The sequence below is a fragment of the Tachyglossus aculeatus genome, chromosome X1 (assembly GCF_015852505.1).
Source record: "Tachyglossus aculeatus isolate mTacAcu1 chromosome X1, mTacAcu1.pri, whole genome shotgun sequence".
In the NCBI taxonomy this organism is placed as follows: Eukaryota; Metazoa; Chordata; class Mammalia; order Monotremata; family Tachyglossidae; genus Tachyglossus; species Tachyglossus aculeatus.
In genome coordinates this window covers 108,462,161-108,606,339 of record NC_052101.1, presented here as the reverse complement: position 1 = coordinate 108,606,339, position 144,179 = coordinate 108,462,161, and the positions used below count along the sequence as shown (strand labels likewise).

At 45.1% G+C, this 144,179-nt stretch overlaps 1 protein-coding gene and 5 non-coding genes across 6 annotated transcripts; 2 read left to right on the top strand and 4 right to left on the bottom strand.

The window, feature by feature from the left end:
* Window positions 1–29,585: 29,585 nt before the first annotated feature.
* On the top strand, window positions 29,586–130,559 carry SLC6A11 (solute carrier family 6 member 11). Its single transcript, XM_038772445.1, has 15 exons — window positions 29,586–29,770; window positions 30,103–30,335; window positions 34,021–34,155; window positions 34,286–34,426; window positions 35,774–35,864; window positions 58,106–58,238; window positions 84,539–84,673; window positions 109,678–109,781; window positions 118,822–118,946; window positions 119,862–119,974; window positions 121,623–121,760; window positions 125,577–125,679; window positions 127,087–127,187; window positions 128,762–128,932; window positions 129,420–130,559. Exons 2-15 carry the CDS (start codon window positions 30,116–30,118, stop codon window positions 129,570–129,572), a joined length of 1,863 nt encoding a protein of 620 aa, XP_038628373.1. The 5' UTR covers window positions 29,586–29,770; window positions 30,103–30,115; the 3' UTR covers window positions 129,573–130,559.
* Window positions 53,956–54,092, bottom strand: LOC119920679. Its single transcript, XR_005448409.1, has one exon. It is a non-coding gene; the product is annotated as a small nucleolar RNA SNORA7 (small nucleolar RNA).
* LOC119920111 lies at window positions 70,154–70,289 on the bottom strand. The gene has a single exon (XR_005447876.1). It is a non-coding gene; the product is annotated as a small nucleolar RNA SNORA7 (small nucleolar RNA).
* Window positions 80,725–80,862, top strand: LOC119920114. Its single transcript, XR_005447879.1, has one exon. It is a non-coding gene; the product is annotated as a small nucleolar RNA SNORA7 (small nucleolar RNA).
* Window positions 89,760–89,892, bottom strand: LOC119920691. Its single transcript, XR_005448420.1, has one exon. It is a non-coding gene; the product is annotated as a small nucleolar RNA SNORA7 (small nucleolar RNA).
* TRNAF-GAA lies at window positions 116,287–116,359 on the bottom strand. The gene has a single exon. It is a non-coding gene; the product is annotated as a tRNA-Phe (tRNA).
* Window positions 130,560–144,179: the final 13,620 nt, after the last annotated feature.

Here is a 144,179-nt window from a genome sequence, read left to right as displayed (position 1 = left end):
ATACTCTTCAGTCTGGAAGTAGAAAGGTTGAGTGGGGCACAATTGAAGTTTACCAAAGCATGAATCAATCAGTCAATTGTATTTATTTAGCTCTTACTCTGTGCAGAGAACAGTCCTAAGCATTTGGGAGAATATAATATAACAATAATAATAATAAAATAATAATGATGGCATTTGTTAAGCTCTTACTATGTGCAAAGCACTGTTCTAAGCGCTGCGGAGGATACAAGGTGATCAGGTTGTTCCACATGGGGCTCACAATCTTAATCCCCATTTTAGAGATGAGGTAACTGAGGCCCAGAGAAGTTAAGTGACTTGCCCAAGGTCACACAGCTGACAATTGGTGGAGTTGGGATTTGAACCCATGACCTCTGATTCTGAAGCCCGTGCTCTTTCCATTGAGCCACGCTGAATAAACAGACTCACTCCATGCCCACAATGAGCTTACAGTCTAAAGGGAGTCCCACAGCATGTACAGTTTCTAGCATTTGTGGAATTTGTGCTGCCATCATACTACTGGGCAAGAATCATGCATGAATAGAAATTCCTGGGTATCCCCCAGGATTGCAAGCTCCATAGCCTACAGAGAAGCAAAAAACATTTATTTTTGCCCCCTTAGATGGGAGATCAAGCTCTGTAAGACCTGACCTGTGAATGACTGGGTGAGGAAAGGGAGGGAAGCTCAGCTCAAGCCAGTCCGGGCCTCAGGATTTTTATCATTATGATTATTATTATAATGAATATTGATTAGGCTCTCATCATTAGCACTGTAATGAGCATTGAGGGGAAGTATAAGGAAGTTGATTAAGACACTTTGCATATTAGTACTGTTAATGGCCCACAAAATACTCATGAGCCAGGTGGGACCCTAATACCCGACTTCTATCTGATCACCACTCCAGTCTCTCCTGGGCTGAGCTGGAGCTGTTGGCCCCTGCCTCCAAGGGGCAGCTACATGACTGGTCAGCATGATGGTGGGGACTCAGGGGGGATTTTAGGGGAGAAAACCCTTATGCCCACTTGCCAGAGAAGTGAGCAGGGAGTACCGGCCCATGTTTTGATCAGGGCCCGAGTCTGAGATATGTTCTGAGCACTTCAGTTCAGTCAGTCCGTCAATCATGTTTATTGAGGGCTTACTGTGTGCAGAGCACTATACTAAGTACTGGGGAGAGTACAATACAGCAATAAACAGACACAGGCCCTGCTCACAACTAGCTTAGAGGTTCAGTTTTTAATGGGGGAAAAGTTGCAATTCTACCCTTCCATTGCTCTATTTTTAATAAATACTTAAATATTGCCTATAATAGTTTCCTTTGAAAGTCACAAATAACAAATCCTCTACTATAGCCTGAAGAAATGTCTGTTAGTCCTTTACTGATCCTGCTTACCTTTTCAATCACCTTGAATATTAAGATGAAGAATCTGACATTAAAATGCAGCAGAATTTATTGAATAAGCTGACACATTGAATAAACTTTGGAAACTCTAATGCTCGATGGCAAGATGTACTCTGCAGTTGCCTGCAGGTTGGATACTTAGCCCATCACAGTCTTCTCACTTTCCAAGTAGGTTTTTGTGTGTAACTCCAATTTTCCTTTGCTTCCTCATTTTAATGCAATCCAAACACTTCCTGAAGGAGCCAGCTGGTTCCAGCCAAATCACTCAGATGGGATGTGTGTGTGTGTGTTTGTGTGAAAGTGTGTGACCAGTGTGCTGGATTTTAAGCAAAGCACAAACAAGCTCAAAAATTCCGGATGCACTGAGGAAAATAGAGTGCTGAAGCTAATTATGCTCAGCAAACAAGGTGGGACTGTTGTGGGCAGGGCCCTGAGCATACACAAAAGGGAAACACTGCTGGGGAAGTGGAGAAAGGAAAGGCCCTTCCCGGACTACAGCTCCAGGGCTGACCAGGGAAAGACATAGATTTTCACCCCAGTGAAAGATAATAATAATAATACTGATGGCATTTATTAAGTGCTTACTATGTGCAAAGCACTTTTCTAAGCGCTAGGGAGGTTACAAGGTAATCAGGTTATCCCACGGGGGGCTCACAGTCTTAATCCCCATTTTACAGATGAGGTAACTGAGGCACAGAGAAGTTAAGTGACTTGCCCAAAGTCACACAGCTGACAATTGGCGGAGCCGGGATTTGAACCCATGAACTCTGACTCCAAAGCCTGTTCTCTTTCCACTGAGCCATGATGTTGGTGTGCAATCCAAAACTAGGAGTAAAAAGAGAATCCAGTTAGAACAGCCTTGATTACATTGTATCTATCCCAGTGCATAGTCAAGTGTCTGGCACATATAGTAAGTGTTCAACAAATACCATGAAAAAAAAAACCTCAGCAAATTCAAGAGTTGGAGATCCAAATGGATTCCATTTTACTCCGAGGTCTCATATTTGTCTAGGGAACGCTTGCTACCACTTTCGCTGTTCTGTATTCTCAAAACAAATTTTAATGAATTGTGCCAGTGAGGGCCTAGGTAGTAGCTGATCCAATCTGAAGCAAGTAGCTCTGACCCTCCTATACTATGCGAACTCACTCTTAAGTGCATGCTGATCATATTATTTTCATTAAAAGCCAGTTTCATAAGAACAAATCCTCCTCCTCTTTCTCCTCATTCTCCTTTCAATTTGAGGAAAATTTCGAATGATGAAAAAGGAAAATAATAATAATGATGGTATTTGTTAAGCACTTACTATGTGCAAAGCACTGTTCTAAGCACTGGGGGGATACAAGGTGATCAGGTTGTCCCACGTGGGGCTCACAGTCTTAATCCCCATTTTACAGATCAGGTAAGTGAGGCACAGAGAAGTTAAGTGACTTGCCCAAAGTAACACAGCTGACAATTGGTGGATCCGGGATTTTAACCCGTGACCTCTGACTCCAAAGCCCGAGCTCTTTCCACTAAGCCACACTGCTTATGTTTATAGCATGACATTTTAGGTGAACAGGAGACCTTGAAGAAGGCTGAGGTGGGAGGAAATTAAGGGGGTGAGGGTGGGATTCTGACAGGGAAATGCATTTCAATAATCAACCTGCAAATATAAGACATTCAAAACAATTTTGATATCAAATTTGAATTGCATGTTATTTCTGCATCATCAGCAACATCACTCTGAAGTGATGAAGAAGAGATTTGAGTAATATGACTGACAACAAATAGGGACTGCTAACTACATTCAGTACCTACTTGAGGTTGGTGGGACTGATATCATCAGTCGTATTGAGTGCTTACTATGTTCAGAGCACTGTGCTAAGAGCTTGGGAGAGTATGATACAATACACTCCCTGCCTACAAAGAGCTTACAGTCCAGAGTCTACGTTACTTTTTTCGAGGTAGCTGATGGATGCCGGAAAAAGAAGAGTCATTTCATCAGTCCTGGGTACTGAAGCCCAGGGTAGCTAGAGATGAAGGAGTCAGGGCAGTCTCCATCTTCAGGTGCTCTTTTCATTCGGGGAGTGAGATGGGGGCAGCATGGTGTAGAGGATAGAGCATGGACCTGATGTCAGAAGGTCTGCTGTGTTACTTTGGTCAAGTCACTTCACTTCTCTGGGCCTCAGTTCCCTCATCTGTAAAATGGGGATTGAGACTGTGAGCCCTATGTAGGACAGGGACTGTCTCCAACCCAATTTACTTTTATCCACCCCAACACTTAGTACAGTGCCTGGCACATACACACTTAGCAAATACCATTATTATTATTATTAACACCCTCATGGGACTGCTACTACTTTTGCTGAACTGAACAAGGGCTGGAAATGAGGATAGTATAGCAGCTCCAGGCTTCGCTTCCCCACAAAAACTCAAAGCAGACTCTGGGAGCAGCCCATCCAGGCAGGCTGGCAAGTGTTCCAGGGGTGAGGTATCTGGCTTGCAAACCCTGTGGGGCCAGTTTGGAAAGCCGCCATGTAGCTGCAAGGGCTGGAGCCTGTCCACTGGAGTGGCAGTAGCCCCTTCTCGCCTGGCCCATCCTGAGCTGGACACTGTTGCTTGGTTAGTGTAGCAACAATTGTACTTTCCAAGCACTTAGTACAGTGCTCTGCACACAGTAAGCGCTCAATAAATGCGGTTGAATGAATGAATGAATAGCAGCAGTAGACGTGATGGCAGCTTAGGGTGAAGACCCTCACACTTGCTTTCCTTTTTCTATTTCTTTTTCCTTTCCACTTCCTTTTCCTCCCTCTTAGACTGTGAGTGCCATGTGAGACAGGGACTGTGTCCTATCTGATTGTATTATATCTACCCCAGAGCTTAGTACAGTACTAGTACGAGAGAAGCAGTGTGGCTCAGTGGAAAGAACCCAGGCTTTGGAGTCAGAGATCATGGGTTCAAATCCCAGCTCTGCCAATTGTCAGATGTGTGACTTTGGGCAAGTCACTTCACTTCTCTTCAGTTCTTGGTCCCTTTCTGTTCTTGATCTACACTCACTCCCTCGGTGACCTCATTCACTCCCACGGCTTCAACTATCATCTCTACGCTGATGACACCCAAATCTACATCTCTGTCCCTGCTCTCTCCAGCTCCCTCCAGGCTCGCATCTCCTCCTGCCTTCAGGACATCTCCATCTGAATGTCTGCCCGCCACCTAAAACTCAACATGTCCAAGACTGAACTCCTTGTCTTCCCTCCCAAACCCTGCCCGCTCCCTGACTTTCCCATCACTGTTGACAGCACTACCATCCTTCCTGTCTCATGAGCCCGCAACCTTGGTGTCATCCTCGACTCTGCCCTCTCGTTCACCCCTCACATCCAAGCCGTCACCAAAACTGCCGGTCTCAGCTCCGCAACATTGCCAAGATCTGCCCTTTCCTCTCCATCCAAACCGCTACCCTGCTCGTTCAAGCTCTCATCCTATCCCATCTGGACTACTGTATCAGCCTCCTCTCTGATCTCCCATCCTCTTGTCTCTCCCCACTACAATCCCAGATTGCCCAGATTGTCTTTGTCCAGAAACGCTCTGGGCATGTTACTCCCCTCCTCAAAGATCTCCAGTGGCTACTAATCAACCTACGCATCAGGCAGAAACTCCTCACCCTCGGCTTCAAGCCTCTCCATTACCTCGCCCCCTCCTACCTCACCTCCCTTCTCTCCTTCTACAGCCCAGCCCGCACCCTCCGCTCCTCTGCCGCTAATCTCCTCACCTTGCCTCATTCTTGCCTGTCCCGCCATCGACCCCCGGCCCACGTCATCCCCCTGGCCTGGAATGCCCTCCCTCTGCCCATCTGCCAAGCTAGCTCTCTTCCTCCCTTCAAGGTCCTACTGAGAGCTCATCTCCTCCAGGCGGCCTTCCCAGACTGAGCCCCCTCCTTCCTCTCCCCCTCCTCCCCCTCTCCAACCCCCCCGCCTTACCTCCTTCCCTTCCCCACAGCACCTGTATATATGTATATATGTTTATATGTATTTATTACTCTATTTTACTTGTACATATCTATTCTATTTATTTTATTTTGTTAATATGTTTTGTTTTGTTCTCTGTCTCCCCCTTCTAGACTGTGAGCCCACTGTTGGGTAGGGACCATCTCTTTGTGTTGCCAACTTGTACTTCCCAAGTGCTTAGTACAGTGCTCTGCACACAGTAAGCGCTCAATAAATACGATTGATTGATTGATTGATTTTCTGTGCCTCAGTTACCTCATCTGTAAAATGGGGATTAAGACTGTGAGCCCCTCGTGGGACAACCTGATCACCTTGTATCCCCTCAATGCTTAGAATAGTGCTTTGCACATAGTAAGTGCTTAACAAATACCATTATTATTATTATTATTATTTTTACTTAGAATAAACTAAGTGCTTCACAAATGCCACAATTAATATATTCCCCTTTCTCCTGTCCTTTCTTCATCTCCCACTCCTCTCCTACTTTCCTCTAAATTCCCCAATCTCTCTTCTCTCTACTCCCTCCTTTCCCCTCTCTGTCGCTTTGCTGGCATTGCCCACTGACTTTGGTTTGTCTCTATCAGGCCTGATGAATGATTCCTGGGCATGTCAGGTTTCCATCTTGCTCTCTGCCTGGTCAGATAGCCTGGTGATGACACTGGATATAGATTGGGGCTCCGTGAATGAGGGACCTGGGGGTTCCCCTCCCATTGATCCAGCCTACCTGGGGTTCTGGGGAGGAGTCAGTGGATCCTCTTACTTCTGGTAGGCCTTGGGGCTGAGGTGGGGACACTTTGCATACCACTGGACTCTGGAGTAGGCTAGGGTCTTTTTGTTCCCAGCCCCTCCCGACCCCCAACCTGGGTTCTGGGAATGACTTGGGAGTCCCCCACCAGGCTCCAGGGCCAGCTGCTGGCTTTTTGAGCCCCTGTTGTCAGCTGATAGAGGGGGAAACCTCTACCCCTGAGAGTCATACCGCTTCAGAGTCTACTTCTCAAGGCTCAACCTAAGTTTTCCTCAGCACACAGAATGAATATTCACACCCTTGTTTCTGATGGACTATGATAGAAGCTTGGGGACAAGTCATGCTGCTTTGGTTGGAGAGAGAGAGAGAGGGAGGGAAGGAAGGAGGGAATAAGAGTAGAAGATCTGTTTAACCTGAGTAGTGAAGCTGATTCATAGTGGAGTGGTGAAAATGGTATCCCAGGAACTCCTTCTCCTTCAGCCTGCACCCTCTGCTCCTCTGCTGCTAACCTCCTCATTGTACCTCATTCTCACCTGTCCCACCGTCGACCCCCAGTCCACATCCTTCCCCTGGCCTGGAATGCCCTCTCTCCACACATCTGCCAAGCTAGCTCTCTTCCTCCCTTCAGCCCTACTGAGAACTCACCTCCTCCAGGAGGCCTTCCCAGACTGAGCCCCCTCTTTCCTCTCCTCCTCCCCATCCCCCCAGCCCTACCTTCTTCCTCTCCTCCACCCCATCCCCCCGCCCTACCTCCTTCCCCTCCCCACAGCACCTATATATATATATATATATGTACAGATTTTTTACTCTACTTATTTTACTTGTACATATTTACTATTCTATTTGTGCATATAGCTTTAATTCTATTTGTTCTGATGATTTTGACACCTGTCTACATGTTTTGTTTTGTTGTCTGTCTCCCCCTTCTAGACTGCGAGCCCATTGTTGGGTAGGAACTGTCTCTATATTTTGCTGACCTGTACTTCCCAAGCGCTTAGTACAGTGCTCTGCACACAGTAAGTGCTCAATAAATACAATTGAATGAATGAATGAACTGTGGAGCTTTTTGACAGAATCATGCCATCACTCCCAAGTCCCCAAACTCCAATTTGGAAAGTAGTGAATCACACATGTGACTGCCTCCGTGTCTGCAGGGATTTTATGTGTGTGTTTGTCTGTGTGTGTTTGTCTGGGTATGTGTGTGCTTTCACGTTCAGGAGCAGGGAGAATCCAAGGGCTGGGCAGAGGAGAAAGAAAGAATGCTGACAAAACTACAGTTATCATTCCCCACCATTAGAGAGAGCCTAATAGACATAAGGTACTGGTGACCTGGGGGTCTGGTCTACTGTACCTGCCTGTGTGTGTGTGTGTGTCTGTCACTGCCTGTCAGTCTATTGTCTGTGTGGCTGTCTATGATGGCAATTAAAGGAGCTGAATCAGCAAAAAGAGCTGCACTCCTTCCATGGAATTTCCCAAAGGGAGTGGTATGAGGTGGGCAAATGAGCCCTTTGATTTCATTTTATTCCTTACTGGCTGTCTGGCTGTGGCCCCTTCTTCCTGCCACTACTCTAGGAAAGAAAAAAGAGCACTGGGCTGTGTAGCACCAGCAATCAGCTGGATGCCTATGTTTCCCTGGCACCAACTGAGTGAGCAGTTGGTAGCCAATCTGCCTATTCCCAGATTTCCCAAGGTCTTTGCTGATTCAATTTCTCAGGAATTTTCTGAGTCAAGAGAGTTCTGATCATTTAGCGTGCCAGTCACAGTAGCAGCCTCAGGTCTGAATGTGTTTAGTTTCCTTGCACAAGGTTGCGATGTTCTGGCCCAAAGGGACTAGTTCTTAGGCCAAGTCTAAAATAAACCAGGCAATGGACAACTAAGAATTTTAATAAGCAGACAAAATGCCTCCTGAGAACTGGTCTGTTCCTTTCTTCATGCACCTGATGCTTCTGAGCACTAGATTTCTATAGTCAGGAGACCAGGGAGTGGAGAAATGCTGGGTGTGTGTAGGGTGACAAGGCTGTCTGTAAGGTAGGGTGGGAAGGTGGCTACCACAGGCCCCATGCCTGCTAGTATGTCTGGAAATGCCCCTTGCCAAAGGCCTGGAGAGCCTATCTCAGGTCCACTCTCTGCCCCTCCACAGGGAAGTAGCTGACCCCATCCTGATCACACCCGCTAAGTCTTGGGGTGGCCCCTGAAGGCACTTACAAATGCAAATACCATCATTATTATTATTTATAAATTCTGTCAGGCCCTTTTCTGACTTGGAAATAACAGACATATGTTATGTTTCCTGTGGTTTTCAGGTTATGCACTCTAACCTAATGATGTCATAGAGAACCTTTCCAGAAAGTAATAATGATGATAACAACATTAATGATAGTAATAATCATTGTAGTACTCATTAAGTGCTTATTATGTGCCAAGCACTGGGGTAATTACAGTCAGATCAGACACAGACCCCATCCCACATGGGGTTCACAGTCTAAAGGGGAGAGAGAACAGGAATTTTATCCCAGTTTTACAGATAGGAAACTGAAGTGCAAAAATGTTAAGTGACTTGCCCTAAGTCACACAGTAGGCAAGTACCAGAGCCAGGGTTTAAACCTGAGTCTCCTGACTCTCAATCCTGTGTTCTTTCCACTAGGCCACACAATACTTCCCAGCATCTAGTGAGTGTCCTCAGGCATATCTCTTAACATCACTCCTCCCACTCCAGAGCTACTGAAGTCCCATCCCAGCTTCCTGTAAATAGTCAATTATATCCATTCATTCATTCATTCAATCGTATTTATTGAGTGCTTACTATGTGCAGAGCACTGTTCTAAGCGCTTGGAAAGTACAATTCGGCAACAGAGATAATCCCGATCCAACAACAGACTCACAGTCTAGATGCGGGGGAGATGGACAACAAAACAAAACAAGTAGACAGGCATCAGTAGCACTTATTGAGAACTTACTGTTCAGAGCATTGTACTAAGTGCTTAGAAGAGTACAATATTCTTTTATTCAATTATATTTATTGACCACTTAGTGTGTGCAGAGAACTGTACTCAGTACTTGGGAGAGTACAATATAACAACAAACAGACCCATTCTCTGCCCACAGTGATCTTACAGTGTAGAGGGGGAGACTGTAAATAGGGGTGCTGCTTCCAAGTTGTGGGAATTGGTGGCAGGAGCCAAGGAAGAGGGAGGCCCAAGAGTTTAAAATAAAACAAAAAACAAAAAAGACAAAGGCGTTCAATGCTGAATCCATACTGGACAGAGGATGGGAAGAAAACAGGTCTAGAATCAGAGGACATGGGTTCTAATCCCAGCACTTCCCCTTGCCTGCTGTGTGACCTTGGGCAAATCATTTAACTTCTCTGGGTCTCAGTTTCCCCACCTGCAAAATGGGAATTCAATACCTCCTCTGGACTATAAGCTCATTGTGGGCAGATAATTGTCTACCAACTCTGTTATATTGTACTCTCCCAAGCACTTGCTACAGTGCTTTGCACACAGTAAGTGCTTAATAAATACTATTGATTGATGGATTGATTGTTCTCCCTCCTACTTAGTCTGGGACAGGGATGGTGTCGGACTTCATTGTCTTAGTAAAGTCCTTGGCACACAGTAAGGGCTTCACAAATACCACAATTTTTCTTATTACGACAAACCCACTGAAAATTGCCTGGTTTTACAACTGGGTGAATGGCTATGCTACTTCCACCCAAATCTCCCAACTCAATCTTGGTCCTATCTGCCAATGTCCCTTCCCTAGCTTCCCTCCTGCAGTAGTGCAGGCTTCACCTTCCTCCTCCCTGCCCAGCTTTCCACATTGAATAAGGTTTTGGATCTTGTTTCCCTCCCTAGGCAGTGCATGAAGCTAATCCAACTGCACGGAAATAAATTCCCTGTTTGGCAAACGCTCCAAGATTGATTGTTTTTGAGGTGGCTTTACAAAGTGATAATTTCCTTTCTCAAATGGCATGTCTTATCTGTGCTGTCAAGTCGTCTCCGACCCATAGTGACACTATGGACACATCTCTCCCAGAATGCTCCACCTCCGTCTGAAGTCATTCTAGTAGTGTATTCATAGAGTTTTCTTAGTATAAATACAGAAGTGGTTTGCCATTGCCTCCTTCCACACGGTAAACGTGAGTCTCTGTCCTTGACTCTCTCCCAAACCGCTGCTGCCCAGCAAAAGTGAGTTTTGACTTGCAGCAGATTGCCTTCCATTTGCTAGCCACTGCCCAAGCTAAGAATGGAATAGATACCTCTGCTTGACTCTACCTCCTGTAGTCGAGACTTGTTGAGTACTAGAAACTGTCCAGGTGTGACCCTGAGAGGGATTGTCAAAAACGTACTAATGCTCCATGTCAGCATTCCCAGTGAAGAGAGAATGAGGTGGGCGTAGGAGACAGTGTGGGACTCACTCCTCCACTTCTCCTCCCTCCTCCAAACACCATCCATTAGCCTCCAGTTTTCTTGGAGCTGGAAGCCTTGTTTCCAAATTGCTTGCCTCCTCCTACTTCCCACTGCCCTGCTCCCAGCATGGAAGTTTTTCAGAGGGATTTGAGGGCAAGCAGGAGAGAAAAAAAAACAAAAAAACACTCCAATCCTTTGGCAGGGACTGGAGAAATTTTCAGCTTTCCCTCCCACTTGCTTGCAGTTTAGAGGGTATTGAAACTCCACCAGACTCTGTCCCTTCCATCCCAAGCTCTGGTATTAGCACCCAGACTGCCCCCTCACCCCAGCCCACCACCCAAAGTATTTGACCCCTTGTTTCTCAAAGTTTTTGCTTCTGCCATGGAGAGAACACAGACTGGTGGCCCAGAGACCTGGGAAACAGAATGTGTGCTGCCATGAGAAGCAACTGAGGGTCCACTTCCCCCACCCTTCCACATAAAAAAAAACAACCAGAGGGGATTGTGACCATGTTTTCTGGGACTCAACAGGCATATTTGTTCACTGATCAGATCCTGCCTGGGGGAACCAGAGGAGGTGGTGGTAGGGGCAGATTGTAAATCAATCAATCAATATCAATTAAATCAAACCTATTTATTGTTTACTGTGTGCCGAGCACTAAAATAAGCTCGTGGAAGAGTACAATATATCTTTAATTGGAAGAATATGAAAAACAAAGTTTTCCTATTTCCCACAACTTTTCATTTGATGTGGAAGTTATAGATTAGCAAGCGGCAAAGCTATCAGATACCTGCTCCACTGTTTGGCCCCTCTCCCATGACTGCAGTCTCCAGGGTTTATGAAACAATATTGATTCTTAGGACAGCCTGCCCCTCCAAACTATTCTCACTTTACTATCCATGAAATCTAGAGATGACACTGTTTGTAGAGCAGGTACCAATATTTGTGGGCTAATAGATTTTCTAAGCTTTTTCTGTAAGTGAGGTTTACTAGAAAGAAAATGTCAAGGACAATTTTAGCATGAGTCAGTTATGGTCAGTCCTTGGGTATCTGTGGAGCTGCAGCAGCATGACCTAATGGAAAGATCTTGGGAGTTGGAGACAGGAGACCTGGGTTCTAATCCCAGTTCTGCCACTGGACTGCTGAGTGACCTTGGACAAGTCACTTAATTAGCCTCCTTGTCCCTCAGTTTCCTCATCTGTAAAATGGAAATAAAATACCTGTTCTCCTTGCCTCATAGAACTGTGAGCCCTGTGTGGACAAGGACTGCATCCGATCTGACTATACTGTTCTCTACTCCAGCACTTGGCACATTATAAATACCATAATGAATAAATCCACATTTATTCCCCAAACCCTATTAGCTCTACTTGACTCTGATCATGCCAGGAACCATCCATTTGTGTTGTTCTGTGAGTATATCTGTATTTTAGTGCTGGATGCATTTAACCTACCTTATTTGGAGGTGGCATGGCAGATGAATGTTGAGCAATGGGTAGGGACAGGCAGACAAGCCTGGTGGATGGATTCAGGGGGGGCTTAGAGAAGTAGCATGGCCTAGTGGAAAGAGCACGGGCTTGGAAGTCAGAGGACCTGGGTTCTAATCCTGCTTCTATCACTTGTCTGCTGTGTTACCTTGGGAAAGTCTCTATGCCTCAGTTAACTCATCTGTAAAATTGGGATTAAGACTATGACCCTGATGTGAGACAGGGACTGAGTCCAACCTGATTATCTTGTACCTACCCCAGTGCTTAGTAGAATGTCTAGCACATAGTAAATGCTTAACAAATACCATTAAACAAAAATGGACTACCCCTTTGTGAGCAGAGTTGGGGAAGCATCACTAGACTAAGAGGCTGCAACAGAAGCAGCACCACCGTTGAATGGGAAAGACGTTTGTCAGCAACCAATGTGTTAATGATCTCTTCTCCCATTGCACTGTCATCTCCTGAAAGCCAGTGGCCTCTGCAGGCTTCTAATTCTGTGGCAGTCCTACCACCTAGTCCAGTGTACTGCACAGAGTGGGTACTCAAGTAGTGCCTATAGCTGACATGTATATTAGCCAGCAGATCCTACTCTTCCTTCAGGTGAATTTGACCAGACATGATCCCTAGGAACAAAGTGGACCAATGTACCCCTCCTCCTTTTACATTTCTCGGGTGGCAGTGTTCATAAGCCAGGAGATCTCTTGACAGGGAGAAGGATAGGGGTGGAAGAAGGGGAGTGAATGATCAATCAATCATATTTATTGAGTGCTTAATGTGTGCAGAGCACTGTACTAAGCGCTTGGGAAGTACAAGTTGGCAACATATAGAGATGGTCCCTGCCCAACAGTGGGCTCACAGTCTAGAAGGGCGAGACAGAGAACAAAACAAAACATATCCTATTTATTTTATTTTGTTAATATGTACAAGTAAAATAAATAAATAAACAGAGTAAGAAATGCATACAAACATATATACATATATACAGGAATGATCTGAGTAACTGACAAAATTGAGAATTAGCTCCTGAATAATGGAGAGTCTGCAATGCTTAAGAGAATCACCATTCCCCTTCTGGCCAATCAATCAATCAATCAATCGTATTTATTGAGCACTTACTTTGTGCAGAGCACTATACTAAGCGCTTGGGAAGTACAAGTTGGCAACATATAGAGACAGTCCCTACCCAACAGTGGGCTCACAGTCTAAAAGGGTCACAGTCTAAAAGGGGCCAGAAACCTATGCTACTGATCCCGTTGTTGGGTAGGGACCGTCTCTATATGTTGCCAACTTGTACTTCTCAAGCGCTTAGTACAGTGCTCTGCACACAGTAAGCACTCAATAAATATGATTGAATGAATGAGTGAATATGTTGCCAACTTGTACTTCCCAAGTGCTTAGTACAGTACTCTGCACACAGTAAGCGCTCAAGAAATATGATTGAATGAATGAACGAATTAATTACTTCCCAATTATTTTAAGACCCTTGCAGTCTGGAGACTGACTGCCCTTGGAAAGGGGGCATCCAAAGGTGGCAGAGGAATGATGCCATCCTACCGGGTGATGGCAGCTGAGGAACAGAACTAAATGAAAAAAAGGCTAAGACTTCTTTTCCCCTATTCCCTCTCCCTTCTGCATCACCTATGCACTTGGATCTGTATCCTTTAAGCACACAATATTCACTTCACCCACAGCCCCACAGAATTTAGGTACATAACCCTAATTTATTGTAAAGACTGTCTCCCCCTCTAGACTGTGAGCTCCTTGTGGGCAGGTAACAGAGTTTACCAACTCTGTTATATTGTACTCTCCCAAGCACTTAGTCCAGTGCTCTACACACTGGACTCAACAAGCACTCAATAAATATCATTGATTGAAAGATTGGTTCTTAACTCCAGCTCTGCATTCCTAAGATTGGGCCATTTGCAGCCTTTCCTTGGGAGAATTTGATTATTTTCTCTCTTCTTTTGTGCTAAAAATAGTCTACTATCTCAGGAATGATTCCAGTTTTCCTCATGGCAGAAACTGCTCTGTATGTTAGGGCCTTGCTGGAAAACACTGCTGCAATCCACATAACAATAGCCAAGCTGCCTTGTTGTTTGAATGGATGGTTGAGGAAAATAGAGAGAAGCAGAGCAGCTGTGTTTGGGCAAATGCAATGGAGGTCCACAAGGGCTAAGGTTATTTGCTTTTCATTTTTATTCCTTTCCCCCAGAAAACAAAGAGAAAATCACTCTCTTGTCCAGCCAACCAAGCAGGCTTAGCATGATGTCTGAAAGACTTGCCCACTACCAAAACCATGTAAGTCTCCTGTTCCACTGTTTCACCCCTAGGGCCTTGGCAATAAGGCCCTTAAAATCATCCACCATCTCACGTGTCCAGCTCTCCCCTCAGGCTCCATATTGTCCAGATTGTTCAGAGATGACTAGTTGAGTTACTCCTTAGGAAGATGGGTAGCCAATCATGGCTCTCTATCTTAAAGTGAAACAAGAGTCTTGTGTCCAGGTCAGGCTCCACAAGTGGAGGAAAGCTGTGAAAATGATTAAATGAGGCATGACTAAACAAGAAGGTTTGTTGACAACTAGAGAAGAGAAGGCTTAATGGCAGATTTTGAATATGAAGAAGTATTTTGCAGCGAGTGGTGGCCAGTTGCTGTCCACCTCCACTGAGAACCAACTAGGAAATGGGTTTAAAACACAATATGAGGGATTTAGGTTAGGTGTAAGAATTTTATGACAATGTGGAGACTCCTGGAATGGATAATAAATCAATCAATGATAGCTATTGAATGCTAGACCACCATTATCCCCACTTTCAAAGCCTTATTCATTCCTTCAGTTGTATTTATTGAGTGCTTACTGAGTGCAGAGTACTGTATTAAGTGCTTGGGAGAGTACACTACAACAAAGTTGGTAGGCACATTCCCTGCCCACACGGAGCCTACAGTCTAGAGGGGGAGACAGACATTAATATGAATGAATAAATTATGATTGTGTACATAAGTGCTGTGGGGCTGAGGATGGGAGGGTATAGATCCAAGTCCATAGACAATGCAGAAGAGAGAGGGAGTCAGGGAAAAGTGGGCTTAATCAGGGAAGGTTTCTTGGAGGAGATGTGATCTTAATAATGTGATCTAGACTGTAAGCCCATTGTGGGAAGGGATTGTCTTTATTGCTGAATTGTACTTTCCAAGCTGTTAGTACAGAACTCTGCCCACAGTAAGCACTCAATAAATATGAATTAATAAGACTTTGAAGGTGGGGAGAATGGTGATCTAGCATATATGGAGGGGGAGGGAGTTTCAGGCCAGAGGAAGGAAGTAGAATACGGGTAAAATATGGGGTCTATAAAATTTCCTTTTCTTTAGGTTTCAAAGACAAATTCCTCATCAGTGGAGATTAGATTGGATGCAGCCCTATCTGGAGACAGAATAGACTATATAGCCTCTGGAGTTCCTCTCCAGTTCAGGGATTCTTTAAAATAGATCCCTATCATTGGGAAGCCTCTTCCCATACTGTGAGCTGAATGAGTCCGGCTTCAGTTCCTTCCCTCTTACCCCATCACTTGACTAATAATATTATGGGAATAGTCCCAGGTCCTGCTCTGGGCCACATTACTTTTGGTTTGGGGTGCCATAAACACACACCTGCATCTGGGCTTGGCCTGTCCTTCTCCCAAATTCGCTTGGATGAATTGAAAAGTGGCATAAGGTAGGCCAGAGTGACCTCTGGGAGTCTCTCTGACTCCCTTTCCAGAGAAGAAACCCAAGCCAGTTGACCTGGCAGACCTCAGTCTGTCCAGGCCAGGGGCTCAGGACTGGGGAACCAGAACGGTTTCAGGCTGTGAAAACAGGGACAGAGGCTGTGGGCTGGACTTGGCTGCTCTCTCTGAGTATTCCAGAGGTATTAAGGAAATTTTGGAACAGATTTAGTTGAGGGCCTCCCACAGCTTCTGTTCCTCAGGATAAATAGGAAGGCATTTTTCCAGCCCTTCCCAGTTGTTTTCCTCTAGTTCTCAAAAAATCTGTTTTTGTCATATTCATGTGTCTAGTCTTGGGAGCAATACCTTTGACCTACATGACATGGGGTCAATCAATCAATCGTATTTATTGAGCACTTACTGTGTGCAGAGCACTGTACTAAGCACTTGGGAAGAACAAGTTGGCAACATATAGAGACAGTCCCTACCCAACAGTGGGCTCACAGTCTAATGGGGTCTCCACTGAATCATCAGACCTCTGTCATAGCTCTGCACATTCCCATCCTTGGTGTTTGCTTTGAGCCTATCCACCCCTAGGGAGGGGCAAACTCCCTCTAATTCAGGGCCCAGCTTAGTACCACAGTTGGGAGGGAGGCAAAGAAGTCCTGTTTAACAGTGAACTTTATTCTTGTGGGTGCAGTTCCTAGGGGCATGAAAATAAAGTGCATTCTCTATATTTCGTCATTGCTCCCTTCACTGCGTTCTTCCCCTGACCTTAGCTCTGCATGGTTCACTTTCTCTGTCATATATGAGTGGGATCTCCATTGCAGGCTGAGCACTGGCCAAGGGTTTTTCATTTGAATTATGGATGAGAGGTGAAGTTCTGGAGACAGCTTTTGTACCCAGCAGGTGAATGCTGTGTCTCTTCAATGATAACCAAGCCAATCACTGCATGTTTCAATAAACAGCAAATAGCATTTATAGGATTTAACTCTTTACAAGCGAGCCTTGCTCATGCTCAGTTCTTCAATCCCTCTTTGCTGCTTCTCCAGGACTCCCTTTCAGGAAGTTTCCCTCTCTTAAAGGTATAGCAATATAACATCTTTCCCTTTGTAACAAATATTAGCATTAGCTTTCTAACATTAACATATAATGTAATGATTTCAAGTTTCAATTAGTCTTTCAGCCTGTCTTCAAGCTTTAATTGAAATTTGTATAGTAGTTTTACTTCCCTATTTTGATTTATACTCAAAATTTAATTCTTATATTTTCACCTGACCCCAGTATTTAATAATAATAACTGTGGTATTTGCTAAGCCCTTACTATGTGATAAGCCCTGTACTGCGTCCTGGGGTGGATACAAGGAAATTGGGTTGGACACAGTCCCTGTCCCACATGGGGCTCACAGTCTTAATCCCCGTTTTCCAGATGCGGTAACTGAAGCATGGGGAAATTAAATTCATTCATTCATTCAAATATATTGATTAAGTGCTTACTGTGTGCAGAGCACCTTACTAAGCACTTGGGAAAGTACAATGCAGCAATAAAGAGTGACAATCCCTGCCCACAGTGAGCTGCCAAGGATACCCAGCAGACAAGAGGAAGAGTTGGGATTAGAACCCAGGTCCATCTGACTCCCAGGACTGTGCTCTAGCCATCAGGACACACTGCTTCTCATGGAAGGATAGCCATGAGAAAGATATAGGATATCCTCATTCATCTTCTTGTATTCAGATTTATTTTTCCAAAATGTTGTAGTCCTCACCTGTTCTATTCTTCTCAGTTGGCAGTAGTTGCAAATGTTTCCTTTTCCTTCTAGAGCTCTGTCTTATTTCTATTTTAATTTTCCATTCACAACATCATTCATTCAGTAGTACTTATTGAGTGCTCACTGGGTGCAGAGCAATGTATTAAGTGCTTGGGAGAGTACAATAGAATTTGTACACATGGTTCCTGCCCTCAAGAAGCTTGCAGTTTAGCAGGGGAGACAGACACTAAAATACATTTTAAGTTGGAGGATGCAAAAGAGTGCAAAGAAATACACATCAAGAGAAGCAATGGGGGCTGGGAGGTGAGTACCCAAGTACTTAGGTGAAGCAAATGTGCTGCAGTGGCAGTTGCAGGGGAAATAAAATGGGGAGATGAGCAATGAGTCAGGGAAGGCTTCCTGGAGATAGGACTTCTGAAGGGGCCTGAAGATGGGGCAAACAGTGATCTGCTGGATGTGAAGGGGGAGAGAGAGTCCCAGGCAGAAGGGAGGGCCAGAGCAAGAGGTCAGAGGTGGGGGAAAAAAGACAACAAGGCACACTATTTTCCACTGAACAGCTTCACTTTATCAACCTTCTTTCATTTAGGCAAACAAGGAGAATACCTGCCCCAACAAATTTAGAAATGAAACCAACCAGGGAGAGGTCATTTAACAGAGGCAAGATGAAAATAAAATATAAAGAAAAGCAGGGTGTGTAAGTCTCATTCTGACTTTTCTCCCAAATAATAACTCTGCTGGTGATTATCTTATTGCCAACAGAGTGGTTCAGCAATTTAATAATGCCAACTGAGGGACCTCCCCTGAGCTTCTTGCTTTCGGGAATAGTTTCTTAATTACTTTGACCCTATTTGCTGCTAATCCATTTGACTGAGTGTATTCTCAACTGGTGGTGCTGTGTACAAAATCATATTGCAATGCAAATTTCTTTAATTCAGGACTACTTAGTTGTGATCCATTATCTGTCATATATGGTCTTTCACATCTAGCAAAAATGAACTTAATCCAATACTCAGTTGTTTTGTGGGGAGTTCCCTGATGAGGTGAGAACTCTGGGGAACCCAGCAAGGAATGAAACAGCAGCTGGAGCAGGTGAGAAGAGAAACTGCTTAAGGTGCTGCTGCTCCACTTGCTAGGCTCCATAGTGTTTGAAATACTCTATAGTATAATTATGGTGCTTATAGTCACTGATGATCTCTTTGGCACATTACCTTATACCTACTCCAGAGCTTGGAACACAGAAAATATCATTATTCCAACAGGACTTCATGTCACATAATTATAAGCACCTTGAGGGCAGGGACAATGTCTTCCTTCTACTGTATTCTCCCAAAAACTTAGTACATTGTTTTGCACATAGTATATGCTCAAAAAATATAATTGAATGGACAGATAACAGAATTATATTTGGTACAATATTTGATGTCATAATAATCATTCTGTTATTAAGCATTTAATAATAATAATAATAATGGCATTTATTAAGCACTTACTATGTGCAAAGCACTGTTCTAAGTGCTGGGGAGGTTACAAGGTGATCAAGTTGTCCCACCGGGGGTTCAGTCTTAATCCCCATTTTACAGATGAGGTAACTGAGGTGCAGAGAAGTTAAGTGACTTGCCCAAAGTCACACCGCTGACAAGTGGCGGAGCTGGGATTTGAACCCATGACCTCTGACTCCAAAGCCCTTGTTCTTTTCCACTGAGCCATGCTGCTTCTCTATTCTGCTTCTTTTATTATAGGTTAAGCACTATTCAAAGCATTGGGACAGACCCAAGATAATCAGGTCCTTTATGTGTCTCACATTCTAAGTAGGAGGAAGCACAGGTACTGAATCTTCATTTTGCAGGTGAGGGAACAGACACAGAGAAGTTAAGGGACTTGCCTAAGGTCACACAGCAGGTAAGTGGAGAAGTGGAGATTAGAACCCAGTTCCTCCGACTCTCAAGCTCATGCTCTTTCCACTAGGCCACACTGCTTCCCAAATTTGGTATTTGCTCCATCCTCAGCCCCACAGCAACTACCTACATATTAATTAATTTATTTATATTAATGTCTCCCCCTGTAGACTGTAAGCGTGTAGTAAGCAGGGAACTTGTCTGCCAACTCTGTTAGATTGTACTTGACCAAACGCTTAGTAGAGTGCTTCTGTACTGTAATGAATCAAGTTTATGGCTGATACTATTGAAAGAATATAGCAGTGCACAATTTGGAAGGTATTGCTTTAGTAGGTGCCCATTGGATTTGTATCATGCTCTTGAAACACATACAGTACTGAAAGACATACAAGGTACAAAAGTGAACACTGATGACGGTTCTATACTCATTGCTGAGCTACCTCAACAATCTGCATTTATCTGTTATTGGTTTATTAATAAATAATAATAATAGTTATTATGGTATTTGTTAAGCGCTTACTATGTGCCAGGCACTGTACTAAGTGCTGGGGTGAATACAGGAAAATCGGGTTGGACACAGTCCCTGTCCCTTGTGAGGCTCACAGTCTCAATCCCCATTTACCAGATGAGGTAACTAAGGCACAGGGGAGTGAAGTGACTTGCCTAAGGTCACACAGTAGATAAGTAGCAGAGCCGGGATTAGAACCCATGACCTTCTGACTCCCAGGCCCGTGCTCTAGCCACTACACCATGCTGCTGCTCTAGTTCACTCGTATTTATTTCATATCGACAGCCCAAGGGGGTAGAGTTTCCTAAATTGTTGGCTAAAAGTCTGTCCCTCACAGAATATTTCCAAGGACCTTGGTTCAGGTCAGACCTCCTTCTCCCCAACCTTAATCCAATCTGGTGATCCCTCACATAATAGGCCATTGGTCTGATCCAGTGAAGATATTTCTTCTGTCTCTAACATAATAGGTAACTTGAACAGACATTGAACTATACCACTTATTCATTATTAACAGGAAAGTATCACAGTTTTCAGGTAGATTGTTGAAAAATGATTACTAATGCTTTCTGCAAGAAATAATCTTCCTCTCAATCATTTTTTAATGCAAAGAAAAATACTTATCTGAGGACAGTGTCTCTCTGTGAGTGTCAAAGACCAAGATGTGGACATAGCGTCTCCTCCTGACATATTTTGGCAGGATACTGCTCTTAGCCCTTGTTTTGAAGTCTTCACTGTGCTAATAATTGCTCTATTAGCATCAAAACACGTAAGTGTTGATGCTCTTCTGATCAATAATTCCAGTTTGTTAATTTTTTTCTGTTGTCACACCAACATGAATGCATTTTTTTTTGTCAAGACCTTAAAATGTCTTGTCTCGTGCCAGATTTGAATGTTCTTTCCCACAAAATTAAACATGCCCAGTGCCTTCTGTAACCCTTCCTTTTCTTTTGGAACACTTATGTTTGCAATCGCCTGCATTCTGTTTTGATCTATTTCTACGCCATCTGCTGACAATTTTCCCCCTAAATATGAAAATTTCTTCAATCTAAATTTACATATCATTTTATTCAGCTTCATGCCCACTTGTATTTTAATCAATGTCTGTTCAAGTTACCTATTATGTTAGAACATAAGGACAAAATAAATTTCTTTAGTGGGTCAGACCAATGGCCTACTATGTGAGAGGTCACCAGATTGGATAAGGGTTGGGGAGAAGGAGGTCTGGGCTGAACCAAAGTCCTTAGAAATATTCTGGGAGGGACAGACTTTTAGCCAGTAAGGTAGAAAGCTCCACCGCCTTGGGCTGTCAGTATAAAATAAATATGAGTGAATTAATAAATCAATATCAGATAAATGCACATTGAGGTAGCTCAGCAAAGGCTACAGAACCGTCATCAGTGTTCACTTCTGTACCTCATATGTCTTTCAGTATTGTACACTTTTTTGGAAAATTTCAAGAGCACAATACAAATCCGATGACAGCCTACTAAAGCAATACCTTCCAAATGGTGCATTGCTATATTCTTTCAATCGTATCAGCCAGAAACTTGAAGATGCATTAGGGAAGGGGAAAAAAGGATTAGAAAAACGTACTTCAAAAATATTGATTCAATTCTTTGGTATTCTATCACAATCTAAAGAAACCCATCCCTTTTCTCTATCACTAATTGGCATCATCATCAATGGTATTTCATGAGTGCTTACTGAGTGCAGAGTACTTGAGAGAGAGTACAAAAGAAGCAAGGCAATCACTATTCTCCAGGAGTTTACAGTATAATGGAGGTGGACAGACAAAAATTGTGCACAAGTAGTAGGAGCAGGTAGAAGAACAGGAAGTAGTACAAAGTACCCAACCTGTATATCTGCTGACTTTATTATTCTTTTCATTTAGAATTTAAGTTCCTATAAGGTTTGTGGGCAAGGGATCATGTTCCCGTGTCTACCAACTCTCATACCGTAGCTCTCCTAAGTGATTTGTACAGGGTTCTGCACAGAGTAAAGCATTCAATAAATACAATTATTTTAATTTTTCCCCTAAAGGTAATGGAACATTAAGAATATATTACAAGCAACTAATCTTTCATAAGGTCAATTCATAAGCTCTTACTTTCCTGTACCTTCTCAGTATCTATCTTCAACATTAACACTTTCATCCTGTGGAAAGTTAAATGTTCTTCTAATGAACCCAGATTTGTAATCCCCACATTGCTACACAAATTCCCTTACCAACAACATATTGTATGATTTCATTCTTGTCTTTCACTTGCACCAGAATAGTACGAGAATCTATGGTTGGAATATTATGTATTGTAACATTCCTATATTTCTGATTTGATTTTTATCCCGTTGTATATCTATTGTGTCTTTCTAAAACTTTACTTCAGTTCCATTTAGCAAAGCTTTATATTCTAATCTGGACTGTTTTAATTCATTTTTATATTTTTTGAACATGATGTCTGCCTTAATAAATCCAGTCATCTTCTTTCTTGTCCACTCTGAGTTGTTCTAGTGTTCTGTTGTCATTTTTAATGGATTGTACTTTTGTTTTTTGCTCTTTTGCTTTTTACTCTCATTATGACTATTACCAAATGCTGGGGTAACCACCATCCTCATTTCTAAAGCACGCAGTTTGGGATTATCTTGACTCCTCCATCTATTTCAACTTCCAGATGCAGTCTGTTGCTAAATCTTGTTAGTTCTTCCTCGACAACACTTTCAAAATCTGCTCTTTCTTCTCCATCCAAAAGTCCATCACACTGATCCAGGCATTTGTCATATCCCATCTCAACTACTGCATCAGCCTCTTCACTAGTCACCTTGACTCCAGTCTCTCCAACCACCAGTCCACGCTGCACTCTGCTGCCCAGATAATTTTTCTAAAATGTCATTTTACACACGTCTCCCCAGTACTAGCTGCATCAAGCAGAAATGCCTGACCAGTGATTTAGACACTCGATCAGATCTCTCTCACCTATCAATCAGTGGTATTTGCTTAGCATTTACTATGTCTAGAGCACTCTACTAAGCACTTATCCTACTTATCCTCTCTTTCTCCCACTTAACACTCCAGTTTGCTCATTTCATTCCCCTCAATCAAACCTACTCATTGTGTCTCATTCTTATCTCTCCTGCCACTGACCTCTTGCTCATGCCTTCCCACCCAAAACTCTCTTCCTCTCCACATACAGCAGACTACTGCTCTCCCCATCTTCAAAACCCTTCTGAAATCACATCTCCTCCATGAAGCCTTCCCCAATTAATCTCTCCACGACTGCCACTTCAGCACTTGGCTACTCAACCCCCGCCATAACATTTTTGTATAACTTTATACACTATTACTTCCTCTATTCTGTAATCGTTTTTGAGTCTGACTGTAAACTCCTTAAAGGTAGGGATCATGTCTACTAATTCTATTGTATTCTCTCAAGCACTTAGTACAGTGCTCTGCACACAACAGGGGTTCAATAAATACGAGAAGACAAGGTCCCTGGTATACAAGAGTTTCACAATCTAAATAGGGGAAGACAATACATGGAACAGAAGACTGTCTTGTAAATACAGCTAAAACAGGTTAAAATATAATAAAAATATCAACAGTTTTAAATATATCAACTAAACAGTGCTTGGAGGGGGCTGTCCATGGCTAAACTATTTGTACAATATTTTTATGTATGTCTCTCCAGTCAAGGGCTCCTTGTTAGAAAGGAGCATGCCACACCTTTTTTTTTTACTGCCCAAGTGCTGAATTTAATGCAACAAGTAAACACTCAATATAAATACTACTACTACCACCTCACTGCTTCAGGCAAAGAGCCCTAGATTATAGACAGCCACAGCCTTCCCAACTTTCAAAAATTTGGGAAGCACCCTGGTTCCCGTGGTGTTCAGGTGGAGAGGTGAGGTTGGCCTGAGGAGCAAATGTTCTCTTGCAGCTCCCAGAGCTCAGGTTGCTTAGGAGCTCTTGGCTGGGTGACCCTGATTTGTCAGAATGTCAGGTGGCCAAAGATTTGAGGGGAAAACTGGGTGAAGGAACTAAAGGATCCAAAAATGTAGAGCCTTATGTACAAGCCAAAATTACATTACAGTTTTAGATAGAAAGACTGGACCTGGGAGCAGAAGATTGTGATGGGAATTAATTTGTTGTAGGGGAGTCAAAACAAGGTTTTCAAAGGAAATCACAAATTAATCAATGGCATTGACTGAATGCTTTCTGCATGCAGAGCACTGTACTAAGCACTTGGGAGACTACAATATAATAGACATTCCCAGCCCACAATGAGCTTACAGTCTGGAGGGGGAGACAGATATTAATAGAAATAAATAAATTACAGATATTCATTCATTCATTCAATCGTATTTATTGAGTGCTTACTGTATGCAGAGCACTGTACTAAGCACTAGATATGTATACATAAGTGCAGTGGGGCTGCAGGGTGGTTGAATAAAGAGAACAGCTCAGGGTGATGCAGAAGGGAGCGGGAGAAGAGGAAAGGATGGCTTAGTCATGGAAGGCTTCTTCGAAGAGATGTGCCTTCAATAAGGCTTTGACGGGGGAGGAGAGTGATTGTCTGTCAAATATAATGAAGAAGGGCATTCCAGGCCAGAAAGCAGGATGTGGGCGAGAGGTTGGCGGTGAGGTAGAAGAGATTGATATATGGCGAGAAGGTTAGCATTAGAAGAGTGATGTGTGCAAGCTGGGTTGTAGTAGGAGAGTAGTGAGGTGAGGTAGGAGGGGGCAAGGTGATTGAGTGCTTTAAAGCCAATGGTGAGGAGTTTCTGTTTGATACAGAGGTGGATGGGCAATCACTGGAGTTTCTTGAGGAAAGGACAGTGTCAGTGAAGCTGAGGTTGGATAGTATTTCCAGGAGAAGGGGGTGGTCAACAGTGCCGAAGACAGCCGAGAGGTCGAGTTGGTAGACGTGTTCTCCGCCCACAAGGAGCTTACAGCCTAGAGGGGGAGACAGACAGTAATATAAATAAATAATAAATATGTACGTAAGTGTTGTGGGGCTGAGGGAGGGATGAATAAAGGGTACAAACCCAAGTGCAAGGGCAGTGCAGAAGAGAGAGGGAATAGGAAATGAAAGGCTTTGAGGGTTGGGAGAGTAGTGGTCTGTCCGATATAAAGGGGGAGGGCTTCCAGGACATGGCAAACATGGAAAAAATGATGGTGTCGTGAAGAAAGGGAGAAAAGAGGGAACAGTATTGTAATTTTTAAGGTTTTCTAATATAAATATTTTGAATGCACTCTTTTATAACAAAGAAAAATTTCTACCCACCCTCCACTTATGCAGGTGCACAGGGCTTGGCTCCCATGAAAACTAACAGACATGGGGAGGCTCTTTCAGTCCCAGGAGTTATGGAGATCCCTCTTCTGTCCACCCTCTGCTCCTGCAGGGGTAGAGAGGCAAAAGGGGAGACAAAAAGAAGAGTCAAGTGCAGCTATAAAGAAGAATATATAAAATGCAATGCTAACAGATTTTTCCCAGTGAAGAAGGTCTTAGCAGTTGATGATTCCTACCATATTTTTTTTAGTCAATGCTATTTTCATTCCTGCTGTACTGTCATGATTTCTCAATCTATCCACCTTGACCAAATTCTGGCTAACCTCTAACATTGTCTTTTGCATCAGTCACAGTCATAATTAGTTGGCCACAGGTGCTTTATAATTTGCAGTGGTTTTATTTAAATCCAGTTCATCCGCTGCCAGTAGTTGTTTTCCATATGCCTGCATTTTATTCCATCATTATTTGATTGCTAATGAGTGAAGGTGCAACTGTTCTAAAGGTGCAGCTCTGATTGAAAATCTTTAACACTGGTACATAAGTTGAAACTTTTCATCTACTTATATCTTATGTGAAACATGAATCTTTTGATTGCCTTGTCCGCTAATACACAATAAATACTTTTAATACAATCTAACCAAGGACATATGCTCAGTTCTGCTGCTTTTCTCGGCTACATCTTCAGCACTTCCTGTCCCAAATTATTTAGCCCCTCCTAGCCGCCCTCCCCTTCCTAGAAAGGAGAGTTCATTTCTCCCACTCCACCCTCTCCAGTACAGCTACATCTCAGGTAATGTTATTATACTTGACACATGAAACTTGTTTCAAGCAAAAGAGTGCTAAAGTAGAATACCTCATAGGGAGTAATGTAAAGCACGTTTGTGTGTTCTCTAGATAATGATGGCATTTATTAAGCACTTACTATGTGCAAAACTCTGTTCTAAGCATTGGGGTGGTTACAAGGTGATCAGGTTGTCCCATGGGGGGCTCACAGTCAATCCCCATTTTACTGATGAGGTAACTGAGGCACAGATAAGTTAAGTGACTTGCCCAAAGTCACACAGCTGATAATTGGCAGAGCCAGGATTTGAACCCATGACCACTGACTCCAAAGCCTGTGCTCTTTTCACTGAGTCACACTGCTTCTCTCGATCTAAGTAATGGATCAAAACGATGTTGACATAAATACTGGAAATATGTACTAATGATAAAATATTTTGAATTGAATTTTTTGTGTACATGTGTAAATACTTCATTTTTAAGTGCTATCTTTTATAGTCTATTCAGCAAAAAGGGATCTTGTGCTAACAGACTCAAGCTCATAATCTAGTGTTAAATTGAAATAGGCTTTACTCCACTCCCTCTTTTCAAGTCTGTCAAAATACTTTAGAGGTTGAGAGTGAGAGGAAGGGAGGTGAAATACATTTTGCAGTTGCATCTTGAAATGAGAGTCCTGGAAGAAATACACACATTAAAATTCAGTAACACTCTGTGCTACCTGCCTCAATAACCCTCGGTTGCTCTCACCCAGCCAATGCCCAGCCCTGGATCACCTTAACAGTCAGCTTCCTCTGCTCCTGCACTGAGTGATCTTGGTACAAATCTGGAAATCATACCAGCCCCTGCCACTCTACATTTAGCCTTTCATGTTACAATTGTGCCCTTTCATGTGGTTAAAAAAAATGCTACTATTCCTACTTCATTATCTCCAGGCTCCTTGCTAAACATTAAATAGTAACAGAGTTGGTAGACACGTTCCCTGCCTACCAACTCTGTCAGTATTTAATGTTTAGTGCTTAGTACAGTAAGTGATCAATAAATACCACTGATTGATTACTTTTTTAATTTAATGGCATTTATTAAGCACTTACTATGTGCAAAGCACTGTTGATAGTCCCCACTGGCTTTCCCAGACCTTCAACACCATTCTGCAGTCTCCACTGACTCGTCTTCCTCCTGAAGCTCCCGTGAGCTCACAAACTATTTTGTTAACAAGATAGAGTACCACTCATCCTAGTCCACCTTGACTACTGCATCAGCCTCCTTGCTGACCTCCCTGCCTCCAGTCCCTCCCCTCTCCGGTCCAAACTTCACTCTGCTGCCCAGATAATTTTTCTACAAAAACGCTCAGGACTTGTCACCCCGCTCCTCAAAAAACTCCAGTAGTTGCCCATCCACCTCCACATCAAACAAAAACTCCTCACCATTGATTTTGAAGCATTCTGCCTCCTTGCCCCCTCCTCCCTCACCACGCTTCTCTCCTTCTACATCCCAGGTCACATGCTTCGCTCCTCTGGTGCTAACCTTCTTGCTGTGCCTCGGTCTTGCCTGTCCCGCCGCCGACCCCTGGCCCATGTCTTCTGCCGCTAGCCTGGAACGCCCCCCCTCCCCAAATCCGACAGACAATGACTCTTCCCCACTTCAAAGCCTTATTGAAGGCACATCTCCTCCGCCTTCCCAGACCAAGCTTCCACTTTTCTCTTCGCCCACTCCCTTCTGCATCGCCCTGACTTGCTCCTTTTGTTCTTCCCCCTCCCAGCCTCACAGGACTTATGTACATACATATCTGTAATGTATTTATTTGTACTGATGTCTGTCCCTCCTCCCTCTAGACTGTAAGCCCACTGTGGGTGGGGAATGTGTCTATTGTTATATTGTATTTTCCCAAGCGCTTAGTATAGTGCTCTGTACATAGTAAGCTCTCAATCAATATGGTTGAATGAATGATTGAATGAATAGACGGGACCTCCTCTAATGACCTCTGCTACCTCTTCTTCTTCAGTATAGAGGAAACCTGGGCATGAGTGAAGGCAGAAGAGAAGGAAGCAGGATAGGGAGAGTTTGAAAACTGCCAATTTACAAAGGGGGGGGGTGAGTGTTTTCAAGAAATGAGAGGAATGGGGCCCAAGGCACAGATAGATGGATTCTCCTCCTCTACATTCTCAGTCTCCTCCTACTCTCTTCCTTCTCCTCCTCTTCCACTGTCTCCCATGAGGCGATCTGGTGGCTCTTCTTAAAATCTAGCTCCCTCTCCCTTGGTACTGTATCACCTTTGATTTCTCTTTGTCATTCACTTCTCATGCTGTCAAACTCTAAATCCTGCTTGTTCTTCCTCGCCATCCTGCTACACATTCTCATGGGTTCCCAGCTGTACCGATGAGAAGCAGCATGGCTCAGTGAAAAGAGCACGGGCTTTGGAGTCAGAGGTCATGGGTTCAAATCCCAGCTCTGCCCATTGTCAGCTGTGTGACTTTGGGCAAGTCACTTAACTTCTCTGTGCCTGTTACCTCATCTGTGAAATGGGGATTAAGACTGCGAGCCCCCCGTGGGACAACCTGATTACCTTGTAACCTTCCCAGCGCTTAGAACAGTGTTTTGCACATAGTAAGCGCTTAATAAATGCCACCATTATTATTATCATCATTACTAGCCATCTAACTGGTTTCTCTGCCCCCAGCCTCTCCCCTCTTTCAGTGCATTCTACACTCAACTATACAAATCACCTTTTATTCCAAATGCTTCCCTTGCACACCTTCTTCTCCTTAAAAACCTCCCCGTGGCTCCCCCTTTCTTCTAACATTAAACACAACCTCTTGGTCATCCGCTGGCTCCTCTTTACCTATCGGTTGTTGTCTCCTCCCGAACAAGCTTCCTACCTTTTCTCTGCTCTTAACTCTTCCAACTGCGCTTTACAGATGATACCTTTCTCCTGCCAAGAGCTCCTTCTCCCCTGAGTTTCGCCAAACTACATCCCCCCTCTCCTCTCCCCTCCCCTCCTCCAGAAAAACACTTCCTCCAGAAGGCATTCCCTAATTAATCTCCCACCTTCCCAGTCATGCCATCCTTTCAGCCCATCACCTCAGCGATCGTGTATAGATCTGTTTATTTGCTTGTTATTGGCTTATCCACGTGTGTTGGTTATTTATATCGACACTTACGCGCTTTTAATCATTGTATATTCATCCACGTATGTCTCCTGCCTCTTCTCGCCCCCCGCCGCTCCCCCCCCAACCCGCACAGACCCCTTAGACTGATGAAGCTCCACGAGGGCTTCTCCGGTGTGTGACCCCCAGGCAGCGAGTGCTGTGCACACAGTAGGAGGTCGGTCAGGACGGGGGACAGGTACTCTGAAACTCTGGGATGAGGAAGGGACCCGGCAGGGTCAGGCACCAGGGTCTCCGACCCGAGGCGCAGCCCAGGTTTTCCAGGGTCCTGTCCGCTTTTCGCCGCTCGCGGCGATTCCCTGCGCTCTGGGTGGAAGCGCGAATCGCTCCGGCCTCGGATGCGTGGGGCTCGCCGCGCGGTCCCCGCGGGCCCGCGGAGGGGAGTGTCTGGGCTCCTTCTCCCCCGCCGGGGAGGGCGGGCGCCTGGGCCGACCGGACAACTGGCGAGCCGGAGGCTCCGGGAGCCGCATGTGCAGCCCCCGCCCGCGCGGGGGGCAGCGGCGGCGGCAGCAGCGGACGCATCCTCAAGGCGGGGAGAAGCCGCGGGAAGGACAGAGGAAGGGAGAAGAGGGTGTGCGTCGTCCCGCTCGACCCCCTCGGGCCAACACCTCCTGCGGCCGGCCCGGGATCGAACCGAGCCGACCTACACCCGTGAGTAGGCGCCCCCACCCCCACCCCGCTCAGCCCGGCTCCCTCCCTCCCTCCCTTCCGTTCCGCTCCTCCCCGGGTCCCCGTTCCCCGGCCCTGGCACGAGCTCCGGTCCCGTTAACTTGGCTCCCTCCCCCGCCCCCCTCGCCGCTCTCTTCCTCCCTCTGCCCTTCCCTCCCCCTCCTCTCTTTTCCCTTCCGCCGCCCCCCCCCCCCGCGGTTCCCCCCGCACCCTTTCCCCTTCCACCGCGCCTCCTGAAAACCCAGCCCGCCCCGGGCGGCCCCGCAGTGCCAGGGAGCCGGGGTGTCACCGGCGCGCTCCGCTCTCGCCCGCAGGCTGCTCGGAGCCATGACCGCGGAGAAAGCGCTCCCCATCGGCAACGGCAAAGCGGAGGAGGCCCGGGACCCCGAGGCCTCCAGCGCCAGCCTGGTCCCCGGCGGCGACAAGGCGGTGCATGAGCGGGGCCACTGGAACAACAAGGTGGAGTTCGTGCTCAGCGTGGCCGGAGAGATCATCGGGCTGGGCAACGTGTGGCGCTTCCCCTACCTGTGCTACAAGAACGGCGGAGGTGAGCAGCCCCGCGCCCGGACAACCCCGCATCCCTTCCACCTCGGCGACCCTTCAGCCAAGTTTCAAGGGGCGCCAACGCGCGCCCTCCTGGGAGGGTCCCCTCTTGATGGGCGCGAGTCGGGTTATCCATACTTTCGAAATCTATCAATCACTCGGTGGTATTTATGGAGCGCTTACGGTGTACAGGGCACTGTACTAAGCGCCTGGGACGCAGTTCGGTGTAGCAGAGTTGGTAGACACGTTCCCTGCCCCCGACCAGCTGACGGGAAGCAGCCTATGGGGTCCTCGAGATGCCGCTATGGAGGGACAGTGTCACCTGTGTGTACTGGGCGGGGGGTGTGAAGAAGGTGACTAGCAGGGTAAGGGGGCTCGGGAAAGATGGGGTCCAAATCAGCAGTAGTATTGTACTGATGGGAGGGAGAGGGGAAAATCTGGTTTCCCCTATTATTCTCACCACTCCGGGTGGTTTGTTTCCACCAGATCATCCCATCTGTTCACCTAGTTTCAGGTGCCATGTGCTTATGTGTATGCTTCTCTCTGCGAGGGCCTTGGAACGTGTATGTGGGAGTTGATGTGAGGATTAGGGGAGGAGAGGAAAAAGTTCACTCTGCTCTGGAAGAGAGGAACCACCGATCATGAGAGCACTGAGCTTGCTGTATTCTAGCCTCCTGAAGTTATGAAGTAACTTGGGAAGACTGTTTGCAAGGGAAGAGGAAAGAGGCAGAGAAAGTTGGTGGGCTCACTGAATGATCTGACATTGGTTCTATGTGTTCCCGCTTCTACAGAGAGTAGTTGCAATCTTCGTAGCAAGACGAGCTGTGGGAAAAGTGACTTAAACTCTGTTACTCTCCTAAAACTGAAAACAGCTGTGGCCACATTGGGCTTTGGGGGAAAATAGAGGTAGGCCATATGAGGTCTATCTGGAGAATCATGACTTTCTGTCACTCAGTTCTTCCCCGATATTTCGATCTGTCATCTCAGTGTCTCAGAGATATGTAGGTGCTGGGTTTGAGGAGCTATGCCTTGAGGGAGAGGGGGAATTTTGAACAAGGTAGGTGCTGCTGCTTTAAACCAACTTTGGAAATTGCTGCTCACCTGGGGTAACATCATAATAATAATAATGGCATTTATTAAGCACTTACTATATGCAAAGCACTGTTCTAAGTGCTAGGGAGGTTACAAGGTGATCAGGTTTTCCCACGCGGGGCTCACAGTCTTAATCCCCATTTTACAGATGAGGGAACTGAGGCCCAGAGAAGTTAAGTGACTTGCCCAAAGTCACACAGCTGATGAGTGGTGGAGCGGGATTTGAACCCATGACCTCTGACTCCAAAGCCCGTGCTCTTTCCAATGAGCCACACTGCTTCTCATCCCCAGTGAGTGTTAAAGACATTGGTATTGTTTCCTGTCTGGACTAATTAACGGGATTATTAGGAAGCATCTATGCAGTATAGCTGAATTTGATAACTAGGCAAGCAAGGAGACTGAGTTAAGAATTGCTGAGAGTGAGATACTCTCCCACCAGGAGGAGAGTATTCAAGCTGAGGCGATTTCTCACCGATACCACCCTCTCTCCTTTTGGGCATTGCCAGAATCACCCACCTCCATCAGAAAATATGTCCCCAACCAGATGCCTCCACAACTGATATTCTCTTGGCATGGTTTGTATAAGCTAATATGCAGGTGATTTGGCTTTCTTCCCTTCTCTGTTCTGAGTAGAGAAGAAGCAAAGTAAGTAGCCAAGTGATAGCTCTAATTTGTATAGAAGTGCTCTTCCACTTCTACAGAGCCTCTTGTAAGAGGCTTTACCAGTGCTGGAATGATGTTTGGAGCAAGAGAAAATGGCACTTGACTTTGGTGCTCTTCCTTGGGGACATTCATAACATTAATAAATTAGGCCAACTCCACAGAGCCTGTTTTGCACTGGTAATGGAGTGGTTTTCCAATGTATTTTTTGCACAAGAAGGAGCAAGGTCTGTAAAACCAAAGTGTGCATTTCTGCATGAATCCTGTTTTAGGAAGTCTCTGAATGTGTTCATCAGCTCAATAACTGATTCTTGATATTATGTTGCCTGTCTACTCTCATGTGAAAACCTTTCCCTCTTTTTTTTGAGCTAATAAAAATCCTGCTAATGATAAGTTTAACCATGCAAATTAATGGAAGGCTCCCTTTCTGGTAAATCAGAGACTAATCCTTGAAATTTGCATCTTCTGTACTAGAAAACTTATTTATCCATATGAATCCTCTAGCTGGGATGTATTGACCTAAGGACAGTTGTTGTGTAAGCACTGAATGAAACACTTTTACGTACTGCAAAGGTTCAGAGACATTTTCAGGTTTCAGATCAGCAGTTAGCAAGTAATATTGGTGATCCTCTGCTCTAATTGGTTGCGTGGATTTAAAATTCATCTGGCATGGCATAGCAAGGCTCCCTTTTATTGCTGTTCTAATTCAAAGCCACTCCCAGTGAATATACTTTTCAAATATTTATATTTCTCCATTTTAAATGATTCAATTCATTGTGACCTATAGCAGTTCAGTGTTATTTTTGTTTTTCTTGGAGTAAAATGTTGAAAAATAGTCACTTTCCACTTTCACATTCAGAAAGGAAAGGGATCTAGATGTAGGCATGTACTGGTGCCCAGGCTTATCAAGGTTGAAACCTCTTACAAGGGACTTAATTCATTTTATGCTATTCTCACAGGATAGTAAAGAATAGGGGAGATGATGGACCTTTGAACGGACAACTGCGTTAATCTATTTTAACAATTATTTAATTTATTACATGATTTTTACTATTTGTCACATCAACTCAATTGTCCAATGAGTTGATGAGAGGTGTGTGTGTACATAAAGGGTAAGGATAAACAGTCACTTTTCTGAGTGTCACACTATTAGAGCTCTTTGAAAGGCACAATAAATACATGGTTACAGGGGAAACAGTGCCATAATATAGTTAGATTTTCAAAAGCTTCTGCAACAGAGACTTTAAAAAGCAACTGACTAATCATGGGATTGGAGGGTATGGATAGAAAACTGGCTTTGTGTTCTTCCATTTTGTCTCTCCTACTAGATGGTAAGCTCTTTGAGGGTGGTAATCATGCTTCTTCTTTCAAATGTATCCCTAGCACCTAATACAGCACTAGGAAGCCTGTGGCTGCTTAATGAATGCTTGTTGATGATTTGTTTTTCTCATGGAAATTTTAAAAATGAAATAGACATTGATTCTGCTCATCATGGTTCTTAGAACAGTGCTTGGCACATAGTAAGTGCTTAACAAATACTATTATTATTATTATTATGAACCTTAAAGCTTGGAGCTTATTTGTTCCTTTCCTTTCCCTTCACCTCATACACAGATGCTCAGATGTTTAACTCTTTAAATATTAACTATTTTAAATCTGTGATTTTTTTAAATTGTTGTTGTTCATGGAAAAAAATCACTGAAGGTCAGTCCGAGCCCAGGGAAACAAATAAAACAGCAGCTACTATTCCTGAGTTAATTATTTTTCTTTCTTGAAGCTATTTTTGAATGAAAAGTGCAAATAACTAGAGAGAGATACGCACTGGCTATTGAACATCCACATTCAGGTTTCTGGAACAACTGGCATTTCAGATTGTACAACATTAAAATCTTAAGTAATTTTGTTGAATTGAAATTCCCTATCACATCTTTTTGCAGGTGCTTTCCTAATTCCATATGTGGTTTTCTTCATCTGCTGTGGAATACCTGTATTTTTCCTGGAGACTGCCTTGGGACAGTTTACTAGTGAAGGTGGCATTACATGCTGGAGGAAAATTTGCCCTTTATTTGAAGGTAATGAAATTAATCTTAATGATCATCTTTCACTAGTCTCAGGAATTTTAAAATATGAGATTGAGCAGGTAGCTCAAAGTGGTTTTGAGAGGAGAAAGGTATGTCATTTTTTTTCCTTGCTTTATTTTAGGCATTGGATATGCAACGCAAGTCATCGAGGCACATTTAAATGTCTACTACATCATCATCCTGGCATGGGCCGTCTTCTACTTGTGTAACTGCTTCACTACTGAACTCCCATGGGCCTCCTGTGGGCATGAGTGGAACACAGGTATGTACACAGCAATGTAGCTGCTATAAGAAGTATTATTGCCCTCTTCAAGGCCATTCTGAAGAAGAAGAGAGATTGCTATTCTGCATTGCAGGATGTATGCTTTGAACAGCATAGTGTGTCCTGTGTGTTGGTCATACACAGACCCAATGGGCAGCCCCCATGTACCAACACACACTGCTGCTGTGTTTTGTATAGAAATTATGGCTTCGTTAGTACAGGTCAGTGTATCCTCGTTTCGAAGCATGTTACCAAAGCTACTGTTACCCATAAGAGAAAACAAAATTACATTTAAGACTGGCAGGTAAACTAGATGTGTGGAAGTACCTGAACTCAGGTGAGCATCAAGTCATTGTATCTGAATCTTTGTGCTTGGTGAGGTCAGTGGTAAGGACAATTCTGGTTTTTAATGTTTACGTATGTTCACATTTAAGTTGATCAACTTTTATTATTCGTCCATGTTTACATTGCTCATATAAGTTAAATACTGTGGAACTACATTGAATGTGTCTTTCCACAATAACGTGCTGTCTATTATTTCCTATGGGAAACTATTTTCAGCTCAATGTCAGAGCTTAGTTTCACTACCTGCACATAGTTGGGGATGCCTGTATCCATCCCTGCCTTTTGGGTTTCTCCAGGACTCACTGGGGTCAGCAAGGATGCAGCCTGAGCCCCTGAGAACTGAAGCCATGATCTGAGAACCAGAGATTGATCTCTGGCTAGGGTTTAATGTGTGTATCACTACCTTCTTTTGTCTTCTCTCTGTGTCTTTTTCTCACTTTTACTCTCTTGCTGTCTGTTTCACCCCCTCTCACTGACTCTCTGTCATTACCTTTATTTTCCAAATCTGTCACTCTATTGTGTCATCAGCTTTCTGGCTTTCCAATGCATTTTCATTGTGAGATTCATTTTAGTGTGCTCACCATGGATCAGTATGTCTTCCTTTAGGTCGAGCCCTCTCTGAGGTATTTGGAGTCTTGTTTCTCTTTGGAACTTTATCCCTGTTGTCCCAGGTCTCTATTTCAGAATCATCCAGGTGGTTGCGGAACTATTGACTGGGCAGGCTGGGCTGTGTGTTTGCCCATATTCTTCCTACGAATTGCTCTGTCAATTTCCACATACAATAACGTAGGTGACGTATCCAGGGGTACATGGTCCTAAGCTTGCTGCCATGCCCTGGATTGCAGTTAACTAACTACATGCCATTCCATGAGCCTTGTTGCAGAGAGCAGCCAGGGGAACCACTCTGAATGTATTATTAGCCATATGTGTTTTCTGTGATTGACAGAACACAGGTGTATTCCCTTATCTGAAGGGCAATTTCCTTTTGTTTTCCTATTATAGAAAACTGTGTGGAATTCCAGAAGCTGAACATGAGCAACTGCAGCCAGCTCTCCTTGCAGAATGCCACCTCCCCAGTCATGGAATTTTGGGAGTAAGTGAAAACAAGCTTTTCACTCTTTCTCACTTTATCATTTCTTCTCACAGGTTCTGAAAAATTGCAGTTCATTCATTCAATCATATTTATTGAGTGCTTGAGAGCACAGTACTAAGAGCTTGGAAAGTACAGTTCAGCAACAGAGACAATCCATGCCCACCCATTCTAGACCCCTTTGGAATGCTTAAGGCTGTGTCTGCTTTAAGATAGCAGTAGAGGCGGAGAGTGTGGCCATGCACAACTGGGGGTAGGGAGTGTAGATAGATATCAGCTTCACCTAGTTGATAAATGGGACAGAAGCCTTCTGGCCAGCCATTATAGGCATTACCTGTTACCTGGAGGTGACCCCTGGGAATGTGGTGAGTAACAAAGACAGAAACAAGGATGGCACAACATTCAAGTTAGTCTTATTTGTGAGTTTCTTCGTTTAGCTTGTAGGTGGTTATTTGAACTTAGGGCTCTCTCTTTTTTTTAAACCAGTCCCTTGGGAACTCAGCTGCTCCTGTGAATAGCTCACCAACAGAGGAGAGAGCCAGGCCACCCTCATTCTCTCTCTTCACTTGCTCCACCATAAACAAGAAGTGACACCTCTTACCTGGAGGTTCCAGAGAGTTGGGTGGGCATGCGCCTGGTCCTACCCAGTTGGAGACAGAGATAGTTTGGCAAAGCTGAATGGGGAGGGTGTTCCAGACAAGGGGAAAGAATCAGACAACGAAGAGTTGAGAAGAAGGGATAGTAGGAAGTTAGCATGAGCTGGGATGTAGTGGGAGAAGAAAGCAGATGGATAAGAAAGATCCAGCTGAGGGAGTGATGATGGCTGGCAGGATTGTTCTGATTCTCTACTCTGACCTGGAATGAAATGGGCGGAAACAATGAACAGTCTTTCAGTAAAACCTGGAGAGCCAGTGGTGAGTTCTCTGAATAACATATTAAAACACTCAGTGGAGAAAGTGCTGGTCTGAGCTTCACGATTTTGCTTGAATAGAAACTTAAAATATAAAGTGTCTCTGAAAATATTTACTTCTGTAATATATTCAGGCATGATGCACTTGCCTAGCACTAATATCTGGATGAACTCTGTGTGTAGAAATAAGCACAGAAAGCGTGACTACATGATCCGTCCCCCTCATTCTCCCATTTTATGTTTTCTAACACAAAATGTTTTTCGGGGCCTCCCAATACCACAGATTGTGATGATACTGGAGGGTGAGACAAGCATTCTTGAGACTTCTATTCAATTTATTAGCAGGATTGAGGAAGAAAATTTTCCTCCTATGCATCAAAGGGAAAGGCAGACAGTGTCATGGACCAAAATCAGTGATCAGAAGTCACACAAATGGGAATGTTCTGCTTAGACTAGATCTAGAGCCTTTCCATCTACTTTTTAATTATTTTTCCATGCATAGCTTATCCATTTTATGGATTGTCCAAGGCAGATTTTTTAAGCCCTCACCAGCCCTCCTTCCCTTCAGTGTACTCTCACACTGTGACATGCTTCCCCCATTTTCTATTGCCAGCTGTATTGTATTATTCACACTACTTCCATTTGTTTTCTATTGATCACTCCCTACTCCTGGAAACATTTTCTCACCTGTGTTTCTCTGACATGACACTTTCAGGTTAATGATAGCATTTAATTGCTAGCATTTAATTTAATGATAGCATTCAGGTTCTCCTCCTACATGGCCACTCCTTCTCAATCTCATTCATTTATTCTTCTTCCACCTCTTACTCCCTAACTATAGCCCTGCACTTGATCTGGTGGTAAGAGCCTTACTCTGGGAAACAGGAAACCTGTGTTATCAATCAATCAATGGTATTGAGCACTTACTGTGTGCAGAGCACTGTACTAAGTGCTTGGGAGAGTACAATATAACGAGTTGGTAGACACGCTGTCTACCAACAAGGAGCTTACAGTCTAGAGGGGGAGACAGATTCTAATGTAATAAAATTATGGATATGTACATAAGCACTGTGGGGCTGAGTATGGGGTGAGTAAAGGGTACAAATCCAAGTGCAAAGGCGATGCAGAAAGTAGTTGGAGGAGAGGAAAGGAGGGCTTAATCAGTGGAGGCCTTTTGGAGGAGATGTGTTTTTAATAAGGCTTTGAAGGTGGAGAGTGTGATGGTTTGTCGATATGAAGAGGGAGGGAGTTGCAGGACATGGGCAAGGAGTCAGTGACAAGATAGATGGGGTTGAGGTACAGTGAGTAGGTTGGCATTAGAGGAATGAAATGCATGGACTGGGTTGTAGTAGAAAATCATAGAGGTAAGGTAGGGAGGTGGTGGGGAGTTAAGATTGCTTTAAATCCAAAAGAAAGAAGCTTCTGTTTGATGCCAAGGTGGATGGGCAACCACTGGGGGTTCTTGAGGAGTAAGGAAACATGGACTAAATGGTTCTGCAGAAAGATGATCTGGACAGCAGAGTCAAGTGTGGACTGAAGTTAAGAGAAACAAGAGGCAGGGAAGTCAGTAAGGTTGCTGATGCAGTAATTGAGACCGGAGAGGAAAGGGCTGATTTTAGTGATGTTGTGAAGGTTTAGCCAACAGTTGAGTATGTGGGTTGAATTGAATGAGAGAGATGAGTTGAGGATAATGCCAAGGTCATGGGCTTGTGAGACAGGGAGGATGGTGTTGCTTTCTGCAGTGATGGGAAAGTCAGGGTGCCAAGGTCATGGGCTTGTGAGACAGGGAGGATGGTGTTGCTGTCTACAGTGATGGGAAAGTCAGGGGGAGGGCAGGGTTTAGGTGGGAAGATGAGGATGTCTGTTTTGGACATGTAAAGTTTGAAGTGTTGGTGGGTCATCCAAATAGAGATGTCCTGAAGGTTGGAGGAAATACTGCAGAGAATGAGAAAAGTCAGGGCTGGAGATGTAGATTTGGGAATCATCCACATAGAGATGGTAGTTGAGGCCATGTGAGCATATGAATTCTCCAAGGAAGTGGGTGTAGATGGAGAGTAGGAGGGGACCATGCACTGAGCTCTGAGGGACTCCCACAGTTAGGAGGCTGGAGGCAAGGAAGGAACATGTGAAAGAGACTGAGAATGAGTGGCCAGACACATAGGAGAGGACAGTGTCAGTGAAGCCAAGGTTGGTTAATATTTCCAGAAGAAGGAGGTGGTCCACAATATTGAAGGCAGCTGAGGGGTCAAGGAGGATTAGGATGGAGTAGAGGCCATCAGATTTGGCAAGAAGGAGATCATTGGTGACTGTAGAGAGGACAGTCTTGGTGAATTGAAGGGAGTGGAAAGGCAGATTGGAGGGGGTCAAGGAGAGAACTGGGAATTGATTGAGACTGTGAGCCCCATGTGGGACAGGGACTATGTCCAACCTGACTTGCTTGTATCCACCCCAGCACGTAGTACAGTGCCTGGCACAATAATGCCACAATTATTATTATTAATTGGAGGAGAGAAAGTGGAGGCAGCAGGTGTAGACAGCTGCTCAAGGAGTTTGGAGATGAATGGTAGGAGGGAGATGGAGCGATAACTGGAGAGAGTCAGGGTGTCAAAGGAAGGTATTTTTAGGCTAAAGGAGATGTGCATGTTTGAAAACAGTGGGGAAGAAGTCATTGGAGAGTGATCAGTTGAAGACGGCGGTCAGGGAGGGAAGAAATCAGCGGGTAAGTGTTTTGATAAGGTGTGAAGGGATGTGGTTGGAGGCACATAGAAGGGGTAGGTTTTGAGAGGAGGGAGGTCTCTCTTCAGACACTGCTGGGAAAGATGGGATCAATCAATCAATCATTTGTTGAGCACTCTGTGCAAGGCACTGTATTAAGCATTTGGGAGAGTATGATACAACAATATAACAGACACATTCACTGCCCACAAGGAGCTTACAGTCTAGATGGAGAGACAGCCATTAATATAAATAAATATAGTACAGATATGTACATGAGTACTGGGGGCGGAGGTGATGAATAAAGGGAGCAAGTCAGGGCGATGCAGAAGGGAGTGGGAAAAGAGGAAATGAGGGCTTTGTCAGGGAAGGCCTCTTGGAGGAGATGTGCCTTCAGTAAGGCTTTGAAGTTGGGGGAGAATAATTTTCTGTCTGATATGAAGAGGGAGGGCATTCCAGGCCAGATGCAGGAAGTGGGCGAGAGATCAGCAGTGAGATAGATGAGATTGAGGTACAGTGAGCAGGTTAGCATTGGAGGGGCAAAGTGTGCAGGCTGGGTTGTAGTAGTAGAGTAGGGAGGTGAGGTAAGAGGCAACAAGGTGACTGAGTGCTTAAAAGCGGATGGTAAGGAGTTTCTGCTTAATGAGGAAGTGGATGGGCAACCACTGGAGTTTTTTGAGGAGTGGGGAAACATGGGCTGAACGTTTTTATAGAAAAATGATCCGGGCAGCAGAGTGAAGTATGGATTGGAGAGGTAGGAGGCAGGGAGGTCAGCAAGGAGGCTGATACAGTGGTGGAGGAGCCAAAGAAGGACAGGAGGAGGGAGGGACTAGAGAAGAGCATGGGAAATTTTAGGATTGAGGGGACGAAGAGACAAGGGATCTGAGGAGGAGTTAAATTTTCGAAACAACTGGTGAGGGCAATGAGTATGGGAGTCAATAAGGATGGAGAAATAATGTTGCTGAGAGAAGAGGGCAGAGTTAAAGCAGGAAAGGATTTCTGGTATCTGGATTTCTGCCCACAGTGCTCTGTGGCTTGTACACAGGAGTGAAGGAAGCAGACTGGAAGTGATCCAGGGCTGTGGCTAAGTGGTACAAGATTGGTGAAGGGATAGAGGAACATGTCAGTATTTATTTATTTACTTATTGGGTACTTACTGTGTGCAGAGCACAGTATTAAGCTCTTGTGGGAGTACAGTATAACAGATACATTCCCAGCCCACAACGAGCTTACGGTCAGTTGAGTTCAGTAGAGAGGGTGGTGTTGAGGGTGTCAATTTGGTTGTCAAGGGCAAGGAGTTTGGGTATGGAGACCGAATGTGGCATGATAATTTGAGAAAATTGGTGCGGGTCAAAAGATTGGAAATCTCTGTGAGGGAACAGAAGAGATTTGTGGGGAAGGGGGTATGTAGGAGAGAAGGCAGACAGAGGAATTTCAGAGTAGGTGAGGGTAGAGATTGTATTGTGATTAGAGATGGTGCGATCGAGTGTGTGTCCATGTTGGTGAGTGGACGAGGTGAGGTGGAGCAGGCGGTCAGTGATGGAAAGTGGGCAGCTGAAGATTCATCAGGAACATACATATGGAGAAGCAGTGGTGTCTAGTGGATAGAGCATGGGTGTGGGATTCAGAAGGACCTGGGTTCGAATCCCAGCTCTGCCACTTGCCTGTTGTGTGACCTTGGGTAAGTCACTTAACTTCTCTATGCCTTAGTCACCTCATCTCTAAAATGGGGATTAAGACTGTGAACCCCATGTGGGATGTGGACCGTGTCCAACCTGATTAGCTTGTATCTACCCCAGTGCTTAGAACAGTGCCTGGCACATAGTAAGTACTTAGCAAATATCATAAAAATAGTCTCCAAGGATTAATGTAGGAATAGAGAAAGACAGAAGGAATGTGAGAAAGGGATTGAAATGGTTCAGAAAGTTGGAGGGGACCTGGGGGGTAGTGGATGAATGACTGGTATCTGGGCACTCAGTGCAGTGCTCTGCACACAGTAAGCGCTCAATAAATATGATTGAATGAATGGAGTGGATGGTAGAGGTGGATGATATGGGCTGGGAAGGGAAAGAGAGGGATAGGGGAGGTGGAATGGTGCAAAAGTGGCATTGGGAAGCAAAAAGGAAACTCACTCCTCCCCCTTTCCCAATGAGTCTCATGATTAGAGAAGATGAGGTCCCCTCTAGAGAGAGAAGCAAGGGAGGTAGTGTCATCTAGGTAGAGTCTGGTTTCAGTGATGGCAAGGATGGGCAGTGATTGGGAAGCTTTCCCATGATGGAGTGGGGGACTTCATTTGGCTGGGAGGGAGGGGCATGGATGGAGGGGGTAGCCCAAGGCATTGGTGGGGGCGTTGGATGGCAGTGAGCTGACAGGGCTTGGTGTGATGGAAGAATGAGGGGCAGAGCTGGGACAGGGTAACAGGGAAGGGCTGGGGGAGTAGGGGGAGGGTGGGGAGGGGTTGGATGGAGGGAGATGAGGGGGCATGTTGGGAAGGAAGAGCAGACAGGTATGGGCCGATTATAGGGAGTGGATTGAGGGGACAAGGTGGGGCCAGAGAAGTTTAATAGTTACGGGTGAAGTTGTCAACAGCAATAACTAACTGCTTCCTGTTACAGTCTTGGTTCGACTTGTTGGGACTATGTCCTCAGTGATGAAGTTTTCTGAGTGAAGAGTCACCCAGGGTATTCCATAAGGTGGATAGATCCAGAAGATATCCTGAAAAGTAGCTGGCTAATGTGGGAGGAAGGTCATTTCTAGACTGTGAGCCCGTTGTTGGGTAGGGACCGTGTCTATATATTGCCAACTTGTACTTCCCAAGTGCTTGGTAACGTGCTCTGCACACAGTAAGTATTCAATAAATACGATGGAATGAATGGCTCTTCAGTACAGCATCAGCCCTATGTTGCCATCACCTTGGTTCTAAATGGGTCCTGCACATAAAAAAATACATTCACCTGCACTTTAAGTTGTGCTGTACTTTTGCTTGTTGCACTCTGTGCCCCAGCAGGAACATGGCTAATAGGAATGAGAGTGCTAGTCCCAAACCATTAGCCCTATAGTTAATTCCTTCACGCAGACTTGAGTCTCATCCACTGTTCCTGATAGACCCATCATCTTTCCCAAACTCTGGGTGTTCCACAACGCTGTTTTGAGTTCCTTACTTTTCTTGCTCTATACTCACTCACAAGGCTTCAACTTCATGTTTTAATATGGATGACTCACAAAACTGTCTCACCAGTCCCAAACACTCTTTCATTAAACAGTCTCACACTTTCTCTTGATTTCAGGGCATCTCCACGTTGCTGTTCCTCCAGCACCTTAAGCTGAACTCCTCATTTTCTGCCCTAAATTTACTTCTCTCTTAACATCCCTAACTCTGTCGACAACACCACCATCCTCCCTGTCCTAGAAGCCCACAACCTAGCTGTCATTTTGGACTCCTCACTACCTTTTAACCTTCACATTCAATCTGTTCTTTACTTTCTACCCCAGTGGTCACCACTCTGGATCAAGATCATGTGTCTCTCAAATAGGCTATTGTGTCAGTCTCCTTCACTGTTCTCCCTGCCTCCAACATCTCTTCTCCTCAGTCTACCTGCCACTTTACAATCCGGTCACCTTCCTAAAATGTTCTGTTCACACCTCTTTGTTCCCCTAAAACTTCCCATGGGAACCTATTTCCCTCGGCATCAAGTAAAAACTTCTCACAATTTGCTTCAAGGATCTCCATCAATTCTCTCTTCCTTTAGTATCTTCCCTCTTCACCTGCTACTTCTCAGCCCATACTCTATGCTCCTCCCAAGGGAACCTTCTCATTCTCCCTTATCCTCATCTCTCCTGCTTCCAGCCCCTTGCTTATGCCCTCCGTCATGCCTGGAGCTCCCCCTTTCAAATCTGTCAGACCACAGGTCTTCCCATCTTCTCCTATTGAAATCCCATCTCCTGCAGGAGAACTTCCCCAATTATTATTTCTTCTTCCTAGGTCACATCCTTCCAACTACCACCCATAGTACTTATATACATAGCATTTATGTGTACTATTCTATTTTGAGTCGGTTCCCCCCCCTTGTTAGATGGTAATCTCTGTGAGGGCAGGGCATATGTCTTTTACCTCCATCGTACTCTCCCAAGCCCTTAGTACTGTGTTTGGCACCCAGAAGGTATGCAATACATACTATTGCTTGATTCTATTAGCTCAAAAATCAGATAAATGATAAATGACTATATTAAAATCACCAGGTACGTGAAGTTCATCAGGCGTTCAGAATGTGTAAGTGATTCATGAGCGTTTTGTAGGACATTATGGGAAGTTGGGACTTAGCATCACCTTGGGGTTCTATCTCCATTATTGTGTGCTGAGAAGATGCTAACCAGGTACTAAACCTGCCCAGCCCTTTAATGCAGGGAAGCAATTATCTATCGTCTTTAGTCATGGAAAATTATTTGGACATAATATTCCCTCACTTTCCCTCTTCAAAGTGGGACATTCTCCAGTCCTACTTGGGAATTTCAACAGATTTTATTGTGACTATAGGGAGGAAGAAGGCAGGGGAAGAGCAGAGTGGAAATAATTCTGCACATGGTATAAAGGGTTTACTTCGAAGTTCCCAGGATGAATTTTGAATGATGCCCTTAAAAATGATTTGAGCTTCTTCTAAGTGTCACGTTGGTTTTCTGCTTGGCTTATAATGTTGAGTTTATTATTGTACCTCCGGTTTAATGATGTTATAATAATGATTATATGAAATGGGAGCTGGAGTGCTACTTTGTATTTCCTCTGTGGTTGGTAGCACAAGCCATTAATAAGTAGTCACAACAGTGAACATTGGCACAAATAAAGGTTTGTGTTTAATGACCCATGAATGGCTGTTAGCCATGTGGGACTGATAAATGCAGACATTTATCTACAAAGCTAGGATTAAATATGTGCGGAAAAAAATTTCACCAGAAATTAAAAAAACACAATCTCTTTCTCACCACCAGACCAATCCCCACCTTTGTTTTGGGCTTCTCCTTGGAAGTCTTCCAGGCACCTGCACACCCTGTCCTAACTCACTTCCATGGGAACCAGTTACTCTTTACTAAACCTAAACAGAAACTTGGTGGAAAACTCAAGGATGCAGAGGTGATTGGACTTTGGTCCAGAACTCTAGTTCATTCATTAATTGAAGTGCCCAGTTTCTACACAAGCAGGATCAAATCAGAACGGGCCTCTGACCCTCTGGGTTAATAATAATAATAATAATAATAATAATGATGTTATCTGTTAAGCACTTACTATGTGCCAAGCACTGTTCTAAGGGCTGAGGTAGATACAAGGTAATCAGGTTGGACACAGTTCCTGTCCCACAAGAGTCTCACATTCTTAATCCCTATTTTACAGAAGAGGTAACTGAGGCACAGAGAAGTTGTGACTTGCCCAAGATCACACAGCAGACAAGTGGCAGAGCCGGGATTAGAGCCCATGACCTCTGACTCTCAACCCTGTGCTCATGCTGCTTTGTTTCATCTAGCATGCCATAATAGGTTGTAGAAGGAAACCCTATGGTATATCATTGCAGCTCTAACTCTAACCTTGTGCTACCATATTCTCTTATAAATTTGCTGTCTCTTTCTCTCCTTTCCCTAAATTTCTGGATCAAAACTATCTTTACTCTTGGTTTTTGTACATCTTTTTTAAAAAAATGGTATTTGTTCAGTGCTTACTATGTGTCAGGCACTGTACTAAGTGCTGGGGTAGATACAAGACTAACAGATTGGACACAGTCCATATCTCACCTTGGGTTTACAGTCTTAATCCCCAGCTTAATAATAATAATGATGGTATTTGTTAAGCGCTTACTATGTGCCTAGCACTGTTCTAAGCATTGGAGTAAATACAAGGTAATCAGGTTGTCCCAGGTGGGGCACACAGTCTTAATCCCCATTTTACAGATGAGGAAACTGAGGCACAGTGAAGTTAATTTATTTTACTTGTACATATTTACTATTCTATTTCTTTTGTTAATGATGTGCATATAGCTTTAATTCTATTTGTCCTGATGATTTTGACACCTGTCTACATGTTTTGTTTTGTTGTCTGTCTCCCCCTTCTAGACCGTGAGCCCGTTGTTGGGTAGGGACTGTCTCTATAGGTTGCTGACTTGTACTTCCCAAGTGCTTAGTACAGTGCTCTGCACACAGTAAGCATTCAACATATATGATCGAGTGAATGAATGAATGAAAGTGACTTGCCCAAGGTCATACAGCAGAGAAGTGGCAGAGCTGGGATTAGAACCCAAGACCTCTGATTCCCAAGCCCGTGCTCTTTCCATTAGCCATGCTGCTTCCCAGTTATTTCATTTTACAGATGAAATAACTGAGTCACAGAGAAGTTAAGTGATTTGCCTGAGGACACGCAGCAGACAAGTGGCAGTTAGGACTACATCCTAGGTCTTCTGATTCCAGACCCACACTCTATCCACTAGGTAACACTGCTTCTCAAGGGAAGGATGCTTGACATCCTTCCTTTCTAGGTTAATGTGATTCTTATGCTTTTCTGTTTTCCCCAGTACTCTTCATTTCCTTACTTCTTGGTCACCCTTTTATCAGTTCCCTTCTTATCTTCCAACTTTCCACTGACACTGTGTGCAACATTCTGGCTCACTTGAGCCGGAGTCACATCTCAACTGCAGCTTGGGCTCTTCATTTTCTAGGTGTGAGAGCAATGGCAGTATTCTAAGAACAGACAGTTTGGAACACTTGGTCTCTTTTGTCCCCAGAGAAATAAAGGATAATAACTCATGTGTTTGCAGTTCTTGGAAAAGGATGCTGTGATTGGGGCATTTGTTTGGGCAATGTGATTTTTGTCTGTGACTCACGGAGCGATATTCCATTGGGGCAGTACAAAGTAAGAAGTAATCAAAGCTATTTATAGACCGTTGCCTCAGTGAATGAAGCAAACATTTTGTCCATTCTACAAAGCTCAGGCAGAACTCATTTTGTGGCTGGTTAAAGGAGGATCACGAGGAACTTAAAGTGAATATAAACATATATCTTCTTATTCAACACCAGGTTTATTAAACCAACATAAGTATCCTCTCCTTTGGCGGTCATTCACGGAGCATGGGTACTGGGGGATGATACAGGAACTGGAAAGCAGTGTGACCTACTGGCAGGAGCATGGGTAAGAGAGTCAGGGGACCTGGGTTCTAATTACAGCTCCACCACTTGTCTGCAGTGTGACTTTAGGCAAGTCACTTAACTTCTCTGTGCCTCAGTTGCTTCATCTCTAAAATGGGGATTCAATACCTGTTTGCCCTCTTACTTAGACAGTGAGACCCACATGGGATCTGATTAGCTTGTATATACCCCAGTGCTTAGTCAGTGCTTGGCACATAGTACATGCTTAACAAATACCACAATTATTAACTTTTGGGTCATTTAGGACACAACCTCTTCAAGGCTGAGTTGCAGTTCTGCATGTGTCTTTTAGGTGGTTCTGTGGACCTTACCAAGGGTAGGATCAGAGACTTTGGGAGGTCTGTTAGATCATTCGACACATCTAGACTGTGAGCCCATTGTTGGGTAGGGACTGTCTCTATATGTTGACGATTTGTGCTTCCCAAGTGCTTAGTACAGTGCTCTGCACACAGTAAGCACTCAATTAATAGGATTGAATGAATGAATGAATTCCTCACAACTTAATCACGATCCACTGGTAGCTATGCTTTAAATGTAGCCCTTGATCCATATGTGCACTCACCTAACGATGGTATCGTTAAGACCATATATTTCTAGCTCATTGACAAGGATATCATGTGGAATGGGATCCAAAGTCTAGCTAGATTACATCAATTGATTCTCACTTGTCAACATGACCTATTACCCTGTTCCAAAAGGAAATCCAATCGATCTGGCACAGTTTACTCTTCTCAAAGCCATGCCAAAGCTTTCTAGTATCTTTGCTCCTCTAGTTGGCAGTGGTAAAGTGACGTTTGGATTTGTTCTCAAATTTTCCTGAGCATCTATGGAAAATGGACTGGTTTGTGATTACCCTTCCCTCCCCCACCCCCTTTTAAAGATGGGCCTGACATTTCACTCTCTTCCAGGCAGATAGCCCCGAGCATTTCTGACCTTCAAGGTTTTACAAAAATAATGGTTAATACAGAATGTCTTCCTCTTCCTTAAATGCCCTAGAATTCTTGTTATCTGACCCTGTTGGTTTAAATGCGTCCAGTATTTTTAGATATCTATTAGCTATTTCTTTCCTTTTTCTGGTTTGGAACTTGCTCCTTTTCATAAATGTAGAAATGAAAAAAATCATTAAAAGACCCTATCAAGCTTGCCTTTCAGAAGGGTAACTTTCTCTCTGTTCTTCCTTTTTACTCTAAAATAATGAATTTTTTTTTTGTTTTATACTATTACATGTCATTTCCAGCTTTAACTTTTCAAATCCATACCTACATGAGCTGCTGAAGGTGAAGTTCACTGGTTGGAACTTTACCCTCAGCATGTCCAACATTAATATCAGGCATTCCCATGTGGGGCTAACCCCCTTCCTGGGGATTCTTTCAGTGAAGACAAAGCTCTCTAGTGCCAGGCGATTTTCCCATCACACACATAAAAATGCTCTTCCTTGTTTTTTGCGGTCATGACCATGTTGATCGCACTTCTTTGTGAGACATTTTTCTACTTGGACCATACCTATTTTGTAAATGCATTATCTGTGAGTGTCAATCAGAGCCTGTGAGGGCTGAAGTTTTCACACCAGAGGTTTCTTTCCCCAGATTCAGTCTATTTCCTGCTTTCAAGGGGTTATGGAACAAACAGAAGCCAAGATGGAAGTGGTGAGACTGATACTGGCAGAAAGTTTTATACTTGGGGCAAAATTTTCCACCCTTAAGGGGGGAAAAAATGTATTTCAGTGTCCCGCTCCTCCATCTACCCCCAACACCTTTTCTTACTCCCCCATTGCGTTGTCTTTTACGTTTAGATGAAGGTGGAGTTAGTTTACTTTCAAACTTGACTTGGAATACGAATTTTTTTCTGGCAATTGACCAATCCTTAATAATATTTAACAGGCTTCTGATACTCTAGTTTTCTTTGGGAAGTAGCTTGACCTAGTGTAGAAAACACAGGCCTGGGAGTCAGAGGACCTGGGTTCTAATCCTGTCTCAACCACTTGCTTGTGTGAATTTAGTCAAGTCACTTAACTTATCTGTGCCTCCATTTACTCAAATGTAAAATGGGGATTCAACATCTGTTCTCCCTCTTACCGAAACTGTGAGCCTCATGTAGGATAGAGACAGTGCCCAATCTGATTAATTTGTATCTACTCCTTAGAACAGTGCTTGATACATAGAAAGAGCTTTACAAATACCATAATAATTATTAATTTGTTCTATTTATTGTGAACTAGCACATATGCCTGTGGTTTGCCCTGGCTTAGGAAGAGAGGGAGATAGAGGAGCTCAGTTCCATGCATATACACGCATGGATACACACATACACAAACACACACACTTTTGTTTCCTCCCTCCCTTCCCCCTACCACAAACACACTCTCACCTCAGCTAGAAGATCACCAAGAAGCAGAACTGTAGTGGCAGGAAAGAATAGAAATTTCTACTAATACAGCCTCAGTTGGATACCTCTTCCACATCAGTCTTTCTAATACCTAAACTTTGTGCAGCAGGGCAGATCCGGGGAGATGCCAATCCTATTTCATTTTAATAGCTTATAGAAGAGGGAGGTTAATAGATTAATTTGATGGTAGTTGAGCTATCTTGGGCATATATGAGAGCTTTTATCCAATCCTAATTCCAGATGGGTTTGTTCTACAGGGATAATATTGAATGAATATTCCAGAGGAGTGATTCTCAGGGAAAGTTTTGCTCTGCCCACTTATGCAGTAACAACTCCTTTTAAAAATTAGAACCTAGTAGAAACTCAGGAAACATCCATATTTAAAGATTCACTCACTGTCACTATTTTGCTGCTAGAATTCTCAGTTTCTGGGCCCCTGCCTTTCTCTGTGGCTCTCTATGAGACATGAGAGTAATACTATTTCAGATACTCCAGAAAGTTATATTGAAGGAAAGCCCACCTTAACTGACTGGTGAGATCAAGAAAAAGTAACTTTGAGGAGGAAAATACCCCAAATTTGCCTGTATTTTAGCTAAGAAGAGAATCCAGTCAAAACTGTGACTGAACTGAGGATGTTCTTAAGTGGAAAGTTTCATTAATGGAGACTTGGATATTCAGGAACTCACTGGCAGCAAGACAAACCCTCCAGTATCACAGCTTTAGGCCAAATTGGCTGATCTTTACAGGGTTCAATTTGAAACTTCCTTTCAGAATAAGGAAAAAAACTTGTTACTGGAGTTCAGAGGCTTAGTAATAATTGTGCTATTTCATAAGTGCTTACTGAGTGCTGAGCACTGTACTAAAAGCTGGGGAAACTACAAAATAATCAGCTTGGCTATTGTCCCTGCCTTCATTTAGCTCATTCACAGTCTAAGAAGGAGGGAGAACAGACATTTAATATCCATTTACCACTGAGGAAACTGAGGTTCAGGGAAATTGTGATTTGGTCAAGGTCACACAGTGGCAGGACTGGGATTAGAACCAAGGCCCTCTGACTCCCAGGCTCATGATCTTTCCATTAGACCATGTTGCTTCTCCCAGCTATAGAATCTGGTCATTAAAGCAATGGACTGAGAGTCAGGGACCCTGTATTCCAGAACAGGCTTTGTCACTGACTGTATGACCTTGGGCAAATCACTCAACCTCTTTGAGCCACAATTTATAATGCAGTTTAAATCCCATCAGAATGAAAATCATTACCACAGATTACTAGCTACATGGATTTTCCCTAAGTCCCAGCTGACCTCTGTTACCTTCAATATATTTCTAAGCCCATTACAAAGAGCAGCCAAGTATACAATCACAAAACTTTTTTTTCCTTTTACAAATCCTGCCCTGGCCCCGGGACCCATTCACCTTTAGGAAAGAACCTACTGGGGCAGGACAAAGGGGACTGAAGTTGATGCTACCTAGCATTAGGATCCCCTGAGAGGCTTGGGTTGCTCAAGGCTACCCTAACTTCCTGGCAGCCCTTTCTTCCTTCTCCTTGGAGACCATAGCACTAAGTATTGTAGTCTTAGATCAATCAATCTTATTTATTGAGTGCTTACTGTGTGCAGAGCACTGTACTAAGCGCTTAAATCCCCTGTCTTCCCTCAACCAAGTCAGAGGTCCTTGGATCCAGGTAGAATCGGGCTCCTTTGCTTATCCTTTTGTATTGCCCACCCTGGTGGTGGTCTCTGCGTTGGGCAAAACAGTGCAACAGTGGGAGTCATGCCTGATTCTATTGTAATAGAATTCTGTTTTCATGAAATAATTCAGGAACCCCCACAGACTTTTTTGTAACAAGATTTTATTGATGATAAAAGTAATGTATTGGATGCTATCTTTTTTCTGAAGTCAAAATGCTTTCTCATCTGTTTAGCCTAGCAGCCCTCCTATGCAATAAGGAGGGCAACTTGTTTTCTCCCTATTCTGCAGATGGTGAAACTGAGTCACAGAGGAGTTGTGACTTGCTCAAGGACACCCAACAAGTCAGTGCTAAAGGTGTGAAAACCACTTCTGACTCCAAGGCCAGTACTCTGTCCACCAGGCCAATTTTTCACCTAGTAGCACCAGGTCCTCAAAGCAATCCAATCCGCCTAATCTCTGCCTTGTTAAGACACTTGCCTTGCTAAAGTCTTAGGGTTCAGAAAGAAAACACTGTATTGAATGTGTTTTTCACCCCCAGAATTGCTGCTGTTTGGTTTATCAGCAAAAGGCAAAACAGGAGGAAGAGGAATTGGCCAGCTTCCGTATTTTAGGGAACCGCTCAACAGGGTAATCCCTAGCTCATCTAGAGACGGATGTGGCTTTACATTGCTTTTGTTTCCCTGAAGCAGTTGTAGAAACTACTCAGGAGAAATACAATTTCTCAGGAGAACAAAACAGAGGGAGGCATGGTGGGCATAACTTTGCACATAGTAAGCACTTAATAAATGTCATTATTATTATTATGAGAGCTAAGCTCCACTTGCCCCCACTGAAGACAGAACCAGAGGCAGTGGTCCAGAATGTAGCAAGGGCTATTTATGGCAGGCATTCCAGACTGGAAGGGCTGAAAAGTGCCAGAAGAGGCGGCCAAGGTTAGCTGGGGAATCTTCATCCCTTGAGACCTTTAAGAAAAGGCTACACTCACATGGATGGGCTGGCTTGGAGAGAGGTCTATGCAAAGAAGGAATGCTTAGTGGAAAGATCCCGGGCTTGTGAGTCGGAGGACTTGGGTTCTAATCCTGACTCCGCCACTTGTCTGCTGTGTGACCTTGGGTAAATCACTTCACTTCTCTGTGCCTCAGTTACCTCATTTGCAAACTGGGGATTAAAAGTGTTAGTGTCCTGGAAAGCAAGGATAGGTGTTAGCAGGGCCCCTGCTACTTTCACAGCCACACAGTTTTTGAGAAAGATTTGTCATACTGAGGCAATTTCCAGATGAAGCAATTTTTAAAAATTTCTTCCATCAGACAGAGGTTTACCCACCACCCCTTGACCTTGGCTAGATTCCAGATCTCCAGGCGTAATGTCCATGGAGACACTGCATCTGACCACGTTCTTTGCGATGTATGTGCTCTTGGAAGATTCCAGTTTCTGGTGGAGAACCAGAGCAGAAATCTCCAGGAATACAATTCATTCAACTGGGATAGAAATAAGTATGCTTTGGGGCCTGCACTGGGAAAATTTGAGTTCACTGTGGGATTCCTCAAATGCTTCACTCTCTCCAGCATATACAGTGACGACTTAGACAATTTCAACAGGGTATTGGCAATTTTTCCCCTTTTCTCTATGTGTGTGTGCTCCAGCTTGGCCCTGGGGAAGCATTATTTAGTGGAGCTCTTTCTCAGGGAAATGTTATGTTCTCCTAGTCCCCGGGAGTGCACGGCAGTCCTGGCACTCTCAAAGAGCACACTTGTTGGAGATGAATTCACCACACATCCCAACTGAGCAAACAAGGTTTCCTCCCTTTTTGAAATGTCATTACTAAGTTACTATATTGAAAAATGGTTTGGCACCAGAAGAGTAACTCATTTCTAAAATGCATTCGATGAAACAATAGCAGAGTAATTCATCTTTCCAAGCTTTAATTGTGAAATTTCCACTGTGGAAGTAGATTATTTCATCAAATAGAAAAATCCTGAAAGAGTGGGGCAGTAAAAAGTCTTCTAAAGTTGAGACTGACTATGAAAAAAAAAACACTAAAACTCCCAGATTCATCTAGTTCACCTCCCTCCCTGGTCAGACTCCTCTATTCAGGTTTTTTTCCCTCTCATATTGTTTCCAGTTTGTGAAGGATGTTCTAATTTTCAGATTCCAAATTCTGAAATAATATTCCTTATTTGTTTTGTCCTCTAAATTGTAAGCTTGTTGTGGGCAGGAAACAATGTCTACCAACTCTGTTGTACTCTCTCAAGCACTTAGTACAGTGCTCTGCACATAGTAAGCACTCAATAAATATGATTGATAGGTTTTGCCAAGTGTTTTTCCCTTCTAGCAATAACTTTTTACAGCTCTGATTTGTTATTATTGTCAAGAAGTAGGGTGACTTTAGAGAGCAGCATGATCTAGTGGATAGATAAACAGGCCTGGGAATCATAAGGACCTGGGTTCTAATCCCAGCTCCTCCAATTGTCTGCTCTGTGACCTTGGGCAAGTCACTTAACTTCTCTGTGCCTCAGTTACCTCATCTGTAAAATGGCTATTAAGACTATGAGCCCCATGTTGGACTTGGATTGTCCCAACCTGATTATCTTGTACCCCAGTACTTAGTACAATGCATGGCACAGAGTAAGCATTTAAAAAATACATTTAAAAAATATATATTTAGTATATTTATGGTTTGGGGCCATATATGAGCTGTGATTGGAAGAAGATGAGACCAACCCTTAGAGTAGAGCACTGTGGGGATTGGTGGGGAGGGAAGGATGAGAGGAAGAAATGAAAGTCAATTTGAATTATTAAGGAAGGAGCAACTGAACAGGATCATAAACTCCCTGAAGGTAGGGACTATGCCATTTGTTTCTAGTATACTCTCCTCCTCCTCATCATCATCAGTGGTACTTGAGCACTATACCTTAGTGCTTTGAAGAGTACAATACAAAAGAGTTGGTAGATATGTTTCCTGCCCACTGAGGCACAGAGAAGTGAAGTGACTTGCCCAAAGTCAAATAGCTGACAATTGGCAGAGCCGGAATTTGAACCCATGACCTCTGACTCTAAAATCCGTGCTCTTTTCCACTGAGCTATGCTGCTTCTCTTAAATATGATAAAAATATGGAAGTGGTTTACCATTGCCTCCTTCCATGCAATAAACTTGAGTCTCTGCCCTCGACTCTCTCCCATGCTGCTGCTGCCCAGTATGGGTGAGTTTTGACTTGTAGCAGATTGCCTCCCACTCGCTAGCCACTGGCTAATCTAAGAATGGAATGGAATGTCTCTGCTTGACTCTCCCTACCATAGCCAAGACTGGTAGAATACTGGAAACTCTCCAGATGTGACCCTGAGAGGCTTGGAAAGAGTAAATCTGAAAATTCTGTTCAGAATACTGTGGTGATGCCCACTCTGGTGGAGTGGGTACCAATGCATAGTACAGTGCTCTGCACACAATGGATGCTAGTAAATATAATTAATTCATTGAGGATGGTTGACAGCACATAGGACAATAACGCTAGGGGTAGGATCTGGCCCAGAATTTGCAAGGACTAGTTCATTTCCCCACTCTTCAAAAGCCTCCAGTGGTTGCGCATCCACCTCTGCATCAAACAGAACTCCTTATCCTTATCACTGGCTTTAAAGCACTCCATCACCTTGCCCTCTCCTATCTTACCTCATTGCTTTTCTACTGCAACCCAGGATGCTCACTTTGCTCCTCTAACCCCAGCCTACTCACTGTACCTTAATCTTGTCTATCTCACTTCCAACCCCCACCCACATCCTGTCTCCGGCCTGGGACTCCCAACCCCTTCATATCTAACAGACGTTCACTCTCCCCACCTTCAAAGATTAAAATCACATCTCCTCTGTGAGGTCTTCCATGACTAAGCCTTCATTTCCCCTACTCACTCTCCCTTCTACATTGCTCTTGAATTTGGATTTGTCCCTTTTGCTCACCCCATCCTCAGCCCCTCAACGTTTCTGCTCATATCTACAATTTATTTTAATGTCTGTCTTCCCCTCTAGATTGTATGCTCGTTGTGGGCAGGGAGCATGTCTACTAAATCTGCTATAGTGTACTCTCCCAAGTGCTTAGTACAGTGTTCTAAACAGAATAAGTGCTCATTAAGTACAACTGATTGATTGATTATTAGGTGGCAGGCAGATGGACATTAGATGCGAACTTTGAGAATCCTGGAAAATTATACCAAAAGAGTCTCTTGGTGCTCACCGACTTATATCCGGTTGTTCATGCAGTATCAGGAAGGACAAAATGATGGTCTAGTGCCTGTAGTCAGGCCTTCAGTTTAATTCCTGATCAATAGTATTTATTGAGTGCCTACTGTGGCCCAAATCTTGTACTAAATGCTTGGGAAAGTATGGCAGAGTTTGAAGATAGGATTCCTGTAGAGCTTACACTTCTAACCACTGGGACATGGGGCACAAATTAGCATGGGTCGCAAGTTGACAGAGAGCACAGTGGATTCCATTTAGTGAATCTGGGGAATGCAACTAAGTGTGAAAAGGAAACCTAGCCACCTCTAACTCAACCGTGTGGGGTGTAGAGTTTTAAAATTGATTATTCATTTCCAAATTCAGGCCTGTTCCCAGAGTTCCTATTAGGGGCAGCTGCAGATGAATCGGTTGGGAAAGCTCACTCATAATTATTATTCTACTTATCTTGTGGGGTTAATCAATAAGCATTTATTACAGAGCACTGAGCCAGGCTTGAGAGCCCAGAGTGCAGTATCACCTCTTTAATAACTCAACTGAAAGGACCAATTTGGAGGAATTTTGCTATTTGGAGAGCTTGTTGGAAACTGTATTAAATGACTTAGTGGCTTTATCAGGTCTGGTTCCACGCCGAATTGGTGCATTTTGCTCTGTGAAATGTTATTCAGGTGAAATATAGATGGAGTGGACTGTAGACCTGAGCTCGAGCAGTTTCCTCCGAAACTGAAGTGTGTGGGGGTGAACCTGGAGCTGACCCCTGAGGCAGGGGCAGGAGGTCCCCAGTTTGACCAGCTGCAGCCAGGGGTCTCCCAGCTGGTTGCCAAGAGCTCCCACTGTTGTCATTACTGTGTGGGTGAAGGGAGAGGTACACGCACACGGTTTCCACCAGGACCAAGGGACAGAGAGGCTACTACAATAGGGGGAGGGTTCCGTTTCCACTCCTCATCTTGGGCTCTGAAGTGGGAAAGCCCCTCTACCCTCAAAGCAGGAAAGCAGCTCAAACTGTAGTTCAACCCCTTTGTCTCAAGATTGGTGGAATTGTCAGAATGCCTAGACAAATTCATAATCCAACCAAAGGCCTCATATAAATCACACCCCTGTTGTGGATCCCCAGGGCCAACGGAAAACCTTTATATCATCAATCATATTTATTGAGCGCTTACTGTGTGCAGAGCACTGTACTAAGTGCTTGATATTGAGGTGTTGTTAGAAAGGAGCATATCCCTAGAGAGGTTTTATCATGTGGACACAATCCCTTCCCTCGGAACAGACACACATGCAGGTGTGATTGAAAAGTGTAACTATAAGTTCCATTTAAACTATAAGCTCCTTGTGGGTAGGGAACTTGTCTACAAACTCTGTTGTATTGTACTCTCCCAAGCACTTTGTACAGAGCTTTGCATGCACTAAGCACTCAAATACTGCTGATTGACTGATTGACTGATACATGGAAGGGGGTGAGGGCGAGTGGATTGGGGATTGATCAGAGAGTAAGAAGTCTGGGTTGAGCTAACTGTCTGGAGGTACAGGATTTAGGTCACTGGCCATGTCTCCTTTGATTTCCATGCAATTCAACCTTGCAGGCAAGTTCACAATGTCTGCCAGACCACTAAAAACTTCCCCAGCCCTCACCTTTCTTAATGCCCATCTGATGTTTGTGTGTTCAATGGCTATGAGCAAGCAGAGGCCTGTAAAAAAAAAAAAAAAAAAGACAAGACCCAGGGTTATGACGAGCTTTTATTAATAATGATAACTGTGGCATTTCATTCGTTCATTCATTCAATCATATTTATTGAGCACTTAACTGTGTGCAGAGCACTGTACTAAGTGCTTGGGAAGTACAAATCAGCAACATATAGAGATGGTCCCTACCCAACAATGGGCTCGCAGACTAGAAGGGGGAGACAGACAACATAACAAATCAAGTAGACAGGTGTCAATACCATCAGAGTAAATAGAATTATAGCTATATACACATCATTAATAAAATAAATAAAGTAATAAATATGTTCAAGTATTACACAAGTGCGTGGGGAGGGGAAGTGGGTAGGGTGGGGGGGTGATGGGGAGGGGAGGAGGCATTTGTTAAGCACTTACTCTGTGTCGAGTACTGTACTAAGCACTGGGTTAGAGACAAGTTAATCAAGTTATTGAAATTCTTAGCTCGGTGTAGCCTTATTTCCTTTGGGGCCAGCCAGATTTCTTTTAGGCCAAGAGCTCTTGCACTGGTAAAAATTAGCATGGTTGAATAATTAATACTGATGGAGCCCAGAGCTGATTCCCAGGAAAGCAGACATTGACAGAGGCTTTTACGCTCCTGTGTAGGCTGAGATTTCTCAGAGAAAGTCCTAAATCCTGAGTTAACTGACATAATTTTGCAGTGAATTAAGGAGAAGGGAGTTCACCAGCCTGAATGAGGCTTATGGAGATGATTTGTTTTTTCAGAAAAGGGCTTGTTTGATGTAATTTCTTCAGGACAGTTTGGAGTGTGGCATGTCTTCCTAAAAGAAAACAAAACTCCCAGTCTCTGCAAAAAGCTGGCTGTCGGGTATGGCCGCGAGGGGGGAAGATACAGTCAGTTAATTGTTGGTCAGTCAGTTGTTCATTGAATGCACACACTATTCATACCCCTGTCTTGCACACCATGGAAATTGAGAGGAAAAAAAAAGCCATGATGCCTGCTCTCAAGGTCCTGACTGTTGACTCAACAGGTCAATCATGAGGGACACACAATACGCAAACATACTTGTAGAAATGAAGCTCAAATGGCAGTCACATAGAACATCACAGTTCCATAAAAGCTCAAGCAAAAGAAATTGACTATAAACATGAAAATCAGGAGTTCCTGAAATAATAAACCAGAAATACTTTCCACCAGCCTCCTGGATAGCTCCATTAAGAGAATAGTATTTGAAGGTGGGGTTTGCAATGCATTGGCATCTCAGCAGAGCTCCCTTCTCCACCATAGCCCTTCCCCCTTAACCACCACCAGCTCCCTGCCTTCTCCCTTCAGCCCTGTGGTCTGAACCTGTTTCCTCCTGCCTCGATGTCTGAGGACTGTCTCCTTAGTAATGAGTTCTGAAGTGTGACTCTATCCCACCCATGTGTCTCTCACGTGTTTGCTTGCTCTCTGCAGGCGCAGGGTGTTGGCCATCTCTGACGGCATCGAGCACATTGGGAACCTCCGCTGGGAGCTGGCTCTGTGTCTTCTTGCGGCCTGGACCATATGCTACTTCTGCATCTGGAAGGGGACCAAGTCTACAGGCAAGGTAAGGCAGAGTAGTGCTTGCGGGACCTAGAGTAAGACTTCCAGCCAGGATTTCCATTCCCCCTCCAAGTGGACATCTCTCAGCTCTGCCTCTAAAGACCAGTGGCCTCCAGGTCGTGATCTTTAGGTTTGCACCTGGGCTGTGAGCACTCACCAGGCTTCTCTCAGTGACCCTGCAGATGTGTATCTGATTTTCAAGGGATGGGACTGGGAGAAACTCCCTATGTTAGTGGGGCTTCAGTGACCCTCAAAGGAGAGTACCCTGGGAGACAACGTCATCCTGCCACCTCTCATGTGCAGATGTATGTCTGGTGAGCTGGGGGTTGGAGGTGTGCAGGTTGAGAGTGATGCCAGGAGTCCTGTCTGGGGGCCTGTGAGTCCAGCTCTGCTCTCCCATGGTACATGGCATTTTCAGAACTGCATGTCCAAACCAGAACTCCTCATTTTCATACCCAAGCCTTGTCTTCCTCCTGTCTTTCCCATCACTATAGACAACACCTCTGTCCTCCATCTCACAAGCCCATAATCCTTGGCATTATCCTTGACTCATCTCTCTCATTCAGCCCACATACTCAATCTGTCACTAAATCCTGTCAATTCTACCTTCACAACATTGCTAAAATCCTCCCTTTCCTCTCCATCCAAACTGCTACTATATGGACCAAAGTACCTTTCATATCTTGCTTTTATTACTGCATCAGCCTCCTCACTGACCTTTCTGCCTCCTGTCTCTCTCACTCCAGCCCATATTTTACTCTGCTGCCTGGATCATTTTTCTACAGGCTTGTTCAGCCCACGTTTCTCCACTTCTAAAGAACCTCCAGTGGTTGTCCATCCACCTCCACATCAAGCAGAAAAATCTTGCCATTGGCTTTGAAGCACTCAGTAACCTGGCCCCCTCCTATTTTAGCTCACTGAGTTCCTACTACAGCTCAGTCCACACACTTCACTTCTCCAATGCCAGCTTATTCACTACCTCAGTATCATCTATTTCACCGCTGACCCCCCCCCCCCCCCCCACCCCGGCCCATGTCCTCCCTCTGGTCTGGACCTCCCTCCCCCATCATATCTGACAGATCACCACTCTCCCCACCTTCAAAGCCCTCCTAAAATCACATCTCCTCGAAGAGGCCTTCCCCGACTAAGCTCTCATTTAGTCTACTCCTTCTCCCTATTGTGTTGCCTATGCACTTAGATCTCTACTCTTTAAGCACTTGATATTCACCCACCTTCCTCCCCCCAGCATATTCACAATTTATTTTAATGTCTGCCTCCTGCTTTAGAATGTAATCTCCTTGTGGGCAGGGAATGTGTCTACCAACTCCATTGTATTGTACACTCCCAAGTACTTGTTATACAGTGCTCTGCACACAGTAAACACTCAATAAACACTATTGATTGATTGATTGATTGCACATCTCAACAGCCCCAAAGCCTGCTCACATGGAGTTACACTGAGATGGTTTTTGGGCTGTCCCATGTCATGGGCTTGATCCTGGAAAATCAGATGGGTGGATGGGCTGATCAGTGTCCTGGCTCTTTTGAGGGGAGACTAAGTGGGATTGGTGGGTTGAGGGTCCTACAGTTCCTGCAAAGAAGGGGGACTCTGATAGGGTTGCTGCCCCGCCAGTCTAGTCACTAGGTGTGTGTGTGTGTGTGTGTGTGTGTGTGTGTGTGTGTGTGTGCGCGCGCGCGTGCACGCACATCTGGAAATCTGTTTCTTCCCTCTTGCAGGGCTGTGAATTTGACCATGTCATTCCCATTCAAAACAGTGAGAGCAAACCCTCCACAGAGTGCTTTAGTTGCTACTTAGTGTAAAGAAAGGGCCAGGATCTGGAGCCAGAGAGATGGCTGGGCATTTGGTTACCTTTTGGGGGAATTTTTTTAATGGCATTTTTTAAGGGCTTACTATGTTCCAGGCACTGTACTAAGCACTGTAAAAGATAATCAGGTTGGACACAGTCTTAATCCCCATTTTACAGATGAGGAAACTAAGGCACAGAGAGGTTAAGGGACTTGCCCAAGGTCACACAGCAGGCAAGTGACAGAGCTAGGATTAGAACCCAGGTCCGCTGACTCCCAGGCCCCCGCTCCTTACACTAGGCCATGCTATGTCTCTAGGGGATGGCTTTAAAGGGAATGCAATACATTTTACTAACTTTAGATAATAGATATTAGTGATCCAAAAGGCAGTATTTGCCTAAACTCATAAACCCAACCTGATCCTGCTCCATCTAGACCTATGGAGATTGCACTAAAGCCAGGGTGGGAAAAATGCAGCCTGTGACCTGCCAGTTGATTATGTTCAGCCTTCATAGCTGGGTGGAGGCCAACAGTGGATTTACAGAAACAGCTGCACTTCCACATCTTTGACATGGCCCCAACTCCCCCTTGTCCCCTTCACCCTGACAGGCAGGAGGAGAAAAGTCCGTATAGCCCTCTGCAAACTTGAGGAGCTCTGACCCAGTAATTGCCCATCCCTGTTCTACAACCAAATAAGTGGTCATTGAAGTTGATGATTCTCTCTAGTCATGGTGATTATAATGTCAAGTCACTAATGACTAATCACTCAAGATCATGGTGTAAAGAAAGATGTCCTTGACTTTGGACCTCAGATTCCTAGGTTTTTGTGGTTACAGAAGTTGCTAGGTGGAATACTGGTTAGGAGCATGAAATATACCAACATTTGGTGGTTACATGCTCCTAACCAATTTTCCATAGAGAAGTGCAGAGAGAGATTTGAATCAGGACAGATCATTGAGGATGACCTGTTGAGGATGAGGTGCAGTGAGAGCCACATATTCTTAATAGTATTTATGGAGTACTTACTGTGTGCAGATCACTGTACCAAATTCTTGGGATAGTACAATAGAAGAAGACCCAATCCCTGCCTGAAAAGAATTTATAATCTAGATGAGGAGAAGGCATAAGATAATTTACAAATAGAAGGAAGAATCGCCCAAATAGTATAGTATGTAAAATACATACAAAAGTGCCACGGGAAGTAGTGAGTGTAAAAGTGCTGAGCTGAGTAATGAGTTTGGGACCTGGGGAGAATAAAAATTAATTGGGAAAAGCCTCCTGGAGGAGGTGGGATTTCAGAGTGGTTTTGAAGTTCATCATCATAATATGCAGGGTGAGGGGAAAAAATAACTCTGTGATGACAAGGTGACACCTGAGTGCTTTAATGTGGTGTTTCCTATGCCTCCTGTGGGAAGATGTGTTGATGGGGAGATTAGTCATATTTGCTTACTGGATTTTATCTCCAAAGAAGTCAATGCCCAAAGACTTCTGGGATGTATGCAAAATCAGGTATTATAATAACAATAATAATTGTGGCATTTTTAAACACTTAGGACATGCCAAGCACTAACCTAAGCACTGGGGTAGATATAATCAAGTTGGATACAGCCCCTTTCCAATGTAGAGTTTACAGTCTAAGAGGGAAGGAGAACAGGTATTGAATCCCCATTTTCAGAATAGGAAAGGAAAGGCACAAAGAAGTGTCTTGCCCAAGGTCACACAACAGGCAGGTAATGGAGTCAGGACTAGAATCCAGGTCCTCTGAGTCCCAGGCCCATGCTCTTTCCACAAGGCCATGCAGTAATGGACTTCTAGGATAATAATAATAATAATAATAGTGGTATTTGTTAAGCACTTATTATGTGCCAAGCACTGTTCTAAGCACTGGAGTAGATACAAGGTAATCAGGCTGTCCATGTGGGGCTCACAGTCATTAATCCCCTTTTACAGATGAGGTAAATGAGGCCCAGAGAAGTGAAGTGACTAGCCCAAGGTCACACGGCAGACATGTGGGGGATCTGGGATTAGAACCCATGACCTTCTGACTCTGAGGTCCGGGCTCTTTCCACGAAGCCACGAAGCCGCTCCAGGGGTCATCTATCTCATTTCCTGTCTCTACACAGATAGAGTTTATCTTTACCCACCCCAGTTAGAGATGGACTGATAGGGTTTTTCAAGATTTCCAGGAAGGAGATGTTACAAAAAGTGTCACTGATTTTATTGCTTAAGAACCATAGCCCAGCTATTGGTCCAGGAGGAGTATGTGGCCCTGGGAATCAGGTGGCTTAGGTTCTAATCCTGCTTCTGCCTCTAGTGGGCTAGCATGGGAGAAGACTGTGTGCATTTTGCAATCAGTTAATTCTACTTATTGAGTGCTTACTGTGTGCAGAGCACAGTACTAAATGCTTGGGGGAGTACAGTATAACAGAGTTGATAGAGAAGTAGAGTGGCTCAGTGGAAAGAGCACGGGCTTTGGAGTCAGAGGTCATGGGTTCAAATCCCGGCTCCGCCAATTGTCAGCTGTGTGACTTTGGGCAAGTCACTTAACTTCTCTGTGCCTCAGTGACCTCATCTGTAAAATGGGGATTAAGACTGTGTGCCCCACGTGGGACAACCTGATCACCTTGTAACCTCCCCAGCGCTTAGAACAGTGCTTTGCACATAGTAAGCGCTTAATAAATGCCATTATTATTATTATTGTTATTATTATTATTGGCACATTCCCTTCCCACAATGAGCTTGTGCCGCACCCCTGCCTGCCAGTGGGAACATGACAAATAGGGATGTGCAAACAGCACGAGCCACCATCTCCATCTCTGTAATCAATTCTTCTGCATAGGTTTTTGGTTCCAAAGCATCAGGACCAAGGCTGTCTGTTGTTCCTGACAGGTGACCTCCCCTACTCCCCCATCCTCTCTTTCTAACAACTCACTGTCAAGGAAGGTCATTCTTTTGAATCACTTAGATCTCTTTAACAATTAGTTAAGCTCATTCTCTCTTTGACCTCAGGGGAGATAGAGAACAGATAAAGACCCTTCATAGGCTTGGAGCCTGTTATTAGGTTCCCCTTTGACCCCTTCTCTGTAGTCTAAATTAATCCAATTCTTTTAATCTTTCCTCATGGGCTCATTTCCCCAACCTTATCCTCATCAACTTTCCTTTGGACTCTGTCCAAGTTGTGGAGCCCAAAATAGGCACAGGTCTCTAGACAGGTTCTGGCCAATGTGAAAACAGATGGCAATATAGTAGTTGCAGGATGGCTGTGTGAAGCCAAAGTTCTGTCCAGCAGCCTAATTACCAACGGATGTGTGCCATGTTGGTGCATAACTCCCAGCTGCTTGGAGCAGGTTGAAGGGAACCTTAGTCATTAAAGCCAGACTAGGACTGAGAACTGCTTTGGTTGTTTTTTTTTGTCATAACCAAGTGAACCAGTCTGCAGGAGCATATGACTTACATGTGTATGTGTTGGGCAGGGAGGGGGTGTTTGAAAGAGGAGGGAGTTGTGCCTTTTAGGACAAACAGGAAGGGTTTCTGAAGGGACTTCCCTCTTTTTCACATGCAGCTTTGTGGCAATAGCCTGGACTGTGTAAAGCATCTAATAGGCTTTGCATTCTGCTTATTAAGAAGTCAGGGATCAGGCAAAATCTTGTGACCCAGTGCTTGAAGAGCAGAATGCCTAGTGATCACACTGATACCTTCTGCCGAATTGATGATGCCTGGACCTAATTATCATAACTTTCCATCGTATTTAGCAGTCAAAGTAACTATTGATGAGAAGTCTGACTCACAATACCCTTCTAAGGGGATCACCATTAAGAGATGAGGGAACCTGCATTGTAGATTTGTGAATGTTTGTTAGCCACATGTTCTCTTTCCAGACTTTGAGGAAACATGGTCACATTTTCAGCCCAAAGATTTCTATGTGCATTTCATGTAAAGTTCCCGGAAAAAAAAAATATGAAGGTTAGCTAAAAGGTAAATCTGTGACTCACAGCAATGTATAACATGAAAATTCTCGACTAATTGCCCAGTGATGATGCTCTGGAACTGCAGTGCTATCAGCTGAGTATTGAAAGGTTCGGCCACATCTGGCCTTTTCCCCAATGTGTCCTACAAGTCAACATCCATATGGGGATGCCTCCATACAGCCTCAGTAATGGTGCATTTTCTCATTGGGGAAATCCATGAAATTTGTGTTAGCTGCTTATTAGCGCCTGCCAGACAAAATGTCAGAGAGATTTAGCCAGCTCCATTCGAGCAAAAAACTAAGCCCTGCCTTCTTCCGTGTCCCTCCCGAGCTGTTTCCTTTCCCTCCCCTTCTCTGTCACCCCATTCTCCCTCCTTCCTCAAATTGGGGAGTGTCAGATAATTCATGGATTTGTTTCCCTTGGTTTCCTGCTCTCCCATCATCGTGTTTCTCGGTTACCAGAAGTAGTGGAGTGGATAAATGCGATGAAACACTCTTCTGTTCCCTTCCCCCTCAACTTTTTTGCTGCTTCATTAGAGGAAGCTGCAGGATTTGCCATATTTTGAGAAGAATCGTGTACTTGCCACTGCTTTAGAACCCATGTCTTCGCTGTTTCTAGAACTTTGAGAAATCAGAGCAGAAAAATGTAACAGCCATAAAGAACCCTCTTATCGATTTTAATCTTCTGCCTAATTCATTCAGTCATATTTATTGAGCGCTTACTGTGTGCAGAGCACTGTACTAAGTGCTTGGGAAGTACAAGTTGGCACTGTATAGAGACGGTCCCTACCAAAGGGCTCACAGCCTAATCAACCAACAATTCAAGGAATCCAAAATGGGGGAAAAGAACTGCTAAAAGTAGATCATCTAGTTCAGGGCATTAAAGTAGTGAGGATGATCAAGGGATTCACTTTTTCCAGTGAACACCGGAGCAAGTGATGGTGAGCGTTGGGTCTGACAAATTTAGGATTGAGTAAGAGATGAACAGAATACCAAACTACCACATTTGTGTGTGTTTATTTTGCTCCCCGGATGGTCAGGAGACTGTTTATCAGGCTGTCCTGTGGGTTCTAAATTGAAACATAAAGTTCAGAACTAGTCACTCCATACCTTTGCCCTCTCATTCAGTGGCTCTCCTGTTCAGCTGAGGGAGGAGGACTTGGCTTGCTGGCTGTTAAGACTCTGTCAGTAGGCCCACATAGAAAATTGATTTTTCAATAGCAGCCTATAAAGAGCCTAATGGGTTCAATGAGGCATAAAAAAAGAGTAAAGGGGCAGAAGGAAATAAAAGGGAAAGATGTGTGAAAAAGAGGAGAACTGGGCCCTGTTGTAAGGGCCCAGGAAAAGGAATTAGGCAGCAGTGCTTCTCACTCCTGAAGTGTCTTTTGTTGCAGCTTGAAGTAAGAGGAAAGAATAGGCCTTCATGGTGAGACTCTAACACCCTGTCCAAGATTGATCTCTGTATTCAAAGGAGGAAAGTAGAACGTTCATGAGATGCATGCAGAGTTTCTGCTCTCCAGCCTTCTCTGTGTGAGTCTTTCAAATGGTGAGTGAGATCTTTTCCTCCCTTCCCGTTGTAGCCCCGAGCATTCAAGGACATCTCAGAACTCTTAGCTAAGGGGGTCGTGATGTGGCAGTGGTGGTGGATTTTTGCCACCAAACTGGGGGTGTAGAGATGGTAGTAAAATGTGACAGTAAGTTGGAGAATTTAGTGCTTCTTTCATTCATTCATTCATTCATTCATTCCCTGCTTTCTTCTGCCTTGAATGACAGAGGTTCACCTTTAGCGGGAACTTTGGCTGAGGCCCATGAATCCAAAGAAGGGGTAGCTTCATGCCTCTCTAACACACCCAGCCAAAGTCAGAGTGACTGGGAAACAGCTGAAAAGAAGAAATTACCTCCCAGGAAATCCAATTTCAAACTTTGCCCAAGAGCTGGCAGGTATAGGCACACCCTACCATAAGATGTGGGCATCTAGGGAAAGGTTGAGAGACCCCCTTCATCTCTGGTTAGTCCCACGTTTCTCCATCCAACCCCTGCTGTTGAAACCACATAGCTGAAAAATCCAGCTTCACTTCCTTGGTGAAACACGGGACTGAGGAACGGCAAGTGTTGACGATAGTATTTCCGTCCTCGGGGAGTGACGGACCCGTATTTCAATGAAATAAAGAGGCATTAAAGGTCAGAGAAGTCTAGAGGACAAGGAGGTCTGTGCCTTGGGACCCAGATTGTGAGTTGGTTGTAGACAGGGAATGAATCTACCAACTCTGTTGTGTTGTACTCTCCCAAGCACTCTGCATACAGTAAGTGCTCAATAAATATGATTGATTGAGAGTCATTCTGCAGCCCAGGGAACCTCTTTTCAGCAGACTTCCAAACTCGTTTTATGTTTCTGGAGGCTTTTCCTTCCCTCTCATCTGACCCTGGAGGCAGCCTTGCAAAGTTGCTGCCCATTGTTTCAGCCTCCACTTCACACTGATTTTCATCAGCTGAAATTAGACATCCTGAGGTCCAATGGGTCAGTGAGGGCTCTGAAGTTGGGTGGGGGTGGAGGAAGGGTCTTTTAACAGGCTCCCAAATGACTTCCTGGTAGTCATTGAGCCAGGTCACCTCCTATGTGTACACTGCTTCCATTTCACCCCTCCCCCAACCCAGACACTGAGAAAACAGTGGAGAAAAAAAATTTCAGCTAGAGGAGAAGAGCCAAAATCTAGGCTGAGTCTGAGGACAACAGTGTCTGATCTCTGGGTTGTGAACACTTTGCCTGCCAAAGCCTTGTCTGGTAGGAAGAGGAGGGTGGGGGAGGGAGAGTTTAACGCTTATTTCTCTTGGTTAATGGCTCTGCTATTCAGGATACACAATGCCATATTCACAGCAGAGGACTGAGCTGCTGCATCTTTGGTGTCCCTTCAGAGGCTCCGGTGCTAGGAGGGAGGGCCATGTATCATTGAAGGTTTCTGAGGAGTGGGGAAAGAATCCGTTGTTCTTAAACCAGTAAATAATTTGCTGTTCTTCTTCATCTTGAAATGATAGCTTTTAGTACAAAATACAGAGGGTGATGACCCAGCATTTCACTCGACTGTGCCAGTTAGTCCCGGGCCTGAAAGAAGTGAGATTGCAGGCAAACAGGAACTTCAGTAGTCATTAAACATGTGATCCACGGAACTGTTACTGTCCTTGTACCAGGACCGGTCACCAGCATTCACTAATGGGAGTGGTTTTCTAGTTGGCAGGATTAGAGGGTGTTAAGATGAATTCCCAAGTACGGAAAATGTGTACTACCCTACCGTCCCTTGCATTTTCCCTACTTGGAAAAATGTATACTAATGCCCCTCCCCAGTAATTCAGGCCAAAACAAAACCTCTTCATGTCCGGGGCTCTTTGGGGATTCTGTTGGTGTGGGAACCTAATGGTCAACCACTTTGCTGCCTGGGGGATACCCAGCCCAGGCTGGGTCAGCTCTGTTTACAGCTCAGACTCTTATGATTGTAAACTTAGGGGTCTGTCCACCTTGGCAGAGGGACTTGGGGTGGCAGTGGTCCAAACCACGTTTGAACAGTAGAATGGTTTCAATGACATGAATTGCTACATGGACCACAAAGGCAGTTTCAGTGCAGTGAGTGGTGATGGGGGGCCTGGGAGAGCAGAAAACCACTCTGTCCTCCTTGAGGGATTTGTTGGCCAAGGGATGCAGGCTGCCCATTTCTGTACCTCGTTAGCTGGAGGGCACCTTTGTGGCAGAGGATCCCCCTTGAGGTTGTGTTGCAAAGCCTTGGGACTATACAATCGACCCAACTCAACTGCCTTAGGCAGGGAACATCTCTTCTAGCAGGAAACAGGTTGAGAGAGACAATCTCTAGATCTTGCCCAGGAGAGCTAGAGAGGCCTCACATGGCCAGAGTGACCCTCATCATCAAGGACAGGCAAACAAGGAGGATAATGGGTCTAAGGACCTTTGGGCCTAAGGAAGGTTATTATGCAGCGTTCAATCAATAGAATCAGCCTGCACCAAGAAAGACATGCACACGACCAAAGCTCTATATTGACACCACCAAGGTAAATGCTGTTGCAGAATTCTTTTACCTAGGCAGAACAATGAGAGACAGGAAATTAGAAAATCCAAACCAGAAGGCCAGCATATGCTTTGGGAAACAGTTAAACTGAGAGTAGGGGCAGTGTGGTATCAGGTTCCAGATGAAATTAAAGGTCTACAGAGCTGTAGTGCTGTCCAACCTTCTCTACAGCTGTGAGACCTGGATTCCCCACACAGGAGTCACATCTGGCTCCTTCAGCAGTTCCATCAGCATCACTTACAGGCTATATTTAACACCAAATAGCCAAGCAGGATCAAAAACAATGAAGTCTGTCTCCTAGCACTGAAATTGTGATGATTTCAACAAAGCGGCACTGAATGGGACAAGTGAGAGGAATGGGCAACAGCAGGAAGCCCAAGCAACTGCCACATGGGGTGCTGAAATTGGGAAACTGAAAGCAAAGATGACAGCGTTGTTTTAAGGATGCAGTACTGCATCTCAGCTATTACCGTACACTACTGGCTCTACTACTATATCAACCTACTCACTGGTTTCCTCACTTTTTTATCATTTATCTCTATGCCTTTACTTTTTTGCTTATTGAATGGTCAGCAGTGTATATCCACTTGCCTTGTACAGGACTCTACACACAATAGGCTCTCAATCCATGCTGTTAATTCTCAGTTCTTGATGGCTTCTTTGAAGAGGACAGAGAATTAAAGACAATCAATAATGCCATCCTGGATTAGATTAATGGTCCTTCCAGACCAAGATTCTATCTCCTAGAAGCATCTTGTCACCAGTTTTGGAACTGTGTGTCTTCCTGGACATCCATCTTCATCATTAGACTGTGAGCCCATTTTTAGACTGTGAGCCCACTGTTGGGTAGGGACCGTCTCTATGTGTTGCCAATTTGTACTTCCCAAGCGCTTAGTACAGTGCTCTGCACATAGTAAGCGCTCAATAAATACGATTGATTAGGAGTGGACCAAAAACACCCCTAACCTTTCCTCTTTACATCTCTAACTTCTCTTCTAGTAACTCACTGTGGAACACTCTTCTATCTAAACCCCTCTTGAAGCTATTTTGAAGAGATGATGCCAACTTTAGAGCTTAGGATGCAGTAATGTGACACAGGACTTGCTTTTATTTGGGTTTTTTAAATTTATCTTTATGGTATTTGTTAAGCATTTACTACTTGTCAAGCAACATTCTAAGCTCTGGGATAGATATAAGTTAATCAGATCAAATACAGTCCTAGTCCCACATGGGGCTCAAAGTCTAAGTAGGAGGGGAAACAGGTATTGAATCCCCATTTTGAACTTGAGGAAGCCAAGGTGTGGAGAAGTTAAGTGACTTGCCCAGGGTCACACAGCAGGCAAGTGACAGAGCCAGGACTAGAACCCAGGTCTTCTGGCTCTCAGTCCTGTGCTTTATCCACTAGTCCACACTGCTTCCCATCTCAGGATGAAGGCTCCTGAAGTGTGGGGGCCAGTGCTTGTCTTGGCACTTAAACCTTTGTCCTTATTCTTAGGGTTGTTACTTACAATTACTTAGCGAGGTTTCTACTGTGAGGACTCTCTCTCCTCTTTGCCAGTCTTCAAAAGATTAATGCCCATGGAAAGAACTCAGGGTCTTCAGTTCAAGTCTCCTCCCCTTCCCTGCAGACTGCTCCTTCTTCCAAGCCATTGTTATTACAATGCTTCCAACATGGTACCTTGTTACCCATGGTGAACAAATCCACAGTCATTGGGATGCCTTCTGTCTCTGTGGTGACACTCATCTAGACGTTTGAGGGAGGAGGTTGGAGACGGATAAAGGAAAGATCATTCAGAAACCAGAAAACCCAAAATCAAGGCCTGTGTTGTATCAACCAAACGAGCAAATTCAGAATAAATGATTTGTCTTCTCTTATGCTGTCGAGTAACCTCCGATCCATAGCGACACCACAGTCACATATCTCCCAGAATGCCCACCTTGATCTGCAATCATTCTGGTAGTGTATCCATAGAGTTTCCTTGTTAAAAATATGGTAGTGGTTTACTGTTACTTCCTTCTGTGCAGTAAACATGAGTCTCCACTCTCTACTTCTCTGCTGCCCAGCACAGATGACTTGCTAGCAGATTGCCTTCCACTTGCTAGCCACTGCCCAAGCTAGGAATGGAATGGATATGCATCTGCTTTACTTTCCCTCTCGTTATCGAGACTGGTAGAGTTGGAAACTCTCCAAGGGAGACCCTGAGAGGCATAGAAATGATTTAGAATAGGCTAAATAAAAGCCTCAAAGAGAGGAACCAAAGCTCTTCTGGGTCTCCATGCCCATCTGGTTAAAAGACCACTGCACTTAATTGGGAGTTCCATCAGATACACCTAAAAACCGCAAAGGTTCAAAGTGAAAAACTTTTGAGAAACCATTTTGTATCTAGTCTCGCTGCATTCTATAACAAGTCTTGCTGTGGATGAAGCTACTGAAAAAGCAGGATAACCAGAGATGCAAGACCAGAAGTTCAACAGAGTTGATTCCATGCTGCTGAGAGAACACAGTCCTGAGATCAGAGCTGTAGTTTCAAAGTGGTGCATCTGTGCCTCCAACCTTGGGGTAGCACAAAGAGAGGCCCTGACACCCCTGATAAAGAGGCTACGTGACTGGCAAACTAATCCTGAGTGAACTTCTTGCTCCATCATGAAATGGCTTTCTTCTGGACAGACACTGATTGGTTCACCTGGGACTACCCTGCCTGTTAGGCAGCCACTTTCTCAGAGATACAGTCTTAGTTATTCTACTGGAGCTTCAGAGAGAGGGCCTATCGATCCATAAATTGCGGGGAAAATCCAGGCCAATTTTTCTCTGAGGGGAAAAAAAAAAGTTGAGTCTCATGGCATAATAAATTTGAGTCAGAATAAAAGTTGAGTCTTGTGGTAACTTGTGGACTGTGGGCTAGAAGAGGCCATTTAATCCCCTACAGATGCAAGTCTTTCTTGTCCTGAAAGAGTGCCAATAAAGAGATATCCATTTTTATCACCCTTAAGCCAGTTTTGCAAAGAAATCTCTTGACCTATAAAGAGTCCTCCCACTCCTGTTCCTTTCTCTTTTGTCTTCCCTCCCTACTCTCCTTTCTAAATAGCAACAATGTATCTGAAAACAAGGAGTTGCAGGAGCCTCAAACAGAGGATCGAGGGCTTGGGAGCAAATTAGTTATTTCATTTTAATATGTTTGCCCTCAGCCTGATTTCTTTTCAGGCTCTGAGTCAAGGGTTGGGAGAGTTCTTTGCTGCAAGGCTGGTGTTTCATTCCTTGAAAAATCCATTTGGTTTAGAGACAGAGTTGTAAGCTATCACTACTTCCTTATGAAAGCATTCTTCCCACTTGTGGATTTTCTGTGCTTTAAAAACACTAATATCATAGCAACTCAGATTTGGAGTTCATTGGAATTTTTTAGTCCAGAAGTTCCTTTGAGCCTACTTGATCTCCAGATGGCTCCTTTCTCCCACGGTCCTTCTCCCCTTCTAGATTGTAAGCTCATTGTGGGCAGGGAATTCTGTTTACCATTCTGTTATATTGTCAGTCAGTCAATCATATTTATTGAGTGCTTACTGTGGGCAGAACACTGTACTAAGTGCTTGGGAGAGCACAGAATGGCAATATAGCAAACACATTCCCTGACCACAACAAGTTTACAGTCTAGAGGGGGAGACAGACATTAATATAAATAAATAAAATTACAGATATATACATAAATGCTGTGGGGCTGGGAGTGGTGGATGAATAAAGGGAGCTAGTCAAGCTACATTAAAAGGAGTGGGAGAAGAGGAAAGGAGGGGTTAGTCAGGGAAGGCCTCTTGGAGGAGATGTGCCTTCAATAGGCTTTGAAGGGGGGGGAGAATAATTATCAGATATGAAGAGGGAGGACGTTCCAGGCCAGAGGCAGGACATGGGCAAGAGGTCGGCAGCAAGATAGACGGGATCGAGTTACCGTGAAAAGGTTGGCATTAAAGGAGAGAAGTTTAATCTCCCAAGTGTTTAGTACAGTGCTCTGCACACAGTAAGCACTAAATAAATACAATTGATTGATTGGTTTCCTTGATCTCTGCAGCCTGGGCCCAAATCTTCTCCACCTTTGACTCAGAGGCAGTTACCACTCTCTCTGTCCAGTTATTCTGCCAGAGAGGAGCTATTGCCAACACTTTATTTTCCCATGACAAATGGGTCAGAGAAGTCTCGAAAACACTACCTCCCAGCAGCTTCGACTCTTTCTTTCAGTAATGTTTATTGAGCACTTACTGTAATAATTGGGTTATTTCTTAAGTGCTTACTCTATGCAAGCACCGTAATAACAATTACGGTATTTAAGTGCTTACTATGTGCCAGGCACTGTACTAAGAGCTGGGGTAGATACAAGATAATCAGGCCCCACATGAGGCTCACTGTCTAAGTAGGAGGAAGAACAAGTGTTCAGTCCCCATTCTGCAGATGAAGGAATTGATGTGCAAAAGAAGTTTAAGTGACTTACCCAAGGTCACAGAGCCAACAAATGGCAGAGCCGGGATTAGAACCCAAATCCTCTGACTCTCTGACCTGTGCTCTTTCCACTAGGTCATGCTGCTTCTCTGCTACTGTGTACTAGTTACTTGGGAGATAGGCAGACAGAAAAATATGCATGCAAGAGTCGGGAAAAATGCATAAATCAACAAATAATGGGAGTCATGAGTTGATATATAAAGAAATGCTAAAGGTAGTTGCTGGGTGGAAATTAATGCCTCTAGGTGGTGGTAGGTCTTCAGGAGGGCTTTAAAAATGGGGAGAGTTGTGGTCTGGTGGCTATGAAAGGGTATGACTCTGAAACCTACCTCTCCAGCCCTGACCTCTGTCTTCTGCAATCTCACATTTCTTCTTGCCTCAGGCCATCTCTACTTGGATGTCCCACTGAAACCTCAAATTCATCATGTCTAAAACTGAACACTTCATCTTCCCACCCAAACTCTCTCTTCCCCCTAATTTTCCATCACTGGTGACACCACCACCATCCTACCTATCTTATAAACCTGCAACCTTGGCATTATCCTTGACTCATCACTCTCCTTCAACTCACAGATTCTGTCACCAAATCCTGTTGGTTCTATCTTCACGACATTTCTAAAATCCACCTCTTCCTCCTTTCTATCAAAACTGCTATCACGCTGGTCTGAGCATTTTGTCATATCCCGTCTCTACTTCTGCATCAGCCTCCTTGCTGAGCTACCTGCTTCCAGCCTCTCTCCTCTTCAGTCCATACTTCATTCTGCTGCCAGATCATTTTTCTAAGAAACTGTTCTATGCATGTCTCCCGACTCCGATAATTCCAGTGGTTGCCCATCCACCTCCACTTCAAGGAGAAACACTTCACCATCAGCTTTATGCCACAGTCAGCTCTCTTTCCTTGCCTATCTCCATTTTCTCCCACTACAACCCAGCTCACACACTTTGCTCCACTAACACCAACCTACCCATTGTGCTATGCACTCATCTCTCTCATCATCAACCCTTTGCTCACACCCTCCCTGCTGCATGGAACTCCCTCCCCCTTCATATCCAATAGGCCACCACTCCCTCCTTCCTTCAAAGCCTTACTAAAATCATATCTTCTCCAGGAAACCTTCCCTGAAAATTTATCATCTCCTTGCCTTAGTTTTCTTCCTTTTTGCATCACCTATGTGGTTGAGTCCTTACTCATAAGCATTTAAGTACTCACTGCACCTCCACAACACTTACAGACATATTCTCATATTCTGTTGCTTCCCCCACCTATAATTTATTTTAATACCTCTCTCCTGCTCTAGATTATAACATTCTTGAGGGCAGGGATTGTGTCTACCACTGCTATTATATTGTACTCTCCCAAGAGCTTAGGCCAAATGACTCAACTTAGATTAGCATATTTTGGATACATAATCAGGACTAATTCTCTGGAGAAGATACTAATGCTAGGAAACATCAGGGAAAACGTGGAAGAGGCAGACCGACAGCTAGATGGATAGAGACCACAACAACGACAATGGAAGAACCATTAGAAAGTTTGCGGATTATGGCAGAGGACAGGATGTACTGGAGAAAGTATATCCATGGAGTCGCTATGAATTGGAAACGACTCGACGGCACTTAATAATAAAAAAGTGCTTAGTATAGGGCTCTGAACACAGTAAGCACTCAATAAATACCATTCACTGATTTATTGATTGGGAAGGAACTCTGGAGGAATGCTAGGTTTTAGAAAACCCAAAACTTCCCTCCTTCCCTCCTTCTAGTAGATGGTGATTGTCAACTGGGCAGGGCCCTAAATGGGCACCAAAGAGAGAAAATAATGCCCTACAGATGTTTCCCTGGGGATTTAATCCCCCTTTTACAGATGAAGTAACTGAGGCACAGAGAAGTTGTGACGCCCAGGGTAACAGTATCTACACCAGTTCTTAGACCAGTGCTTGGCAGTTAACAAATACCACAGTCATTATTATCATTGTTATTATATCATATTGTTATTTTAGATAATTTCAAAAGCAAGTTTTCTAATTAAACATATTGTTAATGAGAATTTAGTGAGGGCATCATCATCATCATCATCATCATCATCAATCATATTGAGCACTTACTGTGTGCAGAGCACTGTACTAAGCGCTTGGGAAGTACAAGTTGACAACATATAGAGACAGTCCCTACCCAACAGTGGGCTCACAGTCTAAAAGGGGGAGACAGAGAACAAAACCAAACATACTAACAAAATAAAATAAATAGAATAGATATGTACAAGTAAAATAAATAAATAAATAGAGTAATAAATATGTACAAACATATATACATATATACAGGTGCTGTGGGAAAGGGAAGGAGGTAAGATGGGGGGGATGGAGAGGGGGGCGAGGGGGCAAGGAAGGAACAGGATACAGCATAATTAATCCAATTGTGCTGCTGTTTACATTCAGAAGAACTTGACCTGTTAAGGACAGGGAACGTGTCTGCTAATAATGTTCTCCCAAGCATTTAGTACAGTACTCAGCACATAGTAGGGAACGTGTCTGTTTATAGCTGTATTCTACTCTCCCAAGCATTTACTACAGTGCTTTGCACACAGTAAGTGCACAATAAATATGACTGAATAAATGAATGAATAGTACATGCTCAATAAATTACGATTGATGCACTAGGGGAAAAAGAAAACAACTGGAGAAATGCATTTTTGAACCTACATATTTAGGAGGAATTAAGGTCTCCTTTAATAGAGGGATTGGTGACCAGTAGTTGAGAGTGACAGTTTCTTGTCAACAACCGGAGTTCCTGTTTGCCTCAACACTAGAAGGAGCACAGTTGAATTCCATGAATTGAATCAACTTGGTCCCTTTGGAGGAAACCCAGGAATGTAATTCTCTGGACTTAATTAATGTGAACATTCCCTTTCCACCTTCAAAACAAGGAAAGTGTCAGCCTCATTTCTGAAAAGTGCTAGAGCAGTTTTCAGAACTTACCTACTGTGTATCATTTTTCAGTTTGCTGCTGATTTATCTACCATGTTCTATTTGAACCAGACCCTTGATATTTGAGTTAATGTCCATATATTCCAAGTAAATATGTACCAGAATTTCAGGAACCGGCAGTGTGTGGGCTGAGCTGGGAGGAGATAGGAGTCTAAGAAATGTCAGGGATGTCAGTATATTGGGTCGCCTTAGTGATAGGCAAACATTAGGGCACTTGCTCTCTGGGGGCAAATAAAAAGTGACTCTCCTGCTGAATAAGGTGATGATCCATAGTATCTGATGTAAGCTCCTTGGGGGCAGTGATCGTGTCTAACTCATTCTAGTGAACTCTCCCAAATGCTTTTTACAGTATCCTGTGCACACAGTAAGACACTCAGTAGATACTGTTGATTGATTGGCAAGTACCCCAGACTGATTGAGAGCATGTGCATGTGTGCTGCTTACAGACCCACCTTGTGCCTTGCTGTCTTTTTCCTTGTGTTGGGTTTATCCGTTCTCTGAAAATCCTATAGAAGGGGAAATGTGGGGAGGAGCTTCCAAGATGCCAGGTGCTCTCTGCAGGCCATTTGTTCACTTTAAATTTATCCTTTCCTGCCTTAACTCCGCCCTCTCCTCTGCCAGGCAAAACTATTTTTCTTTCCTTATTGACACCCATGCCTATCCCTGTCAGCTGTTCTGAATATTTAACTCCCTTCTCAGGCCCCCTGTTCCTCCCCCTCCTCCATCCCTCACTCTGAATGATCTGGCCACCTACTTCATTAGTAAAATTAACACCATCAGTTCTGAGCTCCCAAAAGTCACCCCTCCCCCTTCTCCATACCCCCCACTCTCAACCTTCTCCTTTACTTTCCCATTCTTCCCAGCAGTATCTTCAGTTGAGATCTCCCTCCTCTCAAGTGCCACCCCATCCACCTGTGCTTCAGACCCCATTCCCTCTCATCTTATGAAAACTCTCGCCCCTTCCCTCCTCCCTTCCTTAAAGTCCATCATTAACCACTCACTCTCCACTGGTTCCTTCCCCTCTGCCTTCAAACATGCCCACGTCTCCCCCATCCTTAAAAAAAAAACCCTTTCTTGACCCCACTGCCCCTTCTAGTTATCGCCCTATCTCCCTCCTACCCTTCCTTTCCAAACTCCTAAAACGTGTCATCTAACACTCGCTGCCTCGAATTCCTCAACTCCAACTCTCTCCTAGACCCCCTCCAATCTGGCTTCCATCCTCTACACTCCACTGAAACTGCCCTCTCAAAGGTCACTAAAGACCTCCTTCTTTCCAAATCCAATGGCTCCTACTCTATTCTAATCCTCCTCGACCTCTCAGCTGCCTTCGACACTGTGGATCAGCCCCTTCTCCTCAACATGCTATCCAACCTTGGCTTCACAGACTCCATCCTCTCCTGGTTCTCCTCTTATCTCTCTGGCCATTCATTCTCAGTCTCCTTTGCGGGCTCCTCCTCCCCCTCCCCCTCAAGGTTCCTCAAGGGTCAGTTCTTGGTCCCCTTCTGTTCTCTATCTATACTCACTCCCTTGGTGAACTCATTCACTCCCATGGCTTCAACTATCATCTCCACACTGATGACACCCAAATCTACATCTCCACCCCTCTTCTCTCTCCCTCCCTCCCTCCCTCCAGGCTCGTATCTCCTCCTGCCTTCAGGACATCTCCATCTGGATGTCTGCCCACCATCTAAAATTCAGTATGTCCAAGACTGAGCTCCTTATATTCCCTTCCAAACCCTGTCCTCTCCCTGACTTTCCCATCCCTGTAGACGGCACTACCATCCTTCCCATTTCACAAGTCTGCAACCTTGGTGTCATCCTCGACTCCGCTCTCTCATTCACCCCACACATCCAATCTGTCACCAAAACCTCCCAGTCTCACCTCCAGAATATTGCCAAGATCCGCCCTTTCCTCTCCATCCAAACTGCTACCTTGCAGGTTCAATCTCTCATCCTATCCCGACTGGATTACTGCATCAGCCTCCTTTCTGATCTCTCATCCTCCTGTCTCTCCCCGCTTCAGTCTATACTTCACTCTGCTGCCCAGATTATCTTTGTACAGAAACGTTCTGGGCATGTCACTCCCCTCCTCAAAAATCTCCAGTGGTTGTCTATCAACCTCGAATCAAGCAAAAACTCCTCAGTCTCACCTTCAAAGCTCTCCATCACCTCGCCCCCTCCTACCTCACCTCCTTTCTCTCCTTCTACATCCCAGCCCGCATACTCCACTCCTTTGCCACTAACTTCCTCACTGTGCCTCGTTCTCACCTGTCCCACCTCGACCCCTGGCTCACGTCCTACCTCTGTCCTGGAATGCCATCCCTCCACACATCTGCCAAACTAGTTCTCTTCCTCCATTCAAAGCCCTACTGAGAGCTCACCTCCTCCAGGAGGCCTTCCCAGACTGAGCTCCCCCTTTTTCCTCTTCTCCTCCCCTCTCCACCATCCCCCTCCCTCTGCCCTGCCCCCTCCCCTCCCCACAGCACTTGTGTATATTTATACATATTTATTGCTCTGTTTTATTAATGATGTGTATATAACTATAATTCTATTTATTCAGATCGTATTGACATCTGTCTACTTGTTTCGTTGTCTGTCTCCCCCTCTAGACTGTGAGCCCGTTGTTGGGTAGGGACTGTCTCTATATGTTGCAGATTTGTACTTCCCAAGGGCTTAGTACAGTGCTCTGCACACAGTAAGCGCTCAGTAAATGTGATTGAATGAATGCCTCTGCATGGGTCCAGGGCACCTAGAGTTTTATCTAGGCTGCTGGCTCCCTGTTCTCTGCTCTCTTTTAACTTTGGCATTTTTGCTTAGGACAAAATATTGCCCTCTAGACTCTAAGCTTTCTGTGGGCAGGGAACACTGTCTGACAGCTCTGTTGTATTGTACTCTCCCAAACTCTTAGTACCATGCTCTGCACACAGTAAGTACTCCATAAATACCATAAGAAAAAAAAAGTGCCCTGGACAGTGTCTTTGGATGCCCTTTGCCCGACAAAGGTCTGGTGGAAGGCAAAACGCAGGCCCAAATGAATGACTTTTAGTTTCTGGCACTCTCTTTAATGATTAATTCTCAGCATCCCAAGTTGTATAAGCCCATCAGCCATCTGTAGCACTTATGTGCTTATGTATTATCTCTTCTCAGTACTTATGTTCATGCATGCATTCAATTATACATTCAAGTACTTCTTTTGACTATTCCATTTGTAAATCATTTATGGGAGGGAATGTATCACTTGCTTGTTTGGTACCTCCTAAATACTTAGTACAGTGCCCTGCACATATGTACACTCAATAAATGATCTTACTTTTACTAATACTACTTGGATAAAATGTCTCCTGGGGTCGGAAAATCATCCTGCTGAAAGAGTTCTGAAGGGACCATTTGACCCAACCTCTCCTTCCAGGCAGCCATTCAAGACAGGTGATTGTGAATTAATTGATTTTGATTTTATGTTTCAGAATTTTTTCAGGTATTGATATTTAGATGTTATCCTCTTTAAAAGAAGCACAACATGACATTTGCCCTTTACCCACTCCCAGGGACTGCTCCCAAAATAATAGTTGGTGACTCCACATGAATGTCTGCCAGTTCCTTCAATATCCGAAGATGCATGTCATCAGGCTTCATTGATTTGAATATAGTCAGTTTTCTGATGACAGTACTCTTGAACTTTTATGTCATAACCTCATTTATCCAGATTGCTGAGGGACAAACCCATCTGGGTAGCTGGGACCCAGTCTCAGCTCCTGGCTTACTTTAAAAATGGTGCCCTCCTTTGACACCAAAGGAGGGAGGAGTACTTACCTACTGTCTCTTGCCTCCTTCTTTTTCGATTTGTCTAGAAGCCAGGGCCCCCCTCTCAGGATCACACCTGGAGGGTTTCCAGTATTCTACCAGTTGCAGAGGCATACCCATTCCATTCCTAGCTTGGGCAGTGGATGAAGAGTGGAAGGCAATCTGTTACAAGTCCAAACTTACCTGGGCTGGGCAGCAGCGGCATGGGAGAGAGTTGAGGGCAGAGGCTCAAGTTTACTGCACGGAAGAGGGCAATGGTAAACCACTTCCAAAATTTTACCAAGAAAATTCTTTGCATACACTACCAGAATGATTGCAGATGGAGGTGGGGCATTCTGGGAGAGATATATCCCTGGAGTCACTCTGGGTCGGAGACTACTCGACAGCATAAGACAAGACAAGAAGCCAGGGGCTGGGAAAAGGACCACAGTTGGGTTCAGGACCCAGGTGAAGGAACTGAAGTCTGAGAGCCCAAAATGGTCCAGAGAAAGTGGAGATTCAAAATCCAACCTCCACTGTTCGCACCTTTCCCCCTGCCTGAAAACATCCTCTCCACTCAACCTCACCAAATCATATCCCTTCTCTCTTTCGTGGTCCTACTAAAAAGTTGCCTCCTCTAGGAGGCACTCCCTGAACACTGCCCCAACCTAACTGTTCGTGCCTTCCCACCAGCTTCCTCAGTACTCATGTATTCTCAGTTGATTTATTTGTGAGTCATTGATTTATATGCTTGTGTCCATGGGGGTGTCACCAGGGAGGTACAGGGCCTCTGCCAGTCCAAGGGGAGGGTCCTACCTTTAAATCCTTCCATCTCCCTCTCCTCCCATGAGGATAAACTGCTGCTATCTCACTGGCAATCCCCAAAAGACTTTGAGCAATGCTGGGCTCTGGGGGGAGGGCGAGCCATTCCTTCCAACAAGCAGAACTCCAGAAGTTGTCTGGCACTGAGCGAGACAGCAGGGAAAGCGTAGCAATTAGACTTGGTGTCAGTGACTCGGGCACTCTACCACTGCTGCCGCTTCATGCAGCAGCAACTCTTCTGAGTCCTGCTCACTGGGTGTCCCGCTCACTTGGGCACAAAGTCTAGGAGATGTGTCCTGCTTGGCCCTACCTTAGCAATGGTCCTGTGTGTCCATTATTTATATCAATTTTTCTCTACCTTCTATCAACCAATCGATGGCATTTATTAAGTGCTTACTTTGTGCAGAGCACTGTACGAAGCTCTGGGGAATGTACGGTACAACAGAGTTGGTACACCCTATCCCTACCCTCAAGGAGCTTAGTAGGAATAGTATTTAAGTGCTTTCTGTGTGTGGAGCACTGTACTAAGTGCTGGGAAAGAACACACAAGTGGGATTTAGATACAGTTCCTGTCCTTCGCCCTCTCAGGGTTGCACTTGGAGAGTTTCCAGTACTCTGCAAGTCACGACTACAGGAAGGAGAGTCAAGCAGAGGCATACCCATTCCATTCCTAGCTTGGGCAGTGGCTAGTGAGTGTAAGGCAATCTGCTACAAGTCAAAAGTCACCTGTACTGGGCAGTAGCAGCATGGGAGAGAGTCGAGGGCATAGACTTATTTATTGTGCAAAAGGAGGCAATGGTAAACCACTTCCATATTTTTACCAAGAAAACTCTATGGATACACTATCAAAATGATTACAGATGGAAGTGGGGTGTTCTGGGAGAGATATGTCTATGGCGTCACTGTGGGTCAGACACAACTTGACAACATATAATAATAATAATGGTATTTGTTAAGCGCTTACTCTGTGCAAAGCACTGTTCTAAGTGCTGGGGTAAATACAAGGTCATCAGGTTGTCCCACGTGGGGCTCACATTGACAATCCCCATTTTACAGGTGAGGTAACTGAGGCCCAGAGAAGTGACGTGACCTGCCCAAGGTCTCCCAGCTGACAAGTGGCAGAGCCGGGATTAGAACCCATGACTTCTGACTCCCAAGCTCAGGCTCTTCCCACTAGGCCATGCTGCTTCTCTAGCAGCAGCATATGACAACAACAACCCTGTCCCTTGGGAGGCTCACCATTTCAAAGTAAAAAAAGGCAGAAGGGATTGGCAATAGACACATAGAAGCTTAGGACTCTAGACTGTAAACTCGTCCTCTAGACTATAAGGTCATTGTGAGCAGGGAATGTATCTACCAACTCTGTTGGACTCTCCCAAGTGCTTAGAACAGTGCTCTGCCCACAGTAAATATCAATTGATTGATCGATTGAGCGATGAAAAGAGAGTGGTCCGGTAAATGTTCAGCAGTAGCATAAGTCCACATGACAGGCGTTTCACAGGGCAAGCCAGGAACAGCCTTGAGAGCTGTGATGGGAGTCACACAGCCATATGGTGGAGAGAAAGGGATTCAGCAAATACTCAGCAGTGGCTTAATCCACATGACTGGGGGTACTCAGGGCATGATTGGAGCAGAGCCCTGAGGGCCAGGATGGAGGTGGGCTGGGGCGGCAGGATTCCATAGGAGTCACACTGTTGTCAGGTGGAGCGAGAGCTTATGATCTAGAGGGAACCAGTTTGGGTTTACTTTCTCCCCATTCATTTGTAAACTCCCAAAGGACAGGGACCACACTTGCTACTTTTGTTATATAATATTAATAATAATGATTATGGTATTTGTAAAGGGCTTACTATTTGCAAAGCACTATACTAAGTGTTGGGGTAGATACAAGTTAACCAGGTACCAAATGGAGCTCACAGTTCAAGTAGGAGGGAGAAAAGGTATTGAATCTCCATTGTGCAGATGAGGAAACTAAGGCACAGAGAAGTTAAGTGACTTGCCCAAGGTCACACAGAAGGTAAACGAGAAGCAGTGTTGCCTAGTGGATAAAGCCAGGGCCTGGGAGCCAGAAGGATCTGGCTTCTAATACTGGCTCTGCTACTTGTCTACTGTGTGACCTTGGGCTGGTCACTTCACTTCTCTATGGCTCAGTTACCTCATCTCTAAAATGGGGATTAAGACTGTGAGCTCCACCTGGGACAGGGACTGTGTCCAACCTGATAACCTTGTATCTACCCTACCATGCTTAGAACATTGCGTGGCACATAGTAAGCAATTAACAAATATCATCACTATTGTTATTATTGAGTGTTAGAACAGAGATTAGAACCCAAGTCCTCTGACTCTCAGGTCCAGGTTCTTTCCACTAGGCCATGCTGCTTCTCTAATGATAATCTGCAAGAGTCTAGTTCAGTGATCTATAAACATATAGTACGTGGGCAGCCCTGATCCTGAAATCTGCATCGCTGGCGGCCAGATAAGCAAGGTTGACTTTCCTTCCTCCCACTACAAGTGTCATTTGTTTGGGTTGGTTGATCAAAGTTGATCATTTTTAAAAAGTAAAAGTTGAAAAAAGCAATAAAATCTCCCCCTTCCCCTTTCTTTACTTCCCTGCAGCCTTTCAACAGTCTTGTGTTATCAGCTTTCCCTTTCTTTCTGTAAGGAGTGTAACATTTTCTTTGCACCTTCTCCTTTTTCCTAATGAAATTGAAGAATTGTTTTTATTACATTTTGGCCATGTATGCCCATGGCAAACCTAACAGTAATCTGAAAGATTTTTCAGCTCATACATATGTTTTAGCAGCTCAAGTGATACTTGCCTTTTTGGCCAGCTAATGCTAATTATAGCAATGCATCTTGGAAGGGTTAAAAAGTGATAGACTGTCACCAGGTGAACAATGCGTTTTTGCCACAACAATATTGCATCATAAATTTTGCTTTCTCATTCTTCTCAGGGGTCTGGCCAATTCCCAGGGGCTCCCTGGGGGTACTGGCAGCTCTGTCCTCTCCTGTTGGGCTGAGGGAGTGGTGAATTAGGGCACAAAGCCAAGTGAAAGGGTGACACAGAAGGGAGTGGGAGAAGGGAGAATGTATGTTTAGTTGGGGAAGGCCTCTTGGAGGGGATGTGCTTTTAATAAGGCTTTCAAGGTGATTAGAGAGATTGAAGAGGGAAGGCGCTCCAGGCCAGAGCCAGGTCGTTGGTGTCAAGATAGATGAGATTGAGGTACAGTGAGTAGGTTGGCATTAGAGGAGTGAAATGTGCAGGCTGGGTTGTAGCACAATCCACACTGATGTTACACTGGTGCCTAGCCATGGAGTTTTTTAGTGAAAAATTCTTAAAATTAACACTTGACTTGGTCAGGGCCAGTTGCTATCTCTCATGATAGCTGTTTCTCCTTTCCAGCCTTATTGAGCAGTGCCATTCCTGGGTCAGACCATGGTCCATCCGACCTAGGATTTATGAGAGTGGCAACAGAATATTTGGACGGACTCTGCGATGGTAGTCGTCCTGAATGTCCATCCCCGTCATTAGAGATCAACCATACTTCCTGTCTACCACCCTAATTTTCCTTTTAAAAATCCATTATGGACCACTTGCCCTTGTTCTTATTTATACACATTTTAATCATCATTAACATCAGCATCGAATATCTACTGGGCCCAGATCATTATACCAGGTGTCCTTTCACCTACTGATATTTTCCATCAAACCTATTGATATTTTCTGTGAAAACTCTACTGTGAGAATCAGAGTATTCATTCATTCAATTGTATTTACTGAGCACTTACTGTGTGCAGAGCACTGTACTAAGCGTTTGGGAGAGCACAATACAAAAGAATTAGCAGACTTGTTCCCTTCCCACAATGAGCTTACAGTCAAGAAATCTAGTATCTAGGATGAAAACAGGTCAGAAAGCCCATGATTACCTGAAGTGTTTATCCACAAATGAAAATATCATGGGAACTAGACAATATGAATTGGAGGTCTTAACTTTTTCATTCATTCATTCAATCATATTTATTGAGCACTTAACTGTGTGCAGAGTGCTGTACTAAGCGCTTGGGAAGTACAAGTTGGCAACATATAACTTGGAGTTCATTCTTCCTCCTTTCCTGCCTAGGCACAGGAAGGACAAAGACTCAGTTATAGTGATTTTGCATCTGTGTTGCCTGTGACCCTTGGCTGACCCTGTCTGTGACTTATTGGCCTGCCCCACCACGACAACTATCCTTGCCTCTTTGACTCTTGAGCTTGAGAATGGGGATGGCTCCAACAGTCAGCTTTCCTTCCTGATATACCTGATTTTCTGGGGGAGGAGTAACCAACCCCCTGGACACTCACTGTTGGAAAGAAACACTTAGTGACTTGTTTCCTCCACTTTTCCTTTGCAGGTGGTGTATGTCACAGCCACGTTCCCATACATCATGCTTTTAATTCTGTTGATCCGAGGAGTAACGTTGCCTGGGGCTTCTGAAGGAATCAAGTTCTACCTATATCCAGACCTCTCTCGACTCTCTGACCCACAGGTAGGGCTCAGTCACTCAAGCCCAACAGCCCCAGCAAGAAACAGGTAAAGAACACCCCAAGCTTTGTTATTCTCCACTGTCGCAGATAATGGCATGTGGGCAAACATGAAGTTCTGGCAGGTATGATCTTGATGAAACAGGAAGAATCATTCCCATGCTTGTTGCTGCAGTATGGTAAGCCTGAAAGCATGCACCTGTTAGTGGGCATGTTCTCAGTTGATCTGTTTTTCATTTGAAAGAAACAAGAATGACCCAAGGAACCTTGTTAGACAGTCTTGCCAATGATTTTCCCAAATCATTAAGGCACACAAATACTATTTGGCCAGAATATTGGCATTGGCTGTCTGTCTCTCACTCCCCACCTCCATCTCTTCTATCCTCTTCTGCTTCCCAGAGTTTTTCTGCAGCAAACACACTTGAAGCACTCCAAGAGACCAAGATTTTTAGGCAAACCAAATAGACAGGGAGCTGAAAGGAGGGGCAGAATATTAAATATTTCAGGCTCTCATGCCTGGTTTCCATTAGATGTGCCCTGATCTCTTTGATCTGGGCTAGGACTAGAGCTTATTTTCCCAGCTATTGTATGGGTTCAATAAAAATGCTACCCAGAGAGGCCAACTCTACTGAGATATATCCTGGCAGATCAAGTAGAGTTGGCAAGGATGAAGAGGGGGAGAGAGCATTCATGACTGCCATTTGGCTAAGATCTTTATAAGAAAGTGACATTCCCTCTTTACAGTTGACAGGGTATAGACAGCTGGAATTTCAGTCATCAGAGGGAAACAAAATAACAGGATGAAAACTGTGTTCTCCTAAAGTTATGTTATGACATTAGTAGGAGCTAAAGACTGTAACAGAGTTAGAAACGAGGCTCAGCAAGGCTTGTCAGAATCCATCCTGTCTGAGCCCAGTGAACCATGAGATCAAATATGTTTCCACATGAGGTGGCTTGAGGAGTCTCTGAGTGACAGCCCTTGCAGCCTTAGATTTCACTTTTCAATGACAAGGACTCCCCCAAGGGTAGCACAGGTTGCAAGATGGTCTTGAGGATAGTGAGGAAAATTGCCTATGAAACATCAGGTCTGGACACTAACCCACATTTCCGAGTTTCACAGAACCTTGTGACCTGCTGTGATAAATCAAGGGCTGGTGAGCCAGTTTGTGGATTATCCAGGCCCATAGCATGTTCTTCTTCTGGCTGGCAATTTCCCTGCTCCAGAGCCTGTTCTGCAGTTGATGGGAATGATCAATTAAAGAAATGAAACTCCAATGGGCTAATTTTATGACTTCTGAGAAACTTTGATGAAAATTTTGGTGGGAGGAGGAAATTGAAACTGTTGACTAAAATGAAGTTTTCGGATTATCTCTGGGAATTCTTCCTCCTCCCCCACCACACACACACACACACACACACACACACACACACACACACACCCATGAATTTATCCATCATTTTCTTTGCGAGAATGTCAACACTAGAGGAAAGGCAATAAGGAATTTCAAACCATTCAGTATGGGAAAGTAGGACAGGGGAACTGACTGTTGTAAATATTTTAGTAGTGTAAAAACGAGGCCTTGGTCTCTCTTCTTTCAATAGTATTCTCTGTTCAACACATCCAGGTGCTAAGCAATCTGGTTCAATTTAGGTGATAATCATGAAACTACTGCAGAGAAAGGTTCAGTAAATTGCCGTCTGCCTCCCAAATCTTTGCAACAAATTTGACACGTTGTGAGATTTGTTGGCGTGGCATTGATTAGCTTTGACTTGGTTTCCTTCATTCCTTTTTAATGAAGAATACTCATATTCCTAGTAATAATTCTAAATTCCTCTTTTTGTTTAAGTGATGTGTATCTCCAAAAGTCTGAAGGTGCTCAACTCACTATTATTACAGATTGAGGGGATGGAAGGGGTTAGTCTCCATTCTACTAATGGAGGAATATCGAGGTCCAGAGATGTTGGGTAAATTGCCAAGTCACCTGATGTTCTTCACAGGATGAAATGAGCTCTAAAGGACACCCAGACATTCCCTTTCTAGGATTTGATCCTTAGGATAGCAGCATGGCTTAGTGGAAAGAGCACAGACCTGGGAGTCCGAGGACCTGGCATCTAATCCCTGGTCTGCTACCTGTCTGCTGTGTGATCTTGGACAAGTCACTTAATTTCTCTGTGCCTCAGTTTTCTCATCTGTAAAATGGGGGTGAAACATTTGTTTTTCCTTCTACTTATACCGTGAGCCCCTTATGAGGCAGGGACTGTATCCAACCTGATTTTCTTAAACCTACATCAGTGCTTAATGCAATGTTTGGGATATAGGTAAGCCCTTAACAAATATCACAACTGTTATTATTAGTAGGGATCCAAGAAAAAGGAAGTTGAGTCCCCTGAACCAGGGGTTGGGGATGGGCAGAGAGGCTGCATTCAGATTAGTGCCACCACATATTTCATATCAGCCCCAGAGCATATATTCAGAGAGGAGAAGTGGATTGTGTGTATGTGTGTGTGTTTGTGGGGCGGGGTGACGGGAAATCCTATAAAACCATGGCCAGCATTTCCCATTTGCTTTGCTGACAGTATACAAGGAGCTCAGACATGCCTATTTGGTATATAATTTCCATTTCTAAAGAACCCCACTGTTACCAGGGCCACAGCTATAGCTCATGAGACATTGGCACCCTGGGGGAAAATCCTTTAGGGGCACGTGGACCATCCTACTTCCTGCCTGGTAGTGTGGGGCACTAATTTTTTGGAACATTCAGGGCTGATTAAATGGGGAAGACAGGCAGCTGCTCATGGACATTCATTCCCCCACCGCTGACCGCCCCCAGCCAACATGGCATCAGAAAAGGCAGAAGTTGAAAGCTGATGAAAAGAGATCAGTGTTAAGAAGAGTTTGTATGTGTGTGGCCTTCTGCAGCATGGTTTGATGGCAAGTGTGGGGCTGCGACTAGTGAATTGGGAACTCGGCAGTCCTGTTACTCGAGCTTAGTCTAGGTCACTGGGTGATTTGTCTTTGAATATCTGTGACCTTATCCTGCAGCTTCACGGACAAGGGCCAAAAAAAATTCTGGCAACCCTGCCCTTCTCTTCCCCTCCCTCCTCCCAGTATCTTAGCCTTCTCACACTCCCCGTGTCCTTGAGATGAAGCATTTGATGGCAGAAGGTATTAGAAATCTGAAGATGACTACCAGGGTGGTGGGAATTATTTTCTGCCTTTATTAGATTTGTCTTTTAGGACCAGCCCAATTTCTTTCAGACTCCTGCGTTCCTGAACCTATGCTAATTTACATGTTGTTTTTAATGAAATGTTAAAATAGATACTACGAATGCTTTTGTGAAAAGCAGAGACAAATCAATTAGGTCAGCCATTTTTTTCTGGTTTTTCCCTTTAATCTTATTCACTGGAAGTTGAAGGCACTCCAATTTGTTCCTTTAAGGAGAGGGGCTTATACCTCTGGGCCAAGTATGTTTACTGTGGACTAAACAAATTAACTTTCTCATCAAGAACTTCAAACGATATTGCAGCTTGAAGTCTTTTTGTCTTTGTGCAGTTTACATTCTGGGGTTTGTTGTAAGTTTCAAAGCAGCTATTTGTCTTTCCTTTCAGCTCCCTCTTAGCTTTCAAGCTCTCAGTGTTTCTACCTCATTTTTTATATTCCATCTTTTCTGTGTTCCAGAGGTCCCTGTGGCTTTAGAAAACATCATCTTTGATCCCTTGTCTCTCTGCAGTCCAGGCAGCTAATCTCATTTTCTGCACTCAAAATTCCCTCCGCTTTTGCTTTCCATTCCATTCCATTTCCATTGTCCTTTAAGTGTGTGTTGGGAGGCTGAGAAGAGAAGGAGCTGTCACAGGTCCAAATCCGGGGCCCTTTGCCCTTGGAAGAGCCCAGGTCTTTGATCTCAGAGATTGGCTTTGTAGAACAAGATAATAGGAGGCAAAGGCTCTGGTCCTTGCATTTCCAAACATCATGGGGCCTACTTAGAACTAATCACTGTCCTGCAATGTCTCTTCTGCATCCATTCCCGAAGCCTCCTTGTGTTCAGGCAGAACTAGCATACCCAGAGCAGTAGCCAGTAGCTGTCGGTGAGCTGTGGGTAAGCTGCAGGTGAGAGATTAGAGAGGGTGACAGGATCTCTGGCTTCCTGCTGCCCCTCTCTGGCCCAGACAGCCCTAGTGCTGGATAGTCTTATCTCTCCTCTAGGAGCAGAATGAGCAGGCCACTCTCCAGGTCCATCCACCACTTTCCATCTCCGGATCCTGAGTGGTAGAAAGAGCAAATGTTTTTGCTGGGAAGTTTGACTCTATTCCCATTGAATCTAACTATGGGTTAGGCAGAAACCTTCTAACCATCTCTCGACTTGGATTTTCCCATCTCCAACCCTTTGTTCGTGCTCTTCCCTCCTCAGCCTTTCAAAATCATTTCCCTCCCCTCCTTCAAGACTCACTATCAATAAATCAATCATTTTATTGAGCATTTACTGTGTGCAGAGCACTGTACTAAGCGCTTGAGAAAGTACAGTATGACAGAGCTGGTAGATATGATTCCTGCCCACAAGGAACTTACAGTCCTTACAGATATTATGATAGAATAGGGATAGGGTAAACAGTAGAGTATGAGAATATTCACATACGTATTGTGGGAGTGGGGTGAGTATCAAAGTACTTAAGTGGCACACAGCCAAGTTCATAGCCAATGTAGAGGAAAGGGTGAATAAGGGAAATATAGGGTTTAGTCTAGGAAGGCCTCTTGAAGGACATGTGATTTTAGGAGGGCTTTTTAAGTGATGCCTAAAATGACACCTCCTCTTGGACCTGATTAATTCCCCACTTTCCTAGTCATGCCACCCCATCAGCCATCCTTGTCTTGTTTTATGAAATTGCATCGTCTCCGATCCACAGAGACACCATAGGCACAGCTCTCCCAGAACGCCCCACCTCCATCTGCAACTGTTCTGATAGTGTATCCATAGAGTTTCCTTGGTAAAAATCTGGAAGTGGTTTACCATTGCCTCCTTCCATGCAGTAAACTGAAGTCTCCACCCTAGACTCTCTCCCATGCCGCTGCTGCCCAGCACAAGTGACCTTTGACTTGTAGCTGATTGCCTTCCACTTGCTAGCCACTGCCCAAGCTAGGAATGGAAAGGCCTCTGCTTGACTCTCCCTCCCATAGTCGAGACTGGTAGAATACTGGAAAATCTCCAGGTGTGACCCTGGGAGGGGGATCAGCCATTCTAGCACCCATTTATTGACTTTATTTGTTTTTAGCATTTGTATTTAATCTCTCACTCTTTTGCCTATTGCACATTTAGCAATCTGCTTGTCTCCCCTCTCAGACTCCAACTCCTTCGAGAGCAAGGAGCACCTCATAGAGTACTCTGCACATGGTAGAGACTTAACAAATGCTGTCAATAATGATGAAGATAAGGAACCATTTACCTATGCAAATGATTTGCATATTGGTGGAAGGTCCTAGGCTAGCCATCCTATGTTTTTCTCCTCCCCTTCTTATAGCCACCTGTAGTGTGGGCTAACAGGGCACCGACCTGTGAGTCCTTGGACACCTGGATTCTTGTCTTAGGTTGTACCACTTGAGCAAGTTACAGTGCACAGCACTGTAATGAGCACTTGGGAGAGTACAGCGCAACAATATAACAGACACATTCCCTGCCCACAATGAACTTACAGTCTGGGGCGGGCAGGGGGGCAGAGACAGACATTAATATAAATGAGTAAAATCCAGATATGTCCGTGAGTGTTGTAGGGCTGGGATCAGGGTGGCAATAAAGGGGAGCAAGTCAGGGTGATGGAAATAGAAGAGATGAGGGCTTAGTCAGGGAAGGCCTCTTGAAGTAGATGTGCCTTCAGTAAGCCTCTGAATGTGGGGAGAGTAATCGTGTGTCAGATATGAAAAAGGAGGATGTTCCAGGCTAGAGGAGGGACATGGGCAATAGGTTGGCGGTGAGAGAGATGAGATCGAGGTTCAGTGAGTTAGGTTGGCATTAGGGGAGTGAAGTATGTGGGCCCTCTCCCTGGCTCAACTTCTTCCTCTGTAAAATGCAGGTAATAATAGTTGTAAGCAAACAAGATAAGCCCATAATCTCCACATTATCATCAGCTCATATCTCTTATTCAACCTAGGTATTCAACCTGTCACCAAATCCTGTTGGTTCTACCTTCACAACTAGCTTTATTTCTTACTGAATTGTTTTTGCCAAATTCCATCCTATCTTTGACTGGCTGCCCAGGGATACTAAGGGAGGAAATGGGAATGGCATTTCAATATTAAATTGTTGAGGAGCATATCCTGAAGGTGAGACCTTTGCATGCAGACAAATGGAGTCCCTGAGCCAGCCATATGAGGTGGTTTGCTGGGAATTGTCTTTCTTGAGAATCTGTCGGCCAGTTCCTTCATTGTGGAGAATGCTTTGGGTGTATTGTCCTGAGGAACTCAAACACTGGAGTGCTGGGTGGCCTCCTTGAGAGCAGGAATCACACATTTTCATCATCATCATTATTTATTGAGCTTCTCTCAACAATTAAGCACTTAGGAGAGTACACCAGAACCAAGACACCAGATTACTGCCCTCTAGGAGCTTACATTCTCATTTTTACTTCTGTTGCCTGTTGTCAAGTGTCCGGTACAGTGATCGGCACAAAGTGCTCAAGAAATGCTGCTAATGATGATAATGACCAGTCTTAACCCATTTTGACTTTGACTTTGAGGATGATGATCTTGTGGATAGGGTCATCCTCAACATCACTAGCATTTATTGAATGCCTACAATGCACATATTGCTGTGTTAGGTGTTTGGAGATATGAAACGTAAATTTGAATTCAAGACAGCCCCTGACCCACAAGAAATTCACAGTTTTAGTGGGGCTAAAACAAGCATAGAAACCATTAAACATTAAAAATAACATATCAACAGTTAACCCAGTGTTGGTAAGCAGCCTTCATTTGATTGGTGGGGACCAGAATTGCCTACCGTCCTTAAATTCACAGGCAAACTGTAAAAATGAGCTAAAATTGGTTGCATCCCTAAATCCTGTAAAGATATTTAGAGACAATGGGCAACTCCGCTGGGGACTGAGGGTCAGCAGACCTCTTTGCCTCTGGCTCCTATTCTCCAATCTCATCACTACGTACTTTTGTAGTTAGAAAGGAAGGACAACACTTAGAACAGTGCTTGGCACATAGTAAGTGCTTAAAAAATGCCATCATTAATATTATTTTATCCATGTTAATTTTTCCAGCATGGAGCAAGCTACATGTAAGACAGATTAATATAAAAAGGATGGAGGGTGACCAACTGTCCTTCAACTTTTTGAAGACTAAATGAGAGGAACAGGAAGGAAGTGAGTTTAATAGAGAAAAGAAGTTGGTAAGGATAGTAAGGTTTGCACCAACCATCCACTTTGCTCTGCTCAGCTTCAGGTCTTGCCAGCCCATATAGTCCTTAACCTTCTACTCCCCCAAGAGATACCCGACATCAAGGATTTGGGTTCGTTGAGGGTTGACGTCTTTCCCATCATAGACAACTTGTTTTGGGGGACTGCTTCCTTTCCATGGAGCTTAAAGTAGACACCCGATATGCCTGTTTCTTACCATTTCAAATAAAAGAAAGTAGCATTCCCTGAGCTGGTATGGACAAATGCTAGCACTAATCTGGACCACTGGCTCATCTAACTGGAATAGGCTTTGGGAGGTCTTTGAGTATAGACCCATGTTTCCCGGCACATGGCCAGAGCTTTCAGGATAAATGGAGCAGTGTGGCTCAGTGGAAAGAGCACGGACTTGGGAGTCAGAGGTCATGGGTTCAAATCCTGGCTCTGCCAATTGCCAGCTGTGTGACTTTGGGCAAGTTACTTAACTTCTCTGTGCCTCAGTTACCTCATCTGTAAAATAGGGATTAAGACTGTGTGCCCCCCGTGGGACAACCTGATCACCTTGTAACTTCCCCAGCACTTAGAACAGTGCTTTGCACATAGTAAGTGCTTAATAAATGGTATCAGTATTATTATTATGGGTTCTAATTCCAGCTCCGCCATTTGTCAGCTGTGTGACTTTGGGTAAGTCACTTCACTTCTCTGGGCTTCAGTTACCTCATCGGTAAAATGGGGATTAAGATTGTGAGCCCCACGTGGGACAACCTGATCATCTTGTATCCCCCCAGTGCTTAGAACAGTGCATTGCACATAGTAAGCGCTTAACAAATACCATTATTATTATTATTATTGTTGTTATTATTATTATCTTTTAAAGAACACCAGGAATGGTGCTTCGTGGTAGACTTTTGTAGGATTTAATGACCCTGACAGGAAGTTCATTGTAGTCAGGAAATGTGTCTGTTTATTGTTACATTGTACTCTCCCAAGCACTTAGTACAGTATTCTGCACGCAGTAAGTGCTCAATAAATACCATTAAATGAATGAAGTTCTTCCTTATGACCAACTGAGCTCTCTCCTGTTGAAATATACATCTATTTCTTCTGGATCATCCATATTGTCGTGGAATACAATTGTCCAGCATCTTCTTTTTTTGTGCCGTTTTCCTCTTTGTTCCCTTGTCATCCTTCCCAGGATTCCCCAGGTATATCCTAAAAATAGTGAAACCTTCCTGGAGGGAGATGGGATCTGTAAGTGCTGAATGTTAGGAAGCTGTGGAGTATTTGCTTTTGATCAGGAAAATTTTTTCCTCCCCAGGAAGAAGCAAAATGGGCCAAACAGACTCGGAAATGTCCACTAACACTTTGGTTATGTGTTCGTTTTTCGGGAGTCCAATGTTCCGTGTCTTTCATTGGCAAAAGAAGTTAGTTGGTAGATAAATCTCACATCTCACTTTCTCTATTTCTTTTTTCACTGATAGCTTCTCCTGAATCTACATCTCTTCCAGGAAATTCAGAAGACATTGTTGTAAAAAATTATTTCTCTGCACAGTGTCAACAGGGAAGGGCAGATGGATTTGATTTTTTTCCCCATTTATATATTACAAGAATCCTCAATTCAGGAGGTCCATAAATGCCAAAACTGAGGAAGGTGTGATGTTCTGTTTGGAGGATGGTCTGTTCCCAAGGTGACTGATAAATAAGAAACTCCAAGTTCTAAAGTTGTCTCTGTTTTCCATTAAAAGACACCACCCCCCCCCCCCACAAAAATCCTAAAACTCAAGATCAAAGGATATTCAGAAGTTTATGCAGCATTGTGATAGAGGGGAGAGGATTTTTTATTGAGTCTGTAAAGTATTTTGAGTTCTTTGGAAGGATGGAAATATACAGGAAGCATTTTGTCAACCTCCCTTTGCTTAACACCCCCTTCCCCCTCCAGCCACCACCCAAATTTCAATTTGATTCTTTTTTTCCCCACTGCTGTGAGTGTTTCTCCCAAAGAATAGTCATAACATCTTGAGAGGAGGCCTAGTAGGTATGGCCTTAAGTCAGAGAATAGAGTTTGTGGGCTGGGTATTGAGACCTTAGAGTTTTGGGGCATGATTGACAATGATCAGGGGTTGAAACTCCAGAAATAGCATGGTCTAGAGGAAAGAGCACAGGCCTGGGAGTCAGAGATGTGAGTTATAATCCCAGATCTGCCACTTACCTGCTGTGTGACCTTGAGCAAGTCACTTAACTTCTCATCTTTAAAGTGGCGATTCAGTGTTCATTCTCCTTCCTACTTAGATTGTGATCCCTATATGGGACAGGGGCAAGATCTTATAGGGTAGTGGGAGAAACTGAAATGCATTATAGAACATATCCATACCTGTTAGGAAGGTTTGTTTAGTTATGTGTCCAAGGAAGCAGGGAATTAGTCAGGAAACAGATTGTATATGAGTGGGCTTTTGAAGGGTGGAAGGGATACTGGAAGAGATACTGTTTGGCAAAGACTTGAGGGAAGGGCATTTCAAGTGGGCAACTTGGTACAAGTGTTCACTTTGAGAGAGTGTGAGGCAGTTACTATGGGCAGGGTGGAGGGCACAAGCTGGAAGATCAGCTGGGTGAGAGGACCTAGAACCTGGTTGTTAGGAACTTAAGTGGCACTGGGACAGTGATTGGGAACCACAGGAGGTTGATGGGCTCCAACTAAGGTTTTAGAGCGATGATTTGTGCTACTGCATGCTGGAAGTTCATCTTGATGCTTTGTCATGTATTTGACAGCTGGCACACAGGGTTGCCACTTTTCAAAATTGGATTTCATTAACTGGATTTATTGCTCTTTTTGAAGCCAAGGGTGATTGCTTAAACAAGCTCACCAGTTTTTTCAATCACTTGTGGCTGGGCATCATTCTCTATTACTGAGGTTTCCAGGCCTCCTTAATTATTTTCAAGAATTAGGGCAGATCGGATTATATGCTGCTGTTAATTTGCAGTTATTGATTTTTGGTGCAGAAATGTTTGAGAGATTCTTTTTCCACATCGTTGCCAAGAAATGGAGCTCAGGGGAGACAGTAAACTGCCACTGTTAGTTTAATACATCATGGTTGCTTAAAGGTTAGAAGCTTAAAAATTAAATACTAAGATTTCTTCTTTTGGAAAGTATTTCCTTTGCATTCACCATGAGGAAATTTTGTGCACTGGTAATTAAAGAGCTTCATGTCTCCCTGCAATCATGGTTGAAGTTACCTGTCTCTCTGATTTGTCTAATGCCTCTCGGAAGAAGATCAAAGTCACAAAAAGCCGTTCTGGGGAAGCACTTTAGGATTTTTAAGTGGGTAGACAAATTGCTTTGGGGCTTCAGATATGTTTAAAGTGGCCTCACAAATATGAAATGTAAAGGAAATAAATCTCTGAGTTGATTATATCAGAAAATGTGGTCTAAAAGCCATGTGAAAGCAGGGAAAAACATCCTTGGATTTTTTTTTTTTTTTTGGAAAAAATCCCATGGCAAGCTGGCCTACATTGAAGGAGCCTTCCCAATAGGGACATAGGCACCAAGGAGGATGCAAAAATCATTTGAATTAGAGCCCTTCACCTAAATTTACAAGCACAGCCCAAGCCTAGTCTGGCAAGTCTGGAGACCCAGTATAATTGGGTCCAGCATGCATGGTTTCCCTTCTTCAGAGCTTGTGGTGGGAGAGGTAGGAAGGGGAGGGCAAAAATAAGGAGATTTTTTCAAACTTGAGCATGTACAGAGTTGATCTCATACATGTACCATAACTCATCCAGGGTGCTGGAATTTGTAGTAATAATAATAACATGATAATGATAATAATGATAATCGTGGTATTTAAGTGCTTACTATGGGCCAAGCATGGTACTAAGCACTGGAGTAGATACAAGATAATCAGGTCCACATGGGGCTCACACCTTAAGTAAGAGGGAACGTGATGATTGGATCCCCCATTTTGCAGATGAGGGAACTGAGGCAGAGACTTTTTTTGTTCTTTTTTTGTGGTCACACAGTAGGCCAGTGGCAGAGCGGGGACTAGAACCCAGGTCCTTTGACTCTCAGGCCCGTTCTCTTTCCACTAGGCCATGCTACTTCTCATGATTAGCATGCCCAATGCAATCTTAGGAATGTGTGAGGGTGCCCCTGCAAGGGTGCAAATTTTTTATGCCAGCCACTACCCAGGAGTACCCTAAGGAGGCCTAATGAAAGAAAGGCAAGCCCGCCTAAGCGCAACATAAATCCAGCCTCTAGCTTGGGGTACTCATTACTTTTCGTAAACCTAATCTGGGGCCTGATCCATGGAGGGCTCCGCTAGACTAGAGTGTTGGATCTCTGCTGTTATTGGACAGCAAACAAAATATCGGCTCCTTTGCTTCCAGGCAAGTCTTTGGGCCTCAATTTCATAATGAGATGTTTTGCCCCTTGGTGGCGTCCACATTCTGGGAGAAGAACCTATTGCTTGTTGGTGTCCGTCAGGGTGGAATCTTGCGTACTTCTCTTCCCCTTCTAAAGGGAAACTCCTATAATGAAGTTTTCCTCCAGGGGACCCCCTGGTGTTGGAGCCAAAGCCTGAAAGGGTTTCTGTAGGAAAAGCACGGTGTGATTGAGCCCTGGTCTCAGATTATCACTCCACACTGGGAGAGTGACTCCTGACTCCTGTATTATTTACCCTTATGGTCAGTGAATTACAATGCTTATAATTATTATTATTATGGTATTAAATGCATACCATGTGTCAAACACTGTTGTAAGCTCTGGGGTAGATATGAGTTAATCAGGTTGGACACAGTCCCTGTCCCACATGGGGCTCACAGTTTAAGTAGGAGGTAGAACAGGCATTGAATCCCCATTTTACAGTTGAGGAAACTGAATAATAATAATAATAATAATAACAATAATAATAATAATAATAATGGTATTTGTTAAGTGCTTACTATGTGCCAACCACTGTTCTAAGTGCTGGGGTAAATACATGGTAATCAGGTTGTCCCACGTGGGGCTCACAGTCTTAATCCCCATTTTCCAGATGAGGTAACTGAGGCACAGAGAAGCTGACTTGCCCAAAGTCATACAGCTGATAAGTGGCTGAGCCTGAATTAGATCCGACGACCTCTGACTCCCAAGCCCGGGATCTTTCCACTAAGACACACTGCTCCTCAAATTCTATGGACCAAATACCAAATTCCCCAGAAGGGCATTGAGTTGTGGTCAGGTGCTTATCCCTGTTGTTTTCTGAGCTATGGTTTCCTGGCTGCTGCACCAATCAGGATGCAGGGAAAAGTTTTTCTATTTCAGTTCCTCAGAGCTCAAAGTGCCGCCAAGACTTTGGCCTAGACCCAGCTAGAGTAAAAGCAGTTTCTTTTATCTGACACCCTTCTAGAGATATATGTTATCTAATAAATGGCATACAAAAGGGCTTCCAAGAGCCAATGACCCTCCCAAAGTGCTTGAGATCAGATCTACACCAAGAGAGTGGTGTCAGATGGAACAATTTTACTTGTAAAATTGGATAATCCAATCAGGCCACAAATTGGTCCTGATTGGTTAGGTATACAGCCCAAATTGCCCTCCTGGACCCTGGGGACATGGCCTAGATTCATCTGACTTAATATCTCCTCTTTCTTCACTTCTTCTCTGCCTCAATCAAAGGGATTTGGTATTATCCAAGACTTTGGAACTTGTGTTGACTTGGTTTTTTTTTCCCTAAATGTTTTTGCTCTCCTCCCCCAGCTTTCCTGTTCTATTTTTGTGTTCCATTTTTCACTCACACTGTGTTGTTAAAGATGCACTCTCCTCTCCTGTAGCCCAGAAACATGGACTCATGTCGCTGACACAACTATAGAGAACATAGCAGTGGGGATTTTGGACAGAGGTGGATTAATGGGGCAGGTACTGGTGTGTTTAACAAGAGGCAGGGAGTATAAGCAATTAAGGATTTAAAAAATGATCTGGCATGTTAGTAGCACTTATCCTCAGCCAGTAAATGGGAATGACACTGCAGGTGTTCCACGTGCTGTTAGCCTGCATCACTTCACAGTCTTATGTTGGAGCCAAGTCTAGCTGTGCAGACAGTATCGAAGAGTGGGGAGTGGGTCAGCAGGTAAAGAGGGCTCTAAGACTGGGGGTGGGGGCAGATGACTTGAAACAGAAAGCTAACCCCATCATGGCTGAGGGTAATTGGTTAAATTCAATCGGATGAAGAAACATATAAACATGACCAGAAAGTGAGTATGGAACCATTTCGATCAATAGTGCTCATGGGGCTCCTGCTGGGTGCAGAGCACTTATTAAGCTCTTGAAAGAGTACAGTAGTGTTCATAAACATGATCCCTGCCCTCAAGGAACTTACAATCTAATGGGGAAGCATCATTTTCCCTGGAGTCAAAAGTTTTTGGATCCCAGGGTTTTTAAATGAGAGAGGTACCAAATGGGTGAGAGAACAGGTCGGTCCATGTCTCTCCTAAAAGCTAGGCATGATTGGTCTCATCCCGGGCAACCACAAGAGGATGAGGGGCTAATTTATTTGCCTACCAGGATTCTGGGCCCCAAATCTTTCCTTAATTTGTCTCAGAGCCTTCCTGCTATTGTAAAGTCTGTGAGCCCGTTGTTGGGTAGGGACCATCTCTATATGTTGCCAACTTGTACTTCCCAAGTGCTTAGTACAGTGCTCTGCACACAGTAAAGCGCTCAATAAATACGATTGAATGAATGAATGAACAGACAGGTAAACTGGGTTCTCCACACAGTCCACACTCATGGATGAAATGAATATTTATTACTCTATTTATTTATTTATTTTACTTGTACATATCTATTCTATTTATTTTATTTTGTTAGTATGTTTGGTTTTGTTCTCTGTCTCCCCCTTTTAGACTGTGAGCCCACTGTTGGGTAGGGACTGTATGTGTTGCAAACTTGTACTTCCCAAGCGCTTAGTACAGTGCTCTGCACACAGTAAGCGCTCAATAAATACGATTGATGATGATGATGATGATGATGAAGGCTTCCTTGCTTTTCACTCTTCTCCCAAGATAGAGAATACCCAGTTGTGATTATTCAGGGACTGATTATTCAAATGGTGGGCAGTGGAAGGGAAGAGAAGAGAAAACTCATACCAGTCAGTTACATTTTTTTTCTAACAGTGTCAGTGAGCACACAATTCATTTGGGAAGGAAGTAGGAAACTAATGGCTGGAAAGAGGTTTTGGGTTTTCCTGTGGTATCTTATATCCACGGTCCCTATCTTTTGCCATTATGTTCTGTGTAACTAAAAGCTGTCCCCTCTGCATTTCCTTTGCACCAGGCTGGGCTGATGCTGATGGGTCCAAGGGTTGCTAGCTCCTGAGGGACTGTGACTGGGTAGTGGATGACATCAGTGAAGCAGAGAAGCAATGTGGCCTAGTGGAAAGAGCATGGGCCTGGGGTTCTTATCCCTGCTCTTGTACTTACCTATTATGTGACCTTGGCCAAGTTATTTAACTTCTCTGGGGCTCAGTTTCCTCAACTACAAGATGGGGATTCAATATCTGTTCTCTCTCCTTCTTCGACTATGAGCCCCATGTGGGATCTGATTATCTTGTATCTGCCCCAGTACTTAGTACAGTGCTTGGCATATAGTAAGCACTTAAAAATACTATTATTATTATTATTATCATCAGTGACCCTGGGTTAATGCAGCAAGAAGCAGCAAAGAAGGGCAAAAAGAGAAGACCCAAGAGGATGGCTGTAGGGTAGACCATGGGAGAGTTCAGAGGCCACATAACCAATTTGGTCCTGGATTTCAGAATGGATAGGAAGCTCATGAGGATTACCAGAGGCAGGATGGGAAAGCACTTGTTCTGGTTGCTGACATGATTCTATATAGGCTATTTTGCTTGGGCCTCTGCCTCCAGGCAGTGAGGTCTGTCCTGCAGCCCAGGTAGACTGGAGAGTGGAGAGACAGGCTCAAAAGTCTCCCAGAAAAGACATTCCATAGCCACCTTTTCCTGCTCCAGAGTTTGCTGCTGCTCACCTATTCCCCCGTTGTGCTCAAAGAGAATCCTTCTAGGAGCAGCAGTGCTGGAAAGAATGGTGACAGTTAACCAGTATACAGTCTTCAGGTCAAGGGCAGAATGCCTCCAAAGTTTCTCTCTGCAAACACAACCCATAGTCAGAACCTAGGTGAGATGGCTTGGCCCTCTGTGCTCAGCCACAACCCGCACATTATGAGATCCAGGGAAATTCTGCGTCACCTCACCTCTTCAATGAAGCCAGCTCAAATCCCTGGAGATCATCTCCCCAGATCTTTGGCAGGGAGGGCAGGAAGCTCAGCACAGTTCTTTGGTGATACGTTGTGACAGGGACACTCTTTCTCCCCCTCTTCTCTGTGCATATGTATGTTTTGTGTGTGTACAAAAATAGAGGGAGAGTTAAACACCGTGGGCAAAATCAAGCTCATTCCTGCCAGAAGCCAGTAGCTTTTAAAGAAAAAAATGTACTTCATTCTGGCATCTCACAGTATTGGTTGGAAAAGAGGTTGTGGCCCAAGAGACCTGTAACAACATCTCTAGGAATGACTGACTGAGCACATAGTATGGGTGCTGCACTGTACTAAACACTTGGGGAATATATAGTAGAAGTAAAAGATGCAATCTCTGCCCTTGAGTTGCTTGAGTCTGAAGGGGAGACAGCAGGCCTAAATTGATGAACATGCCATAGTTAAAAGACTATCATGGCACAGTGGATAGAGCACGGGTCTGGGAGACAGAAGGTCATGGGTTCTAATCCCAGTTCTGCCACTTGTCGGCCATGAAACCCTGGGCAAGCCACTTTACTTCTCTGTGCCTTAGTTACTTCATATGTAAAATGGGGATTGAGACTGTGAGCCCCACATGGGACAGGGACTGCGTCCAACTTGATTTGCTTATATCCACCTCAGTGCTTAGTACAGTGCCTGACACATAAGTAAGCATTTAACAAATACCATCATTATTATTCCAGTGCTTAGTACAGTGTCTGGCACATAGTAAGTGCTTAACAAATGCCATTATTATTATTCCAGTGCTTAGTACAGTGCCTGGAACACAGTAAGTGCGTAACAAATACCATAATAATTATTATAGGCCCCAATAAACAAGATATGAGAAGCAGATGTGCCCATCAGTGGTATTAATTGAGTGCTTACTCTGTGCAGAGCACTGTACTAAGCACTTACTCATCTCAGAGTGGATGAGAGACTCATTTGCAGGTCCTGCCTTGCCTCCCCTATTAGCTGAAAACTGGAGGACAGGGCTCTTATTCACATGTTTCTTATCTTGGACCCCTAGTGCTGAGCTGAGTATTGTCTGTCCTGTCCCCAAACAACTGCCTAGTTGACTGACTGAAAATAGCAGAGTGAACCCGTTGTTGGGTAGGGAACATCTCTAGATGTTGCCAACTTGTACTTCCCAAGCGCTTAGTACAGTGCTCTGTACACAGTAAGCACTCAATAAATACGATTGAATGAATGAATAGCAGGGCCTTGTATTGCGGTGATTAGTGCCACTTGGCTTGCACCCTGTCTGGGCCTGAGTGATTGGAGAGGCTGCAGAGAGCTGCCACTCTCTTTCTCTGCATAACTATGCACTGCTCTCATTTCCTGGGCAGTAATTCCAGAGGGCGGGACCTCCGTGGCCCAGGCTATCTGATGCCCTCAACGGGTGTGGCTGTGGGGTTAGATTAAATGTATTTGCTTTCCCTGTAATTGAGCTGAACAGTTCCTTCACACTTGGTCATGCAGCTGGTCCCTCAAATGGCACTTTGATGGCTCTGGCTTTGGCTCAGAGCCAGGCCAAAGATTCCGCTCGGGCCTTGCCCACAGATGGAGCCCAGATACAGCACAGGAAGCTGGATGCCTCTGCCCGTCGCCCCAGCCTGCCCCCCCAACAAGGCCCCATCGCTGACTTGGCACCCCAGTCAGCACCAGGAGAACATACTCCCAGGGTGACTTACATACCAGGGGCCGGGGGCCCAGCCCCAGTGGCACCAGGGCAGTTCCCACTCATCCCACCCAGGAGCATTAGCATTTAAATGTCTCCCCAGTAATCTCTGCCATGGTGTTCTCCTCCTCCGAAGGCAGCAATGAATAAACTCAAGCTCAGGCATTTGAGCTCTTCTCCCCAGCTCCCCTTTCCTCATAATGGACATACTGTATTCATCGGCATCCGTATGTGGCATTAGCAGAAGGTGGGAGAGGGACTGCCTAGCAACCCAGAGAACTCCGAGAAAGAGGTGGAAAGGAAGTGATTTTCATGTAATTATTCACTTCGACAAAGGCTGTTGTCAGGTAGACACTGGAAACACAGCTGTTTTATTATTCTCCTAACCTACTTTTAATCTTTTGAGAATCTCTCTTACTATAAAGGAGGGAAAGAAAGAGCCTAATTCAGCCATTTTCTGCCTGGCCTTATAAGTTCTGTTTTCTCCTCTAATGAAGGCTTGGCTTACAAAAGTTGTGTTGGGGTTGTTTTTTTTTTTTAGGAAGAAAAAAAAAACAAAAAACACCCCACAACAATAAAAGCTCCAACTCTGGCTAATAAATGCCAATAGGGAAACCTAGACTTATCCCCAAAGCTCAGCATTTTCTGCTGCTTGCCTGTGACACTCGGCTTCCCTGTGTTCTATTGGATCTGGCTCTATTGGCCATTTTAATGGATCTTCTCAGCAAGCTGTTGGGGCAACAAGATATCTTTAAGCGACGAAGCTCTCCACACTGGGGACATAGCTATCGCCAGGTCTGGGGCCCAAGCCACTGAGAAGAATGGACTTGGGTCCTGGCCATGAGTGGAATACTAATCTGCCAGTTAAGCTTTTGGGGTCTGGTATTGGACTGAGATGAGGAAAAAGCAGTAAGGGAAAGTTCTCAGTTGGGGCTCCATTGTGAGGCCATTATTAGCCACCAACAACTAAGAGATGACAGGAGAGAGGCCAAGAAACACAGTCTGTTTCTATACTACCAAATGGAGAGCTGGAGAGTATGATGCTATTTACTCAGATGCAGATGATTATTTGCAAATATATTATCTGGAGTTGCGTATAATACATTTTGCCAGTGTCAAAACAGATGCACAGCAGCCTTTTGATGGATGGGAAGATGAGAAAATAGTTATAACAGAGAAGGGTGAACATAGTAAAAAGTCCCCTTCCATAAAGCAGTTCATGGTAATGTGTGAAGTAAGGGAACAGAGAACCCTCTACACCATAAGCTCCTTGTGGGAAGGGATTGTGCCTCCCAACTCTATTGTATTGTACTTTTCCAAGTGCTTAGTATAGTGCTCCACACACAGTAAGCACACGATAAATACCATAAGTTATCAATGATCTCATAATGTATGTGCCTCTTTTTGCCCATTTGTGCTTCACAACCTATATCATATAGGATGCTAAGAAAGAGTATTTTTGATAACTTTAAGGTGAAGCTTTGTGGTATGCAACTGGAGATACTTTAGAAATGATGCCTGGTTGTCTATTTGTGTGAGATACCTGAAAAAGTTGACTGAATAAAATAAAAAACCCACAGTTCACCAAGGAAAGTTTGGTGTGAAGGTGCACTCACAGGGAGTATATTGCAGTTAGGGAATAATGTTGAAGAAAAGTCCTGTCTATTTTTATGAGATGCCTAAAAATTAAAAAAGACCAAAAAACTCCCAACCTTTTATTTTAGACTCCCATTTATCAGCACAGGACATTTGGTCATCTGGCATAAATAAGTTGTAGTAATTTGGTGGAATTAGTGTCTCAAGTACCTCGTTCTTGAACAGCAGGTTTGACCCACTGTGTCCAAGAACATGTGGGAGTTGTGATTAATTCTGGGCAGAAATGGAATAGGCCATGAACAGATACTCTCTTTTGGAAGGGGGCAAAACAAGGAGGGCAGCTGGGGGGTCACTCAAGACAGGAGAAATGATGATAATGATAATGATGACTGTGGTATTTGTTAAGTGCTTAATATGTGCCAGGCAATCAATCAATCAATCGTATTTATTGAGCGCTTACTGTGTGCAGAGCACTGTACTAAGCGCTTGGGAAGTACAAGTTGGCAACATATAGAGACAGTCCGTACCCAACACTGTACTAAGCGCTGGGGTAGTTACAAGCAAATCAGCTTGAACACAGTCTCCATCCCCATTTTACAGATGAGGTAATTGAGGCTCAAATCAATCAATCAATCATATTTATTGAGCACTTACTGTGTGCAGAGCACTGTACTAAGTGCTTGGGAAGTACAAGTTGGCAACATATAGAGACAGCCCATACCCAACACTGTACTAAGCGCTGGGGTATTTACAAGCAAATCAGCTTGAACACAGTCTCCATCCCCATTTTACAAATGAGGTAATTGAGGCTCAAATCAATCAATCAATCAATCATATTTATTGAGCACCTTCTGTGTGCAGAGCACTGTACTAAGCGCTTGGGAAGTACAAGTTGGCAACATATAGAGACGGTCCCTACCCAACAGTGGGCTCACAGTCTAGAAGGGGGAGACAGAGAACAAAACAAAATATACTAACAAAATAAAATAGAATAGATATGTACAAGTAAAATAAATAAATAGAGTAATAAATAGAAACATATATACATATATACAGGTGCTGTGGGGAAGGGAAGGAGGTAAGGCGGGGGGATGGAGAGGGGGAGAGGAAGGAGGGGGCTCAGTCTGGAAAGGCCTCCTGGAGGAGGTGAGCTCTCAGTAGGGCCTTGAAGGGAGGAAGAGAGCTAGCTTGGCGGATGTGGGGAGGGAGGGCATTCCAGGCCAGGGGGATGACGTGGGCCGGGGGTCGATGGTGGGACAGGCGAGAACGAGGCACGGTGAGGAGATTAGCGGCCGAGGAGCAGAGGGTGCGGGCTGGGCTGTAGAAGGAGAGAAGGGAGGTGAGGTAGGAGGGGGCGAGGTGATGGAGAGCCTTGAAGCCGAGGGTGAGGAGTTTCTGCCTGATGCATAGGTTGATTGGTAGCCACTGGAGATTTTTGAGGAGGGGAGTAACATGCCCAAAGCGTTTCTGGACAAAGACGATCAGGGCAGCGGCGTGAAGTATGGGTAAAGAAGTAAAGGTACTTGCCCAAGGTCACACAACAAGCAGGTGGTGGAGCTGAGATTTTAACCCATGACCTGACTCCCAGGACGGTACTCTAGCCACTACACCACTACACCATGGCTTGTGGAGAAAAGAGATGGGCACCAAGGGAACAAAGGAGTTGGGAGAAGACGTGGGACAGGATGGCAAGCTAACAAAGATTTAGTAAGGGGGAGAAACATGTTGGGCATAGAGACTCAGAGGTGAAAGTCCCCATGTCTGTGATCTAGGAAAGAATGTCAAAGGGTTGGAGGATGCCTGGGTAGAAAGTCTCCATCACTTTTATCTCCAGGCCTGATGACCCTGGAATCTGGTCTCCAGCATTGCCATGCAGATTAGCCCAGGCACTGAGAATAGAAGCCATTTGTGAAAGTGTGGGAATATGGGCTGGGATCCCTGCTCCCATTCCATATGCAGAGAACTGCCCCCACTGACTCTGCTTCCTCTCAGCTGCTGAGGTTTCCTTTTTGTTCTGAAAGAACAAGTCCTTTCTTGACTGATCTGTTTGCACTGTTCAGTCCAGTAAAATAACGCATCCATTCCAGGCTTCCACTACCAAGCAGAGAATCACTGTGGTGCTGTTGACTGAGGATTTTAGCTCTGCACACAGTAAGCGCTCAATAAATACAATTGAATGAATGAATTTTCCAAAACCAGCCACCAGCCTCCCACCAGCTCTCAGAATGAAAGTTTTACCCATCTTAAGTCAAAGCCCCTTCCTCCTGATATACCTCCTTCCTCCGAATGGTTTAGTAAGTGTCCCACCCAACTGCTGGGGACTGTGGAGTGTCTCCATGATGAGCCCACTGCCAAGGTCCCAGAGTTCCCCTTTCCTCCATCTTCTGTCCCATGTCCCCATTGGATAGATTGACAGTTCTTCGGAAGCTTGCATGAAGAACCGTCCCACTTCCCTTCCATTTGAGCAAGACTAGGATTAAGTGGGAAACTCCAGGTAGGGCAAATGGCAAGCATTCAGTCAGTGCTGTAGCTAAAGTATTTAGTGTCCAGGGCAGGGGATCACCTGCCTCTCCTCCCACCTCTGATAGCTAACAGTTGCACAGCTCTAGGCACTTAACTGGTGGAGGTTTAACTGCTGCTGCAGGAGCTCTCCTTCTTGAGTTGCCCCTTCCTGGACCAAGATTGGGAAGCTTTAGTTCTGCTGTCAGGTATTTCTCTGGGCTGTTCAGGGAACGGAACTATATGAAAGGGCAGTAGTTCTGCTTTTTCACTTTTACCCCCAGCCTGGAGCCTGAAAATGCCAGAATTCCCACCCTTTGGCACTGTGTTCTGGGTGGCCTCCTACACTGGACCCTGAGTTGAGTTCAAGGGCCCAGTGGAGTCCCAGTCGGTGACAGGAAAAGATTTGGGGATGAAATCTAAAATTGAAAGCAGCCAACCTCACTCCTGAACTATCCTGCTTGCCATTTCTGACCCCATCATCCAACTCTACCAACTTGGCTGGAGAAAGACCTTGGCTGGGTGGTCAGATGTGCTGGGTCTGTGTAGAGAATAGCTGATTCTGTTCCTTCTTCAAAAGACATGCACAATGGCCCAAGGTCATTTGAAGGGGATTTGCTCTCATCCAGGGTGGGAATTGGGGTTAGTGAGGACAGGAACCCTGCCATAGGACCTCCCAGCACCACTAGTCTGTGAATAATTGAAGAAAATACCAGTAATGATCCAACAGTCAAATTTTCAGAGCTCGCCACTCCCAAATTATCCCCCTGTTTCATCCCTGATTTGTAGAATTTGATGAGGCAAAGTTAACTCTGGAGAGGTGAACTTGTAGCCAGGCTAGGCCCACCCAGCTTGATACGGAAATAATGAGTGTCCCTGGACAAAGGAGCAGTGGCCAGCAAACTTTCTAAGCATTTGGATATGTGAAGCAGATCATAATAATAATAATAATGGGACTTGTTCATTCATTCAATCGTATTGAGCGCTTACTGTGTGCAGAGTGCTGTACTAAGCACGTGGGAAGTACAAGTTGGCAACATATAGAGACGGTCCCTACCCAACAACGGGCTCACAGTCTAGATGGGGGAGACAGACAACAAAACAAAACATATGGACGGGTGTCAAGTCGTCAGAACAAATAGAATTAAAGCTAAATTCACAACATTAACAAAATAAATAGAAGAATAAATATGTACAAGTAAAATAGAGTAATAAATCTGTACAAACATATATCCAGGTGCTTTGGGGAGGGGAAGGAGGTGGGGGGGATGGGGAGGAGGAGAGGAAAAAGGGGGTTCAGTCTGGGAAGGCCTGTTGGAGGAGGTGAGCTCTCAGTAGGGCTTTGCAGGGAGGAAGAGAGCTAGCTTGGCAGATGTATGGAGGGAGGGCATTCCAGGCCAGGGGGAGGACGTGGGCCGGAGGTCGATGGCGGGACAGGCGAGAACGAGGTACAGTGAGGAGGTTAGCGGCAGAGGAGCGGTGGGTGTGGGCTGGGCTGTAGAAGGAGAGAAGGGAGGTGAGGTAGGAGGGGGCGAGGTGATGGAGAGCACTGCTCTAAGTGCAGGGGTAGACACAAGATCATCAGGTTGTCCCACATGGGACTCACAGTCTTAATCCCCATTTTACAGATGAGGTAACTGAGGCAAAGAGAAGTTAAGTTGCTTGCCCAAGGTCACACAGCAGACAAGTGGCGGAGCCGGGATTAGAACCCACAACCTCTGACTCCCAAGCCCATGCACTTTCCACTAAACTACGCTGCTTCTGTGAAAACTGCATGCTACTTATCACATATTAGTTTTGAATCTGCTCCTTGTCAACTTGTAATAATAATAATGATGGTATTTCTTAAGCACCTACTATGTGCCAAGCACTGTTCTAAGTGCTGGGGTAGATGCAAGGTAATCAGGTTGTCACACGTGGGGCTCACAGTCTTCATCCCCATTTTCCAGATGAGGTAACTGAGGCCCAGAGAAGTGAATTGGCTTGCCCAAGGTCACACAGCAGGCAAGTGGCAGAGCTGGGATCAGAACCCACATCTTCTGACTCCCATGCCCAGGCTCTTTCCACTGAGCCATGCTGCTTCTCTGGAGCAGATCTGGAAACCTTGTCAGGATCGATTAGACTTGGCAACAGTCTTCCCTGTATGTCTGAGTATGTGGGGATTCTACTCTGGTCAGGGATGAGAGTGAGGGTGTCAAATGGGACTACCTTGACAGCAAGACTGGCTGTTCTCCAACTGGTAACCCTAAACTGGGGGCCTAGTGGAAAGAGCATGGGCCTGGGTGTCAGGGAACTAGTGTTTCAGTCCCAGCTCTGCCGCTTGCCTGCTGTGTGACCTTGGACAAGTCACTTCACTTCATGTGTGTTTCCTTATCTGTACATAGTAAGCGCTTAATAAATGCCATTATTATTATTATTATAATGGGGTTGAAATAACTGCTCTCCCTCCCTGGGGCAGAGATGTGTCTGATCTGATTATCTTGTATCTACCCCAGTGCTTAGTACAGTGCTTGGCAAATACCACTATTATTAGTAGTAGTATTACCTAGGGCTCTGTGACAGCCTGATCCCATTGCTCGGCCCCGTGGTAGAGTTGAGAAAGACCCTTAGAGATGAAGCATGGAGGGCCTAAAGATTTGGTTCATGAGGAATGAGGAAACTTCAAAAGTGAAAAGCAAGAAAATTATTTGGATTTCTAGTAACATTATGAGAGCTCAGCTTAGTGAGAAGGCTCTTAGTGTTCCTCTTTCTTGGATCATCAAGGCTTATTTGATGTAAAGTCTTTATAAAGTTTATACAGATCTCTCCATTTCAACATGCCTTTCCCATCCATCTGGAGAAAAGGAGGGATCACTGAGCTTTCCAGCAGGAAAACTGAGATAGAAAAGAGTACTTTCCAACTCAGAGTCCCAAAGGGATCTACCCTGCCGTCTTTTAGAAATGCATTTATTGAATGTACTGTTTAGCAAGATATTGTGCATGGTTCTAGGGTGATGCAGGCTATTTTGAGTATTCATTTGTTCCATCTTTATTTGGGACTTCAGCTGATATAGAGTCAGGAGAGAGGCTCCTTTCATATCCCTGTCCCAGTTCCTGAGAACCTGCTCACTCAGAGGAGCTCATAGGAATGCCAGCCTTTGGGAGGATGGCCATGTGAGTTTTGATGTGTCACCCTGTTCAAAGCTGTTTGCTGCAGTGTGCTGGGATAGAAAGCATACGCTTCTGTTAAACAGAACAGCCAAATGAAAAAGATGTGAAAAAAGACAGAAAATGGAGCATTTCTGGCTTCATTCTCTTTCTCTTCTTGGTAGGAAGATTATGCAAGCTGCTTTGACCAATATTCACTTATGAAATTTCCTTTATAACAGTTTTTGTGCATAAAGAAAACCTTTTTTAAAATATCAATGAATTAAGAAGGAAATAAATATAAAATCTAGCTCTACCCAAAAGACCAAGTCTGTTCAATGTATTTTTTTGCTCTACTTAATGCTTCTTCTGTGGTTTGACCTTGACCAGACCCTCACTGACCCTTTCTTTCTCTGCAATAACTCTTGTGATTTCACGCTTTCAGGTCTGGGTGGATGCTGGGACGCAGATATTTTTCTCCTATGCTATCTGTTTGGGTTGCTTGACGGCTTTGGGAAGTTACAACAATTACAATAACAACTGTTACAGGTAAGCCAAAATATTTTCCCTGACACCTCTCCACCTCACCTACTGCCCCGTTCTTCTCTGCTTAGGACTTTCTGAACTAGACAAGTGGTTTTCAAAGGCTGAAACCAGGTAGCCTAGTGTTCCAGTTGCAGTATGAGGTAGGGCAGAGAGGGTTTGAGACAAGCTTGTGGGTCCCATGCAGCTTTGCCCCCTGCTTGGAGGGAGGAAATGGAGAGGGGTGAGAGAAGAGTGGCATTTTGAAAGGCACCTGCATTTGGCTGCAAGGGTCCAATTTTCTTCTGTCTTGTAGAAAGTGACTCACATGGGAAGTCTGTGAGAGTGTGCCAAACCCTTCAAAGTGTAGGAACCATTAGCCAAAATCGTATCACAGAAAGAGAGACTACCAGACTCAATTCAGCCTCCGCCCCTTCTCAGAAGCAGCGTGGCTTAATGGATAGAGCACGGGCCTAGGAGTCAGGACTGGTGTTCTAATTCCAGCTCCACCGCACATCTGCTGTGTGACTTCGGCAAGTCACTTCACTTCTCTGTGCCTCAGTTACTTCATCTGTAAAATGGGGATTTAGAGTGTGAGCCCCATGTGGGATAGGAACTGTGTCCAACCTGATTAACTTGTATCTGCCCCAGTGCTTAGAACAGTGCTTGGCACATAGTAAGAGCTTACAACTACCATGATTATTATTATTATTATTATTATTATTATTTTCTATAATAATAATAAACAATCCAAGACAGAGGGGTGTGTCCCATTGTTCTAGCTGCAAGGTAAGCGCCGTCTGATCCTTAGGGCTCATAGGAGTTCGATCAGCAGGGACTTGTGAGTTCAGGATGGCTATATGATGATTGCCCAGGGCCCCATTTTCTTCCAACCTTCTTGTTATCTTTAGAGAAAAGAATATGGGATTAGACTGCAAGTGGCTGGCATTTCGCTCCTGACTATTTTTTCCATTGTCCGACCTGTGTCGAGTATCCCCCACACAACTCCTCCTCTTTCTCCACCCCACTCCTGGGCTCTGTAGTGTTAATTTGTGGAGCAGTAGGTATGTTACCGATTTGTACTTCCCAAGCGCTTAGTACAGTGTTCTGCACATAGTAAGCGCTCAATAAATATGATTGAATGAATCACAGGGTGCTTGGCCCCAGGGAGTGAGGAAAAAATGGTAAGCTGTCCCGAGTTAGAGACAGTGTTGTTGGCTCCACCTAGTGAGAGGTTGAGAGCCTTTCCTTCTGCCTGGTGAGAACATCCTTCCTCTAGTACAAAACAAACCAACCCATACCCCAAAAAACAACAAAAAAACCCTTGACAAATCAGGCAATTTATTTGATGCATTTGAGACAGACTAACATTTGGAATCATTCAAGCAGGAAAAAGCTGGTGTCGGTAAAACCTTATTTTAGCTAGTTCAGAGCAGTCAGTTGTCCAGTTTTATATTGAACAGTCTGGTTTTCTGTTGGACTGTCCTCTCCCTGGTATGAATATGGAACCAGATGCTTTTTTCTGTTGGACTGTCCCCTCCCTGGTATGAATATGGAACCAGATGCTTTTGTGTGTCTGGTATTTTTATTTTAAGCATTCAACCTCCCTTCGCCTCAGCTTCTGCTACCATAACCTTCTTACCTGCCTCCTCACTCACACTCCTCTCCCCTGTAAATCTATATTACTACCTCACAGAGACCTCCGCTCTCTCGACCCCATCCATCTTTCTCAGCGCATCACACCCCACCTCGCCTCCCTTTCCTCTCTACCCAATCTCGATGATCAGATTATTGCTCTCAACTCTACCCTCTTTACTCAGCTCAACTCCCTCGCTCCCCTTTCCCTTCGCTGCTCTCGTACCACTAACCCACAGCCCTGGATCACTGCCACTGTCCGCCTCCTTCACTCTTATGCTCGAGCTGCTGAACGCTGCTGGTGAAAGTCTAAACACCAAGCCAACCTCGTTCACTTCAAGTTTATCCTTTCCTCCCTTAACTCTGCCCTCTCCTCTGCCAGACAAAACTATTTCTCCTCCCTTATTGACACCCATGCCCATCATCCCCGTCAGCTCTTCCATACATTTAACTCCCTTCTCAGGCCCGTTGTTCCTCCCCCTCCTCCTTCCCTCACCCCCAATGATCTGGCCTCCTACTTCATTAGTAAAATTAACTCCATCAGGTCTGAGCTCCCCAAAGTGACTCCTCCCCCTTCTCCAACCCCCCCGGCTCTCAACCCTCTCCACTATTCTCCCATCCTTCCCAGCAGTATCCTCAGATGAGATCTCCTCCCTCCTCTCAAGCGCTACTCCGGCCACCTGTGCTTCTGACCCCATTCCCTCTCATCTTATGAAATCTTTCGCCCTGTCCCTTCTCCCCTCCTTAACTTCCATCTTCAACTGCTCACTCTCCACTGGTTCCTTCCCCTCTGCCTTCAAACATGCTCATGTCTCCCCCATCCTAAAAAACCCTCTCTTGACCCCACCTCCCCTTCTAGTTATCGCCCTATCTCCCTCCTACCATTCCTTTCCAAACTCCTTGAGTGAGTCGTCTACACCCGCTGCCTCGAATTTCTCAACGCCAACTCTCTCCTCGAACCCCTCCAATCTAGCTTCCGTCCCCTACATTCCACCAAAACTGCCCTCTCAAAGGTCACCAATGACCTCCAGCTTGCCAAATCCAACAGCTCCTACTCTATCCTAATCATCCTCGACCTCTCAGCTGTCTTCAACACTGTGGACCACCCACTTCTCCTCAACACGCTATCCAACCTTGGCTTTACAGACTCTGTCCTCTCCTGGTTCTTCTCTTATCTCTCTGGCCGTTCATTCTCAGTCTCTTTTGCGGGATCCTCCTCCCCCTCCCATCCCCTTACTGTAGGAGTTCCTCGGGGGTCAGTTCTTGGTCCCCTTCTGTTCTCTATCTACACTCACTCCCTTGGTGAACTCATTCGCTCCCACGGCTTCAACTATCATCTCTACGCTGATGACACCCAAATCTACATCTCTGCCCCTGCTCTCTCTCCCTCCCTTCAGGCTTGTGTCTCCTCCTGCCTCCAAGACATCTCCATCTGGATGTCTGCCCACCATCTAAAATTCAATATGTCCAAGACTGAACTCCTTATTTTCCCTCCCAAACCCTGCCCTCTCCCTGACTTTCCCATCACTGTTGACGGCACTACCATCCTTCCCATCTCACAAGCCTGCAACCTTGGTGTCATCCTCGACTCTGCTCTCTCGTTCACCCCTCAAATCCAATCCATCACCAAAAACTGCCAGTCTCACCTACGCAACATCGCCAAGATCCGCCCTTTCCTCTCCATCCAAACCGCTACCCTGCTGGCTCAATCTCTCATCCTATCCTGACTGGATTACCGCATCAGCTTCCTCTCTGATCTCCCATCCTCCTGTCTCTCCTCACTTCAATCTATACTTCATGCTGCTGCCCAGGTCATCTTTGTGCAGAAATGCTCTGGGTATGTTACTCCCCTCCTCAAAAATCTCCAGTGGCTACCTGTCAACCTGTGCATCAGACAAAAATTCCTCCCTCTCAGCTTCAAGGCTCTCCATCACCTCACCCCCTCCTACCTCATCTTTCTTCTTTCCTTCTACAGCCCAGCCCACACCCTCCACTCCTCTGCCGCTAACCTCCTCACTGTGCCTCATTCTCACCTGTCCCACCGTCGACCCCCAGCCCACTTCCTCCCCCTGGCCTGGAATGCCCTCCCTCCGCACATCCACCAAGCTAGTTCTCTTCCTCCCTTCAAAGCCCTACTGAGAGCTCACCTCCTCCAGGAGGCCTTCCCAGATTGAGCTTCTTCCTTCCCCTCCCCATCCCCCTGCCCTACTTCCTTCCCCGCCCCACAGCACCTGTATATATGTTTGTACAGATTTATTACTCTATTTTACTTGTACATATTTACTATTCTATTTATTGTATTTTGTTAATATATTTTGTTTTGTTGTCCGTCTCCCCCTTCTAGACTGTGAGCCCGCTGTTGGGTAGGGACCATCTCTATATGTTGCCAACTTGTACTTTCCAAGCGCTTAGTACAGTGCTCTGCACACAGTAAGCATTCAATAAATATGGTGGAATGAATGAATGAAGTACCATGGCTCAGAAGCAGCGCACATGGTCACAGTGACTGGAAGAGGAACCCAATGGTTCTGGAGCAATTTGTGGGTCATGGGTTCCCCTGGAAAAGTGCTTTAGCTCAGGAGGTCTCATATGAACTTCTACAAAATGGGGCATTGACACCATCATCATGTTACCCGGGCATAACGCACATGACATCATGGGTGTCTGGTATCTGTGAGGGCCATCAATGGCCACGTAAACCTAGTTTGGCATGAAGATTGGGGCCTAAAATTGAGCAAGGGTGGGGTGGTTGGATGCATGTGCGTGCACACACACACTCACACACCTCAGAGCTCTGAACATCAAATCAGAACTATCTTCTAGGTATCTCTGTACAATCACCATAAGTTGTAAGGCTGAAGCTTTCTGGGCACTCTCTTCCTGTCTTCATCTCCTCAGCTGTGATGCTTCTACCCTTGAACTTTACCAGATAATGCTAATCTGCTCAGGACAACAGGTGCTGTAGGGCTGCTGTGATTCTCCCTTGTTAGAAAAAGGAGGACAGAAAGATGGAAGATCTATAGAGAAATTGTATTGGATCAATTTTTCCCTGGGGTTTCCTTTCTGGTTGAAATTGTATTTAGACACTTTCACTAAAACCAGATGCAGGCTCTTGCCACCAACACTGGCCCTAAACCTACCAGTAAGTGGGTACTAATAAGTGTATTTGTTACTCACTATGTGCCAGGCACTGTACTAAGCACTGGGGTGGGTACAAGCAAAATGAATTGGACATAGTCTCTGTCCCTTGTGGGGCTCACAGTCTCAATCCCCATTTTATAGATGAGGTAACTGAGGCACAGAGAAGTGAAGTTACTTGCCCAAGGTCATACAGCAGACAAGTGGCAGTCCGAGGATTAGAACCCATGACCCTCTGACTCCCAGGTCCATGCTCTTTCCACTAGACCACGCTGCTTCTCTGTGTTGCAGGGGGTAGTCTCTGTGTGACATGGTCCTAAAATGGGACCTCTCTCCTGTCCCTTTCTCATCAGAACTGTCACTTGGGCCTGGCAGGCTCAGGGCAATGCAATTTTCACTCTTTGGAATTGAATTTTCTTTTCTGTTACTGAGCAGCATGATGCTAGGTTAGCTACTCTGTTCCTACAGCCAGGATGTCAGTTGGTTAGCAGAAACTCCTGTTCATGCGTCAAGAGTTTCTGATCTGTCAACATCAATTTTGACATTCCCCAAGGAGAGATGGTCGGGGGAAGGTCTGAGAGGAATTCAGCAGAGGCTCTCCTGCTGCTACTTCCCTATCTCTCTGTCTGTTTCTCTCTCTTTCTCTCTCTCCCCTGCCCATGTCCTTCTAGTGCAGCTATCACTCATTGCACCTCTTCTCCTTGATCCCTGCCATCCACTACTTTTGGTCATTTCCTGGGCCCTCACACAAGTTACTATTTGTTCTGCTGCTACATCCCCCATCTCTCTGTCTGTTTCTCTCCCTTTCTCTTTCTCCCCTTCTCTCCCCTGCCCATGTCCTTCTAGTGCAGCTATCATTCATTCATTCATTCAATCATATTTATTGAGCGCTTACTGTGTGCAGAGCACTATACTAAGCGCTTGGGAAGTACAAGTTAGTAACATAACTATCACTCATCACACCTCTTCTCCTTCCTCCCAGTTCTTCCACCCTGCCATCCACTACTTTCGGTCATTTTCTGGGCCCTCACACAAGGTACTATTTGAATATGGGCCTCCTAGAGGGTCAGTGGGATCACAAAACCCCTTTTGGGGGCAGACTAAATGGATGCTTTATTTTCTGCTCGAGGTGATTCATTTAGCATTGCATTAACCCCAACTTTTGAGCTCGCTCTCTGAATTTTCTGACATGTTTGCGTATCTCTGTCACAATAAGCTCCTTGTGGGTAGGAAATGAATCTACCAACTCTGTTATAGTGAGTTCTCCCAAGTGTTTAGTACAGTGCTCTGCACACAATAAGCGTTTAATAAGTGTTGATTGTTCTAGTAAAAAATAGTGGCATATCACCACATAGAGAATTAAATCTATAAAACATATGTATAATAATGATGGTATTTGTCAAACACTATGTGCCAAGCACTGTTCTAAGCACTGGGGGAGAAACAAGTTTATCAGGTTGTCCCAGGTGGGGCTCACGGTCTTAATCCCCATTTTACAGATGAGGTAACTGAGGCCCAGAGAAGTTGTGACACAGCTGACAAAATCAAAGTCACACAACTGACAATTGGCAGTCAGGATTAGAACCCACAACCTCTGACTCCCAAGCCCATGCTCTTGCCACTAAACTACACCACTTCTCTAAAAAAGTAATGCCACTTTCTCTCTACTGACATCGGAGTCTCTACAGCCATGCCTTAGGCTGGAGCACGTTTTCCTGCCTTCAGAGAATGGATTTGCTGCTCTATAAAAGACACAGCATGCCAAAACCCAGGATCAAACTAAGGACTTTTAGATCTTCAGTCTAACGCTCTCCCAACTGAGCTATTTTAGCAGATGTATGAGGCATAAAATGGAGAAGATGGTATTTAACTTAACCTGCTCCAGATTCTTTAGGGTCTCTTGTTTGATACTTTCCCTTAACTCTTCAGTGGAAGACAGAGGCCTAGCAAAATCTGAATACTCATGTCTCCTAAATTACTTCCTGCCTTGAGCTAGGCTGATGATCTCTGCAGTAGCTGGGTAATGGCATATCAAGATTTTAGGGGGCTGGGGAAGCTACTGTTAGAGCCTTGGGGAAATAAAATTCCTTCCCATGTTTATGCAGGGTAGAGACTCCGTGGGGTGGAAAAAGAATAATGAGAAGTCCTGGTTTTCAGATAGGGTCACAAATCTTCACACTTACATAATGCCTCCCAGGTGAGGCCCAAGAGGTGGCAGGAGGACTTAATATTTGTATTCAAACCTTTACTGGCCTGCCTGCTGGATATTGCTACACTGTGTGCATGCTGGATATTGCTACACTAAGTGTTCAATGAATACCACTCACTATTTTATTGATTCTAGGCCCAGGCTAATTTCAGAATGACCCTGGGCAAACCTGAGGGAGCCTCCTGCAGGTGGTCTGGTCCAGAGGTGGGCAGGAAATTGATGCTTGGGTAAAATGCGACATGAGTCATGTTTCTGACAAGGGCTGCCATTCCTTCAAAGATTCAAATTTGCTGATCAATCAATCAATCAATCAATTGTATTTATTGAGCGCTTACTATGTGCAGAGCACTGTACTAAGCGCTTGGGAAGTACAAATTGGCAACATATAGAGACAGTCCCTACCCAACAGTGGGCTCACAGTCTAAAAGGGGGAGACAGAGAACAAAACCAAACATACTAACAAAATAAAATAAATAGAATAGATATGTACAAATAAAATAAATAAATAAATAGAGTAATAAATATGTACAACCATATATACATATATACAGGTGCTGTGGGGAAGGGAAGGAGGTAAGATGGGGGGATGGAGAGGGGGACGAGGGGGAGAGGAAGGAAACAGGACTGGTCATTTGGCAATAGGCAGTGAAAGAGCAGCATCCTGGATGTGTCCTCCCTCCGTGGAAATTTTTCCCCACTGCAGTCATAACGTCATCACAGCTGGAAACTGGGAGGCCCCAGTCACAGAATGACCAGTAAAGCATCCTGCTATCAAGAAAAGGAGCCACTTTTCTTGAGCAGAAACTTTGAGAGCATCCTAATAGGAGGAGGCCAAAACAAAAGCAGTCCTAAGCACTCTAAACAAACACATCAGCACAATAAAGAACAATCTCTGGGTGGGCTTCCTGTGGTGAAGCCTGTAGGCCTGGCATTGACCTTTTCAGACCCCCGCCCCCCCACCCCCACCCCACAAAGTAACCTCCACCATTTGCTTGGAGTATGAAAGATAAATGTAGAGTAATGTGAAGAGAAGTTCTTTATGGGGCAGGGCAAACAGATTGCAAATCTCAGGAGTGCTTTTCTTATTGTCTCTCTCTGGCTGAGTGTTGAGGAAAGGCTGGTAGATTTCCTTCATCCTGCCCTCTCACACTCCTTTGGGCTTTTTTCTGAGAATGAAAGTCACTTTTTACTCCCAGTGAACTGATTTCCAGCACTGTATAGCATGGCCCTTGTGCTAAAACGGTATGGTTTTCCATAGGTCTCCTTTTCTCAGGAAAATTTTCTACTCATTCTTTTTTAATGGTATATGTTAAGTGCTTACTATGTTCTAGGCACTATACTAGGTGCTGGGGTAGATACAAGCTAATCAGGTTGGACACAGTCCATGTCCCACATAGGGCTCACAGTCTTAATCTCCATTTAACTGCTGAGGTAACTGAGGCACAGATGAATTAAGTGACCTTCCCAAGGTCACGCAGCAGATGTGTCAGAGCCAGGATTAGAACACATGAATTTCTGACTCCTAGGCCTGTACCATTTCCACTAGGCCACACTGCTTCTAGGCCTGAAACCTCTTGACTTCCCTCTCTCAGAGTTCTCGAGAACTTACTGAATGGCAGCTTAAAAAGGGAAGGTAAGAACTTGTCCAAGCCCTCAGAAAGTTCCCAGTCTAACAGAGTAATGGATTAAAAACAGAAATACTCATTAATGACAAATGTCTCAAACATGTAAAAAATCAGAAGCTGATCCCCATCATTTACAGAGGTAAACAGAAGTGTTAAGGGGCAACTGAGGCAGCCCAGCTGAACCTGGGAGGAGGTAGGTTTTTACAGAGGGTTTGAAAGAAGGGGAGGTCATGGTTTGTTGAAAGGGAGAGGGGTAAATGCCCTACTGTAAGTTGGAGGAATGGGAGTAAAGGAGAAGGCTGAGAACTCTTTCCCACTCTCTTCCCTGCAAACCCCTCCTGTAAGATCTTTGGGGAGCATCATCTGAACATGAAGATTGTGTCCCTTGCTCTGTGTAGGGAACCAGCCTGGGCTGGCCCCTCCTATAGAAGTCTCAATGGCTCTCTTCTTTCTTCCCCAGAGACTGCATCATGCTCTGTTGTCTGAACAGCGGCACCAGCTTTGTGGCCGGATTTGCCATCTTTTCGGTGCTTGGCTTCATGGCATATGAGCAGGGGGTGCCCATCGCCGAGGTGGCTGAGTCAGGTAAGTTGCCCAAGCAGAGAAATGAATGACAGTCATAGGAGGCGAGTGCTTAGTATGGTGCTCTGCATACAGTAATTGCTCAATAAATGCCACCACTGATTGGAAACAGTTACCTGGAAACAGTTACCTGGCTGGGAGAAGGGAGCACACCAATCACGACCTTCGATTGGGAGAAGTCTTGGGTCCCACAGAAGGTGCACTCTTTCAGACCTGAACCCCATTAGCAGAAAATGGGAGTTGTGACCGAGTGAACGCACCACTAGACCGAACCCCAAGCAGAGGCCCTGAGCTTATTCACTGGGGAAGAATTAAAAGAACTTAATCAACTTCCACCCCAGGAAATTCAATTGGCTTTCCAGAGTGCCCGGGTGAATTAATAGACAGCAGCATGATAAGTGTCTCATCGGGTCTCCTGCACAAACTTGATTCCATGGATGTCTCCCGTAGCTCGGGCTTTTACTCGGCCTTTATTGCTCCTCCATAGCACCCTGCTTGTTTACACTCATTTTCTCACTGTTGAGCTCTAATAGGCCATTCCTTGTAATGGAGGCTTCGGGGTGCCATTTGCCTGGCAGGCTCACCGTACTGCCCTTGTTCCTGTTTAGATTCCTGGAACATTCCTCTCCAGGCCCTGTAAGATGGTTCCCTGCTTCCCAGAAAGAGTACCAAAGTGATGCAGAGACTTAAACGGGTCCCTTGTGTTTCAAATTTCCCTGCAAAGGCACCATTACCTTCGACTTCTGCCTGCAGTCCATCCTTCCTCCCTCCTTTCCTCCTTCCTTCCTAAAGGAGGGAAGTGAAATGGCTGTCGGGCCATCAACCTCATTTTGGTATTTGTGTTTATTCTCTCTCTTTCTGTCTGTCTATATCTCTCTCTTTTTCTTTCTCTTTCCTCTCTTTCTGCTTTCTATCCAGGACCAGGTTTGGCCTTCATTGCTTACCCCAAAGCTGTTACCATGATGCCTCTGTCCCCTTTGTGGGCAGCATTGTTCTTCATGATGCTGATATTCTTGGGATTGGATAGCCAGGTAAGGTGCTTGAGGAGGAAAAGGTTTGGAACTGAGGAATGCAAAGAGAGCAAGGAGACTGATCCTTCATTTTCTGCCTGGAGTCAACCCTAGAATTGAACCTCTTATTCTATGCTAAGGGTCATGTGTATGAAAGAAGAGTGTTTGCATCTAATTTGCATGTGTTTATGCAGACTTTGCAGTCTATTCTCCAGCAATTTCCAAGCCCAAAGTCCTGCCACCCCTCATCCCACCTGAAAGTGGTTATGTCTTAATTTGACTCTTACCTATTCCTTTTCACTCAGCCATTCTGGTTGCCCCAGATCTGTTACCCGACCATGGATGGCAGAGGGGCTAAAATCCCAGAGCTGGGAGAAGTTCAGCCCCAGCCTGCAGTGTCCCCTCATCAGGAGCAGAGTTTCTCTGGAGGATCTGAAACCAGTGGAGTGTAGTTGGTACCTCTGGAGTGATTCATGTGGAACTGAAGAGCAGCCATTGGGCCCAGGACAGTGTCCTTGTCATCTCTAGAGAGATATCAGGCCAGCATAAAGCCTGATACTGTCAGAAGAAGACCCAGATATCTGAGATTACTTTTAGAGTGCAGCTTTTCTGTCTTTCAACTCAGATGAATTTTTCTTCCCAAGCATCCAGATCCAGTGGACTTCCGCAGTGTGAGGTGGGGCTAGGATCAGTGGAACCTGTGGTGAATAGACTTTTCTCTGTCCTTTGGCCTAGTGGAGGGTGATACCTAGGCGAGGTTGCCTGTGACCTGAACCAGTCACTGACCCTCAATGCCTCGCAGCTGTAAAATCCAGCTCAGATGCAATGAGTTTGTTGAAAAATGAGATTCTCTTGAGATGAGCCCCCAGGAACTCCGGCAGGCCAAATCCAATTTCTTTCCCAGAATTCGTTTCTCAGAAATCATTTCTAAGCTGAGGCAGTGAGAGACGGGTGTCAGCCCTGATAACCTTTCTCCATTGTTCAGTGTTAAGCCATGGAAAATGGAAGCCGGTAATGAGAACTGGGACAGATCAATCACTGAAAAGGAGGTGGGACAGCCTGGGTTTCTGGTGGGTCACCCTCTTCAAACCCTGCTACTCCAGGCACTAGATTCTGGGGAAGGCTGCAGGGAAGGAGGGTCTTGTGATGGGTAACCTAAATTTGATTTGCCTGAGTCAGAAGGAGAAGCTAGGGCAGGGTCAGATTGGCTTTCAGTATCAACTCCTCCAAGAATTCTCACATAAGCAAGAGGAACAAATTCTCTGCTCAGTCCCCAAACCCCATACTCTCTAACCCCTTTGACCCATTCTGCAGGCTGGAGTTTCATATGTAGGGTCAATAGTCTGGGTGGGGAGGCCAGAGTTGGGAGAGAAAGTGTCTCTCGTGTCTCTGGATTTGTTTAGCTTGCAATACTTCCTAAGGTCTGGAGTCATATGTGGCCTTGAAAACAAATGAACATAAAAGGCAACCTATTTTTAGGGTTGAAGAGACCGATTAGATAGAAATTTGTACATGGAAGAGAATGGAAAAGTGTATGAAATCTGCATAACCAATAGACAACAGAGTTATATGAAATTTTTTGTCATGGGGGAATTTGTTATACAGGGGTTTTGTTCCACAAGAAAGTCCCTTATTCCCAATTTTACTCTTTGATGTTGGTTCTGTCTAGTTTGTGTGCGTGGAAAGTCTTGTGACAGCAGTGGTGGATATGTACCCCAAGATTTTCCGAAGGGGATACAGGCGGGAGCTGCTCATCCTGGCTCTGTCTATCGTCTCATATTTCCTGGGCCTAATAATGTTAACAGAGGTAAGAAGGTCTTGGGGTTGGATATGTTGGGGAAGTTCTGGGTGGAGGCTTTGGTAGTGAAGGTGGTTGGCTTTTCCCCACAGGTATGGGCCCAGCTCGGTTCAGCTCAAGGAAAGCCAGGTGAACCTTCAGAAGAGGTTGGGAATGAGACGCAGGAAAGGGCTTGGGCTCCCATCTCTTGGTCCCTTTGAAGCAGTGGCAAATGTATCGCTGTCCTCACCATGACCATCCTTGAAAGGTTCCAGGGGGCCTTGGCCCAGCCTGAATCCCAATTAGGCAGGCACTTTCTATGAATAGCTTCTTTCCTAGGGACCCTGATTCTGGGGTCTGAAAAAGATATGGAGGAGAAGGACATCATTAAAAGCCCATTAAATCCCCAGAGAGAAAGGGAATGACTTGGGCACTTACTTAATTTACAGGAGTAACTGAGAGCTCTAGTGGGGCTAAGATTCTACTCCTTCCCTGGCAGCTCTCCAGTGAAAGTGACGTGCAGAGCAGAAGTTTCACACCTCAAGGTGTTGTGTTAACATGGAATTGAACTCTGCCAGCCTCTCAGAGGAGAGATGTCTAGATGTCTCATTTGTTCCCGGCTCCTACAGGACTTGGAGGGATCTACTCCCTGTTTGCCCAAGAACACCTCCAAACCCCTCCCATCCCTCTCAAATTTTCTTCCATGAGAATGGTCTGATTTCTTTTGTTTAGCAAAGGCCGAGTTTAGATATCCTTTCTACCGCAGCTCCTGCTGGTGTGAACAGATGGGTTTCTTGTCTCACACCCAGTGAAATATTCAATGTGATGCTCAGATCAGAGAAAGCGTGTATCTGCATTGGCTGCTCCAACATCTTTTACACTATGTGCTCAGCCTGTTGACACCCTGGTCACCTCTGATGCCATAAAGTAGAGACACTGAGGAGTTTGGGAAATGCAAACGGGAAAGTCCTTGGGGCCACATGCCAGCCATTGCAGTGGATCCTTTCTCCCATTTAGAAGGTGAAATGTTCTTCCAGCATTCCTTCACCAGTCAGATCACTGGAAGGTATAATTAGGTGACATCCTTTTCAGACTGGTATTATCTGCCGAAAGGGACTAGCTATTCAGGACTCTGCACTTGAGGATGTTAACACTTAGAGCTTACAATGTGCTAATTCAGCTGCTACTATTAGAATAATTACTGGTTTAATTCTTCAAGGCCTTTAATTTTTTAAGCCCAACTCAGCTAGAAAGAAAAATATCTGATTTCTTGATTTTGCACCTTCCCCCCACCCAAAACACACACACATGCATTTACAGTCCTCTTTGCTGAGCTTCCTATGTTCTCTGCTCCACCTTGGATTGTGCACATTCAGGCTCCCTGCCCCCTGCCCTGGCCCAATTCAGGGCAGAGATCCACTCCACAGGCCACCTGGACTCAATTGATCAATAGCATTGGCATTCACTAACCGCTTACTGCGTGCATAGCACTGTACTAAGCACTTAGGTGAGTACAACACAACAATATAAAAGAGTGGGTAGATGTGTTCCCTGCCCACAATGAGCTTACAGTCAAGAGGGGGAAGGCAGACAATATAAATTACAGATACGTGCATAAGTGCTGTAGGGACTCTTCTCATAAGCCCCTTCTCACCTGGGCATCCTCCCCAGTCCGGATAGGAGGCATTGTCCAAAGTTCGAGGAGCAGAGTTGTGAAGGCTGCACAGATGGCAAGATTTCTAGGCATGCTGTCATGCAATCCCTAGCACTACCCTCAAACAACACTCGGGAGAAGAAAGAGTGCAATACCTTTCTCTGTGCAGGATGGTAAGAACACATCTTCCCACTCCAATTCCCACTAAAGTGAATGGTGGCACCCCAACCCAGACTCCAGTCCATTCTCTCCCTAAGCATGGGCAACAATGGGGCCTCTCTCTGGTGGACATCAGTGTTATTTTTTTATTGGCATTTGAGTAAGTTTTTTCTTTGAGAATGCACTCCTGAGAAGCCATATTGTCCTTCATACTCGAAAATGATGCCACTTACGGTGAAATCCTTGGGGCCAACGAACTGTGCACAGCTGACCACTTCATCCACAAAAAGTTTGTCCTTTGATTCAGAGCTACAACCGCTGCTTGCGTAAATGGCGTTGGTTTCAGTTCTGCATCCTTTTAGGCTCACAGGCTTTTAGACTGTGAGCCCACTGTTGGGTAGGGACTGTCTCTATGTGTTGCCAATTTGTACTTCCCAAGCGCTTAGTACAGTGCTCTGCACATAGTAAGCGCTCAATAAATACGATTGATTGATTGATTGATTGATCCATGCTCAGGATCTAATCAAAGCTTCTGCTACTTAGACTGCTACCAATTCTAGACCTTAAAATTGTGGTACTTTTTCATTGCCTGACTAGTGTGACTTGCTGATATTCCTTAATGTCAGGAAAGCACCTTCAGTCAAATGTGGAAATAGCCAGTTAATTTATGTTCAGGAAAGTTTTCTGTCCTGCAAGGGTCCTGACTGGACAGAGAGTGAGTACTTGCTAAATTTCCAGCCCTATAATAATAATAATAACTGCAAGCTCCTGTTGAGCAGGGAACATGTCTACCAACTCATTCATTCATTCATTCAGTCGTATTTATTGAGCACTTACTATGTGCAAAGCACTGTTCTAAGCGTTGGGGGGATACAAGGTGATCAGGTTGTCCCACGTGGGGCTCACAGTCTTCATCGCCATTTTACAGATGAAGTCACTGAGGCTCAGAGAAGTGAAGTGACTTGCCCAAGGTCACACAGCAGACATGTGGCGGAGCCAGGATTCGAACCCATGATCTCTGACTCCAAAGCCCGTGCTCTTCCCACTGAGCCACACATCTTCTCTTCAACTCAGTTGTATTGTACTCTCCCAAGCACTTAGTAGAGTGTTCTGCATTCATTCATTCAATTGTATTTATTGAGCACTTACTGTGTGCAGAGCACTGTACTAAGCGCTTGGGAAGTATAAGTCGGAAACATATAGAGACGGTCCCTACCCAACAACGGGCTCATAAAGACCATTGATGGGTAATATTCATTTTTTTCAAGGTGCTTTCACATCACTCACCTCTGTGGGGTAGGGAAAGGCAGATATTATTGCCCCCATTTTAAAGATGAGGTAACTGAGACCCACAGAAGTTGAGTCACTTGCCTGAGGTTACGCAGCAAGCCAACCGCAGAGCTTGTTTCCTGACTCCCATAGCCATGCTCTTCCACTAGCTATACTGCCTCCCTATACAAGTGAGCAGGTTGGTATCAAAACTCCACTGATTCCTTATCCTTCCCACTTCTAGTTTTTGCTTTTTCCTTCTATCTGTACACACACATACACATGTGCACACACGCACACACGTGTTTGCACACATTTAAGTAGTGCTCCTGTTACGAAGAATCATGTGTGTGTACACCAGTAGCTTCCTGAAGTATACAGTGAGAAGCCATCATTACCCATACAAAATATACTGTGAACAGTTGGCGTGAATTGTTACTGGGACTGCCTCAAATTTGGGTGGGGTTTCCTAACTTTGTGTGTGTGGGTGGGGGGGGGGGGGGCGGGTGTTTGTGTGTTGACACTCTTTGAAGTTGTGCAGTGTTATCAGACCAGGGGAGAAAAACCTTTCCCTCAGATTTGGGAAAAAAAAAAAAAGAAATCAAGAGAAGTCACAGACAAAACAGAGATTCTTATGACTGGAAGAGCTATGTCAATGGACAGGTTGTTAGGCAAGAATGATTGGGAGAACAAGGAACTTGCACTTGGGCTATAGCCTATTGGAAGCTAATTTTTCTCTATCTGTCTGTCCATCTGTCTTTCAGGGTGGCATGTACATTTTCCAGCTGTTTGACTCCTATGCCGCCAGTGGGATGTGCCTTCTCTTTGTTGCTATATTTGAATGTGTCTGCATAGGCTGGGTGTATGGTAAGACTCTTCCTGGCCTTGTGGTTCTCCTCTTGGGGAAATTGTTCCTGAAACTTTGGCCCCACTGCCATCTCAGCCAGTCTAGGCATAATGTGCCTTCTGGAGCAGTCCCTCCTGAAAAGAGGGGAGGGAGGGGGGAGTGGGCACAGAAGCCTCCTGAAAAAGGGGGACAAAATTCATTTCCTGAAGGAAACTGAAAACTCCTTGGATACCCCTTGATCAGAATGAGAGGAGACTGGCCTGAAGTCAAGACCAGGGTTATTTCTAGGGCTCCCCACTCCAGGACAGCCCATGGCTCACCAAGCATGGCACCTTTTGGCCACTGGCCTATTTATGGCTACTGTTTTTTGGTGTTTTAAATGATATTTGTTAAGTGCTTACTATGTGCCAGGCACTGTACTAAGAGCTGGGGTAGATACAAGCTAACCCTGTCCCCATGGTGTTCACAATCTCTATCCCCATTTTACAGATGAGGTAACTGAGGCATAGAGAAGTGACTTGCCCAAGGTCACAGAGCAGACAAGTTGTGGAGCCAGAATTAGAACCCAGGTCTTCTGACTCCCAGGCTCATGCTCTACTTCTTATACTATCCCGGTGGTAATCAACTTGCCTGAGGTTACCACCTGGCATTATCCCTTTAACATAGGGACCCCATTGGGTTCTTCCTTGTTTGGTTGCCAGCTATATAATTGAACACTAGTTCTTCCTGAGTGACACTCCATACCAAAAAAAAAAAATGCTTGGCACAAGATAACCAAACCATCTAGGCCTGTTTAAACTGGTTTATACTAGTTTCAACTTGTGCCCACTGCCTCAGTGTCTTATATGTGAGCCCCAGCTTCTTTACCTTGAGCCACCCTGGCATACTATCCCTTTAACTCTGGGGGCCCTGATCCAAGAAGGCATTATGACATGGAAGAGGAAAGCTCTCCACCATGCCCCTTGTAAAGAGTGGGCACCTCGTTGTTCCAATTCTACAGTCCTCAGGCAGAAAGGGACCTCAGTTCATTGAGTCCATCTTCCTGCCTCTGAGTAGGATTCCATCCAAACCAACCTCACAGAGAGAGGTGTTCAGCCTTCTCTTAAACTCTCCAGGGAAGATAATATCCTTTGGAAAAGCACTCCAGTATTTTCCATTCTTACATTTGAGATGTTCTTCCTAATATCTTATGTGAATCCCTTCTGCTGCAGTTTGAACAGCTGCTTGCCGTCACTCAGACAATATCCTCTCCGGGACTTGAAGACTAATTCAGTCCTCACTCAATATTCTCTTCCCTGGTTACTAGTCCCTTTCCTTCGAGCTTTTTGTTCTTCAGTAGTACTTGTTTGATGTGTGTTTGTGTGTGTGTGTGTGTTTGTGTGTGTGTGCACGCATGTGCGTGTGTGTGTGTGGTTATTTTCCGACAGGAAGCAATCGCTTTTACGACAACATTGAAGACATGATTGGTTACAGGCCGCTATGGTTAATTAAGTGGTGCTGGAAGCTCGTGACTCCTGGCATCTGTGCTGTAAGTGTTTCCTTCCCAACTAGTGTTCCTTGATAACCCCTAGTCCCCCAGTTTGGGTCAGACTCCAGCAAAGGAGATTCTGTTCTTCTCCTGATTGTCTCCTCTTCAGTTCAAAAAGCTCACACCTGTTTTTGTGTTAGAGCCCATCTTTCTTTAATGTCCTTTGGTGCAGTACCCTTACATTCTATGGGAGGGAAAGAAAGAGAGAGAGGGTTTCTTTCTAAATGACTGCAGTATCCTTGAAATTTCCTTCCAGGCAGAACACCCTGCCCTAATCTACCCTGTCCCCTTTTTAATGAGGCACAGAAGCCTCCTGGGGTTCTGTGGTTATGTAACTGGAAGCTAACTCAGGACTTCTGGGTCCCTGCACCTTATGCATTTCTCCTTCACCATTCCAGGGACCTCAGCTATCTGTTTGCACTGGGCAGACCTAACATCCTTCCTGTCTGGGTGGCTTATGGAGCGCAAAAAAGTCCATTGAAAAAAAAAAACCAGCATGTTCTCAAAAGCCATAGGGCAAAAGTAGAGGGGAAAGTTGTGATGAATGGGACAAAAATATAAATTAAAGCAGATTGCAAGCTCCTCAAGGGCAGGAACTAGCTTCTGTTCTTCCTTTGTAATTGCATATCACTTAACACAGTTGGCACCCTGTGGTCACTCATTAAATACTACCAAATGGTTAAAACACTACCAAATTCATTAGCGAAGGGAGTGTGGGGGTGGGAGATGGTTGTAAGAGTAGTGACCAAAATCAGATCTTCTGAATGTTCATTAAATTCTATTTGCTGCCAGCCACAGTGCCATCTGGGTCAGAACCCATGGTCCATCTAGTCCGAAATTCTTCCTCCACCATTGGTAAAACTTGGAGGAGCCCTAAGATGGTGGCCCTAACTAGACATTCAACTGCATGGCTAGAGATGGACTATCGAACATCCCTAATCTTTCCTTCCATTAATCCATTATGGACTACTTGTCCAATGACTTATTCACACCCCGCATGAATTTACTCAAGGGGAGTTTAGAACATATTCGGATTAAGATAACCAGCAATGTTCTACTGGCTGTAAATGGTAATAATGAGAATAATAATTGTGGTATTTGTTCAGTGCTTACTATGTGCTGAACACTGTACTAAGCATGGGGGGAGAAACAAGATAATCAGGTTGGACAGAGTCTCTGTCCTGAATCAGTTGATTTTCTCCAGCCTCATGTGGCTGGAACTAAGCAATGGTTCCAGTTAGCCACCCGCGGGGAGTTTAGGGATTTTGGGCTGCCGACTGGCCGGCATCTCTGTTGCCTAGTTCTGAAAGTGAATTTAGACCCAGCAAGAAACTTCCACCTGGTTCCTTGGCAACAGCAAGTATTGAGGGCCTATAGAGTGCAAGGTACTGCCCCAGACTCTAAGACTGCTCAGGTGAAGGCTCAGAGATGCATGTGTGTGTGTGTTGGGGGAGGGGGTTGGGGGAGAGGGGTCGGTGGAGGGATAGAGAGACCTAGGGTCAGTTCCTCGATGGAAAGAAGTCTCTTTGAGCTAAGCTATCCCTGGGGTTCCATAAGCCCTTTTTCCATTGCAGGGGATCTTCATCTTCTTCCTGGTGAAGTATAAGCCCCTCAAGTACAATAACGTGTACACTTACCCCAACTGGGGCTATGGCATTGGCTGGCTGATGGCCCTCTCCTCCATGGTGTGCATCCCACTGTGGATCTTCATCAAGATGTGGCAGATAGAGGGGACCATCCTTGAGGTGAGCCTGGCCCGGCCCCCCCCCATGAGCGTGACTTGTGACGGACAGAGGGGTTTCTCCATGCAAGAAAACCCTGAGCTCTGTCTCTTCCTGGAACCGGCACGAGTCAGAGAGGTCCGGGTGACAAGAAAGAGCCCAGAGGCTCTGGCAAGGTCAGCCCTAGGTTCTGTTAGCCTCCCACGCCCCCTCTCCCAGCACATTTCCAACCCGGGGTGTGGGGGTGGAGAGAGGAGAAAGCAGGGATGTCCTCCCCAGCTTTCAGCTCTGAGTCTCCTAACCCCCACCCCCAATGCCCCGCAAGCCATGGAGCCAGGTAGGTTTGGAGGCAGAGGAAAGGAGCATCAGGCCCTGGGTTTATCCTGTGGATTCCAGCTCTGATCTGGAGCGGGAAGGTCTAGGGGAGACTGAGCCCATCTTGTTGGAGTGAGGAGGGTGGCGAGGGTCAGATAGACTCTGACCACGTCTTCCCCATTCTCCAATTGCTCAGAAATTCAGGAAGTTGATCATTCCCAGCCCCGACCTGAAAATGAGAGGGAAGCTTGGGGGCGGCCCCCGGACGGCAACAGTAAATGACTGTGACACCAAACTCAAAGGGGATGGAAACATTTCGGCCATCACAGAAAAGGAGACGCATTTCTGAAAACTCCCTTTCCCCTTTCTGTTTTGTATAAATGAATTGATGAAGTACTTCACTTAATTATAGGAGCTTGCTTGTTTTGCACAAAAATGGATTATTAACCAGTTAATTTTAAGGTGAACATTGTATACCTGTTTAAAAGTGATTTTTTTTAATTATTCGATAAGTAACAATGATCAGAAGATATTGTACGGTATTGCTAGTCACGACTTGTCATCTGGTGAATTCAGTTGATGTTGTCTAGGCATTAGAAAGACGTGTATAATGTGCTGTCAAACTTTTATATTTGGGGTTCTGGAAGGCATGGTGTTGTAAAGGTAGATCACTATGCTTCTATCCTGCAAGCATTTCAGCAGATGGTACGGACCATTTCCACTCGGAATGTATGTATATAAAAAGGGAGAGCTCGTGGCTCTTCCCTGCTCTTCTTTCGGTGGGCATTTGGGACGCTAATTCTGGAGCTAGTTCCCAGGGAGCAGAGCAGGAGCAATTCCCAGAATCCGACCTTCCTTCCTCCATCTTCCAGAGCAGCTTGCAGCCAGAGGCAATAGAAAGATCTGGTTGCTGCCGAGTTGCTCCCTCAGGTGATTGGTTGCTAAAAAGCTGAAGAGACATGATTTTTCAGAGCCCTGAATGTTGTCCCTGAACATAAGAAGGTAGGGCCCAATCAACATATGCTCCAGTCCCCCAAGTCCATCACTCCCCAGCGGCCCAGCCCACCCACTCTGGCTGGCCTCTCCAAGATTTGTCCTGCTCAGGGGGCATCTCTCCTCGGCCCACTTGTAAAGGATGCCAACTTGTGGGTGGTTAAAATAAAAATCGGATGGGAAGAGTCACTTTGGAGGACAGTGGTAATTGTAGGCAGATGGGGGTGACCTGTGAAGGGCTATCTCTTGACATTTCAGTCCCTTTTCTGAAAGCCAACCCAGCTAACTGTGGGCAGGGAGTGTGTCTACCATCTCTGTTGTATTGCCCTCTCCCAAGCACTTAGTACAGTGCTCTGCACACAGTAAGCGCTCAATAAACACCTCTGATTGATTAGATTGTGAGCCTACAACTTGGACTGTGAGCCCCCTACTTGGACTGTGAGCCCCCTACTTGAACTGTGAGCCCCATGTGGGGCGGGGACTGAATCAGATCAGATTAATTTGTATCTACCCCAGTGCTTGACACATAGTAAGCGCTTAACAAATACCATAATTAATAATTAACACTGGCCCAGATCTAAAATACGGCCGAAAGGCTTGTTAGAATGAGTTATCCTCTTTCCCCTCTTCCAGCAGTCATTAGCACTCAGCCCAGTGAGGTGATTGCTCACATTCCCTGGGGATGTTGAGAGCAATGCAGCGAAACGGGTGGATTTATAGTTCCCGGACAGAAACAGCTGGTGGGGCCCCCTTTGGACAGATACCTCTCCCACGGATGGATCCTTTTGCTGCTTTGGAGCCTGCCTGCTCCTTTCTTTTCCTGTCTACCCTCCTGAGAGCTAGGCAGTGGGCCAGGGGCTTGGCATTCCCAGACCCAAAATCTGTTGGCATCACTTAAGAACTGCCAGCAAGAGGCATTATCAAAATAGATCTAGTACATTTAAAGCAAATGGTGAGATGAGAAATCCATTTTACTTTAAAGTCTATTTTTAAAGTAGCTTATTCAATATCTAAGCTTTAAAATGTTCTTTAATTGTACAACCATGGACAATTTACTAAATATGGGTTGATATCCTCTGTGAGGGCTCAGTTGAGTTTCAGCTTGTCTCGGGGCCTTCTTTTGGCATGATTCTGTATTTTCCTCTGTGCATGTGTGCTGCGTCCCTCAGAGCTGGGAGCAGCAGCAGGTTGCTCCCTGCTCTGAGCAGCTAAAGGGGAGACCAGGCCAGCACCAGTCTCCTCAAATGGATCTCTGGCAAAGGATGGTGGTGTTTGTAATGGAATCTCTTGATTCTCTAAGGTGTTCCCTAAGCCCTGGGGTACATACAAAGAAACAAGTCAGACACTGCGCTCCCTAGCATAGCATCTTTCCACATGATCCTCAACAGGAGAGCGCCAGGAGGAGCAATAGAAGAGGGAATGGGAGTCCCTAATGTGTTCCTCTGCTCTGGTGCACACTGGGCTTGGAAGCAGTTTCAAACTGCTTCCAGATGGTAATGGGGAGTATCACTTTCACTACTCTGGAGCCTCATCAGGTCTCAGGTCCCTTATCCTTCTACAAGCATCCTGTCCGCTCTCCCTCTTGGATCTCTCTCTCTCTCTCTCTCTCTCTCTCTTTCTCTCTTTCTCTCTTCCCCCATCCCCCCACAGCTAATCAGAATTTTCTCAGTTCTTGTCCCTCTCTTCCCCGAAAGCAAGCTCTCTCTCCTTTCCAAGGCCCTCCCTGTCTCCCCTGTCAGCAGTGCAGATGCTCTCCCTTTCCTTTCCTGCCAGACTCCTTAATTCCTTTGCTGGATTTCATGCTGAGAGGAAGCATCTGATCCTGTGATGGGGGGAAAGCTAGGCAGCAGGGGATGGAAAAGCTCTCAGATCTACCCCAGTGAACACGAGGGTAAGATGATATGGTCCCAGCAGGCATCTTTCACCCTTGTTTGCTCTGGGCAGCATTTCAAAATTAATCACCCACCCCCCTCTATTTTTTTCTTTAGATAAAAACTTTCTTGCTATTTACCTGTAAATTTTAATTTCTGGAAACGAAAGTTTCCACAAGCAGGCGCTGTCAATTGAATTTATCTCCTGATGGACAGGAAAAGGGCAAATTATGCTTCTACTTAGTGATGGGGTTGAGGGGGAGGGGAAAGAGTGGAAGTAAACCTGTTCTTAAAATTACCAAAGCACTTGACTTTGTCTACCATGGCCAGCAATGGCCTCAGTCCTGTGTTCTGACGAGGCCTGGCATCTTGTCACTCACCAAACCCACTGGGAGGAGCAGAACCAGAATCAGCCTTTCACTCTTCCTCATCTGGCCCCTTTGCAGTTGGAGGCAGGTGGCTGGGAATCAATCTCCCCCACTGACATAACCATTCCATCCCTGGCCCCCTCCAGGAACTCGGATTCCTTCCTCTGGCAACATCACTGGCAGGGGCCTGAGTTTGGGTTTGGTGCTCTCTTCTTTCTTAGAGTTCTCCACCGTTACCCAGAGACCCCGACAGGTCCTATGACTGGAACACGCTTCCAACACTGCTGCTATGGATCGTTTCCCCAAGAAATAGCTTTATACACATACATATGGGTCATCATGGTCTCCTGCATTAGGCGCTGCTACTAATGTGCTGTGTGTGTACATGTTTGTGTTTAATACCTGACCCATTTAATACCTTACTGATTCGGGTGGGGGGAATCACTTTTTCCCAAATTTCCTACTAGGATTTGTGAACCTTTTGGGGAACAAAAATGTGAAGACAAAATGATGTCATTGTGATTACTTTTTTGATATGCAGTAGAAACAATTTGTCCTTTGCAGTGTTGTTCAAAAAAAAAGTTGTATGTACTGTTTTACCCAATGAGAGTTTTTATTGGTATTCAAAGGGCACAAGATTTTGTCTGCTTACTCATTTTTAAAAATTAAAGAAACAAACTGTATCACATGGTCATTTTGTGTTCCGGGAGAGTGACTGTCCTTGTTTTGTTTTGTTTTTCCTTTTGTGGTTTTCTCCCCTACTTGGCCCCAGGATTTCTACAAGTGTTTTTGGTTTGGGAATCTGTGATGTTTGTGCCCAAGAGTGCAATGTCAATCTTGTTGAAAACAGCATGAGTCCGAAAAAGCACCCTCAGCCATGAGGACCTTCTAGCCAGCCCAGCCCCTGGCATTTCCAAGATAGACCTTCTTCTCCAACCTTCTAGCCAGCCCAGCTCCCGACCCCTGAGAGATTTCCAAGATGAGACTTCTCCACCAGAGATGTAGGACTCTAAACCATGGGTGAGTCCTAGGCAGATGGATGAGGAAGTTGGATTCATTTGGTTCTGCCATCCCAAGCTTAGCTGTCAGAAAGCCAAAACCAATTTTTCCAAAGTTTTCAATTACACTGCTTTGTGGTCACATTGGGAGGGATGAGGCATTTGAGGCCAGAAATCCTGGTCTCTCCCTCCTATTCCTGGTCAGTTGGGCAGCCTACAGGGTCTGGGCTGTTGGAGGATCTGCCTGTTCCTTTGGTTACCAGAAGGTTCAGATCGCAAACTATTTCATCCAGCAAGCTTTATTCCCAGCATCCAAAATGTTCCCCAGATAATAATAATAATAATAATAGCATTTATTAAGTGCTTACTATGTGCAAAGCACTGTTCTGTTCCCCACCCATGAGTTCCAGCGACTCTGGTGCCCCTGAAGAACAGGATGAGAGTGGTGGGCAGGAAGGTCAATTTTCAAGGCTTAGTCCAATTCTTTACTGGATTTCTTTAGCCCCTGGACTGTGTGGATCTCTATTCATTTGCCTAATTAGGCTAAGTCCTCAGGCTCTCCCCTGACCCAAAATGACCCTTCCAGGGGGCCATTACAGACCATACTTTTTTTTTTGGTTGGACATAGCCCATGTCCCATGTGGGGCTCACAGTCTGAACCTCCATTTTACAGATGAGGTAACTGAGGGTCAGAGAAGTGAAGTGACTTGCCCAAGGTCACACAGCAGACGTGGCAGAGCCAGGATTAGAACTTGGGTCCTCTGGCTCCCAGGCCCATTCTCTATCCTCTAGGACAGATACCATTGGCCTCATCACTTGGTGACAAGTGTTTCTGTCCCATCCATCAGGCAGCCTCACCCACACTGTGCTTTCCTTCGTGCTGCTGGAAGTGGGGTTGCTCCTTTCTGATAGGCATCTCAGGACTAAAATATGCCTACCATTGCCCATACACTCCTTCTCAGCAAAACCTCGGTCACCTGTCTGGGTCAGAGGTGGGTCCAGGTTTTGACAGCCAAATGCCTCACAACTAGAGCCAGTGGAGAAGCAAATAGTTGGCTCAGTGTATGGAAGTGTCAGCTGTGTGACTTTGGGCAAGTCATTTCACTTCTCTGAGCCTCAGTTACCTCATCTGTAAAATGGAGGTTCAGACTGTGAGCCCCACATGGGACAACCTGATCACCTTGTAACCTCCCCAGCACTTAGAACAGTGCTTTGCACATAGTAAGCACTTAATAAATGTCATTTAAAAAAAAGCGTGCCACATTGGAAGCCTGGAAATAGCTGTCTTTCTGTCTTTGTCTTTTTCCATATACCCTCAGGCTGTACTGCTGGAAATATCCAGTTTAGGGCTAACCCAAGGCACTTAGGGATTAGTGGGAATCTTTGTTGGGCCACTGTGGAGAGGTGGAGGGTAAGAGCTCTGAAGGGAGTTGGGGATTGGTCTGTGTCAACAGAGACAGCAGGTTGAAGAAGATACAGATCCACAACGGATCGGCGCATTTAGCACTGTGGCACATTCGTCAGGTGAAACCCTTCAAGATGATCCGATAAACAAGCAGTTTATAAGACCTTCTGACCTGCTGTCATCGTAGTTTAAATTACGAAAGCACCCCATTTTCTGACTAGGGGGCATCACTGGGGAAGAGGGAGGTGGGATTTTCCATGAAGGTCGGGAGGAAGGGAGTGTGGATGCGCAGACTGGGGGATGTGGAATGTCCACTGGGGATGTGCATGTGTTTTCCTCCACTGTTCCAGATCCTTGGGAGTGTTCATGCCACCCAAGTTCCATCTCCCTCCTCATCAGCCTGGGCTCTGGAGTGGGGAAAGCAGGAAAGCACCCGTGGCTCTTCGCCAGACCCCGGTCTCAGGGTGGACAGAGGAGATGAAGCAAGAAGCCTCGTGTTTGTTTTCTTTTCATGTAAAAAAACTGACAAAAAATGAATCCCCTGGGTCCAACAGCTGTCCAGGGCAAGGGCAACTCCTGGACTGGGGAATGCTGCAACCATTGACCCACCCAAGGGTGCTACACACATAACTCTCGGCTGCACAGGCGCATGGTGCGGGTGGGTGCCGGGCCAGAGTTAGATTGCATCATATGACTGGCAAGGGAAGGCAGTGCCATTTTGGGTTTTAATTCAACCCCTTCTACTAATGATGGGTAGAACCGATAGGATACCCAGACAAGTTTGTCATCCAACCAAATGCCTCTTATGCAAATTGCATCCCCATCACAGACCCGGTGTGAATGCCCCCATGAGGTTCCAATTAGTGCAGGAAGATTCTTAGCCTGCTCACCCCCATATCCTACTGTGGGGAGCCCCAGTATGGACACAACACATGGAGGGGCCCAGACAACATCCAAACAACATGTAGCAGATTTTGCTCTCCTCTTCCCAGGTAAGACCTTTCTGCTCCAACCAGGTACCTGGCTTGCAAACTTGAGCAGCTGGTCCCCTTGGCCAAACCGAAGTACATTTCCAGACCATACTGGGCCTCCGAATCACCTTTCCTGCTTCAGTGCCCTTCCCTGACCCCTGCCCCTGCTGACACATTTTTATTCCTGTGGGAGAAACAAGATTTGGAGATCGGACCTGACCGCCACCCTTTGGGCCTTCTGAGTCTCTTCTCAACCATTTAATGGGGTCCCCCCCCCCCCCCCCCGGGCCAGAAATAAAACTCCCTCCCACCTCTGCTCAACTTCCCGCTTAGCTGAGAGATTTGACTGCTCTCTTTTCCCACACAGGAATCAAGGCCTGTTCTCCTGCCTACTTAGACTGTGGGACAAGAACCTTCCCTGACCTGATTATCTTGTATCTATCCCACCACTAAATACAGTGCTTGCACATAATAAGCATAACAAAAAATAATAACAAATACCACAATTATTAACCCTTGGATGAGGGGAGGAAAAGGATGAAAAAAAATTCCCTTTCCCTGGGAATTCCCTTTTCCCAGATTATCCCAGCCTAACCAAGTTTCATGCTAAGCTTCCCATCTCAACCTTACCATTCTTTTACCTATAATGGATTTTCCTGCCCCAGACAGCAGGAGAGATTTAGGTTAGACAACCGGAAGAATTTTCTGACAGGGTTATCAAGCACTGGAACAGCTGATCAAGGGAGTCTGTTTCCCTGGAGTTCTGTAAACAGGAGAGAGTATCACCAGCCTGGGTTGCATTTAGTGTGGCCCTGCCTAAAGGCAGAGAATGGATTAGATGACCTCTCAAGTTCCATTCCAGGCCTGCCATTCCTGAGAACTTATTGGGAGATTAAACTTCACCCTGAATCTGAAGTGTCAGAAGCCCCAGAGTCTTCAATCAGCCTTGAGGATTTTGATGTGTTACTGGCAGATTGTATTGTCCACAGAGGCAAACCACCCATAGGCCCTATACTGACACTATACTCCTTTTTGGTGGTTGTTGAATCTCTCCTCCTTGGGCCTCCAGTCTGGATGTGTTTGGCAGAGGACAGCTATCCTTCTCTCTGTAAGGCCCATAGGCCTGGGCTGGACCACTGGCAGCAAACAGGGAAGCAGCCGTTCCTGTCTTCCCTCAGTCACATGCAGCTGGCTTCTCAGTGCCGATGGGCAGGAGATGGAGACCCCTTCCTCCTGGTGCCAGCTGGGCCCAACTCTGGATGGGGTGACCCCCAGTCAGCCATTTCCCCTCTGCACCCCAGCCCAGAACCCAACCCATATCTAAAGCTTGGATAGTAGAACCTCAACCCTATCTCCACCCACTAGACTTTTCAGTCAAGCAGCTCAGTTTAGCCTCTCCTGCCTCCCTGTCTCCAGAGCCGGGTCTCCCAGCCAGGCTGACAGAGGAGGAGATTTCCAGATCGTTTGATGGCAGCACATTCCAGCCGAAAGTCTTTTGTTCTACAGCCGAACAAACACATTTACCTCTAGGAGAGAGTGAATCAGATGCCCCAAGCAGCTGGCGTGAAGGGCATGCAGATTTTCTCCCTGACAGTCTACCCTGCATGGTGATCAATCACCAGGCAGATGTGCTTTCTCTGCTAACCAGTGATCTCCAGCCTGACCCCAGGCTATATCTTCCCTCTGGGACACCCACTGGCACAGGAAGGCCCAGTTAAATAACACCCATCCTGCCCACACATGCCCATACACATAATCAATCAAATCATATTTATTGAGTGCTTACTATGTGCAGAACACTGTACTAAGTGCTTGAGAGAGTACAATACAACAGGATTAGAAGACACGTTCCCTGCACATAATGAGCCATTGCAGATTGCAGCCATTCTGAATCTGGGAGCTGTAGCCCTCAGGCCCAGGGCCCAGGAAAGGCAGAGATTTCCCTGTGAGGACTAAGGCCAGTTCCTAAAGAACACTGTTTGCATCTCTCTGCTGTCCAGCTTATTGTCCCCCTACCCACCCACCAGCCCAAGTGGCTCTCTGAGCTGGATTCACTTCCAAGCCATGAGAGGATATCTAAGCCAGAGTGGTGACAATAAAGGCAGTGGGAATTACAGTGACAGGAAATGATTACAGTGACAGGAAATGTCTCCCTCAGCCCCATAGCATTTATGTCCATATCCGTTATTTATTTTAATGTCTGTCTCCCCCTATAGATTGAAAGTTCCTTGAGGGCAGGGGGCATGTTTACCAGCTCTGTTGTATTGTACTCTCCTGAACATTTAGTATGTTGCTGTGCTCAGTAAATGTCATTGATTGATTGATTGGTTGATTAAGAGTGTGGGTTTGGGGCCACACTAGGATCTTGCTGCTCTGACATTCATGAAGATAATGTTTGAGGCTCCTTGTATCAGAGCATGTAGCTGCCCCCTCATCCACTCTGCAGTTCCTCCCTCTGTTAGCCCTTTGAAATCTTCCCCACTTTATTGAGAAGCAGTGTGGCTTAGTGGAAAGAGCATGGGCCTGGCAGTCTAATCCTGGCTCCACCACAAGTCTGCTGTGTGACCTTGGGCAAGTCACTTAACTTCTCTGGGACTCAGTTACCTCATCTGTAAAATGGGGATTAAGAGCGTGAACCCCATCTGGGACAGGGACTGTGTCCAACCTTATTAACTTGTATTTACAAGTGCTTGGCACATAGTAAGCACTTAATAAGTACCATAATTATTATGATTATTACTCAAGAGGAAACTCGGTCTCCCACTGGGGCAGGGGTGGCCCGGAGTCCCCCAGAATATTGGTGCAGGACCAGGACCTTGGGAAAGGGCATCGCCTTGGGCTTCTGTCTTTTTCTAATGACACAGACCCTGGCAGCTGTGCAGATCCTGATTTGACCCCACTGATGGCAGTACCCAGTACCGGATGTCTGATCTCCATATACCAGCTTGTCCAACAACACATATTGTTCAGCTCTGCCCGGCTGTTCACTCTGCTCTGTGTTCTTGTTTCTCTGCCCCTCCTTGCTTGCGGTTGCCCCACCCTCTGCCTCTCTGCCCCCACCTGCTCATGAGGTTTTTGGGGGGGCTTTTTGGTTTATTTTGATATTTGTTAAGTGCTTACTATAGGCAGAACACTGTACTAAGTACTGGGACAGATACAAGTTGATCAAGTCGGACTTAGTCCCTGTCCCACATGGGGCTCACAGTCTAAGACCCAACTGGAAAGGAAGATTTCCCCTTCCCAATCCCTCAGCTTCTCCCATCCCTCAACCTGTGAAGGAAAAGGTGATTCTAAGAACCTTCCTGTCCTGCCTTTCACCTTACCTGACCTCTGCTTGGTGTTCTGAGGGAAGAACATAGAGCCGTGGAGACCCATCTTCACGGTGAGGGATAGGGTGGCCAACCAACGCTGCTAACGTTTCCTGGAGAACACCATTGCATCTTGCTGCCTGACTAGAGGTGGTCCTGACTGTGGTGCTGAATTCTGAGCAGGAAGAAAGCAGCTTTGGTGAGAACTGTGTTTGACTGGAAAAACAGAAGAGCATGAAATTGGCTCAGGGTACTATAAACCTTTCTATTTCAAACCCAAGGGGAAAAATCCAGTCAAGGAAGAGTGGTGCTATCTCTGGCTAGACTGCTTTCTTTGTTCCCACCAATAAATATGCATTACTTCCAAATTTTCTATGAAAAGGTAATTACAGAAGTGCTCCGGCTGAAAAGCTTGATTTGCAATCATGCAGAGGCCTGTCTCTCATCACAGCTGATAAACAGTATCGAGGCAGGCAGCTATTTAAAGCTCAAGATCTAGCCCTTGGCTCTTGACAAGGTTGCCTCTCACCCTGGAAGCTGACTGGCAGTTCCAGAGCATTCTCAAATTCCCAAACTATCAGACCAGGTCCAGTGGAGGCTCTGGCTGTCCAAGCCCAGGGATGGTGTGTGGTGGTAAGTGGGTCCTTGGCCAGGTGAGCCCATTTGGGTTTGTTGAGCTTCTCCATGTTCTCCTTCTCCCTTGGCCTGTGGACCCAATGCAGGACAGGGATGATGTTCAACCTGATGATCTTTTATCTACCCCAGTGTTTAGTACAGTACTTGGCAAACAGGAAGTACTTAACAAATACCATTTATTATACATGGAACTGGAGCTTCTCAGCACAACCAGGGGCTGGTTTGGGGACCTGGACTTCCAGGTTCTTTTTATCTGGTCTTCTCCACCAGTTTTCCTGGAAAGTAGTTTGGCCAAATATGGTCCATGTGGGATTAGATGATGTGAGAAAGATTCAGCGAGAAGAAGCAAAATAAAAGAAATTGTCTTGAAGCACTTGAAGTCACACACCCTCCTGAAGCCAATTCCCAAATTCTGAATGGGGAAGCTGCTGTGCATTTCCACACACCCCAAGAGAGTCGGCCACCCCTGCCTTTCCCAAAGTTTCATGGTTCAAGCTCCGGTCTGTGGAAAAGATGTCTGATGACAGAAATGTCGGCCCTCAACTTCACACAGGGCGGACAGACAGAAGCAGAACTGAGGAAATTGTCTCTGGGGCTTCAGGAAGGAGGCCTGAAGGCATAAGGGCAGGGATGGGGAGAAGGAAATGGGCTTGGCTTGGTTTAGAGACTGCCTCCCTGTTTTCCCTAAGCAGTTCATCTCCTGATCATCATCAGGCACCTGGTAAGAGCAACATTTCCCCTGAGGGGGTTTTCATAGTCAGTTTGGGTGGGGCTGAGGGGTAGAAAAGCTCAAGGGGAGGCAGTTGCAGATTCCTTTCTTGAAGTCTACAAACTCTGTTCTGGCCCAGATGCTCCCCAGGGAAATGGTGCAGGGAGCCCTCAGGATACTGACTCTGACCCCATTTGCCTCACTTGCTGTTACAATGATCCCTGTGCAACTTGCACCTTAAGGCCCCAGAGAGAAGGGTTATGTGCAGAAAGCCAAAGGAGAAAGAGAAAGCCTTTTGGGGATGCTGACCTTCAGAGTGATTGGTTGATGTTACAGAATTCTGTGTGTGTGTGTGTGTGTGTGTGTGTGTGTGTGTGAGAGAGAGAGAGAGAGAGAGAGAGAGAAGGCGGGGGTAATGTATAACAGATTGGAACAGGAGCCTGGTCTTACTCTGGTAGCGTAATGTGAATATAGCACCTTGCGATCGCACCAGTGCACCTCTGGAGGCCTACACATCCCCTTGAAAGACCACAGTAACACCGCCCAAATCCGGGCCTCATTACTCAGAACCCTAGGACTCAGAGTCCCTCCCACCCCTTCTCTCCCTCCCCACAGTTAAGTGGAGCACAGGAGATGCAAGGTGGCTATCAGCTGAATTTTTATGACCAGAAATAATTCATTCAAACTGCCACTGGGTGTCACTGCAACTAAATCCAAACCCATTAATCTAGCCCTTAAAAGGGAGTATTATTGTTATAGTATTTGTCGAGCACTTACTATGTGCCAAGCACTGTACTAAGCACTGGGGTAGATAAGAGATAATCAGGTTGGACACACTCCCTGACACAAGGACTCACAATCTAAGTAGGAGAGAGTAGGATTTAATCTCCAATTTACAGATAAGGAAACTGAAGCACAGAGAGGTTAAGTAAGTTGCCCAAGGTCACACAGCCTCTGACTCACAGGCCCGTGATCTTTCCACTATTCATTCAATCGTATTTATTGAGCACTTACTGTGTGCAGAGCACTGTACTAAGCGCTTGGGAAGCGCAAGTCGGCAACATATAGAGACGGTCCCTACCCAACAATGTCTAGAAGGGAGAGACAGACATCAAAACAAAACATGTAGACAGTTGTCAAAATCGTCAGAATAAATAGAATTATAATGCTTCACTTGCTTGCTTGTGACTTTGGGCAAGTTGCTTAATTTATCTGTGCTTCAGTTTTCTCATCTGTAAAATGAGGATTCAATACCAGTTCTCCCTCCCCCTTAGACTGTGGGACTGGTACTGTGTCTGACCTGATTATCTTTTATCTATCACAGCACTTAGTAAAGTGCTTGGCACAAAGTAAGTGTTTAACAAATATTATTATTATTATTATTATTATTCATAAATCAATGGTATTTATTGAGCAGTTACTGGAAACACAGCACTGTACTAAATGCCTGGGTTAATACACTAGAGTTGGTAGACACAATCCCTGCCCTGAAAAACTTTCTAAACCCCTCTTAACACTGCTCACATTTGGGGAATTGAGAAATTTTCACTGCACAAGACCTGAATGGTTTCTTCCTCCTGGAGACCTGGAAGGGGCCTGGCTGGGGGCTCAGAAACCTCAGATCCTTTCAGTTCAGTGATTCCTGTAAACTCACTGTGGGCAGAGAATGTGTCTAGCAATTCTGTTATAGTGTACTCTCCCAAATGCTTAGTATGGTGCTCTGCACACTGAAAGCGCTCAATAAATATGATTGATTGATTCCAGGTTCAGATTCTTAAGTTCCAAATCTGTGGTCTCCCAATCAATGGTATTTTCTGAGCCCTTACTATGTACAGAGCACAGTACTAAGCACTTGGGAGAGTACAATACAACAAAGCAGGTAGACATATTCCCTGCCCACAGAAAAATGTCATTTAAACACAGCACTAGTTGGAAACCACTCCGATTAATATTCATGGTAATAATCACAATGGCAGTAGCTCCTTAATTCAAAAGAAAATTCCCAGTGAACTCAAACTGAGTCCGAACCAATGTTTCTCTTCCCTGGGTTTGATTTTGGGGGCGGGGGGAATCACTTGTCATTCCAAACGTCTTTATAATCTCTGAGTATGGAGAGGTGGCCTTTAGCCCTGCCTAAAACATGGGCTGGAGAGAGATGAACTGATGAATTCAACCCTGCCAATCCCGTCCTGCTTCCTGCAGTCCTGAGGCTTTGACAGGGTCCTAGATTGAGGCTGTGTGCTGGGGGCTGAGGCATGGCTGCCTTTCAGACCCTCCCGGATTAAAACATAAATTAAGATCAATGCCTCTGCAGTGACAATTTGATTAGCTACAAAGACTCAAAGTGAAAGACAAATGACTCTAATATGTTAGAAATAGCCATTCTTTCAAAGGGGGCGATATTGCGGCAGAAATCTCATACATCACCTGCACAGAATATGCAGCAATCAATCCCCCCAGAGGGTACTGAAACTCCCAGGGAGAAACAAAGAAACCAACAGGCCTTCCAAACTGCTCGCCAGGCACACGTGAGCCACAGCATTCAGAATTCACCTCTATCAGGATTCGGGGACTGAGGCCGCAGGCCCAAGGTTGGAAGGATTCATCTCCCAACAGTGTGGAATGACCTTGGTTGTCTGTGGGGGGTGTGTGGGTCCTCTGGAGGGTGGAGGCAGGATCCATTTTTGAGGTTTGGGGGAAGGAAGGGCTGACTGCCTGAGAGCAGGAATACACTGGCATCTGTTCTGAGACTGCACAAGCCCCAGTATTGAGATTGGAAAGCAAACACTGGTCTCTGCACACTCCTGGAATAGAGACAGTGACCTTGGCAGCAGAGGCTTTGAATTTATGGGTGAGGAGGGAAGGGGCTCAGACACACCATTCTTAGCTCCCTAAATATATCATCGATATATTACATAAATACACTGATGCTACAGAGGGATCGATTGAGTTGAATTTTAAAACCCTCTGATGCCCAGCGACCTATATGCAGTTTGCTGATAAATGGAGGGATGAAAAAAGAGGCTTGTTTCTAGTACATTTTTCAGGTAAAATGCTTGGGTCCAGAGACTAGAAATTTTATTTAATTTGCATGTTCCTGAAGTGCCTGGGTCAGCACTCTGCATGACCAATGTGTGCTCAGTCTTTGCCGTTGATGCTGAGGAGGATGGGACAGAGGAGAGAACAGGGAGAAGTGTCTTTCTGAAGTATCTTCAAGGCTGGAACTCAAGGCCCATGGGTACTGCTTCACCTCCAAATTTGAGGAAAGTAATCATTCTTCATTTCCTGCTTGGAGGTTGGCAATCAGAAGCTCAAAAGATTTCTAAGCCAGTCTGACAGTCAACTTGTTTGCCTGGACCAAGTTGCCATTTATGAAACTTGGGTGCACACAGGATGGATGACATTCACTGTATGGTTGAGAAACATGCCTGTGGGTTGGTAACTTTTAGACAGTCCTACTGTCGGTTCACTGGAAAGAGCATGGCTCTGGGGATCAGGAAAACTGGATTCTAGTCCCAGTTTTGGAAATACAGAATCTCTGCTGAATCTCTGCCATCAGTGGTAAAGGTTCCTGGCTGAAGAACCACCTAGAGCATTTGTCATCATCAATGGTATTTATTTATTTGCTATTTGCACAGCATTCTACCAAGTGCTTGGGAGAGTACAATACAACAAAGTTGGCAGAAATGTTCCATAC

What these genes read in the sequence shown, in the direction of transcription:
- SLC6A11 (XM_038772445.1), top strand. Translation starts at nt 30,116, where the DNA reads ATGACCGCGGAGAAAGCGCTCCCCATCGGCAACGGCAAAGCGGAGGAG. An exon ending in TGGGCATGAGTGGAACACAG is followed by an intron (nt 34,427 to 35,773) that starts GTATGTACACAG and finishes TTCCTATTATAG; the next exon opens with AAAACTGTGTGGAATTCCAG. An exon ending in TGACTCCTGGCATCTGTGCT is followed by an intron (nt 127,188 to 128,761) that starts GTAAGTGTTTCC and finishes TTTCCATTGCAG; the next exon opens with GGGATCTTCATCTTCTTCCT.